At 39.3% G+C, this 138,105-nt stretch overlaps 1 protein-coding gene across 1 annotated transcript; it reads right to left on the reverse strand.

Moving 5' to 3' along the window:
• Nucleotides 1-17,068: 17,068 nt before the first annotated feature.
• Nucleotides 17,069-121,414, reverse strand: CERS3 (ceramide synthase 3). The gene is made up of 11 exons (XM_044762858.2): nucleotides 121,277-121,414; nucleotides 96,575-96,748; nucleotides 91,327-91,441; nucleotides 84,072-84,190; nucleotides 78,139-78,196; nucleotides 76,854-76,904; nucleotides 72,818-72,910; nucleotides 69,579-69,707; nucleotides 65,743-65,849; nucleotides 55,142-55,295; nucleotides 17,069-19,281 (listed from the first exon to the last, which is right to left on the reverse strand). The coding sequence occupies exons 2-11, from the start codon at nucleotides 96,745-96,747 to the stop codon at nucleotides 19,120-19,122; spliced, it is 1,161 nt and encodes a 386-aa protein (XP_044618793.1). The 5' UTR covers nucleotide 96,748; nucleotides 121,277-121,414; the 3' UTR covers nucleotides 17,069-19,119.
• Nucleotides 121,415-138,105: the final 16,691 nt, after the last annotated feature.

Genomic DNA, 138,105 nt, shown 5'->3' on the forward strand with positions numbered 1-138,105 from the left:
GATTCATTGTGAGTTAATTTTCACATAGGTGTGATATTTGGGTTGAAGATCATTTCAATGTCCGCTTGTTCCAGCACCATTTGTTGAAAAGACATTCTTTCCTCCATTGAATTGCTTTTTTAACCTCTGTCAAAATAAGTGGGACACATTTGTTTGGATGTATTTCTGGGTTCTCTGTTTGGTTCCACTGATCTATGTGTCTGTCCCTTTGCCAATACTACACTGTCTTGACTACTGGAGCTCTTTGGTGAGCCTTAATATTGGGTAAAGTTATTCCTCCCACTGTATTCTTTTTCAAGGTTGTTTTAGCTATTCTAAGACCATACCTTTACATAAAAATTTTAGAACAAGCTTATTGATGTCCACAAAAACAAAATTTGGAGGGGGTTTGATGGGAATTTTATTAAATCTAGAAATCAATTTGGAAAGAAACAACATCTTTACTAAGTTGGATCTTCCAATTCACAAACATGGGATTTACCTCCAGGTTTTAAGTCTTCTTTGATTTCATTCCTCAGCATTTTGTAAATTTCACCATACAGATACTGTATGTGTTTTCTTAAGTTTATAGGTCTTAAGTTTTTCATTTTGTTTGCAGTGATTATAAATGATATTGTGTTTTAAATTTGTTTCCCTATGTTCATTTTTAATGAATAGAAATCCAATTAATTCTTTGTGTGTTGATTTTTTTTATCCTGTAAACTGCTGAATCCATATGTTAGTTTTAGGAATTTTGTGGGGATTTCATAGATTCTTTAGTATTTTCTACATAGACAATAATGTCATCTGCAAATAAGGAGTTTTATTTCTTCCTTTTCAATCTGTAAGCATTTTATTTCTTTTTCTTGCCTGTTACAGTGGTTAGAACTTCCAATACCATGTTGTAGATAGTCAGAACAAGAGTGTTCAGAGAGGACATCCTTGCCATGATCACAATCTTAAGGGGAAAGCACTCTGTCTTTCCATTAACTGTGATGTTAGCTGTAGGCTTCTTTGTGGGTGCTCTTCATTAAGTTGAAGAAATTCCCCTCTATTACTAATTTGGAGACAGTTTTTATAATGAATGTTTGTTGGGTTTTGTCAAATGCTTTTTGGGCATTGACTGATATATCATATGATTTTTTTCTTAACCTGTTGATGTGGTAGATTACAGTAATTGATTTTCAAGTATTGATCTAGTCTCACATACCTGGAATAATCCCACTTGGTCATGATATATTATTTTTAAAAATACATTCCTTGATTTGATTTGCTAATATTCTGCTGAGGAATTTTGCACCTATGGTCATGGAAGATTTTGATATATAGTTGTATTTTCTTGTACTATCTTTAAGGTAATACTTGAGGTAATTTGAAGTAATTAATTGAGGTAATACTGGCCTCATATAATGAGTTCAGACGTGTTCTCTCCTTTCTATTTGCTGGAAGAGATTGTGTAAAATTGGTGTTAATCTTTTAAAATGTTTGGTAAAATTTCCCAGTTGAACTATCTGAGATAGTATATTTCTTTTCTGGGAGTTTTTTAGTTATAAATGTGGTGTATTCTACCAAACACTCAAAGACGATTTAATACCTATCCTTCTTAAACCCTTCCAAAAAATTGAAGAGGAAAGGATGCTTCCTAACTCATTTTATTAAGCCAAAATTGCCCTGATACCTAAACCAGACGAGGACAACACAAAAAGGGAAGATTACAAGCAAATATCACTGATGAACATAGATGCAAAATTCCTCAACAAAATATAGCAAACTGATTACAACGGTAACTTAACAGGATCATACACCATGATCAAGGGGATTTATTTCAGGGATGCAAGGCTGGCTCAACATTCACAAATCAGTCAATGTCATACACCACATTAACAAAATGAAGAATAAAATTTGTATGATCATCTTAGGATTTGACAAGATTTAGCATCCATTTTTAATAAAACTCTCAATGAAATGGGTATAGAAGGAAATACCTCAACATAATAAAGGCCATATGTGACAAACTCACAGCTAACAACGTACTCAATGGTGAAAAACTGAAAGCTATCCCTCTAAGAACAGGAATAAGATAAGGATGCCCACTCTCACCACTCTTATTCAACATAGTATTAGAAGTCATAGCCAGAGCTATTAGGCAATAAAAATAAATAAAAGTTATCCAGATTGGAAAGGAAGAAGTAAAACTGTCACTATTTGCAGATGACATGATTTTATATGTAGAAAATCCTAAGGAATCTACCAAAAAACTATTAGAAATAATAAACAAATACAGTAAAGTTGTAGGGGATGAATCAACATACAAACATCACTTGATTTTCTATACACAACAAAATAGCAGAAAGAGAAATCAAGAATACAGTCCAAATTTACAATCACAACAAAAAGAATAAAATACAGAGTGACGTCAGCATCATGGCAGAGTGAGCTCTCCCAGTAAACTCTCCTCCCAAAGATACAATGAAAAGCACATACATATACCAACAGAGGAAACCCATACAACACAAAAGACGTCTGAGAGACCAACACAGCCACACGTTGCAAGTTGGAGGTGCTGGAGCCCCTCCGAGGTACTGGATTGAGGCAAGAGAGAGCTTGTCTTCCTTACAGAAGGACAGTGACCTAGGGATTACATGAAGCCACAGGGAGGAAAGTGCAGAGGGAGTGGTGGCCCTCCAAGGGAACACCATAGATCCCTGAAGTCCCTCACAGCCCAGAGGAAAGCCTCTCACAGAGGGGACTAACTATCATGGGAGTGTCTTCACCAAGCCAACACCTCAGGAGACCAGATAGAAAGGGCAGGAGAAGCCTCCCAGATCGTGCAGGAGAGGAAAGCACCCCCTCACCCTGACCTACTGCCCTAGAGCCACAGCCCAGCAACTTGGAGCTGTCCCAAGGTTCATAGTGGGCTCAGAATATACTCTCTTGACCTCCACCTAGAGGCGAAAGGTGGAAGTAGCAATCAAATACTATCACAATGCAGAAGCACAAATCTACACCATCTAGTAGTATGAAAAAATATATTAAATCTTCAGACCAGAAGGAAAATGACAAGTACTCATAAATCAATCCTGAAGACACACAAATATATAACCTATAGATAATTCAAAATAGCTATCATTAAAAAACTCATGGAGTTAAAAGAGAATACAGATAGCCAATACAAGTTCAGGGGTTACTTCACAAAAGAGATGGAAACTATAAAGAAGACCCAAGCAGAAATATCGGAGATGAAAAACACAATGGTTGAGATAAAGCAGAATATAGAGTCCCTGAACAGTAGAGCAGATATCATCAAGGAACAAACCAGCATGATTGAGGATAGACATTTTGGAAATGTTTCAGATGGAGTAGGAGAAAGAACTAAGACTAAAAAGAAATGGAGAAAGTCTCCAAGAACTATCCAACTCAATTAGGAAATGCAACATAAGGATTATAGGTATTCAAGAGGGAGAAGACAAGGAGAATGGAGTATAAAGCTTGTTCAAAGAAATAATAGCAGAGAACTTCCCAAACCTGGGGATACAGATGGAAATTCACATGAAGGATGCCACAAGATCTCCTAACTTTGTCAAGGCATACATACCTACGGCAAGACATATAGTAGTGAAGCTGGCAAAAGACCATGACAAAGAAAAACTACTAAGGGTGGCAAGGCAAAAGAAAGTAATTTATGAAGGAACCCCTATCAGGCTTTCAGTGGATTTCTCAGCAGAAACCTTATAGGCTGGAGAGAGTGGAATGACGTATTCAAATCTTTGAAAGACAAAAACTTTCAGCCGAGAATACTCTATCCAGTGAAAATATCCTTCAGATATGATGGAGAAATAAAAATGTTCCCAGATGAACAAAAGCTAAGGGAGTTCATCGCCAGAAGACCACCCCTACAAGAAATCCTCAAGAAGGCCATCATACCCGAAAAAAAAAGAAGAAAGGGGTTACAAAGCCCTGAATAAGGAGATAAATCAGTAGACAAAATCAGAAAATTGGAGCTATCCAGCAGAACAGGTTAGAAAAAATAATCATGTAAACCATTAGAGATAAAGGGAAGGAAAACACCAAAAACAAAGACACCCTTGTCATTTTAACCACAAACTCACTACACAAGATGGAAAAAGATGTGACAAAACAACTTAGGAGGGGAAGGGGAAAGGGACTGAATCAGCTTAGTCTAAGGAAATAAGAGGTCATCAGAAAAGGGACTATCTCATCTACAAGATTTTGCATACAAACTTTGCAGTAACCACTAAACAAAAAAGCAGATCAGAGTCACAAATAATAAATAAGGAGAAAACTAAGAAATCCAGCATAAAAAACTACCTAACCAAATTGATAGTCCAAAATACACGAGATGAGAAATAAAGGAAATGCAGGAGAACCAGAAAACGAATGATAAAATGGCAGTCCTAAGTCCTCATATATCAATAATCACTCAATGTAAATGGCTTGAACTCTTAAATAAAAAGACACAAAGTGGCAAGGTGGATTAAAGAACAAGACCCAAGAATATGCTGCCTCCAGGAAACATAGCTCCAATGAGAAACACAGGCTCTGAGTGACGAGACAGAAGATGATACTCCAAGCTATTGGCAAACAAAAGAAAGCAGGTGTTGCCATACTTATATCAGACAAAGAAGACTTCAAGATAAAAAAGACAATGAAAGACAAAGAGGGGCAGTATATAATGATCAAAGGGACACTCCATCAAGAAGACGTAACACTTATAAATATCTATGCACTCAACACAGGAGCACCAAAGTACAGAAAGCAACTATTAACAAACCTAAAGGGAAACAATAACAACAACATGATAATAGTAGGGGAATTCAACACTCCACTCACATGAATGGATAGATCATCCAGACAAAAAGTCAACAAGAAAACAGTGGAACCTAATGAAAAGCTGGACCAGATGGACTTAATAGATATATATAGAACACTCTATCCAAAAACAGCAGAATACAGATTCTTCTCAAGTGCACATGGAATGTTCTCAAGGATGGACCATATGTTGGGAAACAAGGCAAGCCTCAATAAATTTAAGAAGATTGAAATAATAAGAAGCATCTTTTCTGACCACAATGCTATGAAACTAGAAATTAACTACAGGAAAAAAGCTGAGAAAGAGACAAAGACGTCAAGACTAAACAACATACTACTGAACAACCAATGGATCATTGAAGAAATTAAAGAAGAAATCAAAAAATATCTGGAGACAAATGAAAATGAAAACATCCCATACCAACTCATGTGGGATGAAGCAATGTGGTTCTAAGAGGGAAATTCATCGCAGTACAGGCTCACCTTAACAAACAAGAAAAGTCCCAAATAAGCAATCTCAAACTACACCTAACTTAATTAGAAAAATTCATTAGAATTAGAATTAGAATTAGAAAAAGAAGAACAAACAAAGCCCAAAGTCAGCAGAAGGAGGGAAATAAGAAAAATCACAGCTGAAAGATATGCAATGAAACAAACAAACAAAAAAAGACAGTAGAAAGGATCAATGAAACAGCTGGTTCTTTGAGAAGATAAACAAAATTGACAATGCCTAGCCGGACTTACAAGGAAGAAAAGAGAAAAAGTTCAGGTAAATAAAATTAGAAATGAAAGAGGAGAAATTACAATGGATACCACAGAAATACAAATGATGACAAGAGAATACTATGAAAAGCTATATGCCAGCAAATTGGACAATCTAGAAGAAATGAATAGATTCTTAGACTCTTACAACCTCCCAAAGCTGAATCAAGAAGAAATAGATAATCTGAATAGATCAATCACAACCAAAGAGGTTGAAATAGTAATCAAAAACACCCGCCCCCACCAAAAAAAGTCTCACAAGTAAAGATATTGAAACACTACTCAAAAATATCCTAAAAATCAAAAGTCCAGGACCAAATGGCTTCCCTGGTGAATTTTACCAAACATTCAAAGAGGACTTAATAAGTTGCATTTCTATACTCCAGTAATGAACTAACAGAAAGAGAACTCAAGAATACAAACCTATTCATAATTGTAAAGAATGAATAAAATATCTAGGAATAAATTTAACCAAGGTAGTAGAAGACCTATACAATGAAAACTATAAGATATTCTTGAGAGAAATCGATGAGGACATAAATAAATGCAAAGGTATTCCATGCACATGGATCAGAAGAATAAACATAGTTAAAAAGTCCATACTACTCAAAGCAATCTACAGCATCGATACAATCCCAATCAGAATCCCAATGACTTTCTTCACAGAAATAGAACAAAGAATCCTAAAATTCATGTGGGGCTCAAAAGACACCGAATAGCTAAATCAATCCTGAGAAAAAAGAACAAAGCTGGAGGCATCACAAGCCCTGACTTCAAAATGTACTACAAACCTATAGTAATCAAAACAGCATAGTTCTGGTACAGAAATAGGCACATAGATCAATGGAACAGAATTGAAAGCCCAGAAACAAAACCACATATCTAAGCACAGCTAATCTTTGACAAAGGGGCTAAGAACATACAGTGGAGAAAAGATAGTCTCTTCAATAAATGGTGTTGGGAGAAGTGGGCAGCCACATGCAAAAGAATGAAAGCAGGCCACTATCTGATGCCATACACAAAAATTAACTCCAAATGGATCAAAGACTTGAAGGTAAGAACTGAAACCATAAAACTTCTGGGAGAAAATATAGGTAGGACATTCTTTGACATAGATCTTAACAGGATCTTTTCAAATACCACATCTTCTCGGACAAGGGAAACAAGAGGATAAATAAACAAGTGGGACTTCATCAGACTAAGGAGCATCTGAAAGGCAAAGGAAACCAGGATCAAAACAACAAGACAACCCACCAACTGGGTGAAAATAATTGCAAATCGTATATCCAACAAGGGGTTAATCTCCATTATACATAAAGAACTCACACAACTGAACAACAAAAAAGCAAATAACCCAATCAAAAAGTGGGTAGAGGATATGCACAGACATTTCTCCAAAGAAGAAATACAGATGGAAAATAGGCACATGCAAAGATGTTCAACATCATTGACTATGAGGGAAATGCAAATCAAAACTACCCTAAGATACCACCTTACATCCATTAAAATGGCTATAATCACTAAGACAAAAAATAACAAATGTTGGGGAGGATGTAGAGAAGAGGGAACTCTCATAGACGGCTGGTAGGAATGTGAATAGGTGCAGCAACTATGGAAAACAGCATGGAGATTTTGCAAAAAAAACTGAAAATAGAAATACCATAGGACCCAACTATTGCACTACTGGATATCTATCCAAAGACCATGAAATCAACAATTCAAAGTGACTTATGCACCCCTATGTACATTCCAGCATTATTCACAATAGCCAAGACACGGAAGCAACCCAAGTGCCCGTCAACCAATGGCTTGGTAAAGAAGATGTGCTATATATATACAGTGGAATCCTACTCAGCTATAAGAAAGACAACATCGTCCCATTTGCAACAACATCAATGGATTTGGAGTTATTATGTTGAGTGAAATAAGCCAGACAAAGAAAAATAAACACTAACCACCAAAGTGGGTCTTCTACTCACCACAAGACAAACCAAGAGTCAGGCAGCAAGGTGGTAAGAGAGAAAGGGTCTTTTTATTACAGCTTACCAGCAAGGGGGAAGATGGTGGACCTGTGTCCTAAAGAACCATCTTAAAACTACAGAATTTTGAAGCAGGTTTATACAGTTAATGGGCTGAAAAAGGGGGGTCTTTGGATGTTGACCATCCGGAGTTGTAGTCCTTGAGACTATAGAGTAGCCCTTTCTCTCTTCACTGGCAACAGATATCAGCAGAGGTTTTTTCCCAAAGGTCGTTACATCCCTGGATAAGTTTATTGTTATTATTTATTGTTTATTTTATTGCTTATTTTGGGTATTACTTTAAACATACATAATATAATACATAAATAATAAACAATAAACAATAAAACAGGAACAAGAAAGAATTGTCCAAATTTCTCTTTATAAACTCAGCACACTACTTATACAAAAAGCATTAAGAACACAAAATAGAAGACTGTAGAAAAATACTTTTATGAAAATCCATGCTAAAATCTTAAACAAAATATTAGCAAAAAAAAATCTCTCAGTAAATTAAAAAAACAACACACTCTGACCAAGAGGATTTGGCCCTCTGAATGCCAGATTAGTCGAAGAGGAAGAAACTGGTATTATCAGATTAACAGAGCAAAGAGCAACAACTAGATCGGCACCCCAAGAAATGCAATTCAACACCCATTACTGATGTTTTTCAATTAAAAAAAAGTCTTACAAAGAGCTGAAAATCTGTTAAAAACATGAGTGGAATGTCAGATTCCACAACTAACGTACAAAAATCAGTAGCTTTTCTAAATATTAAACAATAAAAGAAAATATAAAGGCAGTAAAAATCTTATTTACAATAATAAGAAGATACCTCACCTCAGTATAAAGGAAATGTTCAGGGTCTATATGAACAAAATCTCCCAATTGTACTGAGAGACATAAAAGAGGATTTAACTAAACAGGAACACACAGCTTAGTCTTGGATAGGAAGATTTAAAATGGTAATTTGTAAACTCCCCTAAATTAATCATAAATTCAAAGGAATCTTAAAATAGCACACCATCAGGATTTGCAGGGGGAATCTGACAAAAGAAATGTGGAATCCATCCAGTTTCTAGTTTGTAATAAAATTAATATTGAGAATAAAACAAACAAAAATAAAAATGTGAGATGGGCCAATGAAATTTGGAAATAACAATAAAGATGGGTCACTGACCAAGCCATCTTAAAATCTATTATAAAGTTATACAAATTAAAACAATTGGGTATAGGACAAGCACTTTGGTGGAACAGAATGAAAGTTCCAATAGGGATGAGAGACACAAAATACATATGGGAATTTAAGGGTGACATTTCAAACACAAGAAAAAAGAGATAGCATTCAGCAAATGCCTTGAGACAATCAGCAATCTATTAAAAAAGAAAAAAGAAAAAAGAATCTCTCCCTACCTTGCCTCTTACACCAAAATAAATACCAGACAGAGCAAAGAATCAAGGAATCCATATAAGTTGTGAAAAGAAACGTGAATGGTGTTGATACCAGTCTTGATATCAGTCCTGCTACATCAAACCCAGCATATATGGGTTAAAACCAAAAGCACTCCTTCCCTTTGCCTGCTTACTCTTCAGCTTCCTGGCACCGGAATCCTCTCTCCACCACGAGGCAGACAACCAAGGCTATCTACCTATGGATTCCCTTACCTCACCATCCCCCTGCCTACAAGCAGCCTCACAAGGCCAAACGCAGGCTGGTGGGGAAGCGCCGATCAGCAAGGCCATAGGCCCCTGTAGGGGAGGAAGACATTTCCTCTTCCCAAATGTGGGTTCGTCTGGCTGGAGAACAAATTAAATTCACATGAGACAGAATAGCAAGAGAAAATTAAACAAAGCTTTATGAGGAACCATGGCCCAGGGCCTTTCTTCCCGAAGGAAGAAAGGGCACCAAAGAAGTGGGGTGCACATAGTGGTTATATACCCCCAAACAGGGTGTTTCACATGTGATTGAAAAGTCCCTCCCACAATAGTCTCAAGATTGCCCTGTTGGCACAGTGCTTGATGGACACAGCAGGTAGTGGTCTGCTATCTCGGTGGGCGTAGCAGGAGGCAAGTCTACCATCTGGAGCTGGGCGGTCACAGGTGAGCGCAGCAATCAGTTCCTTCCCTAAGGAAAGATGCTTAATCCTTAAAGAAATGCCAAAGTTGGGAGGGGGAGGGAAGTCAGTTACAGGAGGTTACCAGACTAGCACAATAAAATGCAGATTTAAGTCCTTGCCTTTGGTATTGATTAAGAGTTTTTGCAGAGAAGGTCATCTCCTTTCTTCTTCCTGGTACAGAGAGGGAGGCACCTTTACAGATAGAGATTTACCTTACAAATGTAAATGTGTCCTAACAAAGGGCAAGTTCCATTCCTCAGAGCCTCCTTCCCTGTCCCAGTTTATCAAAAGCAATCAGCCTCAAATAATCCTGATGCCAAAGAGACATATCTTGGGGTGGCCAATTCCAGGTCCCCACACCCCCCACCTCCCTACAAATAGCCACATTCCTTGAAACCTTTAAAATCCCTTGCCTCCCATCTTTTTGGGAGATGAGACAAATTTGAGGGCTCACTCTCGTCACCCAGCTGATGTCACTCGAAATAAAAACCCTTTCCTTGCCATAAGCCTGGCATTCCAGCTTTTATTTGGCCCCTCTTGTGTGGCAGGTAAAGAACCTACATTTGTAGCCGGTAACAGTTTTGTGTATAATTTTGTTTAGGGAAGACTTTCCAAGCAGGAAGCAGACTCCAGAGACTGCTAAGGAAAAGTTTGAAATATTTTACTGGAGAAAAAAATTAAAATTCACGTTTGTCTCCTCTCACCCCAAACACTACATATGAAGTCATAAGACCAAAGGCAAACTGGGAAAATTTTATGTTACATATAATAGAAAAGAAGCCAATCTCCTTAATTTAGAGTGAGCTTGCAGACACCTATCAGGAAAAGAATACTAAGCCAACAGAAAAGTGAGTAAGCAAATAAAAGAAACGCAAATGCTTCATCTCCTCCCATTGAAGAGATGCACATCGGAGCAACAATAAGACGTTAAAACTTTAGATTGGCAAAAAGGTCAAAGGTTGATGATTCCCATTTCAGAGAAACAGCTACTCTCAACACTGTCAGCAGAACTTAAATTTGTACAACTTTTTTTTGGAAGGCAATTTGTATCCATTAAAATGAAAACTGCATGTGCCTTTTGACCCAGAATCCCACTAGTAGACATTTACCCTGCGGTAATTAAGAACAATAAGAAGAATTAACACCTATTGAATGCTTCCTATATGAAGGTGGGATAAAACATGCCTCATGAGAATCGTTTCATCTAATCCTCAAAATGGCATAACACAAAGGTTCTGGGCCCTTTTAACAGATGAGTAAACAGAAGGTGAGGAGATCAAGAGACTCGCCCAAAGTTACACAGTAAGTAACAGAGTAGGGATTTTAACCCAGGCAGCCTGGGTTCGGTACTTCCTCCAAGGGTGTTCATCACAGTATTGTAAGAGCTAAAAGCTAGAAACAATTCAAGAGTGCAACAATGCGAGACTTGTTAAATACTTGCTAAATTTCTAAGGATTACTGGGCAGCTCTTACAGAAATGAAGTAGATTTCTATATGCTGATATGGAAAGATCTCTACAAGGCGTTGATGAGAAAAAAGCAAGGAACAAAACAACATGTGGACTCAGAGTGCCGATTTTTGCATTTAAAAAGCATAATGTAGGGGCCGGCCCATCGTGGAGTGGTTAAGTTCCCACTTCTGCTTCAGCGGCCCGGGTTCGCAGGTTTGGATCCTGGTGTGGACCTACGCACTGCTCATCAAGCCATGCTGAGCCAGCATCCCACATACAAAATAGAGGAAGATTGGCAACAGATGTTAGCTCAGGGCCAATCTTCCTCACCAGAAAAAAAAATATATTGTATAGGGGCTGGCCCCGTGGCCGAGTGGTTAAGTTCGCGCGCTCCGCAGCAGGCGGCCCAGTGTTTCGTTAGTTCGAATCCTGGGCGCGGACATGGCACTGCTCATCAGACCACGCTGAGGCAGCGTCCCACATGCCACAACTAGAAGGACCCACAACGAAGAATATACAACTATGTACCGGGGGGCTTTGGGGAGAAAAAGGAAAAAATAAAATCTTTAAAAAAAAAAAAAATATATTGTATAGTGTATAGCCTATATGGATGGAACCTTAGTGCAAATTAGCCTCTGGGTGGTCACAGTTCTAAGGCACACACAGCAGGCGCTTCTATGATGCTTCTATGTTCATTATCCCCTCATCCGGGCACGTTAGAGCAGAGGTAACCCAGGTATATACTGAGAACCCAAACCACCTACCCTAACAGCTCACTGTTCCCGTTAACATGACTACTCCATTGTCTTCAGTAGCATAACTTTATTATTCCAGAAGATAACTGTACTTATCATTTCAGAACCTTCTCACAAGACTCATCAGCTCTTCAATGAAAAGCTTCAACAGATAGTTTACTGCATAAGAAACTCTTTGAACCCCTCACCTCAAAATCTTTGTGGGGCTGTCTTCACTGGTGCTAAACTGTTACATCATGATCCTTAGCTGATCCTAATCGAGTCTTGGCACTGAAGCACCGATAAGCCAAACTTCAGATTCTCAGGACAATTCGACCTTGCCCTTTCCCTGCTGGATGATGCCAAGTCTCTCTGGGTGCTTTGTCTTACTGCCATGAGCAATTCGCTCAGGTCTGTCTTAGCAACAGGCTGTGTTGGGGATGTCTGGGGAGCCAGCATTCCACAACAGATTCAGGCTAAAATAGGCACAAGAATGTTTCTGGATGGAATCACAATGAATGTTAGACGTGTTTCCCTTTGGGAGAAAGACTGTACAGAGAGCTTTTCAGTTTTCATTTGATACATTTTTACATTATTTTTGCATTATTGGAATGTTGTAACTATGCACAGGTATTACTTTTATTATCATTATTTTAAATGCTGATACGGATTAGCTGGTAGTGAGATTATGAGCTTTTATGTATATTTTAAAGAGATTTTGAGAATTGAAAGCTTTGATAAAAAAGAGGCTGTGGTCAATAACATCAGCTGTCTCAGGAAGGTAAGGACTTCAAACTAGCTAGCTTTTTCTTTTTCATTCTAACAACTTAAAAATATTATAATATACATACAGAAAAGCATACAAATCATAAGTTCAATGATTTATCACAAACAGAACACACTCATGCAACCATCACCCGGATCAAGAAGCAGAATGCCCCTAGTACCCCGAAGCCACCTCGGGCCCCATGCAGCCACAGGCCCTCCCTTCTCGAAAGGTAACCACTACCCTGACTTTTACTATCATAAATTGGTTTTGTCTGTTTTTGAACTTTATAAACAATGGAAACATAAAGTATGCATTCATTTTCCATTAGATTCTTCTACAAAACATCAAGATTGTAAGACAAAGCCACATTGTTGCAAATACCAGTTTGTTCATTTTCGTTGCTACATAGTATCCCATAGTGTAAATATGCCACAAATTACTTACCCATCCTACTGTTGATGGATATTTGGGAAGTGTCCTGTTTGGGCTATCAGAAACATTGCTGATATGAACATTCACGTGCACTATTTCGGCATTTGTGTAAATGCTTTCAGATACGTACCTGGGAGTGAAACTGCTACGTTATAATACGTGCATATATTCAATTCTAGGAAATGATGACACAGCGTGGCTATAACTATTTTCACTCCTCCCACAGTGTGTGAGTTCCAATTGTTCCATGTGATTGCCATTTGGAACTATCAGTCCTTCTAATGGTTAATGAGATTGAGCATCTTTTCATATGTTTTTTTGACATTTAGATATGGCATTTTGTAAAGTGTCTGGTTAAGTGCCTTGCTCATTTTTTTATTGGGTTGTCAGTTTGGGGGGTTTATTTTTGGTAGGAGTTCTGTATATATTCTGGATATGAACCCCTTGTTAGTTCTAAGTGTTGCAAATATTTTCTCCCACTCTATGACTTGCTTTTTCATTCTCTTAATGGTCTGTTTAGAAATAGAAGTTCTTTATTTTCATTTAATCTGATTCATTAATATTTTCCTTAATAGATAATGCTTTATGTATTGTTTGTTTAAGAACTCTTTGTCCAGCTTAAGGCCATGAAGATGCCCTCTCAAAGCTTTATTATTTTACCTTTCATACTTAGAAGTACAAAAAACCTGGAATTTATTTTGTGTATGGTGTTAAGTAGGGGTCAAGTTTAATTTTTATCCTTAAGGATATGCAACCATCCATATATGCATGAGTTTGCTCCTGGACTTCATATGATTTCAATGTCCTATTTGTCTATCCCTGTACTGATTTCACACTGCTTTACAATAAGTCTTGGTATTTAGTAGAATGAGTTCTCCCACTTCATTCCTTCTAAGCCTCTCTTGGCCAGACTTGTTCCTTGGCATTTCTGTATAAACTTACACACACATGCACACACTTACATGCAAACACATACACAATGTGTGTTGGGATTTTTTTGCATTTACACTTGCAACAACACTTTTTATTTCTTCCTTTTGAGCCTCACAATTTTTCTTTCTTGAAATATTACATTGACAAAAATGAAAAATACAACGTAGAATATGCTCAGGATGATGAGCATCCTTGAACATAATGAACATACCTGCTTCAGTCATAATCCCGGGGGGCAAGCTTTCCATATTTCGCCAGTATAGCGTTATATGATGCTGGCTTTATGCTTTTTGAAGATGCTATTTATCAGATTAAGGCGGTTCCTTCCTACTTTTCTGTGAGTTTTTCCTTTTTTAATAAATGAATGTTGAATTTTATCCAAGGCGTTTGAAGATACGGCTTCTTCCTTTATTCTTTTAAAATGGTGAACATTGACTTTCAAATAGTAAATCAACCATGCATTCCTGAAATAATCCCACCCTGTCTGTCACGCACTACCTCTTGACATGTTGCTGAGTTCAGTTTGCTTTCATTTAGGAATTTTGCCTCTATGTTCATGAATGACTTAGTCTACAGTTGTTGGGGTTTTTTCTCCTAAAATTCTTGTCAGATTTTAGCATCAAGATTACACTAGCCTTATAAAACAAGCATGGAAGTGTTTCTTCCTTTTGTCTCCAGAAAAGTTTGTGTAATACTTGTGTTAATTCTTCCTTAAATATTGGAAGAATTCACTGGATAAGTTATCTGGGTCTAAAGATTCTTTTTGTTGAGGGCAGATTTAAAATTTCAGATTTCATTTTGTTTTGTATAGAAGACTCTTTAGATATCTATTTCTTCCTGTGCGCATTTTGACAAGTTGTATTTTTCTGGGGACGTAAACATTTTATTTACATCTTTAAATTTATTGACATAAAGTTGCTGATAATATTCTTGTATCATCTGTTCAATGTTGGCTTGAGCTATAGTGACAGATCCTTTCATTCCTAATATTGGTTGTGTCTTTCTTGATCAATCTTGCTAGGATTTTATAAACTTTTCTTTTAGAGAACCAACTTTTGCTTTTTTGATACTCTATGATACGTTTCCTATCTTATTAATTTCCTTTCTTACTTTTTTTGAGACATTTAGATCATTGATTTTCATAAGCCTTTTTCTTACAAAAGCTTTTAATATTATAAATTTTCATAATAATTTAAATTTGTCATTGGTTGAATCTTATATACATTTTGTTACTTTTATTATAATTCAGTTTAAAATGTTTTATTATCATTGTGATTTTTTCTTTGCTGTAAACCTTATTTAGAAGTGCATTGCTTAACTTAAAAATATGTGGTGATTTTTCTATTTATCTTGTTGTTTTAGATTTCTAGCTTAATTTCACTGTGATCAGTGATCATAATCTATATGATTGCAAACCTTTGACATGTTTTGGGATTTGCTTTAAGGTCTATCATCTGGTCAATTTGGGTAAATGTTCCATGTGCACTTGAAATGTTCCTCCACGTGTATCCTGCAATTGTTGGGTACAGTGTTCTGTATATGTCAAAAAGGTCAATTTTGTTCATTTCGTTGTTCAAATCCTCTATGTCCTTATTGCTTTTTGGTCTGCTTGTTCTATCAGATATGAAAGGTGTGCTGAAACCACTCAAACACGATTATGATTTTGTTACTCCTTTTAACTCTGTAAAATTTTTTGCTACATTTTTAAAAGCTATATTCTTCAGTGTAATCAGATGTACATTTCTTATATATCCTGGTGGATCCATCCCTTTCATTGTTAGGAAACACTCCTCTTCATGCCCACCAGTCCCTCTTGCCTGGGTCTGACATTGGAGGAGCCACGTCAGGTTTTTGGGGAGAGAGTTTGCATGGTACACTTTTCTCTGTCCTTTTACTTTCAACATTTCTTTTTCCTTATGTTTACAGTGTATCTCTTATAAGCAGCATATAGTTGGGATTTTTAAAAATCCAATCTGGTACTCTTTGTTTTCACATTGGATGTAACGACTAATAAATTTGGGTTTAAAGTTACCATTGTATGCACCATTGTAAAACTCCCACAATGTTTTCTATTTTTCTTGCCTGTTCTCATGTTTCCTTTTCTCTTTTGTTATTTTATCGGGATTTATTTTGGATTAAATATTCTATATCACTGCATTTTCCCATCTATTAGTGTATGAAACTGCTAGTAGGAATACAAGCAGGTGGGGTCACACAGAATCCTGACAGTTCTTCAGACGTGCCGGGACTCAGTGAAAATGCGGATTTCTGTTTCTCACGCCAGAAATACTAAATCAAAATGTGGGGCAGGCAACAGGCCAGGTGTGTTTGAAGCTCCACAGGTAATTCTGATGGACAGCCAGTGGAACATCAATCTCGACCCCACTTCTTCCTCTACCTTTGAAGGGTACAGAAAAGATGGCTGAGAAAAGACTTTTAAGATTGGTCCCCTTTCCTAGTACTTCAACAGTGCCTTGTGTCACAGGGCCCAGATGCCATGACCTGGGTAGACTCCAGCCCATAGGTATCTGTGTGTCTACACTGGCCATAACCAAGAGGCTCAGCCCAATCAGGCATCTGGTACCCAAGACCAGCTGCCCTAATGCCCTAACTTGGCTTTGTTCTCCTTGCTATTCCCTCTGATTCCTGGCAGGATGTTTATAGAGGACTGCCAAATCTTTGTGTCCACTACTTGATGAGACCAGTGATGATCTCCAAGAAGCCAAGAAATGTGTGTGCTGCATCTACTCAGTCAGCACGCATGCTGGCTGCTGTCTTGGTTTTATTGTAGGCCATCACCGTTACGATAATATTGGTGGCACACCGGACTGCATTTATATGAAGTCATCTGGTATAGAGCCCTTATTTCCTGTAGAAAGAGAAGTTATCTTAAAAAGTAACCACAAAAGCCCTAAAGGATGTTACAAAAATGCATATCTACCCTTAAGAGGTAGCCTAGGGCTCCACCTGTATCAGAGAGAGTTGAAATGGGCACAACACAATTTTATTTTCAATGTTCAAATAAGAAATAAAGAACTGGAGGATAGAGCAGCAAAGAAACAATTTTTTACCTTAAGCAAGAAGATATTTGGTAAGACCAAAAGATATCAAGGAAAAAATAGTCTGTAAACTGGAAACATAAAAAATATTATCTTAGTGTGATCTTCTTCCACCAAAATAATAATAACATAATATTAACAAGAGTTCAACAGCTAAGCCCCCAGATGAGTGGAGGCACTTGAGATTTATCACATAACACTATACAGATAGCACATGTATTACTCTGCTCGTAAAAGCAAATATTAGGCAGAGAAAACTCGACACACATTTTTCTATTGTTCTAACGATTCCTCAAAAACAGATTTTGTTGAGTGAAGAATTCTCAAGGGTTTTTGGTTTTGGTTTTGGTTGAGCCTGAAAGTTTTCAAAACAGCTTTTTATTAAAAAACAAAAAACACAGACACCGTTTCTATGTACAGTGCCTTTCTCGCTCCAGGGCCATGGCCGCCCGGAGGGGAGCCTGTGCGGATGCTCTAGCAGTCCACAGACCCAGCTCCCACCTGGCATTATAATACAGGCCCCAAGCAAAACAGGATGAAGGTTCAAATGTGACCAAAAAAAATGTGAGGGGCTGGGGTGGGGAGGGGAGGCTGCATATCTGCTCGGGATCCTTCTCTGCAAGGCTCTGCCTCCCTTCTGCAGGCAGAAATGGAAGAAGTCTCTGCGGTCTGCCCCACACACTGGGCTCAGGAGTGTGCCCCCTTTGGGGGCCAAGAGTGCTACTGACCTGCCAGTCCCTGTCCTCCTCAGGTGGGCCCGGGAGCTGTCACTGACTCTAGCACCTGCCCTTGGACATTGCTCAGGGCAATTCTCCAGCCTTTTACTGCTGTGTTTCACTGTGAGGCAGTCTGGTTGGGTTGGGTAGCAGAGATGGACAGCGTAGCCTCCTCTCTCTGCTCCAAGGCTTCCTGTGGTCAGGAGCTCAGATGCAGGGCAGCCCCAGAGGCTCCGGCTCCCGGGGTGCTAACGGCTCAGGCAGCAACCTGACCTGGTCCACTTCCCCAGGAGAGGCGCCAGGGGGACCCAACAGCCACTGAAGCTCAGGGAGAGGCTCAGGGCAGCAGCAGGGAAAAGTGAGGGCCCAGCAAAAGTCAGGAAGGAATAGGGCCCAAACTCCCTCCCCTGGGCCATGGGGCCTGAGGGAAAATTCCAGGAATTTGAGAATTACCCTTGGGTTGCTAACAAATAAATAGTTAACAAATAAAAGGGAAACAATCGTCTGGGTATTTGCATTTCCAGGTATCTCTAGACACATTTAAAAGGAATTTTCTTAAGATCATTCAGGCCCATTCAGTGCACGTTTAGCCATGTTTCTCTCTCCCCCACAGAGCTGGACTCACAGTGAAAGACGGCCAGGTAACAAGAACACTGTGGTTGGTGGCCTGCACTGTCACTTCTACCATGGGGTCCTCCCTCTGACCTCGTGAGGTAGGCAGGGCAGGGAGCACTCTCTCACTGGAGAGATGGAGCACCAAGGCTTGGAAGGTTTAAAAACTGCCCATGGCAGGAAGCGGCCTGTGAGCCCTGGAAGCCCAGCTCCTGGTTTGGTCCTTCTGCCACTGTCCCATTGCCACCTCTCGCTCATTCGTGGGAGATGAGCGCTCTCTGTGGCCCAATACACCTAGAAAAAGTGGGTCAACTTAGCACTTCTCAAACCATCCTGAGGACAGGCAAGGTGGGAAGGAAAAAAGCCTGCAATGAAGTGAGCTCCTGAAAAAGCCCAAAGTCTCAAATGCATGAATGAACACAATCAGAACTAAAACGGTTCTCTGGAGAAATCTTGAAATCTCTGTCCAGTCTGAGTCCTGACTGCAGTAAAATCCTCGGGGACGTGTACACTTAACATTTTAACACAAGTTAACAATATTTTGTTACATACATCTTGCGGGGGGCAAAAAGAAGGTGGTGGTTAGAAAAAGGGAAGGGCAGAATCTGGGGCCCCTGGGGTCCTGTAGGCCACAGAGATGGGGGGAGCACTTCCAGCTTCCAGCAGCCCTTGCAGCTCACTGTGCCCCAGGAGCTACTGGGTTTCAAGTTAATGGCCACGCTGACCATTGGGAATGAGGTGCCTGTCAGCCCCAAGGCCATTCTTCAAACAGTCGCTCTCTTTGTCTTTGGTATCCTCTTCCTTCTCCTCCTCCTCTTCCTCTTCCTCTTCCTCCTCTTCCTCATCATCACTCCTCACATCCTGTGTGCTCTAGACAAAGGAAAGAATGGGCTGTGAGTGACAACCTTCCAGTAAGAGTCTTGAGTGAATAAATAAACAAATGGCCCCAGTTTAGAGGTATGGCTCCCTTCACAGAAAACCCAATATCCAAACAATCAAACATCCACCAAGATAGAACATGTCATGGGTCATAAACAAACCTCAACACACTTAAAGAATTGAAATTATGCAAAGTATGTGTCAGGTCATAACGGAATTAAGCTAGAAATCAAAATAAAAAATATAATAGGAGAATCTCAAAACACTTAGAAATTAAACCACACTCTTAGAAATAATGGGTCAAAGAGTAAGTCTCAAGGGATATTAGAAAATATTTTGAACTAAAATGAAAATACAACATATCAAAATTTGTCAAATGTAGCTAAACTAGTGCTAATAAGGAAATTTAGAGCATTAAATGTCTATATTAGAAAAGACTCAAATAATTCAAGCTTCTAACTTAAGAAACCAGAAAAAAAGAAGAGCTACCTTAAGAAACTAGAAAAAAAGAAGAGCAAAATAAGCCACAATCAAGCAAAAGGAAAGATAAGATAAGAAGTCAATGAAATCGAAAACAGAAAAAACAACAGAGAAAAGCAATGAAACCAAAACCTGTTTTTTTGAAAAGATCCACAAAATTGATAAATCACTAGGAAGACTGACAAAGGAAAAAAGAAGGAAGGCACAAATTACCAGAAAATAAAAAGGGGAGATGACTATCGCTACTGCAGATATTACAAGAACAACAACAGAAAACTATAAACAACTTCATGCATGTATATTTGACAACTTAGATGAAATGGACCAATTCTTCAAAAACTACAAACTAACAAAATTCACTCAAGATGACATAGGTAATCTGAATAGTCTTGTAACTATTTAATTTCTTTCTTTGAAGAAATTCTTTTGAAGAATTTCTTTCTTTGAAAGAAATTAAATTTGCAGTTAAAAATCTTCTGAAAAAGAATATCATCAGGCCCAGAGGATTTCACTGGCAAAGTCTATGAAACACATCAAGAAGAAATAACACCAAATCTCCATATTCTTTTCCAGAACATAGAATAGGGAAGACTTCCCAACTCATTTTATGAGGCCAGAATTACCAATACCAAAACCAGAATAAGACAGTATAAGAAAAGACAACTACAGACCAATATCTCTAATGAACGGAGACATAAAAATCCTCAACAAAATAACCCAAGTCAAAACCACCAATGTATAAAAATAATATATCACAATGAAGTGGGATTTGTCCCAGTAATGCAAAGCTGGTTCAATATTTGGAAATTAATTAATGTAATCCATCATATTAATAATCTAAAAAAGGAAAAAATAGGTGATTGTATCAATTGATGTAGAAAAATCATATGACAAAATTCAACATTCATTCGTGATTACAAAAAGAAAACCTTCTTAGCCAAAGAAGAAATAGAAGCTAACATGATACTTAATGGTTTAATGGTGAATGACTGAATGCTTTCCCCCTTTAGATTAGGAATAAGGTAAGAAGGTCCACTTTCACCACTCCTCTTCAACATTGAACTGGGACTCCTAGCAATATAATAAGGCAAGAAATAGAAATAAAAGTCATATAGATTGGAAAGAAAGAAAGAAAAGTGTCTCTATTAGCAGATGACATGATTATCTATGTAGAAAATCCTAAAGAATCCACCAAAAAACTCCTAGAATTAATAAGTGAGTTTAGGAGTAAGGCTGCAGGACATAAGGTCAACACACACACACACACACAATCTTGATTTCTAAACACTAATGTAGAATACTGCAAAGTGTCCTCAAAGATATTAGGTCCTAACCCCTGGAACTGGTGAATGTTACCTTATATGGTAAAGTTTTTGCAGATGAGACTAAGTTAAGGATCTTGAGATGAGAAGATTACCCTGGATTATCCAGATGGGCCCTAAATGCTACCACAAGTGCCTTTACAAGAGAGGCACAGGGAGATTTGAAGCAGGGGAGAGGCAATATGCAAAGAGAGGTAGAAATTGGAGTGATGTAGCTACAAGCCAACAAATGCTTGCAGCCACCAGAAGTTGGAAGAGCAAAGAAAAGGTTCTCTCCTAGAGCCTCTGGAGGGAACACAGGCTTGCCACACCTTGATTTAGGCTCAAAACTGATTATAGACTTCTGGCCTCCAGAACTGTGAGAGAATAATTTTCTGTTGTTTTAAGCTATCAAGTTTGTGTGATTTATCACAGCAGCCATAGGAAACTAACATGACTAGTGACATCCAACTGAAAACTGAAATTTAAAAATGAGTAACATTTACAATAGTTTCAAAAAATAAAATACTTAGGTATAAATCCAACAAAGTATGTATTAGGATCTGTATATAAAACCTACAAATCTCTGATGAAAGAAATGAAAGATCTAAATAATTGGAAATACATTCAATATTTGTTACCACACAAAGGGCATGATCTGCTCACCACAAGACAAAAGCCAATTGTCAAGAGGCAAGATGGTGGCTGAGAAAGGGCATTTTATTAAGCTATAAGCTAGCAAACTGGAAGCTGGGGGGACTAGTGTCCTAAAGAACCACCTTAAGGGGGCACAGAATCTCAAAGCAGTTATACAGGCCAGTGGGTGATAGGGAGGGGGGTTAGGAATGTTGATGCTCTGGTGCTCCTGACTGGGAGTCACCACATCAGATCTTTCAGTTGTCATTGATGATGGCTATCAGTGTAGACTGTCTGTCCGGGGGTCATCACATTCCTAAGGAACTCAAAAGAACAAAGTTATCATCTTATTGCAGCTAGGAGGTGCATACACAAGCAGGGGTCATAAAATCTACAGAGCAGGTAGATCTCCTGGAGGGTACATATCCAGCAGGGTTAGTCAGTCAGAGGTCATTCAAAGTTATAACATGGTTTCTTTTCTACAATATGGCTTCCCTTATGTCAACCTTGCATTGAGCTGGTATTATATTCATGGGCTGGAAGATTCAACATAGTAAAAATGTCAGTTATTCCCAGAACTGATCTATAGATTCCATGCGATACCAATTAAAATCTCAGCAAGATTTCTTATAGATATAAACCAGCTGATTCTAAAATTTATATGGAGAGGCAAAGGAACTAGAATAGCGAGAGCAATTCTGAAAAAGAAGAATAAAATTGGAGGTCTCAAACTACCCAATTTTAAGACTTACTATAATGTTACAGCAATCAAGATTGGGTGATATTAGCAAAGGGATAAACAAATAGATCAATGGAACAGAATAGAGTATCTAGAAATAGACTCACACAAATGTGGCCAACTGAGTTTTGACAAAGGTGCAAAAACAATTCAGTGGAGAAAGGATAGTCTTTTCAGCAAATGATGTTGGAACCACTAGAATTTCATGGGCAAAAAAGTAAACTTTGATCTAAGTGTCATACTTATACAAAAGTCAATTCAAAATGGATTGTAAATCTAAATATAAAACTATAGAACTTTTAGAAGAAAACCCATAACCTTAGGTTGGGTGATGAGCTCTTAGACATGGTACAAAAAGCATACTCCATTAAAAAAATTGATATAACTGGATTTCATCAAAATTAAAAACTTTTGCTCTATGAAAGATACTATTTAGAGAATAAAAAGATAAACTGCAAACTGGGAGATAATATTTCCAAATCCCATATCTGTCTTATATGCAAAATAAAGAATTCTCAAAACTCAACAGTAAGAAAAAAACCAAATAAATTAGAAAGTGTGGAAAAGATATCAAAATAAACACATCTTCAAAGAGGATACAGGATGTCAAATTAGGACATGAAAAGGTGTTCAACATCATTAGCTATCAGGAAAAGGCAAACTAAAACCAGGATGAGATACAATGACAAACCCATTAGAATAGCTAAAATTAAAAATACTAACAATACCGAATGCTGACAAGGACATAGAGTGACTGGAAGGCACTCTCACATATTGCTGATGGAAATGCAACATGGTACAGACACTTTGGCAAACAGTTTGACAGTTATTATAAAATATACATTTACTGTATGTCTCAGCAATCCTTCCCCTGAGTGTTTACCCAAGAGAACATTTATGTTCACAAAAAAACAAATGTTTATAACGGCTCTATCTATAATTGCCCAAAATTGTAAGCAACCCAAATGTTCTTCAACCAGTAAATGGATAAACTGTGGTATGTCCATATAATGAAATATTACCTACCAATAAATAGGAACAGACTATTGACATTTATAAGAAGTTAGGTGAATCTCTAAGGCATTATGCTGAGTGAAAAAAGCTACTTTCAAAAGGTTACCTCCTGTATACACACTAATGTCATTTACATGACATTCTTGAGAAGACAAAACTATGGAGATGAAGAACAGATAAGTGGCTGCCAGGAGCTGGGGTGGAGGAAGGAGTCATTTGGGGTGATGGAATTATTCTGTATCCTAATTATGATGATGGCTACACAAATCTATACCTTTGTTAAAATCCACAGAAGTGTACACCAACAGAAAAGAAACCAATTTTACTGATAAGTTTAAAAATAAAACTCAAAAGTATTTCTTTTTAGAAAGCAAACACTATGCTTTTCCCAACAAACATCTGCTAAGTGAAATACTACGCGTGGGCATTTTGGTTGTCGGGACATTTTCATTGTTGGTAACAGGACGTTTTCTATTTTCTTTATGCAGGTGCTCCTTCAAGGACAGTTCTTAATTAAAAGTAAATGTTTCTCCTCTTGTCTCACTGTTCTCAAAGGAATTTTGTGAGGAAAACTCCTAGAGGAATAACATTGTCCCTGAGGAAGGGAGATGGAACTGCTCCAGACCAGACTTCATTGTGAAAGATAAAAGGTGGTATGAACTATTAAAACAATATGAAGAACTCAAGCTCTGGGCGGGGCCAGTGTTGGACATGCCCCTCCCCCTCTAATCCAGTTCACAAACATTTCTATTAAACCCAGCCTAGGAAAGAAACAAAATATGGAAGGTAGAGGCTGTTTCTTCACACATCGTTTTTCAAAATGACATCCATAACCATATTAGTTACTTTTTCCTTTTGTGACCTGCAGACTAACACTGACCACCTCCACAGATTCTCATGGTATGTGTAACCAAACACCTCCTCTGTGTACAATCTTCATGCAAACACAGCTTTTGAAAAAAATCAAAGTACACACATTCTGCTGGCTTAATTACAGAAATGTAACTTCATGGGCTCTTCTCTGTACATTATACTCTTTTCCACAACAATACAGAAACGGTCTCAAAATAAAAAAGCTAACTGCAAACATTGAGGCGTAAACTGACTTCTCATCATTTAAGGTGCAGCAGAGAAAGGCCACCTTTCTGTGATATGCTGGGAGCTGGGATCAGAAGTGCTCCCCATGCAGACAGAGTCTTTCAGGAAAGGGCCATGCTTGGCTGACATCACGGATGGTGCCCCTTGGTCTCCTAGTCTTCCTCAGAAGATTATTGTAGGGAACAGGGGGAAATTTGAATCAGAGCAAAGAAATGAATTTCTCTCCAGAAAAGCAGACCAGCATATACCTGCCTATTTCTCTAGGACTTGAATAGCTGCTTTAGCTGAGAAATAAACTGGTCCTTGAGGATGTTCTCCATCGCACCAAGCTACATCCTCCAACACTCTCACCTCTAGGAAGAGGTCCTGGACCATATGGGGCCTTTTGGAAATTTATGGAATCTCATTGTCACAAAGTTTGGGGAGCATTACTGACTTAATGAGGAGTGGCTGGGGATGTTGGGCATCCTACAATGTGCATGACATCCAAATGTCCTGCTGACCTGTGTGTGGGTGAAACCCTGTTTATAATTATCCAAGCCTTGAACCTAATTCCATTTTATATTCAAGCACAGCAATTCTTGCCTGGTTTTAATATATTCTCAATTTTCCAGGAATGCAACTATCTACATAAATCAAAGGAAAACTATACTTTGTTTTGTTCAGAACTTTACAATTTCAGAAAACCACGTGACTGACGGCAACACTACCAGTGGCATTTCAGTCCCCAGTACAACATGCCTGTGTCAGTCTGTGCTTGCAGCTGCCCCATTAACCGTGAGTCTACATATAAGCAAGCACAGCATCTGTCCACTGGAGTATGTTCTTGAGTGTAGTCATACACATGTTACACACGAAAAGGATATTTTATCAGAAATGCCTTAGGGCCAGCCCGGCGGAGCAGTAGTTAAGTGCGCACATTGCACTTCTCGGCGGCCTGGGGTTCGCCAGTTCAGATCCCTGGTGCAGACATGGCACCGCTTGGCAAGCCATGCTGTGGTAGGTGTCCAACATATAAAGTAGAAGAAGATGGGCATAGATGTTAGCTCAGGGCCAGGCTTCCTCAGCAAAAAGAGGAGGACTGGCAGTAGTTAGCTCAGGGCTAATCTTCCTCAAAAAAAAAAAAATGCCTTTCATCTTATCTCTTTTTTATTATAGTTGGGGCATGATATTGTTTTCTGAAATTATCGTTATAGGCGAGTTACATTACCTAGGAATTCGATATCAGGCTAGTGAAGGGGATGCAGGTCCAATAGGGTGGAGAACCACTGCCCTAGACAGTGAATCAAGCTCAGAGAGGATTCCTGCTGGTAAGAGTTAGATGAATATATAGGTGGTTGCACATTCTACAAGCTTGAATAATGTAACTTGGAAACTGAGTGGCATTCAAATATTAACAAAATCTCACTCTATATTCAATTTTATCTTGTATATGCCACCTATAACGGTAACAGCAATGACACTCTTATAGGGCTTTTTTTCACTGCCCTAAAAATCCTCTGTGCTCTGCCTATGTATCCCTCTCTCCCATCCTAACCCCTGGCACCACTGACCTTTTTAATGTGTTCATAGTTTTGTGTTTTCCAGAATGTCATACAGTTGGAATCATATAGTACGTAACCTCTTCAGATTGGCTTCACTGAGTAATATGCTTTTAAGTTTCTTTCATGTCTTTTCATGGCTTAATAGCTAATTTTTTTAAATTGTTGAATAATATTCCATTGTCTGGATGTACCACAGGTTTACATATTCATTCACCTACTGGAGGACAACTTGGCTGCTTCCAAGTTTGGCAATCGTGAATAAAAGTGCTATAAACATCTATTCTATAAACATCCAAGTGCTGGGTGCTGGACTAAGCAGTTAGTATGAACAGTAACATTTCCTCACCACAGCAACCATAGGACATAGGAGCCATTCTCTTTACTTTAAAAGAGAGGAAACTGTGGCTTAGAGTAGTTAAGTAACTTTAAGAAGGCCACGCAGCTATGAGAGGCAGCCTGGAAAACCTTTGCTCTAACCTTAGACACCTTTGAATCACAGTGCTCTACGAATTGTCTGCACAGATACTTGAGACACAGGGCACCTAGGAGGCAGACGCCCCATTCTGTCTGAGGTCATCCCTCTGTATAAGAAAGCACCCTCTCCTCTCTTCCTGCTGAGCTGAGCACCAGCTGACTCACCACACCTTCTCATCCTATCTGACTTTACCCATGGTACCATCAGGACTGACTTTTAGGCATAAAATTTGAAATAATGAAAATCAACCCTAATTAATTATTTTTACTATGTGAGACAAACACTGTCATGTTAATTTTATTCTATTTCATTAAAAAAAAGATGATCAAGAACCATGAAACTGATTTGGTGACCTACTAATGATTTGCAACCCAGTTTGAAAAACACTGCCTAAAGTATGTTAGAAAAAAAAGTTTATAATCAGCTAAAATCAGAAAAGCTTAAGATATAAACCACAATCCATATTCTGCAAAGCACCATTTAACAACTGCAAATATTTCCCAGTAATTACAACACTTAATAGAAATCAAAAACAAGTCAAGCTTGAGGAGTGATGTCAGTGCCATGGGGGAGTGAGCTCTCCCAGTAAACTCTCCCCTCAAAGATACAATGAAAAGGACACATATATTCCAACAGAGGACATGCACACAACCCTAAAGATGTCTGAGAGACCCATGCAGCCACATGTCAGAAGGTGGACCTGCTAGAGGCCCCCCCCAAGTAAGTGGATCAATGTAAGACAATGCTTCTCTTCTTCACGGAAGGACAGCAACATAGGCATTACATGAAGCCACAGGGAGGAAAGCATAGAGGGAGCAGTGGCCCTCTGAGGGAACACTATAGATCCCTGAAGTCCCTCACACCCCAGGGAAAAGCCTCTCACAAAGGGGACTAACTATCATGGAGGTGTCTTCATCAAGCCAACACTCCAAGAGACCAGATATCGAGGGCAGAACGAGAAGCCCCCAAGATGAAGGAGGAGAGGAAAACATCCCTCCCCTGACCAGCTACCCCTGGTACCACAGCCCAGCAACTTGGAGCTGTCACAAGGTTCACAGTGGGCTAGAATATGCAGGTCTTGACCCTCACCTAGTGGCAAAGGGTGAAAGTGGCAATTAAATACTACCATAATGCAGAAACACAAATCTATGCCATCTGGCAGTATGAAAAAATATATTAAATCTTCAGACCAGAAGGAAAATGACAAGTATCCAGAAATCAATCCTGAAGATACAGAAATATATAACCTACATAGAATTCAAAATAGCTATCATTAAAAAACTCATGGAGTTAAAAGAGAATACAGATAGCCAATTCAACAAGTTCAGGGGTTTCTTCACAAAGGAGATGGACACTATAAAGAAGACCCAAGCAGAAATATCGGAGATGAAAAACTCAATGGTTGAGATAAAGGAGAACATAGATTCCCTGAACAGTAGGGCAGATATCATGGAGGACCAAACCAGCAAATCAGGAATGGACATTTGAAAATTCTTCAAATGGAAGAGGAGAAAGAACTAAGACTAAAAAGAAATGGAGAAAGTCTCCAACAGCTATCCAATTCAATTAGGAAATGCAAGACAAGGTTTATAGGTATTCCAGAGGGAGAAGAGAAGGACAATGGAGTAGAAAGTTTGTTCAAAGAAATAATAGTGGAGAACTTCCCAAACCTGGGGAAGGAGGCCACCAGACCTCCTAACTTTGTCAAGGCATACAGACCTACGGCAAGACATATAGCAGTGAAGCTGGCAAAAGACAATGACAGAGAAAAAATACTAAGGGTGGCAAGGCAAAAGAAGTAATTTATGAAGGAACCCCTATCAGGCTTTCAGTGGATTTCTCAGCAGAAACCTTACAGGCTGGGAGAGAGTGGAATGATGTATTAAAATCTTTGAAAGACAAAAACTTTCAGCCAAGAATACTCTATCCAGTGAAAATATCCTTCAGATATGATGGAGAAATAAAAACGATCCTAGATGAACAAAAGCTAAGGGAGTTCATCGCCAGAAGACCACCCCTACAAGAAATCCTCAAGAAGGTACTCATACCTGAAAAACAAGAAGAAAGAGGTTACAAAGCCCTGAATAAGGAGATAAATCAGTAGACAAAATCAGAAAATTGGAGCTACCCAGCAGAACAGGTTAGCAAATCCTCATGCAAACCATTAGAGATAAAGGGAAGGAAAACACCAAAAACAAAGACACCGTCATTTTAAACACAAACTCACAACACAAGATGGAATAACATGTGACAAAACAGCTCAGGAGGGGAAGGGGAAAGGGACTGAATCAGTTTAGTCTTAGGAAATAAGAGGTCATCAGAAAATGGACTATCTCATCTACGAGATTTTGCATAAAAACCTTGTGGTAACCACTAAACAAAAAAGCAGATCAGAGTCACAAATAATAAATAAGGAGAAAACTAAGAAATCCAGCATAAAAATCTCCCTAACCAAATTGATTGTCCGAAATACACAGGACGAGAAACAAAGGAAATGCAGGAGAACCAGAAAATTACTGATAAGATGGCAGCCTTAAGCCCTCATATATCAATAATCACTCTAAATGTAAATGGATTGAACTCTCAAATAAAAAGACACAAAGTGGCATGATGGATTAAAGAACAAGACCCAAGAATATGCTGCCTCCAGGAAACACATCTCAGCTCTAAAGACAAACACAGGCTCAGAGTGAAGGGATGGAAGCTAATGGCAAACCAAAGAAAGCAGGTGTTGCCATACTTATACCAGACAAAGAAGACTTCAAGATAAAAAAGACAATGAAAGACAAAGAGGGGAAGTATATATTGATCAAAGGGACACTCCACCAAGAAGACATAACACTTATAAATCTATGCACCCAACACAGGAGCACCAAAGTACAGATACCAACTATTAACAAACCTAAGGGGAGACATTAAGAACAACATGATAATATTAGGGGACCTCAACACTCCACTCACTTAAATGGATAGATCATCCAGACAAAAAGTCAACAAGGAAACAGAGGAACCAAATGAAAAGCTGGACCAGATGGACTTAATAGATATACATGGAACACTCTATCCCAAAACAGCCGAATACTATTCTTCTCAAGTATGCATGGAACATTCTGAAGGATGGACCATATGCTGGGAAACAAGGCAAGACTCAATAAATTTAAGAAGATTGAAATAATAAGAAGCATCTTTTCTGACCACAATGCTATGAAACTAGAAATTAACCACAAGAAAAAAGCTGAGAAAGGGACAAAGATGTCCAGACTAAACAACATGCTACTGAACAACAAATGGATCATTGAAGAAATTAAAGGAGAAATCAAAAAACATCTGGAGACAATGAAAATGAAAACATCCCATACCAACTCATATGGGATGCAGCAAAAGTGATTCCAAGAGGGAAATTCATTGCAATACAGGCCCACCTTAACAAACAAGAAAAGTCCCAAATAAGCAATCTCAAACTACACCTAACTTAATTAGAAAAATTCATTAGAATTAGAATTAGAATTAGAAAAAGAAGAACAAACAAAGCCCAAAGACAGCAGAAGGAGGGAAATAATAAAAATCATTGCAGAAAGAAATGCAATCAAAAACAAAAAAGACAATAGAAACGATCAATGAAACAAAGAGCTGGGTCTTTGAGAAGATAAACAAAATTGACAAATGCCTAGCCAGACTTACAAAGAAGAAAAGAGAAAAAGTTCAGATAAATAAAATTAGAAATGAAAGAGGAGAGATTACAACAGATATCACAGCAGTACAAATGATGATAAGAGAATACTGTGAAAAGCTATATGCCAACAAAATGGACAATCTAGAAGAAATGGATGCATTCTTAGACTCTTACAACCTCCCAAAGCTGAATCAAGAAGAAATAGATAGTCTGAATAGATCAATCACAAGTAAAGAGATTGAAATAGTAATCAAAATCACGCTAAAAAACAAAAGTCCAGGACCAAATAGCTTCCTTGGTGAATTCTACCAAACATTCAAAGAGGGCTTAATATCTATCCTTCTCAAACTATTCAAAAATATTAGGGAAGACAGAACACTTTCTAACACATTCTATGAGACCAGCCTCATCCTGATACCAAAGCCTGACCAGGACATCACAAAAAAGGAAAACTACAGGCCAACATTGCTGACGAACATAGATGCAAAAATTCTCAACAAAATATTGGCAACTTGAATACAGCAATACATCAAAATGCATACAAAATACATACACCATGATCAAGTGGGATTTATACCAGGGACACAGGGGTGGTTCAACATCTGCAAATCAATCAATGTGACACACCACATTAACAACATGAGAAATAAAAACCCCATGGTCATCTCAATAGACGCAGAGAAAGCATTTGACAAGATCCAACCTCCATTTATGATAAAAACTCTTAACAAAATGAGGATAGGAGGAAATTACCTCAACATAATAAAGGCCACATATGACAAACCCATAGCCAACGTCATACTCAACATGGAAAAACTGAAAGCCTTTCTCTGAGAACAGGAATAAGACAAGTGTGTCCACTCTCACCACTCTTACTCAACATTATACTGGGTTTTGGCCACAGCAATTAGGCAAGAAAAAAGAATAAAAGGAATCCAAATAGGAAATGAAGAAGTGAAACTCTCACTGTTTGCAGATGACATGATTTTATACATAGAGAATCCAAAAGAATCCATTGGAAAACTATTAGAAATAATCAACTACAGCAAAGTTGCAGGGTACAAAATCAACTTACAAAAATCAGTTGCATTTCTACACTTCAATAATGATCAAGAGAGAGCTCAAGAATACAATCCCATTTACAATTGCAACAAAAAGAATAAAATGTCTAGGAATAAATTTAACCAAGGAGGTGAAAGACTTATACAATTAAAACTATAAGACATTATTGAAAGAAATGGATGATGACATAAAGAAATGCAAAGATATTCTATGCACATGGATTGGAAGAATAACCATAGTTAAAATGTCCATACTACCTAAAGCAATCTACAGATTTAACAGAATCCCCAGTCAGAATCCCAATGACTTTCTTCATGGAAATAGAACAAAGAATACTAAAATTCACAGGGGGCAACAAAACACCCCAAATAGCTAAAGCAATTCTGAGAAAAAAGAACAAAGCTGGAGGCATCACAAGCCCTGACTTCAAAATGTACTATAAAGCCATAGTAATCAAAACAGCATGGTACTGGTACAGAAACAGGCATGTAGGTCAATGTAACAGAACTGAAAGCCCAGAAATAAAACCACACATCTATGGACAGCTACTCTTCGACAAAGGGGTTAAGAACATACAGTGGAGAATAAATAGACTCTTTAATAAATGGTGTTGGCAGAAATGGGCAGCCACATACAAAAGAATGAAAGTAGACCACTATCTGATGTCATACACAAAAATTAACTCCAAATGGATCAAAGACTTGAAGGTAAGACCTGAAACCATAAAACTTCTGGGAGAAAATATAGGTAGTACACTCTTTGACATAGATCTTAAAAGGATCTTTTTGAATACCATGTCTTGTAAGACAAGGGAAACAAAAGGAAAAATAAACAAGTGGGACTTCATCAGACTAAAGAGCTTCTGCAAGGCAAAGGAAACCAGGATCAAAACAAAAAGACAACTCACCAACTGGGAGAAAATAATTGCAAATCATATATCTGACAAGGGGTTAATCTCCATTATATAGAGAGAACTCACACAACAAAAAAGTAAACAACCCAATCAAAAAATGGGCAGAGGATATGAACAGGTATTTCTCCAAAGAAGACATACAGATGGCCAATAGGCCCATGCAAAAATGTTCAACACCACTGACTATCAGGGAAATGCAAATCAAAACTACCCTAAGATACCACCTTACATCTGTTAAAATGGCTATAATCACTAAGACAAAAAATAACAAATGTTGGGGAGGACACAGAGAAGAGAGAACCGTCATAGACTGCTGGTGGGAATGTGAACAGGTGCAGCTACTATGGAAAACAGTACGGAGATTTTGCAAAAAACTAAAAATAGAAATACCATAGGACCCATCTATTACACTACTGGGTATTTATCCAAAGAACATGAAATAAACAATTCAAAGTGACTAATACACTCCAATGTTCACTGCAGCATTATTTACAATAGCCAAGACATGGAAGCAGCCCAAGTGCCCACTGACTGATGAATGGATAAAGAAGATGTGGGACACAATGGAATACTATTCAGCCATAAAAAAGACAAAATCATCCCATTTACAACAACATGGATGGATCTGGAGGGTACTGTTTTAAGCGAAATAAGCCAGACCGAAAAAGACAAATACCAGATGATTTCACTCATTTGTGGAAGTTAACAAACACGTGGACAAAGAGAACAGTTCAGTAGTTATCACGGGAAGGGAGCTGGGGGCAGGGCACAGGGAATGAAGGGGACCACCTATATGGTGACAGACGAGTAATAATGAACAACTGAAATTTCACAATGTTGTAAACTATTATGAACTCAATTTTAAAAGTTTAAAAAAATATATATATATATAAAACAAACAAACAAAAAACAAGTCAAGCTTACTCTAGGAGAACAAGGAATCTACATACTTGCTAAAAGTCAAGCCACAGTGTTTTCTGGAAATCTATCTATCTGCTTTGACAGAATGCCAAGACTTTGCTTGCACAAGCAGCAGTGAGTCCTTCTCTTGGAACCATCCAGTTTCTTTTCTTGTATTGCCCTCCCCTTTTATTGTCCTCTGCACACCAGCATCCCTGCCTTCCCCACTTCTTAGTTGTCCCTGGGCTAGTAGAACTTGTCTTATGCAAACTGTTGGCCTTGAACCCTCCCATGAATTATTAAAGGCCCAAGAAAATACATGCACAAACAAGGATCCAAAACCTTCTCTAAGAGTGCAGGGTAGATCTGGGCTTCAGCGGCCAAAGGGCTGTAGCTACTTGGTTCACAGTTCCCACACCTGCCAAAGTGTGTTGCAGCATACACGCTCACCATCACTGCCCGACTGAGCCTGCCCTTGGAGAAGGGTTCAGCAGCCGCTGTTACGGACAGTATTTTCTATTCTGATGACTTTAGATAATTTTCCTTCTGGAATTAGCAAAGATATCTAGTATTCAATTAGCTTTTTCCAGAAATGACCTAGGTTCTCTAGAACACATTGTTAACAATATTATTCATCCCATAATTGGAAGTGGATGAATATAATTTTTGCAAGGTCTTTTAAGAGTTTCCCCCCACAGCAACTCCTTTTGCTTACACAAAACGATGGTGAAAAGAATGAGGAACAAGTTACTTGTTTAGGAGAGACCTTGTTATTAGTCTTAATAGAGGCTTTGGAGCCACCACATCATTAAACGGCACCAGCGCTGGTGAATGTCACCAGCATGGCACTCCAAGAGGGCAGAGAAGACATGCATTCAGAGGATGGGGTGAAATCACAGCACCTATGAAGGGAGACCTGCAATCAGTCTGAGGGCATCCCATACACTAAGAGCAACAGAAAACCCTGAAACTGGGACCAAAACGACCTTCCCAGATTAAAGTGATGTTGACGTCAAAATTCTCCTTTGAAAGGTGTGTTCTAGGAGCAGGGCCGCAGAGCTGGACTGAAGCACATCCAAAGACACTCATGTGAGCACTGGAGTATCCCCAAAGTAATGGACACACTTCCAACTGCTCCTACTCATCTTTTCCTTTGAGGGGGGCTCATGAAAAAAATGCTTGAACCTGTAATATCGCACAGTAATTAGCTTTGGTTGGTGTCTGTCAGATACAGAATACCAGGAGGAAGACTACAGCCCCGGCTTCCTACAGTCCTGAGTGCAAGTCAAAGCAGTCCCCGAAGTCTTTCAAGTTCTGGGGAGTTTGAATCCAAGTGTCTAAAAACCATGCCCTAAGATTGGCTTATTCACGGTCCTCTGATTTGCAGAAGGAAAACGCAGCCAATTTTCGTGACTGCTCTCTATACATAGAATGCCTCCTCTTGAATTTCAGAACCAGACTCAAAAGTTGCTTTTTAAATTGTCCCAATTCACCAGTGCAAAATAGAATATATTCTGTTTTCCACTGATGGTTTTTATTTTCGTTACGCCTGCTGCTATCAACGTAGCTAATTTCCTTAAGAAATGATTTCATTTTGCTAAGGCTCACAGGCTTTTAAAAATGAGCTTCTAAGAGAAAAAGGGGTTTTAGGGCTAGATGGATTCTGGAGAGTGTCTGGGCAGGCATGTTCATTGTCCAGATGAGATAAAAGCTCCAGGACTCAGTCCCACCCAGCTCAGTGACACCGTGCAGAGGCAGCAGAGCTCAGATCATACTACATGGCTCTTGACATAAACGCATGGATTTCTTTCATATTCTCTGTATTACCTAAAAATAAGTATAAAATGCACCAGAGTCTGTAGTAATCAACACATTGTGACAGATGTAGAAAATGATTTAATTTCATAAATGTAATTTGCTTTAGGGATTAAAACCATTAAAATTAGCATATTCTCTAAATTTCCACATTTTTCATCCTTTAGAAACAGTTTTAGATTCTATAGCCTGAAAGATCTACAACTCTAACTGGACAAAGATATGCAAAACAATTTTGAAAAAAAAAACACTAGGATTTAGATAAGCAACACTTAGGAAATAACCATGGCAAGACAGGATTAAGTATATGACCCAGAAAATGTGTATTAAAATTTAAACGTTAAAGTTTGTTTCAAATATTAGCATCTAACAAAGAACTCATATGCACCATTACAAAGGAAAAAAATCCAATGTGACAGAAAAGCAGGCAAAGGATATGAACAGGCAATTCACAGAAGAGGCAACACTATTGACTAATGAACTATACAAGACGCCTACTCTTAATAATCAGGAAAATGCAAATTAAAATGAGACAAAAATCTCACATTCATCGAACTGAAAAGTCTGATAATAACAAACAGCTGGTGAGGCTATGGGGAAAGAGAAACATCCGCTTGGTTTGAAGAACTGGCCACATCTAGTAAATTTGACTCAGCAATTGCACCTACAGAGAAACTCTCACACGAGGAGACCCACATAAGGACATTTATGGTAGCACTGACTATGAACAGGAGGATAAACAGCCTGGGGAATAGTCATATGATGGAATACTATACAGGAGTTAAATGAATTGATCTACAGAGTTATATATATCAATATGAATAATACTTTAATAAGTGAAGAAAACAAGTTGCACAAGTATATATATACTAGATCATATCATTTAGGTAAAGCTTAAAAACAAGAAAACAATACTGTAATGTTTGTGGCTATATCTAAAAATAATAAGCACATAAAAGCACAGGTGGGAAGACACCAGCTTTAGGGGTTCCCTCTGCAGGGGGAGAGAGGAGAACAGGGTTGGGTAGAATATACCAGGAGGTACCATCTTTCTTCTCTAGTTTCTCTTAGGTGATTTCATCTAGCACACAGTAGGCACTCAGTATATATTTGATGAGTGAGTAAACAAATGAATCTAATACCACAACCTTAAAAAACAATTAAATGCAGATGACTCCCAAATTTATATCCCAGTGTGGACCTCTCTTCCAGGCTCAAAGTCAAATGATCAGTAGCTAGACAATCTCCTCTGAGCTGTCTAACGGTCTTATCAGACTCTAGTCTCTTCCTCTATCACCACCTTTTCTTTTCCATATTCCGGCAAATGGCACCACCAGTCACTCAGTTGCTCCAGGCAAAAACCTGCAGACCATTCTCCAGTCCTGCCCTTTATGGGCGCCCTTGTTCCCCAGCCTATGCACTCAGCTGAGCTCTTTGATCAAGGCCCCTGCACTCTTGTCTTCAGTGATTTCCAAGTTGCCTCAAATCTCTGCAGCCAAGCTCCAGATTCTGAGCTGGCTCGGCCCGTTGGCAAACTCCACCTAGGACCTCTGAGTACAGAGGTCAGCAGTCAGCTGAGCTGTGCCGCACAGGCTGGCCCTCTGAGACACAGTGGCAAAGGTTTGGGTCCCAAAAGACCCCTGCTGACCTCTGCTGCAGGACTTCTGCCAGTCACTTCAGATAGTTCCTGTGAGACAGTGTTGCTTCCCTGGCTCAGAGGAGCCAGTTGCCATTGTTGGCAAGATTCCTCAATAAGAAAAAGTCACAAAGTATCTCGCCTGCCCTTGTCTAGGGATAGACAACGTATGATTTGTTCTTAGACAACTCCAATCCGCCAGCCCGCTTTCAAAGGAAATACATGACATTATCACCTACTGGCCCAGAACTGAGATGCCATTACATGAGGCTCTTCTATACCTGAGTTTCCCAACTGACGTGCCAGGAAGAGGTGGAAAGATATGCTGAGATATTGATCCCCTAGGCCTGTGGGGCAGCTCCCACAGCCCTAGTCTCCTCCTGCTTTGCCACGTCAGTTTACTTGAGTGTGCTGCACAAATATCCATTTCTCCGGGGCCCTGAGGTGATAAAGGCTGGGAAGCACTGTCCTAGACTGACTATAGAGCTGGACGAAATGTTTAACAAGTAGTAACCTTGGCAGATTTGCTCACATGGAGGATGGCTTGAACTAGAGATGAGAAGCTGTATAGTCAAACTTGGAATCTGATTCCCGGGGAGATAAAGGCGTGTGTACAAGGCAGGAGGTGAGAAGTGCTGCCTCTAGGATATGAACAGTTCTGCTGGCTTAGACCCAACATTCAACAAGGTCAAGAGGTGAAAAAATGATGAGGGAGAAACAATCACTAGCGAATTAGAATGAACGAACAATGACTGCTCAGCATGGTCAACCCAACCTCACCTGGTGTGCCCTTCCCAACACAACTGTACATACTGACGGAGGAACTGAAGGTCGTAGTGCAGAGTGCTACAAAAGTCATCATCTTCTCTCGGTTACAACTGAACAATTAGCTACAGTCTCATGCTCTCAATCCATCAGAACTTTCCAAATGCAGTTGCCTTATTTAAAAAGGAAATGGCTGGCAATCATTTCTGATTATCATTTGAGTAATTTTAAACTGACAATATTTACATCTGAAGAAATGCTAACCAGTTAACTATGGAAAGCTTGGCTTCTCAAAAACTAGTGTGACTGCTCCTGCATAAACCTAACTTCTCTCTGGAAGGGATGACACTAACAGATGGGAAAGCAAGGAATAATTTGGGGACAACACCAACCATGGAGAGGAATCAAGCAGAAGTGGAGCTCACCCATTCATCCCAGGAGTCTCAGCTTGGGCACTGCTGACATTGTGGCCAGAGAATTCTGTGTGTGGGGACTATTCTGCCCATTCTAGGAGGTTTAGCAGTAAGTATGCTCAGTCTCTGTCCACTAGAAACCAGTTGTGACAACCAGAAATTGTCAAATGTCCCTCGGGGGCAAAATCGCCCAGGTTGAGAATCACTGATTCAAAAATATTTCTTGAGCTTCTGTGTCTGTGTAAGATATCAGGAGTATAACAGTCTCTGTCTTCAACTAACTTATAATCTATTGAAAGATCCAAACCCTCAGGGATCAAATACATAACAATAAATATATAAGTTCATATTTATAAGTGTTATGAAGTAGAAAAACATGATATGTAAATCAGGGATCTCACTCAGATGGGGGTGATGCCAGGAAGGCCCTGTTAAGGAAATGGAACTCAAAGGATATAACCTGGAGATAAAGTAGGAGTGGTTGGGAAACAATAGGGTAAAGGGCATTTTAAGAAGAAATAGTATGTGCAAAGGCCCTGAGATGGGAAAAATGTTGGCATGTTCAGGGATCAGAAAGGCCAGTGTGGCTAAAACACGGTAAGAAAGATGGAGCATGACCTAAGATGAGGTCAGGGAACAAGCATGGATCAGATTATGGATTTCAGAGGTCATGGTCAGAAGTTCAAATTTACTTCTAAATCCAATTCAAAAGCACTGTGTAGCACTGTTCGAGGAGTTGGGAGCATATCAGTGACCAAAACAGACAAGGTGTCTGTTCTCGGGAGCTGGTTTATATGTAACAGGGTTCCCCATTGCTGCACAGAATTGGTTGGAGGGAGTCCAGAGTCGTCATAGGTGAAATACTTAGGAGGCTGTGGTCACAGTCCAGGGGAGAAATGCCAGTGGCTTGGATTGGAATGGCAACATTCAATATATAGAGGGAGTATTACTTAAGAAAGAACACTGCCCAAAGGCCTCCAGGTTTGGAAGGGGCTTTTAAGCTCATCTAATCTAGTTTCTATTTGATGCTGGTATGCCCTTTTTAATAACTCGAAAAAAAGATGTACATAGTCCTGCCTGAACATCTCAAGTAATTCATTACCTGCTTCCTTTTTCATATGGTGCTAAAATCTGCCTCCTTGTCCAAAGGGAGTGTGTGTACTTCCTTCAAATATTGATCAATTTTTCAAACATTTAAAAATAATTAACTTTTCTTCAAGCTACAAATTCCCATTTCCTTCCGTCGCTGCGCATATGACAGCATCAAAACCCCTCACCATCCTGCGTATTTTATGAGAACATATTCCTATCTACAGCCGTCTCCCTGCATTGCACTGTGTGTGTAACACAACCAGCATCACGCAATTAATACCAAACTTACCACTTTTATCTCCACAAAAAAACCAAGTGAGTACAACAAATTTAGAGTCAAACTCTGATGTCTACACTTTGGGCTTTATTTTTTGTGTAATTTTTTCTTGTATTTAAGATTCCAGAATATATATCTATATCTATATCTTTCTCAATTAATCATGATTTGTCAAGTAGTGAAGGTAAGTATCTGACCCTGTTCTGTATTCTTCAAAAATTATTGCAAGGATTACCAAACAAAATAAACTTTGACAAGGAGGAAAACATACACCAATGCTAATAGGATAAAATGTTCATTTCCAATAAATGAATAATCTGCGCCACAGCACTTCCATACACCTCTAGGAATGACATCTGCAACCACAGCTTCAATAAAATTGCAGAGCTGTGTTTTTGAAATGCCTTAACTAAACTCTGTGCTTGGAAATCTGTGGTTTTACAATAATGTCAAAAGCCCAGGAGGTCATGAATGACTCATAACGTCCCACTGTTTTCTGAATGGCTCCACATCTAAATCCACAGCTGGCAATGAAACAAAGAACAATATAATAAGCATTTTATGCTGTTTTGAAAGCAAACTTTTAGCTTTAACTGTACGAAAAAAGAAGTGCATTCAGTCAAAAAGTTCAATTTTCTGAACTACTATCAAAATACATTCCTTTTTGTTATATTAGTTCTTATTATCCAAGCTGACAAGGTCACAGAAAAAAACAACTGAGTTTTTCCTTTTTTTTCCTCCTCAAAGGAGTTGCATTAAATTTAAATTGGATTCTATGAAACCTGGCTACACACGGACATTTCCTTTTAGTAATGTGGAACATGAATTCTAGACCAGTGCTCCTCAACCTTTAATGTGCCTCTGAGTCACCTAGGGTTCTTGATAGAACACAGCCTCTCCTTCAGAAGGTCTCCATGGGGCCTGGGATGTCGCACTTCTGACCAGCTCTCAGGGGCTGTGCTTAGCGGGTGGTTTGTTAGGCCACAGACCCTCTCTAGCTTACTGCTCTCCATAAAAAGAAGAAGTTGAAGCAGAGGGTCACCTAAGGGTCTTTCAAGTTTTAAAACTCCATGATTTCATATAATTTTGATTTCCTTAATCTCTGTATGTCATGAGTCTTTTCAGTCCAGAAAGGCAATATAAAGTTACAAATATATCTCATTTCTATAATAGACAGTTGTTTTAAAATAATTAGTTAACTCATTTTGTAAAATAAGTCGTGGTTTTAATTTTCCAGATAATTGTCCTATTTAAAGAATTCTGATTTCTACAAAGAATATCTAAGTGCTTGTTTCAACAGTCTGAATTTTCATTTATAAGGATGTTTTTAGCATAGAACACCTATGTAACATGGAAGTCTACTGCTCTTGTCAAAATCTGCAAGATGGGAGTATTTGTTGTGGTCACTTCAACAAACTCTACAAACATGGGGAAGAGTACAGCTATCTCTCCTTTTTAGAAAGCAGAGATCCACGTACGCTTGTCTAGTTGTGGAGAGGACACGCACACACAGCTGGTCTTCTCCACCTAATCTAGTGGCTTTCAACCCGAGAGGCCGAGTGAATCACTTAAGCTGGGGGAAGAAGAGGACTGTTAAAAATTCCAAAGTCTGGAACAATAAAAGACCCCAAATAGCCAAAGGAATCCTGAGGAAAAAGAACAAAGCTGGAGGTATCACACTCCCTGATTTCAAAATATTCTACAAAGCTATGGTAACCAAAACAGCATGGTACTGGCACAGAAACAGACACAAGGATCAATGGAACAGAATCGAGAGCCCAGAAATAAACCCACACATCTATGGACAGCTAATTTTCAACAAGGGAGCCAAGAGGATATAATGGAGAAAGGAGAGTCTCTTCCATAAATGGTGTTGGGAAAACTGGACAGCCACATGCAAAAGAATGAAAGTGGACCATCATCTTACACCGTGCACAAAAATCAACTCAAAGTGGATTAAAGACTTGAATGTAAGACCCGAAACCATGAAACTTCTAGAAGAAAACATAGGCAGCACGCTCTTTGACATCGGTCTTAGCAGCATATTTTCAAGTACCACGTCTGACCAGGCAAGGGAAACAAAAGAAAAATTAAACAAATGGGACTACATCAAACTAAAAAGCTTCTGCACAGCAAAGGAGACCATCAACAAAATGAAAAGATAACCTAACAATTGGGAGAAGATATTCACAAACCATATATCAGATAAGGGGTTAATATCCAAAATATACAAAGAATTCATACGTCTCAACAACCAAAAAACCAACAATCCAATTGAAAAATGGGCAAAAGATCTGAACAGAGATTTCTCCAAAGAAGATATACAGATGGCCAACAGGTACATGAAAACATGTTCAGCATCATTAACTATCAGGGAAATGCAAATCAAAACTACAATGAGATATCACCTCATTCAAATCAGAATGGATATAATTAACAAGACAGGAAACAACAGATGTTGGAGAGGATGTGGGGAGAAGGGAACCTTTGTACATGGCTGGTGGGAGTGTAAACTGGTACAGCCACTATGGAAAACAGTACGGAATATCCTCAGGAAATTAAGAATAGATCTACCATATGATCCAGATATTCTCTTGCTGGGTATTTATCCGAAGAACTTGAAAACACAAACGCATAAAGATACATGCACCCCTATGGTCATTGCAGCATTATACACAATAGCCAAGACTTGGAAGCAACCTAGGTGCCCGTCAAGGGACGAATGGATAAAGAAGATGTGGTATATATACACAATGGAATACTACTCAGCCATAAGAAAGGATGAAATCCAGCCATTTGTGACAACATGCGTGGACCTTGAGGGTATCATGCTAAGTGAAATAAGTCAGAGGGAGAAAGTCAAATACCATATGATCTCACTCATAAGTAGAACATAAAAACAAAAACAAACAAAGACATAGCAAAAGAGATTGGACTGATGGTTACCAGAGGGGAAGGGGGGAGAGGAGAGGAGGAAAGGGGTGATTAGGCACATATGTGTGGTGATGGATTATAATTAGTCTTTGGGTGGTGAACATGATGTAATCTACACAGAATTTGAAGTATATTATGATGTACATCTGAAAGTTATATAATGTTAGAATCCAATGTTACTGCTATAAAAACAAAAATTAAAATTAAAAAAATAGTAAAAAAAAAAAATTCTAAAGTCTGGGTCCTGTCCCCATAGATTCTGAGTTAATTGGTCTGAGTTAGGACCTGGCCATGAGTATTTTCCTTTTAAAGCTCTACAGGCCATTCTAGTCCATTTTAGTCAACACAGCCAGTATGTAACAAGGTGATCGGAAATAAAATGTGGGACTTCTGGGAGATCTTTTTCTGGGTGCAAGCGGTATACCTTATTCTGTGTTAGCCTTAAATATGATTGCAATCCTCCCTTGATTAAAATATATACCAGGCAAAATAATCATGACGTTTTCATGAGCTGGCTTACATAGAACATTCCTGAATTCTTTTAATAGGCCTTTTAGACAAAAGGTCCTCAGGAATTTTTATGCACCTGTCACCAAATGTCAGGCTTCCCCATTCTTAAACAAAAGGCTCAAATGGTAAGCTGATCAAGCAAAATGGAGTTTAACAAGAAGGAATGTAACTTTCAACAAAAATCACCACCATCACCAGACAATCCCCAAATGGAAGAATTGTGGCTTGGCCCATGTGAAAAAGACACAGAGGCTTTAATCAATTTCAAGCTCAATATGAATTAACAGAATAATGTGACTACCAGCAACTCAATACAAAACTTGACTGTATCATTGGAAGCAGAGTTTTCACAAAAGGAGACATCAGACCTGCCTGATTTTGTATTAGGCAGACCTTATCTAGAAATCTGTGTTTATTCAAAGGAGACTCTGGATCAAATGAAACAAGAGAGTGATCAGGAGAAAAGATTCAACAGCATACCTTACAAGGTATGGTTGAAAGAACTGGAAATGTTTAGCCTGCAGAAATAGAGCCAGAAAGCGGTGGTAAGGCATAATGTTGGTATCTAAGTGGTACCATGTGGTTCCATGCCACTCTGCACAGTCCTCCACAACTGAGATTTGATAAGACCACTTTCGAGGAATGTGGTAAGAAGTCTGTTATTAAAACACTTTAAGCACCTAAGTTTGCAAATGATTTACTTGAGGACTTTTGGCTTTGAAGAACAATGGTAGCCTAATTCCAAATTTCCCCCTCACTATCTCAAAATAATTATAGAATTAACATGGACACATGCCTTTAATTTTCCTGGGAAAGTGTGAACACTGTCCAAATTATTTATAAGAAGAAGAAAGAATATACAAATTCCAATGAGCTCCAACAGCCCTCTAGCTTGTGGCTGGGGAAGTGGGGAAAGGGAAGTTAGAAAAATGAGCAGGGTGGGAGTATAGGACTTAGAAGCAGCATAGAAAAATCACCCCTTGAAAGGAAAGGGAAATCATAAATGCACAGGCTGAGACCTGGTAGTTCATAGCCCTTATTAAAGAGAAGGAGTTCCAAAGTGTGAGACAGGAAGTGTCAGCCTCAGAGAAGCAGAGCTTGTGGGAGAGAATCAGGCATATAGAGAAGAGGTGATACTTGGAGATGAGCAATGAAGATGAAGGAAATAAGAGAAGAAAATGAAGAATTCTGCAGAAAAGAAAAAGAAACAAGGCAATGGTTGGCTTAAGAAGAAAAAAAAAGAGCAGCTATCCCTAGGATAGTGTCATCCTCCCTTGCTCACAAGCTGAGAAGCTTTATTGAGTGGAAAGGGCAGTGGGTACAGCCAGCATATTATAACTGAGTATAACATGAGGGATCCCATGGGAACAGAACACACATGGGAATATATCCCACTACCTGCCCATATGCAGCAGAAGAGAAGTAGAATTGTTACTCTAGAGCCAGGACCTACAATAACCAGTGTGGTAGCCACTCACCACATGTGCCTTTTGAGCACTCAAAACGTGGTGAGTCCAAATTGAGATATGTTCTCAGTGTAAAATCTACACTGGATTTCAAGGACTTAGTATGAAAAATGTCTCATTAACAATTTTTTACTTTGATTGCTAAATCACTATATTAGTCTTAAATATAACTATAATCCTCCCCTGATTAAAATACCTACTAGGCAAAATATACATCAGGAAAAATTGAAATGATATTTTGCTTATACTGTTAAATATATTATTAAGATTAATTTCACATGTTTCTTATTATTCTTTAAATGACATTACTAGATAACTTAAAATTATATTTGTAGTTCACATTATATTTTAATTGGACAGCACTGGCCTAGAGGGAAAAATCAGGAACAAAGAAGGAACTACCTAACAGTTATACTTGTTTGAAAAATGAAACAGTCTGTCTCAGGAAGTATATTAACTATCATTATTTAGAAAGCAAAATACTGTGACTTCCGCTTCTGGTCATGATGGAAAAACAGGGACTAGATTATCCTAGCGTGCTAAACAACTAGAAAACTGTGTAAAATGCATGAAATAATAGTTTTTAAACACTGTTTAATAAGCAGCTCAGGACTGTGATTTCTCAGAAAAGAGAAATGAAGTGGGGGAGCCCTTCGACTGCCCCAGCTCACTGCCTAGAGGAAGTCTCCAAGCTGAAGCACAGCAAAGAACCCAAACAGAGACCAGTGGTGCCAATGAGTTGAAGGAATAGAGATTGGAGTTCACTAAAGCCAAGGAAGCTAGAATTTGTGGGGTAGAATGCTGGAGAGAAGGAAGGTACACAGAGAGAGCGCTCCAGAGATCTGCAGTGGGGTCCCCTTCAGTCTTTGGCTGAGTACTGACCTGTGCATGTGTGGGAGGAAACTACCTGAAGCCAGGCAAAGAACCACCAGAAAGGAGCTGGCAAAACAACCCCTGGAGCTCATACTGGGTTGGCAATTTGCTGTCTTCTCACCAGCCAGAATAGAAAGAACTTAGTATATGGGCAGCAAGGAGATTACTAAGAAGGACTCCAATTAATAGCCATAGACTAAAAGTTCACCATCTGATCTCATCTTAACAAAGCTTAAAAGCAGGACTTGAAAGGATCAAACTTATTACAAGCAACTTAATTGCATACAAAACAAAATGCACTATTTGTAACACATACAAATACACTATTTAAAGGAATACAACAAAATCTAGCATCCAAGAATGTAAAATTCAAAATGTCTGACATCAAATCAAAAATTACCAGGTTTGCAAAGAAGTTGGAAAATATGGCACATAACCAGAGAAAATTCAATTAATAGAAACAAATTCAGGAATATCAGAGATGATGGAGTTAGCAGAGAAAGATGTTTAAAATAGCTATTATAAATATGCCCCATATATTTAAGGAGGTAGAGAAAAACATGAACATAATGAGACAAATGGAAGATATAAAAAAGACAAGAATGTAATCTATTGAGATGAAAAATACAATATCTGAAATAAAAAAATACAGTAGATGAGGTTAACTACTGATTAGACACTACAAAAGAAAAGATCAAAAATCTTGAAGACATAGAAATAGAAATTATTCAAAATGAAGCATAGAGGAGAAATAAAAAGACTGAAAATGAATAAAACATCAATGACTTGTAGGCAATGAAATGGTAATTGAAGTCCCAGGAGTAGACGGCAGAGAAGGGACCACAGAAGAAATTTTAAAAAATTCGTTGAAATCTTAATTTGATGAAAACAATAAACTCAGATTTACAAAGCTTGACAAACTCCAAACAGAATAAACATAAAGGAAAGCACATAAAGACACATTATAATCAAATTGCTGAAAACCAGTGCTAGAGAAAAATCTCAAAAGCAGCCAGAAGAAAAAACTATTATTTAGAGTAGCAAAGAGAAGAGATAATAGATCTCTCACCAGAAAGTATGCAAGCCAGAAGACAATGGAGCAACGTCCTTAAAGTAGTGAACAAAAGAAAAAAGAAAAGAAAAATCCCCTGGTATCCTAAACCCAGCAAAAATAATTGTTTTAAGTGAAAGAAAAAAAAAAGACTTTTTCAGACCAAAACAGATAAAAAGCTGAGAGAATTAATCACCAGCAGACCTGCACTACAAGAAATGAGTGTCTTCATGAAGGAAAAAGGACAGAAAAAAAATGATACCTGATGGATTCTTGTATTTACACAAAGGAATGAAGAAAACCAGAAATGGTAAATATGTAGGGAGATACAAAAGACATTAACTTTTTTATCACATTGGAAAATAACTGAATGTTTAAAGCAAAAAAAAAAAGCAATATAATACAGTGTTTATAATATATAATTAACATTTACATGCAAATGTATATTTTCATATATAAATATATATTAATATATAATTAAAATGCATAACAACAATAACACAAAGGACAGGACTAAATAAATACATACAGCGACAAAACGAAGCCTTTGAAACATCTATAAACAATGCTCTTTCTGTGCTTGGTGAAGAATGCATGATTTACCTCCACAGAGAAGGAAATGGACATATGTACAGATAGGGAGTGATTCTCAACCAGGGTGATTATTTCCCCCAGGGAACATATGGCAACATCTGGAGACATTTTTGGTTGTCACAACTATGAGTGAAAGTGCTACTAGCACCTGGTGAGTAGAGGCAGGGGTGCTACTAAACATCCTGCAATGCATAGGACAGCCCCCACAACAAAGAACTGTCCAATCCAAAATGTTAGTAGTGCCACTGCTAAGAAACCCTGAGACAGAGGCAGGCCTCTTGATTTCACAGATGCCTCCAGAATTCACATCACTCAGAGGGAGGAGACGTGAGCCTGACTGCTAGGACCTCCTGTGGAGGCTGGGGGCTGGGGCGCTGCCTTCTCCACTGGCGACTGAGAGCAAGCAGATGAAGCATTCAGAATCAGCAGATCTCCAGTGCTCCGCTCCCAACACCCTTCTGAAACCTCTTGGCAAGGCCCGGCGTGATTGCAAACCCACCACAGGGCAGCGTCCAGGAGCTCAGCAGCCACAGCCCACCCACTCCTTCCCACTCCAGAAAGCTCTAAGTGGCACGTTTTCTCACCAGACGCCTCAGCAAAGTCTTTCAGCACCTCCTGGGTGGGCTAGGGCTCAATTCCTTATTTTCCACAGCTCAAAGACTGACAGCATGAGAGAAACAAGCATCTTGGGAGTGAGGGGAGAATAGGACAAAACTACTGGAATTGAGATTGATTCAGAAACATGGAGTGTCTAGTTCTATGGTTTGTAGCACCACAGATTTCTCCACGCCTCACGGTTTAGAGAGTAGTTTCACTTATACCTTGGTATTTTATCCTTACCATAACCCCGTAAGGAAGGTAGAGCAGTTATCAACTCCAATGAGAAAACAGAGGGTAAAACAATAAAGGATTTCTCCAAGGCCTTGCTGCTAAGTGTTTGGGAACCCACGCTGTCTGATTCCTAGTGCTTCACTACGGAGGGTAAACGCAGTCCTCTTCGTGGAGACTCGTGTTAGGTTTGCGGTAGGGCAGGCAGAGATGGGGCCAGGTGGACACTGGTGCACAGCCCAGAAGCCCCTTCAGGACTGCAGCTCTAACCCTCCAGCTGCGGGAGGCTCACAGCTGTGTCCCTCTCTGTGTTATCCTTGGCTGAAGGGAGCTGCCTTGCCCAGAGTTATGCTCCCTCTCCAGAGGGCAGCCTACATTCAGCGACAGGTTAATGTCTAGGTACAGAGGTCCAGTCCCTTTGCCTCAAGTGGGACATCTCTGAAGGCCCACCCAACTCTAGAGCTCTCTGTAGGGTTGACTGAGGCCTTTGTTGCAATTGCATTACAGTTCAACTTCTCCCTCTGCCTGGGCCAGCTCCCTTCACTCCCTCACAGGTGCAGAACCCCAGAGCACCCCTGAAATCCTCCTGCTTATGCACACACACACACACACACACAAATACTTGCAACTGATATGAGGAAGAAACAATGACTACAGAAAGTGGGCAAAGTTGGCTTCAGGTCTCCTCTACGCCTTCACTGAGTTTTACCCTCCCCCCTTACTCTCTTTTTCTGGACAGCCAAATCCTGGAGCCTTCCCAGAGGCTGCACTGTCTTCACATTCTTCATACCATCTTGCACCCATATGAGTGGGTAAAGGAGATTTTTGGGTGTGCAGGTAGATTTAGAGGCTTCTATCAAATCATGATATAAGTAGTTACCCCTTGTGACTACTGTGTAGGACCAGCTCTGACCTTAGCCCATGACTCAGTTGTGGTCAGGCCTCAATGGAGAGCTTGAGAGACTGGGTCAGTGGTCTCAACCCAGCCAAATGAGTGAGAATACCCAATCCCATTCCTTTGAAAGACATGACCAAGTTTTCCTGGTTTACATCAAAAATATTACAGAAGCATACATACAGGACTCAAGTTGCTTGGAGCAACCTTGAGGCTGAGGCCTGACTGAAAGGACAAATCTCAGGGCACGCATTCAGAATGGGCTGCGGAGCCAGGCAGAGAGTATGCGTGCCCAGCGCTGCTCTCTTTAGGATTTCCTGAGTCTGTTACATGTGGCAAGAAGACACCATTTGCAGAAAATTAGCCCCATTGAGAGTCTAGAGTTCCACAATGACATACTTGCTGTTCCCAAAACAGAACACGAATAACGCCATCTGCATCGTAAATCATTCAGGCACTAAAGCCCACATGATAAATCAAAATGAAAATGTTTTAAAAACTAATTTATTTTACCCATATCTATAACTGAATTAGTTTTCAGGAATAAGGTTTCTTTCGTGTTACATAAAGCTCTACTCTGAGACTTATGTAGTCAGAGTGAGGAGGTGGCCACAGGAGGGGCATAGCCACAGAAAATTGTGGGAGATTAACAGGGACACTCTCCCCCCACACCTGCTTGTACCAATCTCTATGGCCAAATAGCCCATTAATAAAACTTTCATATACTGGTCTAAATGTGCAGATTTGTTAACAAGCCATGGATTGTGCTTGTCCCCTTGTCTAGGCTGATGCAGAAATAGAAACTCAAGTTCCATATAAGACATCTGTGTATACATTTATGTATGTGTGTGGGTGTGTGTCTGTTTCTCTACTAATAAAATAAAGAATATCTGTTTCTTTCAGGAATATATAAATAAACTTCATTCCATTTTCATGAAATGATTTTTAAAATCATGAGTACAAGAGGTATCAGAGTTTCTTTTATCTCTCTTTTTACTTAGACCTCCCATCCCTTACTCTGCTTTTCAGCTTCAGCAAGATATGATCAATGGCTCAGGGGAACATCAGGGTCGACTTTTGAGACAGAAGAAAGAAAGGCAGGATTTGAGAACACACTGCTATCCTCAAAAATGCTTTCATTGGATAGCTCTCATTTGAACAAGTTCCTGCATTTTACAATGGCTTTGGTTGACTTCCTATGGATCAAAGGACTTGAGTGGTCCAATATCTCCAAAGAACTAGTATCTTAGAAACCATTGCTAGAAAACATGTAAAACAAGAAATTTAAGAGTATGCACAAAGGGAGCTAATATGTGATAAATTAAGTATGGAAAATCATTGGATAATTACACAATTCATGGGCAATTGCAGGGAAGTCAGATTTGCCATTTTTAAACAGACACCTAACAGCTGAAATCTCCTAGAGGTAATGATCCACATTCAGCTGCTTTCTGTGCCTAGTTCCAAAGAAACAGGGTGTATTAAGGAAAACTGAAACAAAATCTTGTTTTACGTATTTAAAAATCCTGATATAACCTTTCTCCATCAGAGGTCAATTTGCCTGGAATTAAGAGCTGAAAAGATATGCTGTTGTCGTCAGCAGCAGCAGGAGTGTTGCAGCATCTGGATGTGTGCAATCACAATGACTATCCTAACAGAAAGAAGAAATATTTTAGAAAAAAACAAGAGAAGAATATCCAAATAGGTTGGAAAAAGATATTGAACATTCCAGTATAAGAAAATGCCTGGACAATGTTGTCTTGGTGTAGAAAAGAGATATTCAACTAAAAAGGTCACTGTGGGGTCTAGTCCTGATTCACACAGGCTTAGGAAGCCCCTTTCTCCCTCTGAGCCTCCGTTTCCCCATTGGGCAGGTGAACTCCTCCTTCAAGTTCTGTGCTGCTTCCATCTCAAATTGTGAGTGTGAAGTTGGGTCTTCTCCCAAGCATTCATCTCAGTGCCCTTGTTGTGCCTATGGGTCTATTACGGAGGCCTCCCAGTTGAGGGCAAAGCAACAGGAATTCTGTTGGGGGCAGAGAGCTGTGAAGAGGCCAGTTTACTTGTGGGCCCTGCCTCTCCCTCATGACACATTTTCTTTCTTTTGTTATCTTAGAGCCATGCAGATGGTAGCATATTCTACCTGGACTTCTTTAAACAAGTCTACCCTTTCGGGTTTATAAAAACTCAGGTTTGTAATTGCTTTAAGCCAGAAAATCCCCTCGTGGTAATATCCTTAATGAGATTTTCTAAAGACTGCCCACCATGAAGAGCTGGAATTCATTGATGACTTGCACAGTAATGATAACTAAGACAACTGAGCAAAGTCAATGATAAGATGATGAAGTTTGTGAGAACTGAGGATAAGCCATGCTAAATATACGTGTGTATGTGTCCACATAGAGAAACACATATAAACACACACACATATGAAATATGTATTTCTCATATTCAGAGGACACATGTTCACAGTAGAGAATGACTAGGGAGGCAGAAGGGCACAGCATTAGCAACATGGGCTCTAAATGCTCAGGCTTCACGGGCGTGAATCCCCACTCCTGCGTGAGCTGGGGCACGTCATATGCCTTCTCACTCACCTTTACTCTCTTCCTCTACAAAATAGAGATCACAATTTTATGTGAAAGTGAGGGGTAAACTGCAACATAACAGTAGCGCTTTGAGGAGAGGATCATGGTGTCCTGGTAGACATTTAGTGGTCTCTTCTAGTTCTAAAATTCTATAGGATTCTCCGTTTTGAGGCTGGGCTGAATGTATAGTGTTGAAGAATATTCCAACTTGAAATTCTTCAAGCCAAGCAACTTTGCACAGTTATTTGTGTTATCATTACAAGGTCACAAATTCTGTTGTTTCTTGTGTAGATTGTTAAACTAGTTAATCTGTATAAATATTCAGAAATATGGAAATATAAACTTATAGCATTTCTATACTAGCCTATTTCAATCGTCAGTCTTTGTGGTATTTCTGTGAAGTCTGGTTCAGCAAAGGGCCGAACACTCAGACTCACTGTTAGCTACTAACAACAGAGACTTGGGGCTTCTCAGATGTTACAGATTCTGTATTTCTTCCCTAACATGCTGACATCTGAGAGAGCGTGTCAAAAAGGATCATCTAGAATGTGAGTCATGAAAGTCAACTGGCAGAAGACAACGTCGAAAATTGTCACTGGAGCCTTCGGCTGCAAGTCAAGGACTCTGACATCTGACCTCAGCTGCAGCACAGTCTAAGTGAAAGAAAGAGACGACCGGACGGGGAGCTGGCTGCCAGGCTACTGGGAATGCACAGGCTCTCTGTGATTTGACACAAATAATCTGAGTAAACAGTAATAATGACAACGATAATGGCAGCTAATATTTATCCCATGCTTACTATGGCCAGACACTGTTTTAAGGGTTTTCTCAAATAAGGCTGGTACTAATAACATCACCTCCATTTACAGATGAGGAAACTGGGGCAATGAATAGAAGTAACATGCCCAAGGTCGCACAGCCAGTCAGTGGGAGAGTGTGATCTGAACCCACACAGAGCCTGGCCTCTTGGCTATTACCCTAACTCCTCTACCTGGAAGTGATTTGGGATTACTAAATAATTGCAAAACATTTCCTTATGCTTTTAAAAAAATAAGTTAAAGGACTTGTGCTGTATTTTAATCTATTATCCTGATTACTCAATTTGTTTATGTCCTCACTACTTTTTATCCCATACAAGTATTTTAAATTAATTTTCTGGTTAATAATTTTCTTCCTTGAATTTGAATAAAGAATAATTATAAAAGTTAAAGTATTACAAGTTAAGAGACTCCAGTTCTATCCTTGGCTTTGCCATAAAATTATTGTGTGAATTTGCTTGAGGCCCCAGTTTCCTCATGCTTATTAGAGGGTTCCTTTCTTTAACTACAATAGCTCAGTGCATGTAAAATGTCATTCTGTGAACTTGAGAGATACTGTCTGTCGAGTGCAGATGGCTGAGGCAGGTTGCCAAGGGGCTAGTTTCTCCATCCTGGCTTTAACACTGTATGCTACAGCCCCTCCCTCCATGTCTTGGCTATGTACCAGTCTAAGATGTTACAGAGACATGCTTGAGTTGGCTAGGAACCAGTATGATATTTAGAAAGAAGAAAATAAAAGCTTAAGAATGATCAAGTTCTCTTAAGTAATATTAAACAAAAGCATGCTATGCTCTTTCTAATTCCCTCTGAAAGCACTTCTTATGTTCGCAAAGAGAATGACAGGATGAATACGTCAGCCTGTTATACTTCCCAATGTGAGGTGTGGGCTGGTAGTTTGCCACAAAATCACCCATTCCACAGGAGCCAGTTATGTTTCAGTGCCAAGTCTTGTTCTCAAGCAGCAAGATGCCTGCTCACTATGGTCCATATCTGTTAGTGTCCTGAAATTATACTGATATTGTTATTTTAAGGTATTTGACAACAGAAGTAAATGGCAAAGGTCCTCATTCATCACATACATTTGATGACCCTTAGGGAACATAAGATGTGAATATTATAAAAATTACTATTTTTAAGAAGTATAATCACTTTCTTCTTTTTAGTCTACAGTGCAAATTTATGGAGACCACAAAAAGATTCATACATTATTCTGTAACTTTTTACCCAAAACAGGGTGGTGTGTTTCCCCAAATTATTTATTTATTTGTATATTCAAAATTACTTATTAAAAGGGCTGCCTGGCATAAAGAACTTGAAGGGACAATTGCTCAATCTGTAATAAGATTTAAAAGAGATTTTTAGAGGCCTATGAACTTCTGCAATGCCGTTTTTAAAATATGCAAGAATTAGTCTCCCTAGGAACAACTGAGGTGTGTATTAAATGCTAAAGATTTATTAAATGGAATTGAAAACTCAAAACTGACTTGTTAGTTGTTCCTCTAAGAATTTCACCTCCTGCTTCTCTCCCTCTCCTCTCCTTTGCAGTGCAACCATGCCTTCAAATAGCATTCTTTAAAAGGAAGCTTTATGGCTTTGGAGGAATAAGCTGATTTCACAGCCAGCTTTGCCACTGCTATGGAAAACAGAGTGCACATGCAAGCCAGCTGAAGTCATACGAACTGCAAGGATTAGGGCCGCGGGGGCCTCCACTACTGCTGTCAAACTGCAATTGGAAACAGCTTTTCCAAAGTACAGCATGAGAAATCAGGAATTCCTGTCCACAGCTCCCCAACCTGCTGGGTTTTTAATCAGGACTGGCACAACCCAACAGAGATGAGAAATATAAAAATTATGATGAAACCAAACAAGAGTATCTTCTGGTTTCCAAGTTTTATTCTGCCTGGGTCCCTTCCAGGCCTGTAATTATTGTCACTCACGAGTTGATAATGAACAGCTTCTTCCTAGGAGCTCCAGGAAGGCTTGACCCAAAGGCACGACAGGTTCAGTTCAGCGCCTCCCTTCACTCCAGCCCTGGGTGTGCAGATCGTCTAACTGCTCAAATTCCTAACCTTATCTCAGCTCCTTCAACTTTATTCATGACTTCGAGATAAAATAACTTTTGCAGAGATCATAGAAAAACTGTTTAGAATATTAATGAACAAGAAACATTCAATGAAAGTTTTTTTTCTTGGCACTCCAACTTTAAGGGAGGGTCTACTCTGAAGAGAACGAGCTCAAGTCAGTAATTTTGTTAAAAAAAAAAACAGAACAACTTTTAGGATTTGGTTTGAGATTAATCTAAATGTAGCCCAATTTCCTGCATCTCTGTCCAAATCTAGAAGCTCAGAGATGGCAGAAAACCCAGAGGTCAATTATTGCAATGTCCATTTCATTTGTCAGTTCTTCGACGATCTTTCAGACACATTTACTAAAGTAGGAAAATGAACTGATCAGAGAATTGACCAAAAAAATGACCTTATCAGATAAATTACCAACATACCTGTTACATATAAGTCACTCATTCTGATGATGATATAACGCTGTGTTATACATGGATGGTAACACCTGAAAACGGGCCAGCCGTAACCTTCACATTGAAAGATCTTTAATTAAAACTCCCTCAGATGTATGATTTCCATACAAAGGGGTTGTGATCTGATTTTTTTTACTAGCTTTAAAGGCTCAAATCAAATTCCGTCTACCCAGTGAAACTGTCCCTGGTCCCCTTGAGTCAATTAATTTCTCTTTTATCTTTTCTTCCACAGCAAGTTTCTGTGACCTCTCTTTAGCACAGGACGTTCTGTACAATAGAGGTAGTTGCAAGTAGGTGAGTATTCCCCACTAGACTGTGGGCTGTTTACCCAAAGGTGGTGATTTTGTATTATTCATTTCTGCAGCTGTCTCCTCTCCTGTTCTGGAATTAAAGCCCAGAACTGAATTCATAGCAGCACAAAATAAACCTTGTACCGTCTAAAATGTATTATTGATTTGCTATTATTTAGGGAAGAAGTTTTCAGGAAAAAAGTATAGGCAAATGATGATTTCAGAGAGTAGGAGAAAGCTCAGCTCATGGGGAGAATATTGTGTGCAAACTGGATGCTCAGCAAAGGTAAACATGAGGCCCTGAAATATTACTCAACTATCACCAATATGGTTGTCCCAAACTAGAGCAAATTTAGACTCATTAGGACGTTCTTTAAAAAGTAGCAATCAATTTCTGGATAAAAATTTCTTAAAAATAACTTGTCCTCTACTAAAAGCAATTTCATGAAAGCACCTTAGAGACCCACTTAATGAAAAATCTAATTAGATTTTAGAGAAATTTTTATCAATAATGATCAAATCAAGAAAAAAAAGAATTCTGGTTAACTATAAATTAACTAGAATGTTCCACAGTCTGGACTCACCTTCAATCTGGCAATGAAATCTGCTTGTTAAGAGTAGTAGACTCAGACAGCCCTTACCTTCATGAACACACATCTTTTGAGCATCCTCAGGATGAAGTAACTCCAGTAAAAGTGAAGAGCTTGCAGGACTATGAGCTGGAAGTTGATGAAGAAGTATGCAAAGAAAGGCTCAATGTAGTGCAGAGGCAGAATCAGTGTGTAATATAAAATCCTGAAAAACCAAACAGAGGAGAGTATTTCATTACAGACAAAGCACTTGTGAATTTCTATTGAGAAAACAAATAATTTTTTCTCCCAAGGTATACAACATTTATTTCATTTCTAATGATGTTCAAGAAATTCTCAGGAGAAAACAATATGATAATATTGCCTTTTATGTCATTATTGGCACATCACACACAAAAATACAGTCTGCCTCCTGGGAGAAAAGTTAAAGCAAATGGAATTTTTATCGCCACACTGCCTATACTGTAATGTCTCTGTACCTCAGTTTCCTCATTGCAAACAGGAGAGCATACGCTAACCCTACTCACCCTCCCAGGAGGAGGTGGTGGAAATGTTCAGAACAAGTGAGATGAAGTATGTTTACATCCAGTTATTGCCTTTATAACACAATTTCATTTACTTGGCATCAAAGGTAAATGGGGAATTCTACAAAAATAAATTTTCCAGAGCAAATGGGCTTTTAAAGAAGCAAAAATTCCATTATTACTCCCGCTTCACTTCCACTTTCTAAAGTGAATTGCATACTTTCTTAATTTCATAAATAGACTCCTGGACACAATCTGAACTCCCGTTGAGGACCCAGGATGCACAGAGCTTTCAGATACTATTCCAGTATGAAAGGCTATCTGCTCCCTTCCCAAATTTCATACACTACTATAATTTTAGAGTTTTTGGATAAGTTTGTTTATAGGTACATTACTATAATTATAAAAATAATTTATTCATATAAAATTGGGAAAATAAGAAAAAGAAAGTTATCTATAATACCATCACTTTAAACAAATAATATTGTAACTTTTGTGTATTTTCTTCCAGTTTTTTGCTAAACTATTTATTTTAATTTTATTTTTTAAATTAACATACAGTAAAATTGACTATTTTAGGAAAAAAGTACAATTTTCATGAAATAGTTATGAACACTTTCTGCAATCAGTGCAACATCCATTTCTCTGTCTATTCTGTTTGGAAGTAACTACAAAATAAAATTTTATTTTACTGGTTTTTCAAAGCATAAGAAAAACTTTTCTCCTACAGTTCTATGAATTATAATACATGTATAGGTTTGTGTAACCACCACCACCATTAGGATACAGAACAGTTCCATCATCCCAAAAAACCCGCTTGCGCTATCCGTTTACAGTCACACGCTCCTCCCTGCCTAACACTTGGCAACCACTTATCTGCTCTCCATCCCTTTAACTTTGTCTTTTCAAGAAGCACACGTATATGGAATCATAGAGCAGGTCAGTTTTTGAGACTGCCTTTTCATTCGGCACAGTGCCTTTGAGATTCACCCCAGTTGTTGTGGGTATCAGGAGCATGTTCCTTTTTATTACTGAGTGGTATTCCATTGTACAGATGTAGCACCATTTATCTGTTCACTCACTGAAGAGCATTTGGATTGTTTCCAGTTTTTGACAATTATAAATAGAATTGCTATAAATATCTATGTACAGGTTTTTGTGTGAACATAAGTGTTCATTTCTCAAGGGTAAAGGCATAGGGTGGAACTGCCGGTTATCACATGGTAAGCCTATATTTAATTTTATAAGAAACTGAAAACCTGTTTTCCAGAGTAGCTGTTTTGCATTCCCACCAACTTGGTATTGTCCTAGAGAGGTTTTTGCCACAGTAGTAAAAGTAGCACTTGTGGGATTTGATGTTCAATTCCATTTAGCTTTAAATCAAAAACATTTTACACTGCTTGGACAACTTGGAGTATATAGTCTTCCCCAAATTGAAGGTTATTTCTTTAGAAGTGTATATTCTTAAATATGAGATTATTGTTTCAAGGTGTGCATTAAAAGTACATAAATTCAAGGTGTATATTAAACACTATTAAAACTTTGCCGAATTATTTTCCAAAATTACAACAATTTACAAGGCCACAAGCAATCTATGAAAAAGTATTTCATATGGACACAGGCAATTTATGAAAGTATTTCATTGAACCTCCAACCAGTATCAGGTGGCTTTAAAATTTGCTAATTTAAAAAGCAAAATAATTTCAATTTGCATTATTTGCAACATTCTGACAGTCCCTATGTCTGCTTAGTAGCTCTATTTCCTCTTTTGTGAGTTACCACTCAAGATTCTTATCCATTCAAAAAACAAGTACATAAACTCTGAACTCTATATAATAAAGATCATGGCCATTATCCATTTTACTTATGCAAATATTTTTTAGAAACTTAGGCATCACAGAAAAATACAAAGAGGTTAAATAAAAATCACTTAAAATCTCACAACTCACAGGAAATCCAGTCCCTTTTGGTGAACATAATTTGAGATATCTCTCCTAAAATACATTCTTCAAGGTCTTTTTTTCTTCCCCTTCCCCATCACCACATGATTTTATACAACAGGGATCACACTATGCCTGTGATTTGGTACCCTGCCTTTTTCACTCTATGTTACAAAGAGCTTTCCAAGTCAATGAACATATCTAATAGCAGGAGTCAGCAAGCTTTTTTGTAAAGGGACAGATAGTACATATTTCAGGCCTCTGGACCATTCAGTCTCTATTGCAACAACTCCACTCTGCCATTGTAGTGTGAAAGCAGACATAGATAATACACCAATTGATGGGTGTGGCTGTGTGCCAATAAAACTTTATTAACAAAAACAGTCAGTGGGCTAGATTTGGCCTGTGAGCCATAGTTGGCCAACCCCTACTATATTCCATCCCAATAGCTGCACAGAAATTCATTTTATAGATATCATAATTTACTTACCTTATCCCTTATTGACATTTAACTTGTTCCCAAATTTTCATTACATTATAAAGAACACTTTGAGAATTACTTGTAAAGACATTTTGATAGAATCACTTGATTATTTTCTGAGAATAGCTAAAATCCTGAATCAAAGAGTATACTTATTTTTCATTTTGGAGCAATATACTAGACTGCTTTCCAGCAAGACTGTACCAATTTACAGTCTTGCACCCAGTGTATGAGAGCACCTGATCCTCAGATCTTGACCAACATCGTATTTTGTTAGTCTCTCTCTGAAACATCACACTGCTGGGAGGCTGGCCCCAAGGCCAGGTGGTTAGAGTTCTGCACATTCCACTTCAGTGGCTCGGGTTCATGGGTTTGGATCCTGCATGCAGATCAACTCCACTCGTCAGCCATGCTGTGAAGGCATCCCACATACAAAGTGGAGGAAGATTGGCACGGATGTTAGCTCAGGACTAATCTTCCTCAAGCAAAAAAAAAGAGGAGGATTGGCAACAGATGTTAGTTCAGGGCCAATCTTCCTCACAAAAATAAATAAATAAATAAAACATTGCACTATTTATATTTATATTTTTATTTCTTATAAAGTTAATATATATAATTGGTTATTTTATTTGATTATTTTGATTTATACTTTGTGAACTGCTTGTTCATGGTATGTGTCCATTTTTCTATTAAAGTATTTACTTTTGCCACTGCCTCATAAGTGCTCTTTATATATTAAGGATATCAACATAATTTTTTATCATGTTAAATATCATCACAAAGTCTGATTCTTTCAACATTGTTTATGGGTTTTTTGGCATCAATTTTAAAAATATTTTTGTAACCAAATTTATCAATTGTTTCTTTTATATCTAACTTGCATGTTATGCTTTAAAAGACTTTTCTCACTCCCATTATTTAAAAACATATTTTCCTAAAATCCTGGCTCTACCACTTAAAATCCTGGCTCTATGCAACCTTGAGTCACTTCTTTGTTCATTTTCTCAATTGTAAAATGCAATGTCAAAATTAAGAAAGGAACTACTCAAAAATATCTCCTGTACATATTCTACCAGAGAATGTGAATAATTACCTAAACATACAATTACTCCTTGTGATCCATACAAAGAAAGAAAAAAGGATAGGGGCATATTGCCAAGTTCTTACTGGACTAAGATTTCCCTGTTCCTTCTAGTTGAAGAGAAGACACAGAAAACAAGGTTCCGATGAGAGGGAACTACATGTACAAAGGCCCTCAGGCATGATGCATTATGGAAAATTCAAGGGCTAAAAGAAGACCAGTGTGGCTTAAGGGAGAGAAGTGACTGACAGGGAAGAGTCGTATAAGATGAAGTGGGAGAGGTAAATGGAGCCGTCTCATGTTGGTCCTGCAAGTCAAGTTTTGTGGCTTGGCTTTCATTGTAAGAGCTTTGGGAAGCTCTGCCAGTTATAAAGGGGAGTGACAGACTGCCCAGAAACATCAGAGCCGGATTCCAGAGCTGAGGCCACTATTGTCTTGCCTCATAACCTGCAGAAGACTCTGAGCCTCACATTCCCTGGACAGGGTGTCACTAACCCCACCCCTCTGACTGGGAGGCTCCAGGGAACCATACGGCTGGCTTTGCAAACTGTAGAGTCCTAGAAATGGAAGAGATTGCCATTGACATGAAAATGCCTTCAGAGAGAGCTGAGCCACTGTAGAGAGGAGAGGTCAACAACATGGGCTCTGGAGTCCGCTAGATTTGGATCAAGGCTCCCCTGTGATCTTCAGCAAGTTACTCAACCTCCTGGGCTTGTTTCTTCTGTAAAATGAAAACACCACCACTCACCTAATCAGGTTGTTATGAGGATTAAATGAATTGACAAATGGAGAGTTCAGCATACAATAAGCACTCAAAAACTGGTAGTTATAAGTATTACTATCACTACCACTCTGATGACGATTGCCCCCCCTCCGCCCCCAACAGAGGGCTGACATCAACAGTACAGTGAGAGCAATACCCAGGAAAGAGTGGTGCTGAACGGGCCAGAATTTCTGCTGAGGGGAGAGGAGGAGGAAGCCGCTTTAGAGATGAGGAGCAGGCTCAGGAGCAGCAGGGACTCTGTGCTGACTGAACATTTTCTGTGGGACGACAGAGGGGACAGGAGGCCCAAGAAGTGGAGAGGAGTTCAGAAAGGAGTAGCTGTTGTGGCCCTGGGGACAGCAGGTTGGGGGGCTGCAGTAACATTTTCAGGATCTCTTTCTATGGGTCTCAGTATCCTCACTAAAGGATGGTCCCCTCTCCCAGTCTCAATTTCTTCTCCTTTGCTAAGAGAAGAACGGGAAGAAAAAAAAATAAACACATCTGCCCTTCCCAGCTTTGTCCTTAACACACGTTTGTTATGTGTGCAAGCACATGCATGAACACACAAACACTTGCACACTTATCTTATAGGCTGAATGGAATTTCCCTTTTCACACAGAATGCCAAGAGACTCCTGCACTCCTCAGTTCCCAGAACTGCTCTGCTCTGTCCGCTGGCCTTCAGTCTGTCCCAATGGACACACTACTACTGTGCACGTGGACTGCAAAGCCGCGCCTTTACCCTGTCTCCAGCTTTGCTTCCCTCTTCACTCCTTCAATCACTGGAGTTTAGATGGTTGGAAAAAATCCCATTGTTAGTATAAATAGTAGTTGGTTTTACTGGACTAGATAACGAAGCCACCAAAAAGTTGTATTTTTCTAATGAAAATTGAAAGTTAAAGGTCTTTTTATCTTGCTAATTGTAGGTGTGAGCAGTAAGCCTTTTCGGGATAACAAATTCTGGTTCTACAGGTGAGTAATTGCCTACTTTCTATTTCAGAGATGTCTTATGTCAAAGTGACTGTGTAGGTGAAGAAAACAATAAATACTTAGGGATGGCAAATGATGCCTGCTCCTAATCATCCAATTTAGTAATTTAATTTGAAACATATCTGTCTTGTATTTCAAATCCCCTGTTTCTAGTCTTAGTTCTTTCACAACTGGTTGTGTGATCCTGGGTATCTTAACTCTTCACCTGAAATATAAATAGGGGGGTTCTACACACTTCAACAACCTTGATGACATGCAAGACAAAGAGGGCTAAGGAGCTGTTCCTGGTGAATGACAACTGAATGCAATATGTGACCCTGGCCCAGATCCAGTAGTGAAAGGGAAAAGCAATAAAAGGCATTAGGATTAACTGACAAAATTGGAATATGGATGATAGATTGTTACATTTCCTGAAATTGATAACTATATTAGGATTTTGTAAAAAAAAAGTATTTGTTTTTAGGAAACACACAGAAGTATTTAGGACTAAAAGGATATGTCGTTTGCAACCTTCAAATGGTTCAGAAAAACATATGTATATACGTATACATGTACACGTGTGTGTGTGTGTGTGTATTGAGAGAGAGAAAAAAATGAATGACAATGCAAATGGGGAAATGCTATCTGGTCAATCTGGGTAAAGGGTATATACAAGAGTTCTCAGTAATATACTTGAAATTATCCTGTAAACTTGAAATTATTTCCACATAAATAAATGAGTAAAGGGGTTGGACTAAATTATGAATAAGGTCCTTTATTCTAAAATTCTTTGGTTTGAAGAAGGTGATTGTTGTAGCTGTCCTTATAAATTTATCAGCAGCAAACGATGTGCCAAGCACATGGGTGTGAGGGAAGGAGCCCCTCTGAAGGCACGCTGATGAACAGGACATTGAACACATGCGGGGGAATTCTTCCTCCCTCCTTCATCATAAGGAGTAGAACTGGAAACTCTAGTTCTGAGATACGCATCTGCAAGCGGTGGCTCAAAGGGGCGGCCCCAGTTTCAGCAGAGCCATTCTCGCATTGCACAAAGCCCCTCCTTTCCTCTGGTGGCTGTGCAATAGGCATTGCGCCATCCCAGGAGGGCATGGAAACTGACCACAGCACCATTAGACTTGTGCTCTCCCCTCAACTTATTCAGTACCAAGGCCCCAGGCCTTATGAGGAGAGAAAATTTTCTGGCAACCTTGAGAGAAAGAACTGGAGTTGTCCATTACCCTCAACTTTGCTTGTATCTCCACCAGCCTCAAACGCTTTTGCTTTCCTCTGATGACTTTCCTTTGGTTTAGGTAGAACTGTGTCCCCTCTTCTCCTCTCCTACTGCTCTTCACAGGGATCTTAATTCATCCATTCTCAGTCAGTGGCAGCAATAGCTAGTTACATCGATTTTCTACACATGGTTACAGGAACAGACAAATGTCAGATGGGCACCACCCCAGTCAACTTTCTCCCACTCGACCCTTGATCTCACCACAAAACATGCAAGAAAAGCAGTGGGGAAGAACAGAGCAAGTAGATTGTAAACTGCCTCCCAAAGCAGATCTCACGTGTCTGCAGCTTGAAATAGATCTATTATCTGCATGTTGTCTGGTCCATAGTAAATTCCCAACAAAACTGGACTAGTGAAATATCCTTGAAAAGTGAGTCGGCAGAGTTACAAGTTTTAGACAGATGGCTGGGCCAGGCTAACAACAAGGAACTGACTTTTCCTCTTTGGCACCACGCAATGGCTATGTAACATGTCCAAGTTGATGGGGAGACTGTTGAAGCTAGAACAATACACTGCAACTGATTCTTTCAAAAATCACTGAAAAATCCGTCTCCCAGTCTTCCAATAGCTTGATGAGGTTTTCCTCAATCTTCCGAACAATAAGGACCAACGTCAGTACAGAAAAACTTTTACCAGCAAAAAATTTTTATAGTCAAGTCTGTTAATAATGGTTTATTTGCAATCCAACTCTCCAAAGACAGCAAACAGTGGTATTGGCTGCCCTCTGTAGTGGGTTGGTAAATTCAGTGAAACATCAAGATCAAGAAAATGCCAAATGCATGCAACTAATTCTCCTTGAAATCCAGAAATGCTGGCAAGAGAATGAGCTTTTAAATCTAGGATTTTTAAAGTCGAGGATGTGTGGGAAAGTAACACACCAACTGTACTTCACTCAACTCCAACACCATGTTCAATTGTGTACCGGGCAAGAGTAAGCTTCTTGTTGACTTTGAGACATCAGGGGAAAGTCTGAGGCAAATGTCCGTCATTGCTAAATTAAAAGTCAACCACAACAGCAATACTTAGAAGCTTCTCAGAGAGCTTCTCAGATGGAGAGCTTCCACGGTGTGTGCTTTTAAAATCCATTCACGGGGGCTGGCCCTGTGGCCGAGTGGTTAAGTTTGTGCACTCCGCTGCAGGTAGCCCAGTGTTTCCTTGGTTCGAATCCTGGGCGCGGACATGGCACTGCTCATCAAACCACGCTGAGGCAGCGTCCCACATGCCACAACTAGAAGAACCCACAATGAAGAATATACAACTATGTACTGGGGGGCTTTGGGGAGAAAAAGGAAAAAGAATAAAATCTTTAAACAAATAAAATCCATTCACGAACTCTTTGAAATTACTCCCTTCAAGAAAAGGAGGCTAATTTTCCTTCCCTTAAATATAAACTGGCCTTAGTGATCTGGATCCAGTGAAGAAAATGAGGTTGGAAGTGACATGATGTGACTTCTAAACGCAGGTTATAAAAGGACATACAGCATCTGCCTCTCTCTCTTGAGCTGCTCACCCTTGAAATCCAGCTGCTATGCCGTGAGGAGGTCAGGCCAATGGAGGGGCCGTGTGCAGGTGTTTCAGCTGACAGGTCCAGCTGAGGTCTCAACCAACAATCACCATTGATCAGCTGATTTTATATATGTTACCTCAACCATGTGAGTGAGAGAGCCTTCAGGAAAATTCCAACTCTGGCTACCATCTGATGGTCCAACCACCACCTGACTGTAACTACATGAGTGGAAACTATCTAGGTGAGGCCAGTCACCTCAGAGAACCATAAGAGATAATAATAATCAATAAATGTTGTTGTTTTAAGAGAGAGGTCCGTAAACTATGGCCTGGTGGTAAAATCTAGCCTGCAACCAATTTTACTACAGCCTGTGAGTTAAGCTGGTTTTGGTACATTTTTAAATGGTTGAAGAATAAACAAAACAAAGAAAAATATGCAGCAAAGACCATATGTGGCCCTCGAAGCCTAAAATAGTTATTCTGTGGCACTTTACAGAAAAAGTTTGCTCACCGCTGTCTCAAGCCACTAAGATTTCAGAAGGCGCAGTATGCAGCTACACATAACTGGAACACATAGCATCCACGGAACACAGTGAGCAGTGTCGATGGACAAATGCTCAGGTTACAGGGCCATGAAAGTCACACTGAAAAGCCACAATTCAAGTGTTATCTGCAAGTCAACACTTATCCTATCAATAATTGTTGTCACACAGCATTCTAATTTCACAAACACATTTGCTCAGCCAAAGCAAAAGTCATGGTAATGTCGCTCATCAACCAAGAAGAGTATGCTAAACATGCATCTCAGATTTGATTCCAGATTGAACTCCAATTTCTGAGAAATTCAATAATTTTAGTAATAATAGCTGGCATTTACTGAATTCTTACTATGCGCCAGAAACTGTTCTAAGCTATTTTATAGGTATTACTTCTGTATGCCTCCTGACAACCCTTATTTCCACTTTACAGGTGAGAAAACTGAGGCACAGAGAAATGATCTAACCTGTCCAAGATCACACAGGTAGTAATTGGGAGCCAGGATTTGAGCCCAGGACTGCTTCCATCCATGCACTTAGCCACTGCACTCTGCAGCTCCTCTCCAGAAAATATCTAATCAAGACACTCAGTTCTTGTTTAAGGAATGCAGCTGGTTTCCACAGGTAGGGCAGCATCCTTGGACCTATCAGACCAGACTTCTCTGGGTGCTGGTCAAGGGTACTGTCTATTCACCAAGAATCAGGCCTGGAACCTGGTTCTCCATCTCTTTCCCCTGGAACCTAGAATCTTTAATAGCTCTACTTTTTCTCTTGAGAGGATCTGAAACTCCTAGACTGGCCCCAAACTATGGTTGGTTATAAGCTGTTCCTTCCAAAACATCAAAGTCTTCCTCACATTTTCCCTCTGGTTTCTGTCAGTCAACACATGGAAAATTATGCTTGCCAAAGGAGTGACTGTCAGGGGAGACACAATATAGCTTCTTCATTGCCAGCCCTTGGCTAAACAAAATCAATAGACTGAAAAAGAGCCAATCAATATTAAAAGGATCTCCAAACCATTGGTAGGACCAGTGATCAAAGAGAATGAAATGTGCATCAGTTTCCTCGTCTGTGAAGTGGGAGTGATGATACCTATCTTTACGATTTGTTGTGTAGATTAGTGCCAAGATATATAAAGGGCCTAAACCAGTGTCTGGCATTCAATTAATGGTGGTTATAATTACTGTAATTTTAACATGGGACACACCTTTCTTTTAAAGAGCTGATAATTGTCCAGTGACATTTCACTGAATAACTACAAAAGCTGCTAATCACAAAGAAAGATGCTTATTCATGAGACAAGACATAGAATAAGAGTTGCTTCTTACCCGTTGGGTTACACATTTTCCATCTCCCTTTGTAATAAGCGTTTTCCACATTGGAAGGTGTTGTTTTAATTATTTATAAAAATTAGTAGTTCATATTCTTTTCTCCAACTGAACTTGGCACATATAACTAGAGATCAATGTAAGAAAGAAAAGGCAATGCTCTGACTTTGACAACGTGCCAGGGCCACCTCAGCACAGTGACCAAAGGCATGGCACAGCATCTTGTCTACTCACCAGAAGGGAAAAATAATGAGGCGGGTGATTAAAAATACAGCAGCGAAGATGAAAAACAGGATGTTGCAGGTTTGCCTCCATCTTGCATAAGAGAACATCTTAGCGGACTAAAAACAAAGAAAGAAATTGCATTCAGATAAAGTGATATTAGCATAAAAATTTTAAGTTAAATATTTATAAATGAAATGATGTCTGGGATTTGCTTCAAAACAATCTAGGTGGGGGGTGGGGTGCAGATGGGGAAATAGATGAAAAAAGATTTACCATATTGGTAACTGTTAAAGATGGATGATGGATCCACTGGGTCCATTATACTCTTCTCTTTATTTTGTCAAATGTTTGAAATTTTCCATAATATAATGTTAAAAAAAGGATAGGTTAAAATGACTGTAATACCACTCCTGTCTTTCACAAGCACTACAATTAACATAATTAATTTTAGCATGCATTTTATTTGGGAATTTATTTAATTTCTCCATTTAACTGTGAAGAAAGCTCCATTGAAGAAAGGTTGGGATATGAGTGAAGTCCTGGGCTGGGCTGGGGACATTGCAATCAAGGAGGCTACTTTAAGGCGGATGATAGAAGAGGTAGAGTTAGGAGGCAACTCTTGGTGCCCTGTCCTGGTTGAAATAAAATTTCAAGCACTACTTTTTGATTTTCCCTGCTTACTTTATGTTAGTCCATTCTGCTTATGTTATCTGTGTTGAATAAAAAGAATTACAGAAAGGGTTGTTTAATGTGGTATTAGAAGGTTAATTGATGAGGATTCTCTCTCGCATTATGCAGTGGAGCCCAAGGCTGAATGGAAAAGCGTCTGGAGTTGGGGATGAGAGGGGAGTAGGAGTTGTTGAGTGCAGATCATCCCACTAGGGAACGTGACTTAGGCCTGGGCTGTTTCAGAACTGAAATCGCTCCAGAAGCTCAAGGCCCCTCTACAACAAGAGAGGCAGCATATTTACATTTTAGGAAGAGTGTATATTGCATTTTCCATACTTTCCCATACTTACACAGGGTAAGAATATTTCGGACTTTGGGGTTAGCAGAAGGACCAAGAAGGAATAGCCTCAATTGCTGAGATAGAAGGCTAGGACGCCAGGTGGGTGGGAGATGGGTATGGGGAGAGAGATCAGAAGTTCAGAGTGCCTGGAATGGAGTGGGGAGCCATTTGAAGGGTCACAGGCTAGGCCAAGTTGGGTAGCTGGAGATGTGCACAGACCTGAAGACAGCCCACTTGGGAGGGCAAAGTAGCACTCCTTTGAGCAAATACAGACACAGCCTATTCTGGACTGTGCAAAGATGGACATCAGACAGTAACCCCTCTCCTTTGTTTAGCATCAGTCAGGATATTCTGAAAGTGTTGGGTTGTGGATCCAATCTTGAACATGTGGAAAACTAGAGAAGATCAGGAAGATGCATGAAGAAGGCAAAAGGTTGCTTATGAATAAGAATTGTAGCTGTTCAGGCTGTTTTTCCTTGCAGAGAGCGAGCTAATAAATGACCCACCAACCATCTTGAGGAATATGAAAGATTAATAGGCTCCACCATTAGGAAGGTCTAAAAAGGGGCAAAAGTTGTACCATGTCTGGGTTCAATTAGAACTTGACAGAGAGGACAAACACTAAAACAAACCACTCGAGGAAGCTGTGGAATAGGCACCCCTGGAGAATATAAAAAATAGGCCCCATGCCACTACTTAATGTTTTCTCTACCACCAGCTGATAGAAGAAACTGGGCTTGCTCATTGAAACTCAAATTAGATCATGACTTGTGAATCAAGAATGATTCATGATCATTAACAACATGAAGCTGTTCTCATAGTTTATCCATGAAGGGATCTCTGAGTTTAACATTTCATTTTTCTTCTGTTTTTTACCTAAGGACCTCGGAACATTTTCAAACAGTAATGAGCTAAACTTTACAATATACCTAAGAGGTAGATATGACTTCTCATGTTACAGCTGAGGATAGAAAGCAAAGCATTAAGTGATTTGCCCAAGTCACCTAGGGAGTTATGTTGTGTCAATGACACGGTAGGAGAGGGCAGGCAGGGACAAGTCATTGTGCTTACTCCCAGTCCCAAAATCAAACAACACAGTGAAGCTGATTTTACAGTGAACACACACCAAAGGTCATTGAACTGGAGGGTTTAGAAGCAAGAGAGTAGCATAAAATCCTTAAGTCACGGCCAGTGAGGTCTTAATTATCAGGCAGGCTTACTGAGATACAATCAGAGAAAGAGGTCATTATAACAGAGCTGGCTATATTCAGAGAGTAACACATGGAAAAACTGGCACAATCATTCTTTTGCTAAGCCATTTGCTGCCCGAAGCACATACAATAATCTTGACCTTTAGAGTGGGATTTACATGTCTAATTACAATTACATACAAGAAACAAAATTCTGTACACAGCTAATATTTTAACAGTAGCCATTTTCTTTGCAATGGCTTCAAATGACTTCTGGTTACATCTAGAACAGTGTTTGGCTAATTAGAGTCCAGCCTATGGGGTAAAGCTGGTCAGCTCTTGAGTTAAAAATGGTTTTCGCATTTTTTAAAGGGAAAAGAAAAAAATAACAGAAAAAGACTATGTGACAAGGGATCCTATCTGGCCCACAAAGCTAGATTTACTATCTGGCCCGTTAAAAGTCTGCTGAACTCTGCTCTAGAAGAACAAGATCCTACTAAATTTAATTTAACTTCTTCATATCAACCCATACTCAATTATTAGCTCTTCATATATAAAATGGGTTAGCATCATTTTCCCTGCTTCATTATAAATGAGTAAAGTTAAATCTGAACTCTAGGAAAGGTGGTTCTAAGTACAGCAGGAGAGCTGGCAGTTAAGGGGACCATTGGACCACTGCCTCAGGGTAAAGAGGAACAAATACGTAACAGAAACATGTAAAGAAAACAATCCTCATTTTGCTTTATTTCTTATGTATATATACTTATTTATATATACTAAATAAAATAATAAATAAATACATATATATAAAAAATGTCTCATATATATATATATATATTTTTTTTTTTTGAGGAAGATTAGCCCTGAGCTAACGTCAGCTGCCAATCTTCCTCTTTTTTGCTGAAGAAGACTGGCCCTGAGCTAACATCTGTGCCCATCTTCCTCTACTTTATGTGTGGGACGCCTGCCACAGCATGGCTTGATAAGTGGCATATTGGTCCACGCCCAGGATCTGAATTGGCAAAGCCCGGACTGCTGAAGTGGAGTGTGCAAACTCAACTGCTACGCCCCTGGGCTGGCCCCCTTTGTTTCTTATATTTTGTGTGGTATTGGACTAGGAAGACTCTTGTTTTAGTGTCTCCTGCTCCAAAACATTCTTTCCTTAGAAAATAAATGTCATTTAAATCAACATCAGCTCTCATTCCTTAAAGCTGGAGGAGGATCAGTGCTGGGCAGTGCAAGCATTCAGTGGGAATTCAGCTTTGGCTTAAGTGCATATATGGTGCCATCTAACATTAAGAATCCATAATGCCATAAATCCCAGTTTTCCTTTTAAAAGATTAGAGTTTATTCCTCCTTCAAATATCTCAGCTTACTTATTGAGCTAGTATCTGCACGCAACTTTAATAAGTAGAATCCCACAAATCAACCTCTCTCAAGTGCCATGGAGAAAGGTTGGAAACTAAAAACTAAAAGGCTTCATTTTTTTGAGGTTGAAGGATCTCGGGACCCAGAGTCATCCGTGGACTTTGGGTGTTTCAGGACGAAGAGCCCTGCTAAATCACTCACAGACAATTCTTCCTGTGGGGAGTCACAGAAACCCAGGATGTGGTATTCTTATTAGTTTTTTAATGGCAAACATTTACCTCCAGCCAAATGTCAGCCACATCGTGCAACATCAACGAGAGGGTCCCAATGCGAAGATAATTAGCACACCAAGAGAAGGTGAACAAAATAATAGTAGCCAGGTGGTGGACGACATGAGCTAGAAAATCCTACATAATAAGGGGAAAATGGAAACCATTAAGCAAATACAGTTATTTCCTAATCACTGGAAGAGCTAGTAATAATAATATTTTAAAAATCCAATAACGTACATCTGCATGTTTTGAAATTTGTAAAATACTTTCACTTTAATTCTTAAACACAATCCTGATGAGGGAAATAAGACAAGTATTATCCTCACTGATAAGTCAGTTAACTTTAAAACAGCATTGAGAAGTTGTCATTTAAGTCCTAACATCTGCTGCTCTCCCCACGCCCCCACACTGGATCTATGAACACACACACACTTAATATACATACACATGTAAGCATAGTCCTGTGCACATTCACAGTGTTTATTCCCTGGCTAATTCCAAAAAGGGAAAAAGACAGACATATGATGTAATAAACTGCACAATCAGGCCGGCCCTGTTGCCGAGTGGTTAAGTTTTTGGGCTACACTACGGCAGCCCAGGGTTTCGCCAGTTCGGATCCTGGGCATGGACATGGCATTACTCATCAAGCCATGCAGAGGTGGCGTCCCACATGCCACAACTAGAAGGATCCACAACTAAAAATATATGCAACAATGTACCAGGGGGCGTTGGGGAGAAAAAGGAAAAATAAAATCTTAAAAACAAAATAAAACAAAAGAAAAACTGCACAACCATTAAAATAAGAGTTACTGCACGTGAATTAAGTAACAAATGAAAGTGGAGTAACTATATTAGTAAATCCAGACTAAGGAAAGCTACATCAATTGAGCATAAGAACTTGAAAGTTTTCTGCAAAGAAAATATACAAACAGCCAATAAGCCCATGAAGAGATGCTCAACCTCATCAGCCATCAGGAAAATGGGAATCAAAACCACAATGAGATGCCACTTCACACCCACTAGGATAGTTATAATGAAAAAGATGAACAATAATAAGTGTTGGTAACAACGTGGAGAAATTGGAATCCTTACACATTGCTAGTAGGAATGTAAAATGGTGCAGCTGCTTTGCTAAATAGTTTGGCAGTTCCCCCAAAAATTAAACAGAATTACCATAGGGCCTAGCAATTTCGCTCTTAGGTAGACACTGAAGAGAAATGAAAACATATGTCCATGCAAAAACTTGTATTTCAATGTTCATAGCAGCATTATTCATAATATCCAAAAAGGAAAACAACTCGAATGTCAAGTGATAAATGGATAAACAAAACATAGTATTCTCATACAATGGACTATTATTCAGCAATAAAAAGGAATGAAGTACTGAGACATGTTTCAGCATATCCCATTCAACCTTGAAAACATTATGCTAAGTGAAAGAAGACAGACACACAAAAAACACACACTATATGATTCTGTTTCTGTGAAACTACCAGAAGAGGCAAATCCTTAGAGACAGAAAGTAGATGAGCAGTTGCCTAGGGCTGGAGAGGTGAGGAGAAATGAGGAGTGACCACTAAAAAATACAGGATTTCTTTAGGGGTGACGAAAATGTTCTAAAATTGACTGTGGTGATGATTGCAGAGCTCCAAGAACATACTCAAAACCACTGAATTCTGCACTTTAGATGGACGAATTGTGTGGTATGTGAATATCTCAATAGAGATGTTTTTAAAAACTTAAAGATGTCAGTTTCCTTGTGGCCAAAGTAACACAGTAAATATGATAATAATAATAGCCTAATTTATTGAACACTTACTGTATACTAGGAAGTGCTTTGTATGGATTAACTTGCTTAATCCTCACACCAACTAGAGGAAATAGGAACTATATTTGGCTCCACTCTATAGATGAGGAAATTAAGTTTAGGGGGTTTAACCAACTAGTTCAAGATATTAGTGAGAGGTGAGGCCAGGGATCCAAACCCAGGCCATCCGATTCCACAGGCTGTGCTTTATCCACCTCCCAGTAGTTTTATGTCTCTGAAGAGATGTATTTATAAACAAATGACCTGTATCTACATTTAATTTTTGAAAAGGTGCTCAATGCACCTGCAAATAATGAAAAGAAATTAACTACTGAAAAATCAAAGGTGGGAGAAAGACAGGATCATTACAGGATCAACCTACCTAAATATATCTACGAAGACCTTCTAAAAAAATGATTATTTGCAATTTTACGCCCTGAGAAAATGACTCAACCAATTAAATTTCAATGTATTCTTAGCCTAAACTAAATAACAGTTTATCTATAGTTATTACTGAATTTTACGGAAAAGGAGATCATTTCTACCAGATTTTTTCAGAGTATATTCTTATACTTACATTCTATAAGTTTTCTTTTAAGATCTCCTGTTGACTGCAGTTGACTGGGCCCCTTAGTGATGGATAATGTACACCAACACTCACACAAACATCATTTAGTTAACCCAACTTAGTTTTATCTCCTTAATATTGAATTCAACTTAATTTTATTTATCATACAAATTTTGCTTTCACATAGAGGGTAGCACATGAAGTATATGTCAAGAGTATTCATCTTTTGATCTGTGTTGCCAAGGTATATGATGAAATCTTGTGACTGCATTGAGAATAATCTACTATGGTTTTCTGTACCAGCAAACAGGAATCAGTAATAACCAAACAGCTCCTAAAATGTCTCACTTTGTGACCTCAGAGGATGCATTCAGCACGCCTGTGACTCAGTTTCCCTGAAAACAAAGCAAGCTAATAATGCCTGAAGCAAAGTTTTCTCACAAGGATCTTGGATGAATTAACGAAAAAATGTTTTCAAAGTCTTTGAATACATCAAAAGAATTATATAAAGTGGTTTGTAATCAACTAAAAGATGTGGCTGCAGAATTAAAACTACTAGCACTTTTCTGCTTTGCACTGAAGAACATTAAATTCCCAAACCAAAAGAGAGAAACAGAAAACATAAAGGAGAGTTCTTTTCTTATGGAACAAGAATGGAGCTTCAAGGTTAAAGTGTCTATAATGTTTCATTACAAATACTTACCAAGGCACCAAGCCATGAGTATAATTTTCACTATTCTATGTGCTATTAAAAGCTATAAACTGAAACTAAAAACACATAAAAACACAATTTAAAGATTAGCATTTTGGGCAAGGGGATGAAAATTTTCAAAAAAATGGATAAAGTACCTTTGTAAGTAAGACACTTACCTTCCTCTTGACATCAAAGCCAAGCCTAAATATGAGAGACCAATAAAAACTCATCTCCACAATGTAGTACCAGTACTGGGATGGCAGCAAGGGCTAAGGAAAAGGAGAGTACACACTACTTTAATGTCGCCATATAAATGACTCATTTTAAGGCATTAAAACCACTTATATCTATTTATATTCCACAAAATTTCCCAAAATAATGATGGTTTACATTTCAGCCTCCAAGAAGGAGTTGGAGATAATATTTCCAAGGCATTTTAATTCTAAAAGAGTAGACAAGAATTTCAAAATCAAGTTAATTTTTTTAAAGTTAAAACAACAGATGTAACTGCCTTATTTTAGTTTATTAAGAGTTAAATTAAAAAAACAATTAAAAATATTTGCTTAACAACAATGGCAAGTCTGTTCTGCTGGTCCCACAATTTACCTTGTTTTATGTTTCTTAAATACTACTCAAAATCTGATTTCCTATCCTCTCTTCTGGTGACAGGATGGTGATCAGAATTGGCCCATTCTCAAATGGGACAACATACACAATTATTTAAGTACTCTAAAAAGGTCTTCTGAGAAAAAGAATAAAATTTCTACATCTAGAATTTTCCTTAATAATTTGATTGTTGGGTGGGGGTGCTTATTTTAGCTAAGTTGAGAGATTATATTTCTTGGTGTGATGGACTGTAACATTAATGTCTCCAACAAATCTCACCTTCTGATATTCATGCCCTGGAACAGTCCCCTCCCACATGATCATGAACTTGATCTTGGGCTTTGGTCAAGGGGACACAAGAAAGTATGATGCAAGCAGAGACTTCATAAGCACCATGTAAGAAACCTGGGCTAACCTGCTGGAGGCCACAAAGTAGAGAATTAAGTTGCCTACTGCCAAAAATATAAATGAGGGTACCAGGGACATGAGCCATCTCCTAGCCAGCCTATCAACTGACTGGAACTGTATTAATGAACTCAGGTAATACCACAGAGCAAAAGAACTGCTCAGCTGAGCCTAGCCCAAATTGCTAACCTGAATCATGAGCATATAAATGGTTGTTATTTTAATGCACTAAGTTTTGGGGATAGTTTGTTACACACCAATAGTTAAGAGTAAGTTGGAGATAGAAGATGATAAGATTAGGGTTTAGCTTAGATAATGCCTAAGTACCTTATGGTCTAACCTTATTTGATTCTTTAATACTAAAGCTAACACAACAAAAGGAATAATTTTCTGGTCAATTCATCCTCCTCAACAAGGCCATAAAAGAATGAGACAGAGTTCCTGCTTTTTTCTATGACAAATAAGCCTGCATGAGACTAACCCTCCTAGTGAGACCAACTAAAAAAATTGGATAAAATACAGAAAGAACATCTGTTGGAAGGTGTCAGAGAGCAATCAAGGGGTCTAGTACCTGTGGAGCCAAGATTTCAAGGAGAAGAAAAATGCATTAAGTGAATCTTTTATTTCAAGTGAATCCTTAATTCAAGAAGTACTACAATCCTAAGCAGGATAAATTCAAACAAAACCACATCTGTGTGTATAGCATAAAGTCTGAATTTGCCAATTTATAGACAGAATGGAGCCCAGAGACTAAGAAGCAGATGAAGTTAAGTAGGACTTTTGGCATCTTATAGTGCTATTCAGCAAATTGGTGTTCAGGGTCCTGGTAAACACTGTGATCTTTTATTTAAAAGCACTGTAGGATGAGCCAGGCTTGTTGGTCTAGTGGCTAAAGTTTGGTCCTCTCAACACTTCAGCAGTCTGGGTTCACTTCCCAGTTGCAGAACCACACCACCCATCTGTCAGTTGCCATGCTGTGGCAGAAGTTCACATAGAAGAACTAGAAGGACTTACAACTAGGATATACAACCACGCACTGGAGCTTTGGGGAAAAGAAAAAAGTGGGAAATTGGCAACAGATGTTAGCTCAGGGTGAATCCTTCCCTGAAAAGAAAGAAAGAAAAAAAGCACTGTAGGAGGACACACTAGGAATATGGGTAAGTTGTAAATGTATCTGCCCTCACAAAGACTGGAGTCCACATTGAATCAGTTCAATCACAGATAAAACGAAGGTGATCTGTCTCTACTCTAACTGCCTAACAGAAGTGAAAGTAAATCCTCTCAGAAGGAAGGTAATATCATCTTGAGCATCTATAATTTTTTATATACAATGTCTGTCATTCAATCAAAAGTTATCAAGCATAAGGAGACAGGAACAAAAAAGAGAACAGACCCCACAGGCAATCAAGATACTGTATTTATCAGATTTGGGCTTTAAAATAACTTTAAATATTTGGTTAAAAGGTAAAAATTTTCACTAAAGAACTGGATCCAGTAAAAGAATAATTAAATGAAAATTTGAGAACTGAAAAATACAATGACTAAAATTGTGAACTGAAAAGATGTATTTAACAGCAGAAGAGACTGCTGAAAAAAGCACTCATGAACTGGAGGACATGAAAGTGGAAAATGTCCAGAACTGTGAAGGTCAGAGATTTTACACTACTTGCAGGTTAGCTTGCCACAGTTTCATGGGTGCTGGTAGAAGATATGAGACTCCTAGGTCAGAGACAAAGGATAGTTTATTACTCACAGTAATAGCAGTTGCCAGAGTATCATTATTTGGGCCAGTTCTCCCATCACCAATTCTCTGAGGGCTAAGTAAAGAGGGTCAGATGACATCTGCACATGCAGTGGGTGGTGTTGTAAGAGAAGAACCTCAAGCTAGGGAACATGAATCTTTCATAATGGACAGTAACATGCCTACCCTTTGCTCCATAAGGAGACATCATCTCTATCTTCAAAGGTTGTTTGCTATACAAACATCTTTGAAAAGATAATACAGAACAAAAGGCAGTCAGTGCTTCACTTCATATGACATGCAGAAATGCAAGAGACCTGTGGAGAACTGTCTCCCAATAGACTAAAGCACAATAGGATGGAAAAAGCCTAAGAGACCTGTGGAACTTAATGTAAAAAGTCTAGCATATTAGCACATATGTAACTGGAATCAAGAGAGGACAGAGAGAAAGGAACAGAAGGAATGACTAAGAATTTTCCAAAACTGACTGAAGACATCAAGCCATAGATTCAACAAGTGTTCTGGACACTAAGGATAAACTCAAAGAGAATCACATTTATGCATATCACAATAAAACTGCTAAAAGACAAAGACAAAATATTAAAATCAGTCAGAGAAAAAAAGATATTCTGTTCAAAGAAGCAAAAATTAAACAGACAACTGAATTCATAAAGAAAATGATGGGATCCAGAAGACAATGGAATGACATCTTTAATGTGCTCAAGAAAAAAGTGCTACCCTAGAATTCTACACCCAGCAAAAATATCCTTTTAAAAATGAAGGCAAAATCATAACATTTCAGACAAGCAAAACAAAGGGACTTCTTCAGCCAGAAGGATAATAATCCCAGATGGAAGACTAGAAATGTAGCATATAAGCAATAGCATAGAAAGGGCAATTTAATTTACAAAATAGTAATAGTAATGACTTGTATGGTTTTACATATTTAAAGGACGAGTCTCCTCCTGATTTTTCAGTGGCTGGAAAGTGGTAAGAGCACTAATTTGTATTAGATTCTAATAATTCAAGAATGCATATGGTAATCTCTTGGATAATTACTAAAAGAATACAAACATGCATAACCGAAAAGCTAATATAGGGAAGAAATGGAATAATAATTTTCTTAATAAAGCACTTATGGGACTTGACTGTCCCATAAAAAAGTAAGAAGAGAGTACAAAAAAAGGAAATGCCTCAGGTAATACAAATAAAAAATAAATAGTAAGATAGTAGATTTAAACTCAAAGACGAAATTACATTAACTGTAAAGAAACTAAAACAATAAGACAAGTGACGGATAACTAAGGAAGAAGGATGAGTAAGCTCCAATAGAGAATGAGCCAGAGGACTGCACAGAAGTGAACAGAGAGTAGGAAGAGGGCACTAAGACCCCACCCAGCGGGTAACTCGCGGGGCCTGAATGCTGCAGTAAGGAAGGGACTCTATCAAGAGGGACTCACCTGTGTGGGATAGCCATTCCAAACTTCCCGTAGGTCATATGTCCAAGGCTTCTGAAAAACAAGGAAACAAGAGAAAAAATAAGTTGGTTAGAGTCAAAGGCTGATTTTAGCAGAAAATCTAAGCTTTTCCCAATGTCATTGATAGGCGCAAAGATGCACAGTAAGACACAGACACACTTTCATCATATTCCTGTTGCTTCTGGTGCACGTCTCTCCTTCTGTAGGTATTTATACACATTCCTATACAACATCCGTGTGACATTCATAACTTCTAGTGAAGCTGGGACCAAAAACAATGCTACTTCACAGAGAAAATTACTTTTAACAACTGAATCTTCTAATGAAATTATTTCTGAACCAATGAGATTACTGCTTCTGCAGCAATAAAAATAAATAAATATATATATATATATATTTTGAGGAAGATTAGCCCTGAGCTAACTACTGCCAATCCTCCTCTTTTTGCTGAGGAAGGCTAGCCCTGAGCTAACATCCATGCCCATCTTCCTCTACTTTATATGTGGGACACCTACCACAGCATGGCTTTTCCCAAGCTGTGCCATGTCCGCACCCAGGATCCGAACCGGCGAACCCCGGGCCGCCGAGAAGCGGAACGTGCAAACTTAACTGCTGTGCCACCGGCCTGGCCCAGCAATAAAAATATCTTGAGATATCTGTAGCAATAAAATATCTTAAGAGGACTCTTGAAAGGATCTCGAAAGAAATCTCTAAAAGTTGGTGAACTTTCTTTCTGTGAAAAATTTACTAAGTTTATATATCACTTAATGAGGTAATCATTTAATAATTTTTTATACAAACAATACCAAGGTAATATAGTAAGGAGAGATTTGATTTCTGATGGGTGAGTAGTGAAAGTCTTCACAGAAGAGGTGACATTTGCTATGGGACTGGAAGGAATTGGACAGTAGAGATAAAGCTGGGAAGGACAAGACATTTCTAGCAGACGCGATAAAATGTGCTAAAATCCAGAAGTGAGGGTGTACTGGGTATGTCCAGCAGATTGTCAGAAGTCCAGTTTAGTTGGTGCACAGGTTGCATGAGTGGAAACAGGGAAAGATTTAGATTTAAAAATTAACTTTGTAAATGCACAGCTTAATGAAGGCTTTGAAAGACTGAGGAGTTGCCACTTCTCTAGGCATTAGAGTGATTAAAGGTTTAAAAGCTGGTTATTTTATTGAAAGTGTTATATCCTAAGAAATTCACAAGCAAGAATTTTAAAAATTAATGACAAATTCCAATCAAAGATATAAAAAAGACAACTTACATCATAAAGAAATACAATTCCAGCAACAGTAAGCATTAAGTAAAATGCAAATCGCCAGCTGCCAAAAGAAAGAAAAGTCTTGTAAAGGTGATTGATATCTGAGGAGAAAAACATTTGGTATGACAGAGTTTGGAAAGAATGCACATTCTGGAGTCAGACAAATCTGAGTTCATATCCTAACTCTGCCCCTTGTTAGATGGCTACAAATTTAGGTAACCTCAGGGAAACTTCACTTCTTCATCTGTAAAATGGAAATAACAAAACTTACCTCAAAATGTAAAAAGAATTGAAGATAATTTGCGGAAAGTATTGATCATAGTGCCTACCATGAAGTAAGCAACGATAAATGGTAGCTACTATTATTATGCCTAGTCCAGTTCCCGACACACAATAAACAATGGTTTGATATTAGTATTATCTAATCATTTATTTTATCCCCATTTAATTCCCAGTGAAAAAGTTTCTATGTGGCCAGACTTTAGTCTTGTTTCTGAAAAGCAGATTTTGAAAGAAAACATTTTTCTCGTATATGGAGAAGGACCTACAGATAAAGAGACTTAAAAGACACACCACCCAATGTAATCCTTGGGTCTTATTTAGATCCTGATTCAAATAAATAAACTGTAAAGAAAATTATGAGATAATCAAGGAAATTTGAACACTGAATATTTGCTGTTATTAAAGAAATTTTTTTAGTTATGATACTGGTATTGCACTGATGTTTAAAACAGAGTCCTTATCTCCTAGAGATACATATGAAAATACAAATGAAATCATAGAATGTCTGATATTTTCTTCAAAAGTAATCTTCAATAATAATCGGGCAAAGGTTGTCAAAAGGTACAAACTTCCAATTATAAGGTAAATAAGCACTGGGGATGTGCGGTATGGTGACTATAGTTAACATTGCTATACGGCATATTTGAAAGTTGCTAAGAGAGTAAAAGTTCTCACCACAAAGAAAAAAACATTTTTTTTTCTTTTTCCTTTTTATATCTATATGAGTTGATGGACGTTAACTAAACCTATTGTGGTAATCATTTCACAATATATGTACGTCAAGTCATTGTGCTATACACGTTAAACTTATACAGTGCTGTATGTCAATCATATCTCAACAAAACGGAGAGAAAAAAAATCCACACAAAAAAATCTGTGGTGGAGGAAAGAAGCAGGCAGAAGCACAGATGACACAGGATTGCATCGAGTTAGTAAAGTTGGTGACTGATACATCACATATACACAGTTCTCTTTGACTAGTATTCCTACTTTTGCATATGTTTATAACTTTGCAAAATAAAAGTTTTTAAAAAATTACTGCCATTTTACCTGAGTGCTGAAGTAACAATAATATTAAAAATAATAATTGTTCCTTACATTTGTATAATGCCTGATAGTGCTTTTCCCAACAGACACAGATAAGTGAGAAGGAGGAATATAGGCATATATCCATTTAGTAGATGAAAAATCAGGCTCATAAGGGCTAGGCCATTTCCTCAGCTCACACAGCTGAGCAGTAACACAGCTGAAGTGGAAGCGCAGGTCTTTGGACTCTGAATCCAGCAGAATTTCCTGAACGTTGTCACTGCCTCTAAGCTAGATGACAGGTGTTCTTTGTGGCTCGTTTTGATGGAGAAAAAAGCAGGGTTCAATTACACAGAAAGTTGAACCAAAAAAATACCCAAAAGGCATTTTACCAAATGATCCAGTTGAGACCAGTCTGAACTTGTTTTATTTACGGCTGGTCCAGTGAAGGCCCACTCTTAGATGTAGAGAGCATTTCCTTGGCTCCCTGGATAATCTTGGCCAAACAGGAAGCACAAAACAGAGGACATGATAAGACCTGCCAGCCACAAAGGAAGCCATATGTCTAGGGCACATCTTATATTATTTGTTTCTCAAACATTTACTGACCTCTTGACTCTGTGCTGGGCACTGTGCTAAGGACACACATGTGAGCACATTTTACCTTCCCAACAAGCTCATGAAGTAGGTTCTATAATTAGCCCCTTTTTATGGATTGTTGCTTGACTCTCACAACAACCCTAAATGGTAGATAAGATGACTACTACTAAAGGACACTAAGGTTGAGAGAGATGGTACAACTCATCCAAGGCTGTACAGTAACAACCAGATGCAAGAGTAAAACCCAAGTTTCACATTTTTCTGGACCAGTCCTATCAGTTGTCATTACACTGCACCAGGGCATCTCAAAGCATGCACTAGGGGCCCTGACATCAAGATATTTTCATAATACTACTGAAATGTTATTTGCCATTTTCACTCTTATTCCCTCACAAGCACAGAGTGGAGATTTCCAGAGGCTACATGACAGGTGATGGCATCATTGCTCTGAGAGCTGATGAATCGTGTGCTTGTGTAGTTTTATGTTTTATAAATGTCTCAATTTTAATTTCTAATACAGTAAATATCGGTAGGTCTAATCCACACAAGCAAATTCTCTTTGCAGTCTTGAACAGCTTTTAAGAGAACAAAGGGTTCCTGAAACCAAAAAGTTAAGTACTGCTGTCCTTCACTAGTAACAAGACGAATAGTGACGCACTTGTCGACGCTATTTTACTTGCTTCAAATGAATCTAAGGTACTCAAACTTACTTTTTCTCCAGGAAAGGCTGAGACAAACAAAATTGTGGGGAAAAAAAAAACTCTTGGGAAAAAATCCAGAAAGTGTTAGGTTAAGATGCTAATAAGTGAAAGAAGATAAGACTGCATGGTGAAGTCAGGGAGGAACTTGACAGAGTGAACTCAGGCCAATGGTGAGAGAAGCTGACAGGGCCAGATTTGGGGCCCAACAGTGAGAGTGGCTGACTGGAGCAGGCTGTGGCTCTGCCCAGAGCCAGCTAGGGTACGGTGGCAGTCCACCCAGTAGAAAGAGAACTCCTCCCTCCAGCACTGAGGAGCTCCCTTGCCTGTATACATCAGGTAGTTGGAAACTACCAGGTATTTTTATTTATTTATTTATTTTTGGTGAGGAAGACTGGCTCTGAGCTAACATCTGTTGCCAATCTTCCTCTTTTTGCTTGAGGAAGATTGTCGCTGAGCTAACATCTGTAGCAATCTTCCTCTATTTTGTACGTGGGATACCACTACAGCATGGTTTGATGAGCAGTGCATAGGTCTGTGCCTGGGATCTGAACCTTTGAAGCAGAGCACATGAATTTAACCACTACGCCACTGGGCCGGCCCCAACTACCAGGTATTTTTATAATAAACTTCTCATTGCTAGATGGAAATGCTTATTCTAAAAGAATAGTGGTCAGCTAATATGGAAATTGATTTGAGAATAAAGGATCCATTATGGATTGAAATCCTGAAGGCTGTGCAACAGGGCTTAGGGGTCATCATTAATGAAAGTAAGCAAGGAAACAACACACTGAACTTAAGGTATTAGAGGCTAATTCATCCTGATATTATAGAGGAGTGTCTGCCAGTTGGAGAGTAATTTGTAAAGCTCGGCATTGGGAAATAAGTTTCCTGAGATTTCCAAGATGCCTGGGACTAGGTATCTCCTGCCATGATTCCTGTTGCACATCCTATAGTTGATGGAATAAAGTGCAATCCCTATACAATTAAATAATTTGACATTTTGCTTTGTCTATTTATTTAGTCCATAATAACTTTTAACAGTTATCTGACTTCAAGGAAATTAGTGATATTGCTAAAGAATAAGATAAAGCTTAAATTTTATACGTTGGCACCTTCCTATTTCCTGAATACAATGTATAATTTTCTGCTTTGTGCCTTTATCTTACTTGAAACATACAGCCCTCAAATCCTGCTTTCTCTTCTCATGGAAATCCCAACCCAATCCTCAAGGTCCAGCTTAGGTCTAATCTCCTCTAAAAAGTCTCTCAGCTGTGTTCAGCCCTACTGTTGCCATCTCCTCTTAATGCCCACAGTGAATCTAAACACAACTGTGGATTGCAGGTATATACGTCTATGTGCCCCACTGGGGTGGAATAACAATAGATGTTTTGGTTTCGTAATTGATAGTCTCGTCTCCTTCATTAGCTGATTAACGCTAGTGACCATGCCTCCCCCTTTTACTTCCCTCTTAAAATCTAGAACTCCACACAGTCTAGGATAGTACCACTTACAGAGAAGATAGTCAACACAACCCTGTGCATTGCCTGACTGATTGATAAGGGCAACGCAAAACTCTCTTCACCTGAATTCTGTGGCCAACTTTCAATGGACTCACTGACAGCCAGATTCCCAAACTTGGGCCCTGTTGACCCAAACACTTAATTGATGTAGGGGGTTCCTGCTTGCTAAGAGGTAAGCATTAGGTGGCAGGAGGTGGTTCGATGGAGCAGAAAGAGTATCAGAAAAGGAGTCAGATGACCTGAGTGCAAGAGCCCTGCCAACAGCCAGGTGACCCTGAGCAAGTTCCTTAAACTGGAATGGACATGTAGTTTCTCATTCATTTTTTCTCTCAGTTTTATTGAGATACAATTGACAGACAGCCTGTGTAAGTTTAATAGCTTCTCACTTCTTACAGAAGGCTAACCCCACCTTCCCTGACTTGTCTCACATCATTGGTGGTGGATCAAACATTACTTATAAACTGTAAGGCACTATACAGTACATGAAATTACCAGAGAATTTCATTGGTCTGCCAGAAAGAATGAATGAACATCAGCAGGGAACAGGAAGATGTAATGTGAGACCAGTTCTATTTTGTAGTGTTTTGTAGCGATGGTTTAGAGAGATTCACTTATGCCAAGCTGACATTAGTGGCCATACAGTATTAACCAATCTCTCCAGAGCTAAAAATAAGAGAGAAGCTAGTTAGAAAACAAACCAGGCCATACACCTTGAGTCCCTGTGGGAAGGCAATGGAAGCCTGTGATGAGAAATGAGGGTTTGTTTCGAGACACCCTGAAGACTTGGTCTTTGCCTCTAAACATCACCAGCACCACAGCTGGATGAGAGTACTCAGGAATGTATAGGTAAATTAAAGGAAGCCACTAAAGCTTAGCCTCTCACAGGCTCTGTTTATTTATTTGAGAGTCTTACATCAGCTCTCTATTCATTTCACCATCAAAACAAAAATATCTGATGAAAGTCACTAGGCAATGTGAGGACCTTAAGAAACAGGCAGAAAGAAGGAATACTATTGGTGTGTAGAATGTGTCATTAAACACAACCCAACCAACACGCATTTGTCTGGATGTAAACAGGAACAAAGCAGGAGCAATAACCTAGTCTACCTTTTTTGCACAGGTGTCAGTTTCTGCCAAGGGAGTGACCTAAAGTACCACAATATTCTACAAGAGGGGAAAAAACAGAGCTCAAATGAAACCAAAAATAAGTGCAAGGCAGCTTCACTGCCCTCAGAACCTATCAAAGTAGCCAAGCTTTGGCAAAAAATCCTACTTGGTGTCCCAGCCCACCCTGACCCCTCTTCTAAACAAACCGGGAAACCCAGAGGAACTGGCCATCCAATCCACTGGCAAGGGATGAGAAAAATGAGCCAACTGAGACAGAAGTCCTCTCAGTTAGTGTTGTGCGAGGAGAACAGACATCCTCTAAGACATTCTCTGCTCTTATAATGTGATATAATAATTACAATGTGATTGGAAACAGGTGATAAAGTCTTGTGAACTAGGGTCAATCTCTACCCTAGAAAAGGTAAATACCAGTTAAGACATTTTAATTACTTTTCTGGACTTCAAGATAAGTACACAATATCTCCTGTTCATCTTAGAGAGTTCATAACTTGTCCCATTTCATAGAGAAGGAAACTGACGCAGAGAGGGCAACAAGCAAATAGCCTAAAACATCTAATTGGTAAGTGACACATCTGGACTCGAACCTTTCTTCTGCTCCAACTTCAGTGTTCTTTCTGAGATGACCGTTTTGCTTTGTATAAAATTGTATCATTTCAAAAGCTTTTCCTGTCCTTCTTACCAAGCTTCCTGGAATTTCTTCACCTTGCAAGGCCTGTCTTGATTCCGTCGACTCCTAAACCATCTTTCGACCTGGCGTTCTGTCAAGTTACATTTCTTTGCCAGTCCATAAATATCAGCCTGAAAAGAGATGACACGAATGAATGAGTGATGAAGAGCAGAATCAGACTGGCAGGCACTTAAGAGACAGTGAGTTTGGGTTATAAGAGCTTGTATGCTGGGGAATAGAGAGATTTCGCATTAGATGTTGAGCCAGTGAATTTACCTGTTTTGCTTATGGAATCACACACACACAAACACAAGTGCACACACACACACACATACAACAAAAAAGAGAGAGAAGGTTAGTAACCCAGCACTCTAAGTTACTAAGTCAGATCAATTCTCCATAAGGTGGTAGCAACCCATAAGTTCAAGTTGCACACTCGTTCAGCTCAATTTTATTCAGTGCTTCCTAGGTGCTGGGCAGAGAAGTACAGTTTAAGATGTCCATTGAATCCAATCTCCATTTTTCCTATGAGGAAAGTGGAACCCTGAGAGTTTTAGCAACTTGTCCAAGATGTAGAATTAGTAGCAAAGTATGGACAAGAACTTAGGCTAGTGTGCTTTCTGTTATTTCACATAACCTTTCCAACAGCTCCCACAGGAAAACCTCACACAGGTGTTGGCCATCGCACTCACATTGAATCAGATGTAGAGCCTATTTCAAACTAATTTGAAATAAGTCCTATCACAAAAAATAGTGACTGAAGAATATAATAACAATTATTGCTTCTCTTCTAGGAAGAAGAAGTTATAGGTTATGATTTAAAATTGGAAACAATATGGATGATGGATTAGCTCAAAGGTCACAAACTTGAAGTTCTTCTAGGGCCAGATAAGAAACAGAAATGATTGAATGGACCAGGTCTGTTTCATAGTGGGATTCTAAATTGTGTTCTTTCAACACAGGCATGTTTTGTATGTTAAACCTACAGTACTCACCACTTCTACAATGAAATAAGCTCTGTAATTTTTTTTTTGAAACACTAGCCCTCTTAATCTTTCATTTCCCAATGTGAGTACAAGAAATATTTCAGTTTCCTCTTAAATTTACTATGAGAAAAATAAAATTGCATAAAACTGACTCTCAGCTTCTGTATTGAGGAAATAAGCAGGAGCCACATGGATGCAGCCAACAGAAATGCACATGCTCTGTCCCCAGGGAGCAGCTGTGACCACGCTCTGGCTGGCGGCTCCCGGAGTGAAAGAGCAGTCCCAGGATTTCGATGTGAAGTTGCTAGGTTTTTTTAATGTTGACCAATATCTCAAAGCACATTTAAACCAACTGTGGACTTGTATTGCGAGGGCCAAACAAAGCCTGCCCAAGGGCCTGATGGCTGGATGCCACAGTTTGTCATCAGCTGTCTAGCTTCTATTTTTTTGTGCATAGCTCATATAATTGTTCAGGTGCACATGGCAATGGTAGATAAAATTCATAAAGAAGCTCTCATGCTGAAGACTAACTGCAGCTTCTATGTGCCTACGAAACTGCTAGCCTATTACTTAAACTGAGATAAGGAAAGCAAAACAAAACAAAAACAGGATATGGCCCATTTGCACTCGGTTTCCCTGTAAACTGCCCTCTCTAATTCCTATTCTTTTATAGGTCAAGGGTTCACTCACTGTTGTTTTGTTTTTGAGGAGACTGAGTTGGCAACTATTGATTGCTGCCTACTTCTTGCAGGCCTTGCGCTAGGCACTGGAGATCTAAGCGAACGAGACTGATGTTGGCCTCCCCTTCGCAGGGTAAAGTCTACCTGGTAAGAAGTCAGAAAAAAAAAACCCACAGAGAATTCTAACAAAATACAACGACTGTTAAATAAGGGGCAATTAGGGTGCTATGGGACCTAACTTTATGTAGACAGTTCCTGGAAGTTACACTTAAGCTGAACCGTGAAACATGCCGCAAGAAGAGAGGATAAAGAAGAAAGAGTGTCCTGGCAGAGGGACCAGCATGAGCAGTGGTCTGGAGATGAGAGCATGGGTGAGCAGGGAACACTTGCGCAGGGTAGAAACCTACAAAGCGTAGAGGAGGGAAGATGTGGCCGGGGTCACCACAAGGAGGGCATTGTCTGGGATTTATCTTGTGGGTTATAGGATGTTTGTATTTTTAAAGTCCCCCCCTTGAAGTGTGTAAAGAATGAAGAAGCGAGAGTGAGACTGGAGGTGGAGACTGTGTCCACTTTGCCCTTTTGTCCCAGGCCTCTGCTCCTCTGCTCTCACAGCAAGGCCCCAGCCTCACGGCAGGACAAGTTTGGAGGTTTGGATTCTCTAACCCAGACAGACCATGTTTATCACACTCCCCGGCAGGAAGAAAGAACACAGCACATATTGAGGCAATAGGATATGGCAGGCAACTGAAAACAGAGGATCCAGTTCTGCCACTTTCTAGCTATGCAGTAATGTCTTGAGCATTACTCTGACACCCTGTGGAAAACGGGGTAGTAACAATGAGTGTTCACTTCTTCCTCACAGGAACAGTACAGGCTCTGGGGGCTCCTGGAAGTGAATGTACTTTATGTGGGGGATCAGAATTGGCCACTCCAAAATGTGTTTCTTTGGCTTGATCATTTTTAAGAACAAAAGACCGAAAGAAACTTTGACATCCCCCTCCAAATGCCTAAAAGAATTTAAAATAGAAGGGCCTGTTCCAGGAAGGAGCTAATACATAAGCTCCTACATAAGCTATATAAGCTAACATATAACTATAATGTAATAGAAAATGTATCTCCCAGGTCACATTGTCTATAGTTGGCACATTTGCATGTCCATCTCCATGTAAACTGCCTCCTTCCTCCCCCTCGAAGCTCCCGATTACTACCCCAACACCCTCCTTTGTCTTTAGCTAAAAATGGTATTTAAGGTAGCGACCTCAGCCGTTCTGGTGAGTTGCTCAGTTTTCCTGGGTTTCTCCCATGTATACATGTTACAAAGCCTTGTATGATTTTTTCCTGTTATTCTGTCTAATGTCAATTTAATTCTTAGGCCAGCCAGAAGGACCTAGAGAGGGTAGAGGAATTGTCTTCCTCCCCTCCATGTATAAATTATCATGTGCTAGGTCAGTGCTAGAGATACAACGGAACCCAGAAAGGAGACCACGGACTGAAAAGTATTTAAGAAAAACTATTCTTTTACTTCTAAAATAATTCACAATGTAAACAGATCCCCCAAACAGAGGACATAATTCACATCCTTTCACTTGGTCCACAGCAGGACATGTTCTGAAATTCTTAGTTCTATATCCTGTAAGGTTGTCGACTGAAAGGGCTCTGGGTCTAACTTAACTGTTTTAATAGTTTTATTCATTCAATCATTAAAAATACCTAGTGAGCCTCTACTCACTAGTGCGAGGCACTATTCTAGATGCTAGAGAATCAGCAGTGAGCAAACAAAGTCCCTACCTGCCCTCATACTAGAATTTTCCCAGATCTGAGAACAACCCAATTTTATTATCTCATCATTTCTACAGATATCTGCTTTAAAAATGTATCTAGAAGATAGCAATCAAACATGATTTGAAGCTTTTTTTTTTTTTTTTTCTGTTTTGGAGCACAGATGAATCTGGTTGAAAGTCAGTCTTGGCACACTGGCCTTGTACACTACCATATTTTTGGGATAGAAATCCTCTTGCAAACAAAAGTGTTTAGAAGTATTTTCTTATTAATACATGAAATAGTATTTATTGAACACCTACAAAGCACAGAAAATTGTGCAAAATGTTACGGGAACAAGCATAATTAAGAAACAAATGATGTTCCCTTGGAATAATTTAAGTTGGGAAGACCTTTGATAATGCTCCTGCAGAAGTCAGAGTATGATAGGCACAGACTACAAATAAGAACAGCTGACCTTCACTATGTGCCAGGCATCTGCCATGTGTGAGGCACTATTCTAAGTCCTTAATTCAACCCTCACAAGAGCCCTGTGAGAGAAGCACTGTTATCATGCTCAATTCACGGAGGAGGAAACTGAGGCTCAGAGCAGTTACTCCGCCCATCTCCACACACTGTCTGCAGCAGAGCCAGAGTCTGGACCGCACAGTCTGTCCTCGCAGTCTGTATTTTTAGCCTCTACACTATGGAGAGCGAAGGGAGGCCTCCCAAGCAGACCCTCAAGGAGCAGTATATCCTGAAGGAATGGCACTGAGTGGGGCCAAGAGACCTGGCTCCCTGACTCAAAACAAACCCTCTGGGACGGTGGAGGAGTCATCCAACTTCCAATTCCTATGTGTCTCACCTGTAAATAAATTGGACTAGAGAGCTTTTTGCTCTAAGAATGTTGCAATCTGTGGACGAGACAAGCTAGCAAACTGGAATGCCCTTATGGACCATAATAATTGGCTTTATGTCAGTCTTACAGGGCAACATTTTCTTTAGATCTGCTCCAGAACTACATACTTATTTGTTCTGCATTAGTTCTCATTGTGTTTTTGCTGAGGGAAAGGGTTAGATAATAAATTCTGATGTTACTCCATTTTATCAATAGCAGAATAATTGATCCGGTAGACAGAGCTATTGATCTGTTATTGTGGCTCTTTCCCAACACATCTTAAAGATGTTATTGAGATATAAATATATAGAGAGACACACACACATATAAATAATGGACACAAAGCTGCACATACACAATCATAAAAGAATTGTGAGAAATCATTGATCAAAACTCTCACTGGTGGTACAGTACTTTGGCCCTCATCAACACCATGTTATACGTGGCTGTGCTAACCAGTCCAGAATCGATACTGTGTATAGCGAAATGTTTTTGTTTTATTGGTGCAATCTATAGCGCTGAAGAAGCATCCTGGGACTCCTTTGCTCAACTGTTCTAATAAAGACAGGCGTTTTCTCCATGTATTACCAATGCAAGGTTCTGCCCCGACAGCTTTGAAACTCTTTGTTAGAGGTAATACCCATATCTTGAATTAGTACAAAACTTTTGTTAGTTTCCCCAGCAACTTGTCTTACCTCAGCCATAAATTAAGCAAAATGCTAGCTGTGTGACATTGGCCAAATTAATACGTGGAGATATTGTGAGATTATTTTGTTTCCACATCTGAAATCACTATGAAGTCATGTACTTTGCCTTCCTCTATTATAGTCTATCTTCCTAAGTTTTAGTACTTTTAATCTATGGGCATTTTACTGGCCATCTTTTTATCTTGATCTGCTATGCAAACACTGCCTCAATTTTGTAATCCATGAGCAATATAAATTAGGAGTCTTAATTATTTTCCTTCATCTTCTTGATTTAGTAGATAAAGCTTTCTAACACTTTGGGGTTGATGTATAACATTTCTTCTTTTACCTGATGTAAATGATCAAATCATATCTACATTATGCTAACGGTCCTATCAATTGAGTTAGAATAATTCATACAAACACAGCCCCAGTCTTTGACATACATTGTTAACATTTTATTCAGGATAAAGAAATCACTTGGGCATAGTAGAAACAGCAATGGACAGGCAGTCATGGGGCAGGTTCCAGCTTTGGATTCAGCAATAATTAGCCATATGACCTTGGAAAGCTCATTTCCTCTTATTAGACCTTACTTCCCTCATCTCAATCAGGAAGAGGAATGATTACCTAATCTCAAATCTCTTCCAGCTTTTATTAGTTTTTCTTTAACTATCACATGGCTATTTTCTCTCTGTAGCAGGGAAACTTGATCAGGACCAAATTTTCTACATAATTTTAAATATCCTAAAAATTTGACTGGAAGCTCTTGCTATAGCGAGCACAGCAAGTGACACACAGCATAGCGCTGCTCTTCACATTTTATACAAGGTATTACCAAAGTTAGTTATTCTCAAACACAAACAGAGAAGGATAATAAAGACTCTGAAAGAGTCCTAATTCTTCATAAACACAGCTAAATAATTTCTCTTTTGAAAAATGTAAAATGATGCTTAGGCACTATTATCACCAGTGGCAACAATAGCATTTAGATGAACAACGGCAGCCTTTTAGGGCATGTGGAAATAAAGGACATGTGGCAATGGCTTGTCAGACTGTCCTCATTTTAGAAAATAAAAGAAGTCAAATACAGAAGCTGGGGGCAGAAGAAATCAAAAGACAGTGCAGGCTAGCCATGAACAATTGTGGACATGATGCCTTGCACTGTGCGGTCAAATCTCAATGTACCTTCTTCACGCAGAGCCCACCAGGCCGACAAAAGAAATGGTCATAGTAGAAGCAAGTGAATCCAGTAAATAAAGTTCAGGACTTTAAAAATCTATCTATCCTAAAACTGTGTTAGTATATACTCTTTTAAAATTACTGGTGATAGCTGTTTGTATTCCTCATAGAGGATGTGCCAATTTTAGAGTTTTTATTTCATCTTTCATTTTAACTATGGAGGTATAATGAAATTAGACCTCCCTAGAAACTTTTTTTAATAACTATTAGATTAAAACATTTTCTATGGTACGTAAACATGCAGTGCACAATATTTCATAAAGTGCATCTTCTATTGTGAAGACAATTCTGACTCTCCTAGAAATTCTATTTCTGGGGATTGGGCAGGAGCACAGCATATTTCTGAGTGCAGCGAAGCCTTGGATGAAATAAAGGGCCTTACTCATGAAAGCCATCCCAATGGACACTTTTATAATGTGTGTAATGTATATTGATGGAGCCACAATCATCAGAAGTGTCAGATATGGGCTACTCTGCCTTAGCAATGGTCTTTTTTGATCAGTATACTTTGTATATATCCTATCATTAAAAATTAAATTTTGAGGGGCTGGCTTGGTGGCATGGTGGTTAAGTTCGTGTGCTCCACTTTGGCGGTCTAGGGTTTGCAGGTTTGGATCCCAGGTGTGGACCTACACATCACTCATCAAGCCATGCTGTGGTGGCATCCCACATACAAAAAATAGAGAAAGATTGGCACAGATGTTAGCTCAGCACCAGCCTTCATCATACATACACACACACACACAAATTAAATTCTGATCTTTATACCCAAATTATGGCATTGATTGTTAGAGTTTAATACTATAGTTGAACACAATAGTTCAACCATTAATGTTTGTTATTTTATATTATGCTCAGAACACTGTATAACCTGTCAATAGAGAAAAAAATCCAAATGAATCAAATCATTTGCCGGTCAACTGAAACAGATATCTTGCACAGAAGAGGAAAGCCATAAATGACTGAAACATTGAGAAAGGAGACTTTTAAATCTAAAAAGAAAGAATTTGTACTTACTTGAGATGGTTGCCTTGTGGAATGTTTGAAAAAATTCTCTAAGGTGGCATTTGGTATAATCTTTCGAACTTTCTCTTTAATGCCTAACATTTTTGCTAGAGGTAGACCAATAAACCTACAAAAATATGAAAGGAAGTAAGTTCAAAATCTGAGAATGAATCTGCAATGACACCAGAAAACTCAAGCAGTAAATTTAATTCCAAATGAAAGATCAGTCATTGGTTCATGTTGTCATTGGGCTATCTATAACCAACACCTGCCTTGCAGAAGTTCAAGGAGAGGGGCCTGCCCAGTGGCGCAGCGGTTAAGTGTGCATGTTCTGCTTCGGCAGCCCAGGTTTGCCAGTTCAGATCCCGGGTGTGGACATGGCACCACTTGGCAAGCCATTCTGTGGTAGGCATCCCACATATAAAGTAGAGGAAGATGGGCATGGATGTTAGCTCAGGGCCAGCCTTCCTCAGCAAAAAGAGGAGGATTGGCAGCAGTTAGCTCAGGGCTAACCTTCCTCAAAAAAAAAAAGTTCAAGGAGAGCAAAGTTTGAAAACTTTTATACACGCAATAACTTAAAAAGGTAAAATACTTACACAGGTCTAAAATCCATTTTATGTAAATCCAAATATACTTATACACCAGATCCAGAACTTCCAGATCCCAACTTCCAGATGGACTAAGTTCTCCTGGAAGTGGCCCATACATTTCAGAGACATATAAAAACAAACTAATTATGCACCAGATGTACATAGAGCAATGTGGATAGATCATAAAACACAGTGCTGTGTTTAAGAAAAAGAAGAAACAGAATAAGGTCTTATCATCATATCATTTATGTCAACTAACAATACCTGCACTTTATATTTATGCATATGTTTTACTAAGCTATACAAACAAGCTATCAAATACATTAGAAGCTAGCAGGGAGGTGCATGGGACTAGGAAATGGGGATAAAAGGTAATTAATGAAAAAGTTAATTCAAATCAATCAATCAAAAGAGGTCTTACACAGACCAAAGACAGCATGCTATGATTTGAGGGTTATGATTAATTCTCCCTTTGCATAAAAGGTCCAAATAAAACTAAGATGTCCTTAAAACTAATAAAGTCTCAAAAAACATAGTTGGCAGGGTTTCGGATAAATAATGGAATTGGTTCACTTATCCAACCTACTAGTTGAAAATTTTTATTGGGGAAAACAATCATTGCTTTTATTAGCAGAATAACACAAATACAAAATGGTTTAATATGAAAGTGTTCTCAATCATGTTCACTCAATGCTATTTCCTCAAGGGTTAGAAATGAAGAAATTAGGAAAAATAAAAAAGCAAAGCAGAATTGAGCCAAAGAAGATTTATGCAGAAAGGGAATACGACAAATCTCAAAGCCAAATGAAGTATAATATTCCCCTCTAGAGGGTCATGTGAGGGATAACTATACGGATAAGCATATGCAGCGGATAAACATTTATATCCATAGCACATTTTCTGATATGAGGAATACGTCTACATTAAAATCACTAATTTAAACAAGAAAGAGAAATATGGTTCTGTTTGTTAACATGTCCAGCCTTCAAAGATGGAAATAACATTTTCAATAGAACAGAGGAAGTATATAAATACAGTTTTCTACTTCAGCATTATCCTTCCTTTTCAAATAAATCTAGAAAATCAATCACTTCATCAATGTAAGTGTAACTAAGTATGAATGGGTACTTAATTTAAAATCTATTTTGAAAAAGGAGAGAAGAAGGAAGCACAACAAATATCTGATAAACTGAACTGAAAAGAGAAGGGAAATGACAGATCTTAGCTCTAGAAAGACCTTAGAGGTTAATTTGCCTGAACTTTCATTTTATTGACATTGAATAGGAAAAAAATGTCCAAGAGGAAGAAAAAAGAATGTAAACTTAAGCTGCCATGTCAATGGTTCAAAGTTAGGTTAATTACCAGGGAATGAGTCTCGTAGGTTTGCCACTAATGCAGAACTGAGCCTTCAGAAGCCCTCTCTTCATCTAGCACTGCATCGGTTACCTGTGAGCCAAAAGCCAGCAATCCCAGATGGCCCTCACCACTCTTTTTTCTGATATTCTTTCGTAGAATAAAAGGAAGGCAGACCTAGGCAGATGTTAAGTATTTGAAGTTTAAATACATCTCTTAAATAGAAATAATAGCCTACTAGCATAAGATTGATTCCCAGTTCCTAAAGATTCAAAGACTCTTTGACCAGAGTTTAATCAGAGGGTTTTATATGAGAGAACAAAATATCTGGAGCAACGAAGTCTCAGGTAACACTTAAGGCTAATGTGCGTATTTTGAGACTGTTTCAATTGCGGACAGTCAGTAAAAATCCTTTTTTCAACTCCTGTAAATTGCTATACCTACCTTTATTTAAAGAATAATGGACACACTATCTCATCATGCCCTTATGTTGCTAAGCGGAAATGGCAGAGGTGGGGAGTCTATTCATTGTCTAGGTAAGTAATAGAAAAAAAGATTACCTTCTGATTTTAGCTACTCCACCTCTGCCCTGGACCCTTCTGGGGCTTCAATTTACTTCAAGATAACGTGTTTATTCCACAAGTGTTTACATTTGAGTAGCTTAGATCTCCTTTAAATCACACTTTGGACACATAAAAGAATGCATAGAACAGTCTGGATAAACTAGTTAGAAACTGTTATTCTAGACCACCTCCGCCCCGCAAAAAAAGAAAATCAAAATAACAAGCCACAAACTAAAACTTGTAAGGAAAGGAAATCCTAAATACAAAGCAAATGTCAGTCACTTTCAAATGATCTACTTGTTTGTTCTTTATTAGTTCTGTCTCTCTACTCTTGCTTTTCTAGGAAGAGACGTTACTTCTTGATCTTAAATAGCTTCTGACTAGCAGAAAGGATAAAAATGGGCCAGCCAAATCACAACTCCTGGTCACTTCATAGAATAGGAAAGTATAAAATAAATACAGGCTGGAACAAAAGAAGGAAGCCTTCTTGTGACAAACATATCATAGGATATACTGAAACATATTGTCAAATTTACATGCATTTTTAACATAGCTCAGAAAATTTCACATTTGCTATCATCCCTTTAGACATATCTTCTGTATTCCCAAGAGATATTAATTTACTCTTTTTTTCCCCTGAGGAGTATTTCATTGTAAAATTCCAAAAAGTACTGGTCTAGGGAAAAACAAAAACCCAACAATCCTGAATCTGGTGTCATAACACATGGGTTCAAGTCCCAGATCTACCCCTTACATACTAACTGTGTGACCACGGCCAGGTCACTTACTTCTCATTTTCTCCACTGAGATCATACCACCTGCAATTTTATATTCTTCTTAAACTATAAGTTTATATTAAAATTAAAGATATAAATAATGTTTTATTTATAAGTGGTTGAATCTAATGCAAATGATACAGAATCCCTGGAAAAAAATGTAAACATATTTCAAAAAGCATGATCTCTCTCCCATGTTAAATTTTCCTTCCTTCTATCGCATTAAAAGTGATACGAAAGTGGGGAGAGAGGAAGGAGAAAGGGGTGACTAGGCACATATGCGTAGTGATGGATTATAATTAGTCTTTGGGTGGTGAACATGATGTAATTTACACAGAATTTGAAATATATTATGATGTACATCTGAAAGTTATATAATGTTAGAATCCAATGTCACTGCTATAAAAACAAAAATTTAAATTAAAAAAAATAAAGTGAAAAGACAAAAAAAACAGTGATATGAGACTAGCGGAACAACATATAGTTTTCTGGAGAGTCACAGAATGGAAAAAGCTAAGAGTAGCTTATTGGGAGTTAAAGTTATAAGAAGATAGGAAAGATGATATAGACTCTACTTAAGCCCTTGAGACGCAGAAAGAATGGTCCTAGGAATTAAAAGAGGATTAGATTCTTCCTGATTGTTGCTGGCAAGGCCAAGACCAAGACATAATAAGTTTGTCCTCCACAGCTGTGCTGCTTTGGCAACCAAAAAGAATTTTTCTAGTTCACTGTCTTGATCAAAATGTAAAAATTGGAGCTGTCCACCAAAAAGTAGGAAATTTCCAATGAAATTAAGTATAGCACCTGGATGCCACATTTAAAGATCACCAGACACTATGCAAGAAAAGCAAGTATTTCAGGATAGTAAAGAGTAATTTGCTAATTTGGAAGTGCAGTGGCAAAATTCTACTTTATTTAAGAATTCTTTGACAAATTCAAACGTGAGTTAAAAGTAGAATTAACTGTCAAAAAAGAAGAAAATTTTCAAGTGTTCTTAGCTAGGGTTTAGTGGTGTCCAGGGAGAAAGCCTCTTCCTCTCAATAGGAATAGCACATTGTTGGCCCCAGTGAAGTTGTTATTTGTACAACCACCTTTGGGAGAGTCCACACGAAACAGAGTTGGTCAAACTAACTCTTGACATAAGGACCCTGCAAATGGTTACAAACATATGACCTTCATTACAGTTAGTCTTGGACAAAATGATCTTTATCATATTTTGTCTTAAGTTTTTCCAACTCGATATTTGAATATTCTCTTTGCTCCAAAAAAATTAATGTGCTAATAACAGTTTTTTGAAATAGAGACAACTACAGAGATTATAGATGAACATTTATCTCCTGTTATCATAACACTGTACAGTTTTAATAAAAAGGTTGGAAGTAATATATATTTAAATTAAACTACGAAAAAGAAAAGAAGTTTACTTTTTCTGAGAAAGCAAATTGATTTTTTCCTTTGATTTCCTTATACTTTGGAATGAAGTGCTGCTATTAAAACTTTCAATAAACCCTTAAAATAAACTATGCTAGACAGCAATATTAAGTTTGGACTTTAATGAGCCATTTTTGTTATTTCATAGGCATCCTAAAATGATACGGCATCCCCTGATCACAGACTTCTAACGCTGCTTTTCTGGGCGTGTGTATCCTGTGCCAGACAGCATGGTATGTGAAAGATGAACTGGGTTCCCGCACTGTCTTTGACACTAATAAGCTCTATGATCCTTAACCTCTCTTGAGCTCAATTTTCTTCACTGTAAAACTAAAGCATTTGAGGGGACTACGTTTCTAGTTTTTATTTGTTCACTTCTAGATAATGTCTGGTGTACATTTGATTTCATGAATTCCCCCGAGAATCTGTAGCTCACTGGTGGCACCTCGGAACAACAGATTCTTTAAGGATCTTACCAAGATTCTATTGCTCTAGAGTTGGGTCAAAGACAGGGAATGGGAAGGAAAGACACACAAATACCACTTACTTTTCAAAGAAATGTCTGATAATCAGCAAGCCAAAAGCATATGGAATTGTCACATATAAATGAGAGGGTTTTGCAAAGACGAGTCCATCATGATCTTCAAGATCTGACCACTTTATCTTCGGAGGAAGCCAGAGTCTTTCCAACCAAAACCATTCTTTAATCGTCTGAAACATTCTAGAGATGAAAAAAGAACACATTAGGGCTGTAAAACAAATACTTAAAATTGAGATAACATTGAGCACCTTTTACTCAAAATACCTAAACCAGAGAGTTCTGAAAAGAAGGCAAGGACAGAACACTATTGTTTAATGGGTTTCACGACTCTTCATTGCATTAAACAAGAATTATTCTGCCAATACTCTCAGAACAATTTTGGCCGTGGCACGGCAAACTGAAGTTTCACACACCACTGTACATACTTTCACTGTTTGCACAACATACATTAATGTATGGGTACGTATCTTCCTCTTATACGATTTTGTGATATAAAAAATAATTTAACAATAATCTCTACAGTTGCCAAAGGTCAACCTCACGAAAGCTCCAAATATGTAGAAATCTTCACTAGTATCCTAAGAACTTCTCTAGGAGATAAAGAACAAGCACGTTTAACTTCATATTACAATAAGGAGTTCAAATTAGTCCGTGTCAACAAATATTCGAGATTCTATTATTTGTCAAGCACTGTGCTAGGCACTGAGGATACAAAGATTAAAAAGACAGCATTCTTGCCTTGAGGACCTTATAGTCCTATGGGCAAGGCAGGTCTGAACAGGCAACTTTGACACAATTTTTGGGGGTACAATAAAAGTATATATAGGGTATTGTAGGAACAAGATGATGGGCGCTGAGTCCAGCCTGGAACTGTCAGGGAAAGATGATTGGAACAGATGATCCTTGAGATGTCTTGAACAATAAGAGGAAATAAACCAGAGAAATTCAGGAAAATGGGGAGGAGGGAACAGGAGTTTTAAGGAGAGAAAGTACTATGATCAAGTAACCAGAAAAACAGAACACAGAATTATATGTTCTAATCTCATTGATTAGGCTGTGACCCTTTTAATCTTGACATTTTGACTTTCAGGATGTTTTGATTTCATCTTTTAATAGTTAATCAGAGAAAGGAGTCAAAATGTCCTCAGATACACAACAGGGTGGTCAAAATAACTCTATCAAAACCACTTGATTTGTATGCGACACGGTGCCTGTGGAACACTACCAGCAGTTTGGAACTATTACAGCAGAGGAATCCAAGATGTGGGATGGTGGGTTGCACATGGGTGCCCAGACAGTCTCCATTTATCACTGTGGCATAATTATTAATAGCGCCTCCTTTCTTTCAGAAGTGATCCAGTTTGGGCAATAAATTACATGGTCACTCTCATCAAAAGGCTGGTGAGACAGGTAGGACTTGGTCATAGAGGGTCTGAAATCCATGCTAAGGAGCTTGGACATGAGCTAATGGAACCCACTGAGGAGTATCAGGCAGAGAAATAACATGGTCAGGTATTTTAGAAAAGTCACTTTGGCAGCCAGGTCCCCTGTGAGCCCATATAGTCTCTGTGCCGATTAGAGGATGGTGTCTCTCTCTCTGGGCAGACACAGCCCTTCTACCCAGTGGAAAGAGGTCTGGATTTCAACCCCCACAAGCCTCCTGGCCAGGCACATACATAGCCGCGCTGTTGGCAGTGCTATGGAGCACTTTCAGGAGGTGGAAAGACTGGAGCGCAATTAGGAGCTTAAAGTAAGAGACGCAGTGAGAAGTAGGAAGGTTTGCACTAGAGCAGTGGGATCAGGGAACTGAACATGCTGATAATAACAGCCTTCATGAGATTACCTATGGGATCAAAACAAGGTAGAGAAAAAAAGAAGGCCAAGACAGAAGTGACAGTGAGAGAAAAAACCCAGAATACTCAAAAGACCCGCGGTCAAAGAACAAGTGTGGTGGGAGTAGGACGAAGGGCCGGGAGAAAGGGAAGACTCAGAGGTGAGGATTAGAGAGTGGAATACTAACCTACAGACTTCCAAGTTCAGACAGGGAAGAATTCCGAGTGTGGACCCCAATATCCTTCGGAAAAATCGCCACCAAAACCAACAACTGAACTCTGGTGAGATAACTCCCTGCATCATTTCACCTCTCATTACAGCTCAGAGACATGCTCATCCGAAGTAGCATGAACTTAGGCCCGTGTGGAGACGGAGAAAAGTTGCCTTGTTTGTCATGTATTCATCATTTTACTATAATTTCTACACTGGGGGACAGTAAGTCCCATTAATACAGTTGCAAAGTTGTGCAAGTATGGTGGAGTAAAGATAATCAAGAAAGATTTAGTGAATAATTCCCGTCTATCAGGCTTTGGGGCTGCAGAAAGGAAAGGGTTGGGCCCAGACTTCTGGGAGCCGACAGTCGAGTCAGGACTGATGTGGATCTGGACTTGGGAGGACACAGTGAGGACTGATGAAAGAGCTGATAGTTAGGAAGGAAGAATTAACACACTTTGGTAAGGGAGCTGAGGGTTCAAGCTTGGTTGCCTGGGCCATCTGACGTAACTGGCCAAAAGAGGAAATTGAGACAGGAAGTTGGCTTTGAAGTACACAGTTTTGGCTCAGAACAAGAGCTGAGTCAAACTCCAACTAAAATTCAAACTTTCTACAGATTATGAAAACCAACCCAGGCCATGGGAGTCTCTCTGTTATGGACAAACCTTGTGTCAGGCCTTGTCCGTCACTGTATCAGAACAAGATATGCCTACAAGGGCAAACATATGTTTTCCTAGAAGTTTGCCTCAGCATGTTCATTACTTTATTGGCACCAAATTTAACAGACTAGCACTCAGGGGATAAACAGTAATGGCAGAGAGTTAGTTTTCCTTTTGATATTGTTATAATAATTCTTATACAAAGCAGTTGACTCACTCCTAAAATGACTTCCAGGCAGTACAGATTATTTTGTCCAGAGTGAAATATAACTAAATAAATGGCTTACAATGGTTCTGTAGAGGTTGTCACTCCAAACAATGCCCTTGTGCAGCACATGCAAGCAATGAATCAAGGTCTGTTGAAAGCCATAGTACCTTTAATGCCCACCAGCCAAAAAGATTTAAAGGGAGACAGAAAGAATTTGGAAGTTGAGGGTGGCCCCCTGGAAAACGTAGTTCAAACTGAGAAAATACTAAATATATATTACTCACTTTTTCTCCATGTGCTGCCACCAAACACCAATTATTGCTGCTTTAAAAGAGTTGAGGATCCCTTCTTCACACCACACACAAAAATTAACTCAAAATGAAGCACAGACCTAAATATAATGGCTAAAATTATAATGCTCTTAGAAGACTATATAGGAGTAAATCTTCATGATGTTGGGTTAGGCAAAGCCTTCTTACACGTGACACCAAAAGCAAAAAACAACAAAATAAAAAATAGATAAATTGGACTTCATCAAAATCAAAACCTTGATGAACACCATCAAAAGACAACCCATAGAATGGGAGAAAATGTCTGAAAATCATGCATCTGATAAGGGGCTTGTATTTAGAATATATAAAGAACTGTTATAATTTGATAATAGAAGGACAAATAACCCACTTTAAAAATGGGCAAAGGATCTGAATAGATATTTCACCAAAGAAGATATACAAATGGCCAATAAGTGCATGAAAAAATGCTCAACATCATTAGCATGAGGGAAATGCAAATAAAAACCGTCCCCAGAGATACCCTTCACACCCACTACTATGGCTATAATCAAAAAGATAACAAGTGTTGGCAGGATGTGGAGAAATTGGAACCCTCACACACTGCTGGTGGCAAAGTAAAATGGTACAGCTGCTGTGGAAAAGTCTGGCAGTTCCTTGAAATGTTAAACGTAAGGCTACCATATGACCCAGCAATTCTACTCCTAGGTATACACTTAAGAGAATTGAAAGGATTCATGCTACAACGTGGATGGCTCTTGAAAACATGCTCAGTAAAAGAAGTCAGACACAAAAGGTCACAGACTGGATGATTTCATTTGTGCAAAATATCCAGAATAGGCAAATCTACAGAGACAGAAAGTAGGTTAGTAGTTCCTCAGGGTGTAGCAGGCAGGTGTGGCGGGAAATGGGGAGCGACTGCTAATGGGTATAGGGTTTCTTTTTGGGGTGATGAAAATGTTCAAAAATTGAATGTGGTGTTGGTTGCACAACTCTGTGAATATACTAAAAAACATTGAATTGCACACTTTAAATGGGTGAAATATATGGTATGTGAATTATATCTCAATAAACAAAAAGAGTTAAAAATTCTTCTTCCCAGCTTCATCCCCTTTTAACCGTTACATCTTTTAGTCCATGGCTCATGCTAAACTTCATGCTAAAGCTTCCTATTATTTCATTTATGGGACTTAAGTTTTACCTCCCAGATACACCTGAGTCAAGCTTGTGCCCACGAACCCAGAAAAATAAACAAATGAAGGAAATACTATATCCGGATTCAGACTTCAGCACGATTTCCACGTTCATGACTTTCAGGAGAAAAAAGAATAGCAGGCTTTAAAAAGCAAAAACAGACGGTCTCTCCTGAAGGAGAAGTGGCTCTCCTAGATGACAGCCCTTGAGTATAAGGATGTTTAATAGACATCCATAGGCCAACATTTTAGCTCTAGGCAGTGGGCTTTGACAATCCAGGCTACACCTCTAGCCAGCCTCTGGACCATCCCTTTATTTTCTCTCAAGATGAGAGCAGAGGCTAAGCAGAGAAAGAAATGAGGTAAAGAGAACTGGGACAGACCCTCTCCTCTAACCCTCTCTGCCGTTCGAGTCTCTTAGCAAGAAACAAGTCACACTCCCTTAGCCTCCCAATAGCTGCTCCTAAGGCCACAAGCCTGTGTCAGGACCTCTGGCATCCTTCCTAGTCACCTTTCCCTGACCCTAGTGTACTGGATGTGCCATTTTGGAGATAGCCCACCACCCAGCCCTGAGTAGCAGGGGAAATCACTGTCTGGGGTGTTGGTCAGTGTCTTTCCCACTGTGAAAGTCAAGATGGACAATTCTCCATCTACTGGCAGTTGGCCTGGGATGGCCCAGGCTTGGCCAGCTGGATGCTTTCTCAGGACTTTGAATCTGGAACGTCTAGACAGTGGTATCCAGCAGCAGCAGATGGCATCCTGCCTAGGCAGTGACTGCTGCTGCTGAAAAGATAGTAGTCATTGTCTCTCAGCTTCTTGGCCTTCCTGATCGCCTTGGTTTCTAGGTTTCAACTGTGACCAGGTCTGGTCCACCACCCTTCCTTCGGTGCTGCGAGTCACTTCCAATACAGTCTTTTGCTTAGGATGGAAAGTAGTGGATTCTGTTTCCTACAACGGGGAACGCTGACTGATACACCTAGCATTTTCCCCACCCTCCTTGAGGAGAAACTGGCAGCTCCAATTCAGTTGTCAGAACCTTAAATTTAGTGGAAGTGTCTATTCTTAGTATTTTCTTCTAAAGTTTACACAGAGAAGCAGTAACTCCCTTGAATGACTGAGCAGGGGCAAATGGCCTGCAGCGTCTGTCAGTTTCTCCCTCTGGTTAGTTTCTGATCACATCTTGCCAACAATGGGCACTCATTTGTCTCTTCCTTCTTCTCTCCCATTTTTTCTCCTGCTCTGTCTCAATTTCAAGACTCACAGCGGCGCTCATAGTCACTACTTAAGGCTTTGGTGGTGGTTGTCCAGTGTAAAAGAGGCTGCTGGCCTCCCTGACACAGCCTTAAAAAGACGCTTGGTAGATGTCAAAACATTACCTACACGGTGAGTGGAACACGACCTTTATACTGTGTAAGCTGTCTACATATTGCAATACTTAAACAATACCCAGATAGAAAGAGAATTAGAAAATACTGAGATGGAGAGAGACCTGCGTTCTTAAAACCCCACAAGTTACTGCCCTAAAAACAAATCCTGAGCATTTGCAACAATGAATCTGTCATTCAGAGACCTGCCTGTGACTCTGTCACTTTTTGGACAGTCTGAGAAGCCCACCGACTGTCACATTAAACTTACAGCCCATTTCTCATCTTTATTCATTTGGCTCAACTCTAGGCCTTTCTGGAAACTGAAACATTGTCAGCTGTTGATAACTCTTCAGTCTCTCTGCTTGGTGTTCTCTTGGAAGCAAACGCATTTATTTACTCTTTGGCCATTCCCGGTCCCTCTTTTCCTCAACAACTAGTCGAAGTCCCCTTTTTCTCATCCCTTGTATATTATCTAAGTACTGCAAGTCCTATTCATATAAAAATATCTGAAGGACCAACAATTTTTATTTATATAAAAAAATGAAGCTATTTTTTAAAATAAGAAATATTTGCAAGAAAAACACCTGCAGCTATGTTTTTTCTTTGGGGGAGCATCAGGAATGGAGGTGGCATCACGGCACAGCTGTGTTTTCCCACCTGTCAACACGGTGGAATTTTTAAACGCAATTTTCAACTCCAGCTGACAGTAGTTTGCAGGAAGACAATCTAACTAATGTAGGTTTGATGACTCTCTATTTTCTGACCTCATGGATACAGAACCCAACGGGGTGAAGGAAGCCTACTGAGCCATGCCCTCTGATGAACACCATTAAATTTGACCTTAGGAGTAAAGAAATAAAACCATCTGGGCCACAAGTTTATCACTATTTGAAACAACATTTTTGTAAAGTGTTAAAAATGTGGCACTTGAACTATTGCTGAGGCAAGCACTCCAAGTCAGGCTGAGGCTTTGGACAGCTTTGGCTAATTATCCACCCAATCCCCCTGTAAATACCACATCAGTTCAGAAGATAACTCTATAGAATGTATCTCTTGGATAGAGGAGAGTGACAAGAAAAAATCTCTACAGAACAGAAAATCTTCACCATCTCTGAGTATTATTATGGTTGGAGGACGTGAGAGTTGGTGAGAGCTTTGGAGACTGGGTGACCAGCTAGATTAGAGTGGGACCAGGGTTCTCTGGCAAAGAGAAAGCTCCAGAAGAGCAAGGACCTTGCCCGGCCTGTTCACTATTGTACACCCAAAGCTTGTCACACAGTAGACACAAAGTATTTGTTGAATGAATGGATGGAAGGTTTACTGAGGCTGGAATGGATTTGTGAACAATCAAGGAGTGATGCTATGGCCAAAAATGATATCTAATTTAATTATCTACAAACAACTTCATCTTTATTAGCTGCAAAACAATTTCCAAAATTTAAATGCAGGGGGTTAGGTAAATATGTTTATCTACCTTTAGTCTGCTTGTTTTCTGTGGAATTAACTCTACTAACTCTGCCAAAAAACTGGCTATGCCTTTAAGATAAGACATGAAGGAAAACATTAGCAGCTACTTGATTCCTGTGAACACCGTAAGGACTGAGCCAACTGTAAATATCAATTCTGAAAGCATTTTAAATTGTGCCATTTCAAATGGATGAGATGATGTAAATGATAGAGCAACTTAACTCTGAAGGATATTTATTATGATTAAGTTAATGTGTAAAAAGCCTATAAATGCCTGGGCTTATAGCTGTAAGAAAACTGAAGAGAAAAAGAAAAAGAAAAAAAATCCTATATTTATGTAAAGAAGTAATTAATTTACAACAAGATAAAAACAACTGTAAGTAATTCCCTCATACTAAATTTTATAATTATATCAATTTAAAGGCTCGAAGAAATTCATAACAGACTGAGAGACTGAAAAAAGAAAAATTCAGAGTGTTTGTAGCAAAAAAATGGGATTGCCTCAAAGATATCATTGATGGGTATCAGGATGTCCTAAGTACCCATTCATTTTGCCTTTTAGTTACAGGCCCCCCTTCCCTCACCTCCAAGTTTTACCTGGGCACCTGGCTGCCCTGCCATGTGAGACAACATTTCCCAACCTCCCTTGTGGATAGATGTGTTTGTGAGTGACTATGTCTGGGTCAATGACACAGGAGTGGAATTGATTTGGGTAATCTCCCTAAAGAGCAAGCTGCATATCCTGATTTCTCTCTGTCTTCTTTCCTGACAGCTGGAAATGGGGATGACAGGATAGGAGCAATCTTGGAAGCCAGTTAGCACTTTAGCCCTGGTCCACCCATATCTGGACTATTTCATGCAAGAGAAATAAATGTCTATCTTATGTAAGTCATTGAATTTTGCATCCTTTTTGTTATAACAGCATAGACTGTAACTCTAATTAATACATAGGCGAGAATAACAAGGAAGAAGTAAACAAGAACTATACTTTATATTGCTTCCAAGTAGATTATAAAATCTGGAGACATCTGCTCATCAAAAAATACCATTAAGAGAAAAAACGGCAAGCTACAGACTGGGAGAAAATACTTGAAATATTTGCAATACAAAGGACTCATATCTAGAATATAAAAAGAACTCCTGCAACTGAATTAAAAAAAAAATGTTAAGCAACTTCTTCCATAATAAGTCCATTGGGGGCTGAGTTTCCGTTAATATTCTGCCTAGTGAGGGGCATCCCAAGCATCTGCTCTGCCTACTGGGCTCCTTGTAGGGAGCTTGTGCCAGTTATCAATGTATTGCCTCTCAGCTCCCAGTTCACCCTTTTCTGCCCGCTCTGTGAAATGGGTCTGGTCCTTTTACCTGTTTCCCTTTGCCAGCTAGCCCTGAAGCTTCATAGAGGGTGGTGGAGAGACACTGTGGGAGGAAAGGGTTTTGCTTTCTGGCTCTGTGTGCTCCCAGGGAAGGCTCCAGCAGCCCCAGCAGCCAGCAGATTCCAGTGGCACCTCCCTTAGGATTTTTGTGGCAGAGTCTCCAGTGAGACACTTCTCAATGAACAGCTCTCCTCAGCACACTAGAGGGCAGATTTCCAGCAAGTTCCAGAGGGCTGGTTTCTAGGCAGTTCTGCTGGTACCACAGTGACTCCTCTGTGCTCTCTCCATCAGGGTCTGCACATCAGCCCTGGGGGGGCCTACTCCTATAGTCCTGGAGACTACTCCTACAGCTGGGACTCCTACACTCCTTAGAGTTCTTCCTACTAGCCAGTCCTTTGTTACTCCAATCCTGATTGGACCCTGACTGCCTTGATGGAAAAGTCCAACCATCTTTATGTGCTTACTCTAACATTAATTAACAAAAGCTAAAGTTATTCTGAGCAAGTCAAAAAGGCCTCTGAAACTCAAATCACAAGGGAGAGCCTTCTCATTTTTCCCTTTTAATGCTCTATGTAGAATTTGCTTATAGATGAAATGAAGACTTGATATTTCAGGAACTGTGGTTTTGCCCTTTTGCTCCCACTGATTCTAAAGCTTAGGTTAATGTTCCCAAGAGCCAGCTGTTACTTTCTACTAGGGCAATACTTTTTCATTGTTAGTAAACATAATTGGGATATTTTTCCAGCAAAACAAATAAACCACTAAAATGCCAACCAGGCACGTGGCATCTGTATGGGGTCAAGTTCTCTTTCAAGCCGGGGCTATCCCCTAGTGCTATTCTCTTCAGGCCGTGTTTCTCTTGGCTCTGTAATAAAACTTCACAATAGGCCTTGATCTAGATTCCTAACTTAAATCACCCCTTCCTAACTTAAATGTTGAGCCAGTGAAGTTTAATTCCTCAAAAGCCCAAGGCAGAGTTACTGTTTGCTGTTGTGTGCAGAAGAAACCCCACTTGGGAATGGTTCTGCCAGAGGCTGATTGTTCGAAGTGACTCCAGCTGTGTTTGGAGGCAGCTCCCCACCGCCCTCTCCCTGCGCACACTCTCCTGTCACTGAGAAACTTGTTGCAGGGTGGACCACCGGCAGCGGGTCTGTTCTTCCAGGCTCACTTGTGCCACCTTTCCCCTCACTTTGTCCTCCCACAAGCCGGGTCTGCTTTCTGACCCTTGAAAGCAAAATGGTCAGTTATTTCCAGGCTTGAGGCATACGCATAGACTATTCCTTATACCTAGAATTCTCTAACCATCTCCATCCCACTCTCTCCTCCTTATCTTACAAGTCTCAATTTAAGAGTCTCTAAGATCTTCATCAAGGCTTTCCATGACCCCTGCTCCCCCATCGTTCTCACAGCTAAATGGAATACTCCTGTTAGATGCTGCCATCCCTCCCTGTTCTTCTTCTTCATAACAGGTACCAAATTTGTAATTATACAATTGTACGCTGATTTAAGTCTGGCTCCCTCCCCCAATTTCAAGATCCACAGGGCAAAGACTACACCTGTTTTGCTTACAGTAGCATCCTTAAGTTGGCATATATTTGGTGTACAAACAGTAAGTGCTCAGTAGATATTAGGGGAGGCAGTTTAACACAGAGTTCAAGCACATGGACTTTGGAGCTGGACTGCCTGAGTCTAAAGCCTGGTTCTGACACTTACTTAGCTATGTGACCTGGGACAACTAACTTCACATCAGTTTCCCCACCTACAAAACAGAGATTATACTTGTATCTCCATTATGGGGTTGTTAAAATGATAAAATGAGTAAATATTTGTAAATCACTTTATTACATGCCTGTTAAATGATAAACTGGAGTCAAACTATTAAATATTATGTTGTCCTTCTAAAGAGAGGAACTAAATGAATTTTCAGGTCCTAAAATTCTATAATTAACACCTATTAAATTAGAAGAAGTTAATTTAAAAATAATATTCAATGGGGCCTGCTCCAGTGGCCTAGTGGTTAAGTTCAGCATACTCCACTTCAGAGGTCCGGGTTTGGTTCTCAGGCACAGACATACACCACTCATCAGTGGCCATGCTGTGGTGGTGGCTCACATACAAAAAAAAGAGAAAGATTGATAACAGATGTTAGCTCAGGGTGAATCTTCCTCAGCGAAAAAAATAATAATAAAAAAATAAAAAATATTCAGTGATAACTATGATATAAATGTGTTATATTATCATTTACATATAAATGTAAAACTGTTATATTTATATGCTACTAGTGACAACATAAATGATATTGACCTTTGGAAAATTGGATAATAAATTTTAGGAGTCACTAAAATGTTCAAGCCTACCAAGGAATACATGTAAAACTGGACAAAAAAATGTTTTAACTATAATTAATAAATAACACTTCATTGTTAGAAATAATGATTTTTTAAAATCTGGAATGTTTAAGTACATTTTGCAATGTTAATTCTATGTAATAATAGTCAGCTAATGCTAAAAATTATGAAATTTATCAACATGTAAAGTGTTTATAACATGTTAAAAAAAGAAAACCAAAATTCAAGATTCTATCTATACTATGACCATATGATGGTATATGATCTCACTATGTTATACTATTTTATACATACATGTGTCTGTGCATGTATGTGAAAACAAAAACTATAAGGAAACAAAAATAATTGATTGCTAAATGGTAAAATTCTACGTGTTTTAAATTTTTTAATTATTATTGTCCCACTACACACCCAACTTTCTCTGACTAAAAGGTGTTATTAAGGTGATTTATTTCACATTCATGTGTTTTTTAAGAGGCTAATTTTTTAAAGTGAATGCTCATATACAAAAGCTAATAGCTGATTTGAAGTAAGACAAGTTTGTTACTTAGGTAAAACCTTCTTACACACACAAACAGCTACCCATTGAATTCTATTGTATTCTAACAATTTCAAAGAAAATAAAAAATGGCTTCCTTAGTCAATAGGAAGACAGGCTCTTGAGATCTACCTGTAAAATGACTTTAGATTCTGGAGGTAATAAAGATAAGACAGAAAATGCAGTTTAAGGAAGCAGTATTTGCCAAAAGGTAGTTCTTCCGGATGCCTCTTCACCTTTATCCAGTCTGGCTCATCTCTGTTCTAGTCACTATTTGACAGAGATCGCCAAAGCCCAGCTCAGGACCAAGAGAGATAAGTGACCAAGGAAGTTTACTTAGACTTATTTACATGCATAAGAACTTGCAGAAAAACAGGTATGACCGAAGTCAGAAGAATGTAAAGCAAAGTTACAGAATAGATAAGTCTTAGAGGAATGCAAAGAAAAGGGGTCCAAGATGATTGGGAGGAAATCTACACTAAAGTTACATAGGATTGATAATTGATAATTCTGCCATCAAAGGTAGAATTCCCTTCCCCACCTCTTTTTTTTTAAATTAACCTTAGAAGTGTAAAATGTAAATTAATAGGTGGGTAACTAGGCAATGGTGTTGCAACGCAAAGAAATGTTAACCCAATTACCATCACATCAGCATTTCCTTTCTAATTGCTATTAAGTATTTTGCTCCTCTCCACCAAGTCCTTCCCTGCAAGCTCTCCTCCCTTGCCTGGTGAGTCACCCATCTTGCTTCACAGACTACCCTGTTATTAGTCTCAGGCACAAGTGAGTGATGTTGGCAAAAGCAAGGGATTGGGAACCTTAGCTGCCAGTGACTCACAGAGCAGTCTGAGGTGAGGCATTGATTCTGTCTCAAGTTTTCCCATTCGAGAGACTACAGGACTGGCTGAGTGTCTGCAAAGACTTTCTGTGCCCTGCTGAAGGGTCCTGCAGGAGCTTTCCTGCCATTTAGTCCCAGGTAAAAAGGGTCAATGAAACTGCTTCACACATCACACCAGGAGCTCATTGTCTTTCAAACAGCTGAAACACTTCAGAAAAAACAATGGCTCTAGAGTCAGAAAGCCCAGGTTTTATGGCCATCCCTATCAACTAATAGCTAAGAGGTCTTTGGCTACTCAATCTCTGAATCTTCATTTGCTCACCTGTTAAATGATGCTAATTCTACCTGCTGTACATGTATTAAGAGTAACTAGGTATATGCAAATACCATAACACAGAAAGTTCTGGATCAATAATAATATTATCTTATTATCCTAACCTCACCGGGTGTGGGCAAGAATCCAATGTCAGGCTGGTTTAAATAATAAGATTAAATACTAAGTTTAAAAAGACTTCCAAAGGGAGAGCAATGGGATACCCTCCTGCTCCTTCACAGCCGCCTTCCCCCAGTGATCTCCACATCTCTTGCTTCTGGGAAAAGATAACTGGTTTTATATCCTTCTTTCAGTAAGGAAGCCTACACAATGGGCACAAACTGTGCTAAGCAGAAAACTCAGGGACAAGTCCTGGAGAGGATGACTGCACAGTGTCTAGTGCCAACCTTTTCAAGGATCAGACTCAGCTGGAGGGATGTCCAGACCTCCCCTCACAACACACTGGGGCAAAATTTACAGGACAGGATATGTGGGAACCCAAGGCCTATTGGCTTATCAAGAATAGGGGTTTGGGAATTGGAATGCCCATCTTCACCTGCTTCCAGCTGCATGATCTAGGTAGAGCAAGTGACTTCTAAGAGTTGAATTTCTCACTTATATATAATAATTTTTATATTTGAAAGTCTAGGTCAGGATTAAATAAAGTCATGTGTCTAAATCACTTTATGTGATGCCTGGTATAGAGTGAGTGCCCAATAAACTATAGGTGTTAGTACTACAGTCACTATTTACATTTTCTCATCAATGGCACTGTAGACTTCCAGGTGGTACCACTGACAGCCATCATTCACTGATTTCCTACAATACCCTGATGACTGTTGAGGTTACCCAGACTGAGTATTGGTGGGGGAGCAGCTTTTCTGAGGGATGAGTGTGACTTGACAGGGTAACTCATTTCCTTAGGGACAGCAGGATTTCTTACGTCAGGGAACTCGTCTTGGGCAGTGTCACCAAAGGAATCATTTTATGAAAGAGAGTGAGATCTACAGAGGGTGTGGGGCCACATCTTGATCAAGAAGGAATTTGGAACATCTGTCTCTCTCACAGATGAAGAGGAGGCCAAGCTATTTTTAAGGAAGGACTTGGGGTTACTAAGGCACTCTGATGAAACAAGCCCCAAATTTAAGAGTTTAAAATATATGTTATGTAATCCTTAAAGGCAGGGTTTCCTGTCATACAGCCTGCTGCCCCTGTAGAATGAGGCACCCCTTGGGAAATAATGAGATGACAAAGATTCTGGTAATCTTCAGATGAGGGTGGAGTGCAGTGGGTGTGAGGGCCGACAGCAGAGGGCAGGAAGGTGGTGAAGGAGCGCAGAAAAATAATCTCAATTATATATTCTTAATGGCTTTCTTTTTTGACTGAAATCATAAAAAAAGTTAGAACGATAAAAGGCAAGATTTTCCTCTGGCAAGAACTGCTAGCATGCGGCTGGGAGACTGGGGACCTGCTGGAATCATCGTTTTCTCCCTTGAGCAAATAGGGATGGGTCATCTCCCTTCCTTGCCCAGGGCAAGTGCTCCCTCTGTCCATGGCCATGAACCCTTGCTATTTATTCACCAAGAGAAAATAACTCATAAGATCTCAAAACTGAAAAGAATTAGTCATTCCCATCTAGCCTCTATATAACACAAGTAGCCCCTTAAAGAAAATAAAAACGTGTAACACCCAGATTTTAAGTAGATGGGGGAGAGACAGAGACAGAGAGACATACAGGGTATCTCCAAAGTGTGGAACAGAGAGAAAAGATTTCCTTTATTCATTATACTTTTTTCTGGATTAATAATTAAATCTATGGCTTTAAATTTAGAGATATTTTGCCTGCAAAAGCCTCTGGAAGAAAAAACGTCCTGGGTATATTGTATGAAAATGTAACATACTTAAAAATAAAAATTCCCTAAGTTTCCAGACTTTTCAAATATACATTCTTTCCAAAAGGGCATCCTTAAATTTCTGTCCAATATGTATTTATATGATTTTCATCTTAGTCTCTCTGATTTCTGCCTATTAACGCAAATCAGCTGCTATAGATAAGAGAAAACACTGCACTAACAATAATACCGAGTTCCCTAGGTAAGTGCCACGTCTGGCACGCAGTCAACTCCTTCTTCCCGGGGAAGGGCAGACATGTCCAATGTGATTTTCTGGTTACTTCTCTATTGATCCTGGTTTGGAGTCTATGGGTTCCTAAACCTTCTTTTTAAAATTTCTTCTTCTTTAAACTAAGACTTATTGGATATTTCCTCAAATTTTTTTCTGCCAAAAAATACAGTTGGCAGAAGTGCTACTGTGAAGGACTAGTCTGAATTTTGTGAAGCAGGACCACATGTGAACCTTGAGAAGAGAGAGTGATGGAATTGGAGTTGAGCTGACCAACTTGCCGGCTCCACGTGCTGTATGACGGGATTCAGAGTTCCTCTGGGTCATTAATGTTAGTGAAATTTAAATATAAATGTCTTAAGGTGGGAATGTTCTCAAAGAAAGTGAACAAATGGATCATATGATATTCAACTCTAAATAACCCAAGTATAATTATTGTCTGAAATATATATAAGAGAGATGTTACTTTAAATCTATGTGGATTCTCTTAAAATATGCCAAGAGATGCTGTCTGAGCCTCACTGAAGCCCTTTTGTTCAGGAGGAGGGAGTCCTGGATTGCTTCTCTTCCCTGCCAAGTGAAGCTGTTTCTCAGCAAATTTTTCTTCCTGCTTGTTTATGAGGTTGGGAATGTCACTTATTTGCCACCTTATGAAATCTAAGCAATTTCAACTTTGCTGTGCTGTTAGGTGGATGTTTATGGGGTGTTGCAATAGAAGAGGAGTTACGTTCACATATTCCATAGCCATTCTGAAACTGCTCATCCTTTGTCACTCTGTGATGCATGAGTCAGTGACACCATTACCCACCAACAGTGTACAAAGGACACTGAGCTTGATGACCAGGAGCAGCCCCACTCTTACACTCTTACCTTATTTTAAAAGACCCTACTCTGGCTCTCCTTTGGCCACACTTCCCTCCCATGGAGTTAGGAGTCCATAGGCCCAAAGGGACATGCCCACTGCACCCCATGCTCCCTTTCTAGACTTGCTAAGTGTACTGAGGACCCTAAAATTCCCCACCCAAACAGCTCAGAGCCCACACCCAAGGTCTTCATGGGCCCTTCGTCAGGTCTGTCCTCCTAAAAGTGACACTACAGTGTACTCGTAGGCCTAGGGATGGCCAAACGGAGACAGGTGGGGAGGGGAAGAAAGGACCTGTGCTTAGACACACACACAGGGATGTCTGCACACATATACACTAGGCTTCTAGCTGAGCAGGACAGGACTTGGGCTGGGAGGAGGGACAGGGCCAGGCTGAGGGCCAGATGCCTTCGTACGTATCTTGCCTAGGCCCCTCCAATGTTAGGGGTGCACCTGTCCACTGGGTGACAGGAATTCTAGAAGCCAAGGATCTGTTCAGGCTGTGTAGCCACCAGAGGGGCTGGTAGATTGACCAAAACAGAGATCCTCATATAACTTCTGACTGTCCAGCTGGACTACTCCCTCCCAGAGAAAGCACCTTCTTGCTTAGCAGGAAGTAGTTATTCACTCTGGCTTACTAATGTTCCCCAGTCCTGCTCCCCAGCAGGCTACCTCTTCACTATTGACTCTCACTTGACCAGAAAGTAGGCAGGGGAAACACGTTTGTGATTGAGTGGTTTTACATTTAGCAACAGTTTTGGTAATAAGATGTAGAAAATTAGAGGCTAAAGGAAGGGGGTGTGCCTTGGTCAGGAACCCCTTCTGAGTTCTCTACTGACCCACTAGGAATTGGCTACCCTGGGAGGATGGGGCTGTGGGGCAAAGCCCCATGTAAGCAAGGACTGTTGGTACAGGGGAAAGTGTAAGAGATGTGAGTCAGATGCCCACTGTCATCGACATCTGGTTTTGCAGCTGAAAATTGGGAATAATAACATCACCTTTTCATAGACCATTACAGAAATTTATGAGATGATTAATATTATAACTAATAACTATAAAATATATCACAGTTTACAAAGTTTCTCCCACAAGCATTTGCTCACTGAATTCTCAAAACAATAAAAATTAACACTCCCAATTTACAGGTGAAAAATGCTTAGAGGAATAAAGCGACTTCCTCAAGGTGACACAGAGCCACACTCAAATGTAGGCATTGAAGGTAAAAATGCAGCTTCTCTTTATGTCACCTGATTTTGCCTTTCATCAAGTCAGTATTTGCGAAGATGCTTTGTGAATAACTCTTCACCATATGTATACATTGTCATATTTGATTGTCATTTTTGATGATTTTAAACAAATCATCAAAGAAATCATCATGATTTTGAAGGTTCTTTTCTTACAGGTGAGAGGTTGGAAACTGGAAACCTGCAGGACAGACCCAGCTTTCCTCCCTCCCGATTAGAGCAGCAGATATGCGGGAATGGGAAGGAGGGAGGCGGGGGTGAGGCCAGAGCACAGGTGGCAAATACCATCTCAGATTGTGAGGCTCTTCACCACCTGGTGCTGTCCAGTGAAACTGCCACTCAACACCTCTCCTTTCAGAAAGAAAAGAACATGAATCTGCAAAATTTCATAGAGAATAATATCGTCCTTGCCTTGACCAAACACCACTCCTCCCCAGAACATGAAAAACAATATCATATAAGAAACTGTTGAGTCACAGATGTAATTTTCCGAGATCAAAATTAAGAAAACACAATAGAAGTAAAATAAAATAAAATGTAAATCATGATAATTATCTTGAGCGTATACGATAGCTTACTACCAAGGAACTGACGTACCGTATGTGTGTGTATATGTATATACACATATATAAAAAGTGTCATGTTTACTTTCACAACATCCCTGCGGAAGCAGAAAAGGGAAAAGTAATTACCAGACTTAAAATTCTACCTGTAAGTTGTCATCTAACTCTAAAACTTTAAGTCAGAGTTACACACTGGTGGTAGAACTTGGTGCCGGTCAAACCGGGCCTTCCAATCAGTGTTGTTTGACCTGTAGAGTGCTTGAAAACAACTCAAGCCAACATTTAAAATTCAGGGATTTTCACGGAAAAATCCAGATTCGCAGCTTCACTTGAAAAATCAGAAGAAGCGGCAATAATCACAGGATTATTAAGTGAGCAATAAGCTTCTAGCCTGGCCCACTGCTGATTTGTTACCTGACTCGCTTTCTAAGGCGTATAATTTTCTGACTCCTTCTCCCTCTAAGATTTATCAGTGTGAGTTATGTCTTCCAAGTGAGTGTAACTTGAGTAAAGGCAACAAGAACCTAGCACAGCCTGGTATAACGATTATGCTTATATTAAAGCACACAGTTTTTCAAAGGGCCAGTTGTGACACATTAGTGCACAGGTTCTCAACCCTGGCTCTACAAGGGAATTACCTGGGAGAGATTTTTAAGCCATGCTTTCCCCTTGTTCAGACCAATCAAATCAGGATCTCTGAAGACGCTGACCTGGCATCAGTATTGTTATTGTTGCTTAACAAATATATTTATTGAAGTACAGCATACAAATAGCAAAGTAAGAAATGACAAAAGGGAACACATTTGTGTTATAATCATCAGCCAGATCAAGAAACAGAATATTACCTGCCCCCCAATACCCCCTCCCAGTCGCTGCCCCACCTTCCCCAACTATCCTATCCTATCTTCTAACACCGTGGGTTAATGTTACCTGCTCTTGAACTGTATAAAAATGGAATCATACTGCATGCATTCCTTTGCATCTGGATTCTCTCCCTAACATTTATGACTGAGATGCATCCAGGCTGATGCATGTAACATTAGCTGATGCATTGTCATTGGTGTTTAGTATTCCATGATATGACTATAACACAATCTATTTTTCCATTCTACTGTTGATGGAAATTTGGGTTGTTGTGAGTCTGGGGCTACAACAAATAATGCTGCTATCTATGAACATTCTTGAACATGTCTTTTGGTAAACATATGTGCATTTCTGTAGGGCATATACATAGCAGTGGAAAAGCTAGGCCACAAGGCATATGTACACTCAGGTTTAATAAATACTGTTGAACAGTTTTCCAAAGCTGCTGTGCCAATTTACACTCCTCCGTCAGTGTATGAGAGTTCCCACTGTTTCACATCCTCGTCTACACTTCTATCATCTGTCTTTTAAATTTTAGCCTCTCTGGTAGGCGAGTAGCAGCACTTTGTTGTGGTTTTAATTTGCATTCCCCTAATGGCTAATAGGGTTGAGCATATGCCATGTTTCTTGGCCATTTGAATAGGCTTTTCTGTGGAGTACTTGTTCAAATCTCTTGCCCATTTTTCTATTGTATTGGCCTATCTTTTTAGAGGGACTTGTTTATTTGTTCTGGATATGACTCCTTGTTGGTCATACGTATGGCGAACATCTCCTCCCCCTCTGCAGCTTGTCTTTTACTCTTTTAATGGTATGCTTTGATAGAAAGTTCTTAGTTTTAATATAGTCCAATTTATAGAGCTTTCTCATTATATTAGTACTTTTTTTTAAAGAAATTACTGCCTACCCTAAGATCATGAACATATTCTGTTTTATCATCTAGAATAATGCTGTCCAATAGAAAAATATGAGAGCCAAATACGTAATGCAAAATTTTCTAGTAGCTACATATTAAAAAGCAAAAAGAAACAGTGAAATTAATTTTAGTAATATATTTTATTTAACCCAATATATCCCAAATATTATCATTTCAACATGTGATCAATATAAAAATTGTTAATGAGATATTTTGAATTCTTTCTCTATAGCATATTTTTGAAATCTGGTGTGTGTTTTACATTTAGAACATATCTCTAATTGACCAGCACATTTCAGGGACTCAGTAGCCACATGTGGCTAGTACTACCACATTGGAGAGTGTAGATCTAGAAGTTATATTGTTTCACCTGTCACATCCATATTAACATTTAGATCTGTATAAATTTGAGGTTATAATCAAGATTCATTTTTTCCCATATGGATATTCAAATGGCTATCCTTTCCTTAGAGTATCAACACTGCCATAAACCAAGGGTCCAAATATGTGGAGGTTTATTTCTGGAATCTCTAGTGCATTCTATTGGTCTACTATGCTTTTGGCTTTAGTTTTTTTTTTTTTTAAGTTCCCTAGTTGATTTTTATTTTGAGCGAGTATTGAGAACCACTATCAGTGGGTCACAAAATTAATTAGTAGGTCATGACCAGAAATTTTATAGAGTTGAATGGAATTGAAGAGAAAACATCCATATGCATCAAGTATTGTTTTGTGAAACTTTTATTTCAGTTAAGGTGTGTGTGTGTTCTAAGTTGAGAACTAGAAAGTATTTTTTGCCATCAGTGATAGTCAAAAAAACTTTGAAAAACACTGCAATAGTATCATCTTTGGAACAATTACTTAGGATCAACCAACTTGCATATTATTTTACAGTCATCATCTAGAAATGTTCTGCAGTTTTACTCTTCCACAACTGGTTATAGACCAGAACCCCACACAAAGCAGATCTCCACTGGAAACAAGTGAGGGAAGGCCAATTAAAGCCAATGAAACAGGAAGAGACATTACGAGACCCTGTAACTTTGACCCAAAGTAGAATATGATAATAAGCCTGTGATGTGAACATTACAAGTGAAAATTGCTAATCTGCACAATTTGACTTTTGTTCAGCATCAGCATATCCTATGTTTTTAACATTTTAATCGGATATCAAACAAGAAAACAAAATTTGAGGGGAAGAAATTGAAGTCAATTTAGTTATTAAACGATGTCAAGTAATCTTCATTATTGAAGAAAATGCTCTCAGAATTTTTGCTTAAATCTTGAAATGATTACTTTATTGTTCAGCCTGTGTCAAGATCAATCTAATCAACAAATATTTATTGACTATCTGCTAAGGAATCAAATCTGGCAAAGGAATCAAAATAAAAGAAATAGACCTTCTTCTTGCATACAAGTACTCTATAGAGAATAAATAGATTATGGCATATGATTTTTCCTCACTAAATACTTCATTTTAGAACATGGATGCAATAAATAAAAATGATTTCAAGCCCCTTAATGTAATATTTTATCTCTTAAAATAACCTAAACATGTGCCTTAGCTGTGAAATTTACAGTTTTCAATTAATGAGAAATGTATTTGGTGATCATTTCATAATATATACAAATATTGAATCATTATGTAACACCTGAAGCTAATATAATGTTATATGTCAATTATACCTCAATTTAAAAAAAACAAAAACAAAAAAACTGGGGCCAGTCCCGTGGCTGAGTGGTTAAGTTTGTGCACTCTGCTTCGGCGGCCAAGGGTTTCGCCAGTTCGAATCCTGGGCGCGGACATGGCACCACTCATCAAGCCATGCTGAAGCGGCATCCCACATGCCACAACTAGAAGGACTCACAACTAAGAATATACAACTAAGCACCGGGGGGCTTTGGGGAGAAAAAGGAAAAATAAAATCTTAAAAAAAAAAAATGCTTCCACTTCTCCCTTCTCCGGTCCCTGTGACCATGTAACACATGTCCGAGAAGGCATAGCTACGAGATGGAAGAAGGCGGCACAGTCTGTGACAGGAGAAGAAATAAACCTTTGTTGCACACACACAAAAAGTATGTATCTTTTGGTTTTGTTTTTCCTTGTGCATATGCACATGATGTGTGTGTGTGGTGTGCGTACCAACCCTGAACAGACGGATTTGGAAATTTTGGTTAAATATCTTAGTTTCCTGGTATTTCCTAGAGATATCATTGAGGAAACAATAAAAAGGAAACTTTCCATTGATTTGGAACTTCTGTACTGTAACAGCTATGCGTTAGGCCTCCGGTCTGTTTGGTTTACTCTCCTTAAGAATGCAGCACAAACCCACTCCAAAGACTTTCCAGTGACCAAATGGGGAAAAAAAAAAATAAAGAAGAAGTGGTTATTAAAACAAACCAAAACCTTTAACTTTGTATTTGAGCAGCATGTGGACACTCACAGCCTAAGAAATCTTAAATTTTCATACTTGGGAAAGGTGAAGTGTGTCTCAAGGTCAAGTCTCCTTCCCACTAGGGCTATCTTCCATTTGTTAATGGGCTTCCTCAGACATTAAGGTATGATAATAATGAAATTTGGAAATAATTCAACTTTTAAAAACACAGTGATGGCTGAAGTCCATTTGCAATCGAACATCTGTCAACCATCCACAACCTCTGTGGAGAATTTTGGCGGTGACAGTGTTGTAAAAGGTCAAAGATTCTTAATCTCTCTGTTCACTTGCCATCTGAGGTTTTTATACCTAAGTCCTAATTTATTTTAATTAGGCTTTTAGCTTAGTTTATGTTTTCAGCACTTAAAGTCCCCACTATAAGACACAATCTTAAAGCAACATATATAGTATGACCCATAAAATGATGAGATTGATTGTTACACAGCACTTAGAAAAATACCTCCTTCTGTTTTAGAATGTCTTCTTTCATTGTGCCAATTTTCCGTTCTGTCTAGGGCTGACACAAAGATTTCTTCAATCACTCCAGGTCCACCAAGTAAATAAAATTAGAAATTCAGGCTGTGTCAGACCAATAAGTCAGTGTACTGGATGTACAGGTGTTTCCAGGGAAAGGAAGAATACAGTTGCATTTGATTCCAGTGGGAGCTTTCCCGTGTTCCCCTCCTTTCTTTCTGCTATGATCTGTAGTCCCTTGGGATTCAAAGCTAGGGACAGATTACCAAAACACCATTCTTGATGCCAACTTGCCTACTGGATAAACCTGACTGCTGGCTTTTAGCTAGTAAATAAGTCAATCACTCTAATCTCAAATCCATCTTTATAAACGCGTATTATCTCCAGTTCAATCTTTGTACTACATCCCCAAATTCACACTGGGGAGGCCTTAGAAAGCCCAGTGCTGATGTGTTGATGGGCTGGGGCCCAAGGTGAATGAATGGTTGCCACACTGCACTCTGTTCCATGAGATTTTGGAGCCAGACCCTCCTCCCATGTGCACTGTGCTGGCAATGCTTCTGCTGTGGCTTTGGGAGCCCAGGAAACAGACGAACTCTGTGTGTGTGTGTGTGTATGAATACACACATAAAAACATATCTTTCCTGACCTGTAACTCTGCAATGATTAGCGCAACAAACTAACTTTTGAAAAAGAAATATCTGGTGTTTTCCCTTTTTGTCTGATTTTACTCTGCTTTGGAGGACTCTCAGCAAAGGATGTTTACAACCCTGCTTCTGAGGCTACATCAAAGCTGGATCAGCTCCGCCGTGAAGGATCGCAATAACCACAATGCGATTATCAAAGAAAGTCAGTCACTCTATGACATAAGAAATAAGCACCAGTCAGCTCCCTGAGGGCAGGGTCTTGCCTCCCTTGTTCACTGCTGATACCCCCACGCCCAGAACAGGATCCAGCACACCGAAGCATCAGCAAATAACTGGAGAAATTAATATGATTTGTGGAAAGCCTACCATTTGTCAGTCATGCAGAAGGCACTTTGTACACTTTATCTTTCTATTCCTTATAACAAACAACCCTGTGTGATGGATGTTATAATAATTAGCTTATAAATAAAGAAACTGGGATTTGAAGAATTTCACTGACTTGCCTAGGTCACATAAATAGTAAACAGGAAGCAAGGATTCAAATCTAGATCTGCCTGCCTTTCTAGCCCATGTTCCATCTATCACACCATGCCTTCACCCAACAGGACAAGCAAATTATAGACTGACTTTTGGTCTTCTGCTATAAAATACCAAGTCAGCATATTCGCATTTTATCATGGGTTCAGAAATTCATCCACACAACAAGGACTCTGTGAAAAGGTGGTGGAATAGGATAGTCTCCAATCTTACATACCACTGTGTGCAGAAAGGCAACAGAGTTCCGGCTTTCTCACTTCCCCGCCATGCCACTATAAGTCTTGCTAAGCCTAAATTTCGTCCTCTGAAAACTGCATAATATGAGTCCTATCTCATTAAATGCACATAAGCACAGCAAGGACTCAATAAATGTAGATTATTATTAAGCCAAAGTTATCCTCAAACTTATATAAATTGATTGGATCGCTTTTAGAAAAGGCAAAAATATTTTTAATGCGAAGACTATATAATTATTATCTGTATGAACACATGCCTATTTTCCCCTTAAAGAATTTGTCCCTTTGTCCAGCAATTCTACTGATGAAATTTTAAGTGTAAATCGCTTTTTAAAAAAAGAGAGAAGAACGAAAAGGTGCTATTTAAATCTGAACTGTCACTCATAGTATAGAAGGCACTTGAGCATTGTGGATTAATGCATAAATTAATATTCATCATCTGGTGAGTCCCCAAAATTTCTTTCCCTTGCACTGTGTAAGGCTTTTCTGGAAATAAAAGTGCTTAAGAGAACATCCTCACTAAACATGTGCTTGGGTTAGAAAAAATAAAGTTTTGCTTTGTTTTGTTTCTCTGTACAAGGCTGGCAGTTTTAGAACTAATCAGCTAACGTTTCCTGGACATGACATTGAGAGTATCTTCCTCAAGATAGAATCAGCTTAGAAAAGTTTGCCCTGTGTGGTGACCAAGTTCTGCCTTGTTCCAACTTTAAGACATTCTGAAATGGTCTGAAACGGCCTTTGCCATGCCGCCTGGAGATCTGGGGTCACCCTTTTCATTTCACCTTGAGTCAAAGCTTTTCTAAGAAACCAAGCTATGCCACCTGAGCATTCGGCTCATGTGATTTCACTCTCTGAAGAATTATTCCTATCCTTGCAATGAATCAGTTTAAACTTGCCAAAGAGCAAGGGGCACAGGACAGAGGTGGAAGTTTGGACTCAACATTAACTCTCGACTACTGAAGACTTCTTGAAGTAAAGTTCATGGAGCAAAGGGCTTCAGAGCCCTCTCTTCTGTGTCTCTCCCAGAGCACCAGGCCAAAAACGAGCATTTTGATCATTCTCTCTCTCTCTCTCTCTCACAAACACACACACACACACACACACACACACACAGAGTCAAAGCCGACTTGGTTTTGAAAGTTCTCAAGTAGTAACATCAACGAAACGGTGCCTACCTTTCTGAAACTTCAGTCCACAAAAGATGCCCCTTGCTTGTGAAGAGCAGTCACAGCCAGATCTCCAGCGTTCCAGCCAGCTTTCTTCTCATCAGAGAGCAACACACCTCATCTCTGTGTAAGCTCTGAAATTCTTTCAGAGATCCACCCTCTAAAGTTGCTAGTCAAGATTTCTGACTGAGGGCAATCAGTGAGGCGAGGCAAAGCTACTGGATAGCACCTTCAGGTTCTTCCTGATGGGATGTTTCCTGTTTCACCACTTGGAGAGGAGAAAACTGGAATTGTCAGACATGGAATTATAAATGCATTAATTGCCTCATTGTCGTTGCATTTTGTTGTACACAGTCATTAGGCAACTACTGAACAGGATGGTCTTTCTGTTTGTTTTAAAAGGAAGGGGTTTTTGCAGGGAGAGAAACCCGAAACACTGTCGACAACACTGCACTATCACCTGAGCTGGTTTGACAGCTATAGTACTCTCCACAAGCCTGCGAATACTGCCAGGGCTTTTTGCCAGCTAAATCACCACCACTACCACCACCACACCACCACGAAACTCATCCACAAGGACCATCAGTCCACAGAAATGTGATTTCTCTGCCTCTTTCCTAGCAATTGAAGAAAACCATTTTGAACTATAGAACAACCAAAAAATAGAATAATCTGGCCATCTTGTCTTTTAGAATAGTCAGATGTAATTCACTTTGTCTTCATTTGTGTCAGCTTCAAAGAACAACCATTACAGACAACGAAAGACAAACCTATTAGCAGCAGGACATACACGTTGTTTGTCTCTGTCTGCTTGAGGCATTTCAATTTCAGAAGCAAGCCATGCCTACGTTTTATAGAGTTTATTTGAGATTTTGGACCTTTGGGAGCCATTTTCACTTTCTCTCGTATGAAGATGAAACAACTCCAGGTGTGGACTATTTAAGGGTGCTTCGACAAGTAAGAAAGCTTCAACAAGTTGATTCATGTACCCTTCCTAAGCCGAGTCTTGCCTCCCAGGAGGTCCAGGGACACCACCTACTCTGAAAGCCTGATTCACAGCTCTCATTGGCTGCCTTCACCTGCCGAAAGACAGCTTTCTTCTTCTGTCAGCTAAGATGACAGCAACTTAAAAACTGACTGCAGGCAGAGAAGGGGAGACGCCAGTTTCAAATTCTTTGAAACTCCACAGTTTCTCAAATTTCACTAATGAATTTAGTTCAAAGGAAGAGGATTGGTAAAGGCCCTTTCACTTGGCACTTGCTCACTCAATTCTCTCTCGCACTTTTTTTTTCTTAATAAATTCATAAATTTTAAAACTCATCTGGGAGGAGGGCTGAACTTCCAGCAGAGCAGTCACTAAATGTGGCAGGTTGCGGGTTCAGGCCCTCATCATTTCCTGCCGGGAGACTACTGAAGAAGTCTTGCCTGGTCTTCCTGATCCCAGACTGGCCATTTCTAGTCCATCCTCCTCCAACTGCCACCTGATTTATCTTCCTAATTAAAATTTTTTTTTTCCCTATCATGTCTCTCTCCCCTGCTGATAAAGCTCCACCAGCCACCTTTTTCCTGTAGGACTCCTTAGCAGGAGAGACGGCCTGGTGGCAACCTACTCCTCCAGAATCTCCTTTTACCCCTTCCCTCTACTTTCCAGGCAAAATGAACAGGGAGCCCCCATGCCCTTCCATGGGCTGCTCTCTGCCTCCTCTGCTGAATGAAAGTCTGACTCCCCTGCCAAGTCGCCCAACTCTCAGCCATCCCTCTTCTGTGTTTATACCTACGTTCTAACACTCCATTATTCTAACTTAACTGGTTTTGTGTCTGCTTCCCCACTATACTGGGAATTCTTCTGGGACATACCTTAGTCATCTTTATATCCCTGGAGCTTAACATAGTGCCTAGCTGTTCAACACTTGTTAAACAATTAACATCCAAAATCATGAGCATCCAACGCTCATTTCCACTCCAATGACATCTGGGTAAGAGAATACTTCTGAACTCTATTCTAGATTCCCTTTCTCAGAATTAAGCCAAAAGAGTAATATAGAGCCATATTTTTTGTTTTAATCACTTGTATAATTAAAAACGTCATCTGCTGATGAATGCAATATTCAAATCAAATATAAAGTATTTTTACATAGCTCAATACCTTCTCTATGATCAACAGAATCCCATTACTATCTGCTGTATTTCTTGAGTCACTGTCAAGATGGTAGTTCCTCCTTCTTCTTCAGGGACAGATGTAAAACTTAAGCTGTTGCACAACCTACGCAATGGAGGACAACAGCTAGAGGGATGGAAGTGAGGAATTCGAAGGTTTGCTACTTGTGCCTTGGGGGAGCTCTGTATTTACATGTACGCCTAGTGTGTCTGTGCACGACTCCTCTGAGGACGATACATAAACACAAATACAGTTCTTTTGAGGACTCCTAAGGTAATGCCTTTCTTTTACTCTTTCTCATTTTCACCTCAGGATAAATTTATCAGTTCATTGCTTAACAGGAAAGAGAGAACTCTGGGAAGCATAATAGAGGAAGATGCACGCGTGGCTGTCATTTCTTCCAGGGAATACTTAATGATTTCATTTTATGAGAAAACGTTATGAGTGCGTTAAGACATTACATCAGTTTTATATTTTGAATCCTCATTAATAGATATTATCATTTATGAAAGTCAATGATTCATTGCATTTTAAAAAGTGAACATCACACCTCTGACAATTGAATGCAGGCAATGAAGCCTGATATTAATGGAAAGGTTTCCTGGGGAAGAATAGGGGGTGCATTACAAAACTGATGAGTTTTTACATACAAAGCAAGCTTGTGACTAAATGTTACTAAAGTGAGTAAGTGTGTAAAACACCTGCTGAGTAAAATACGGGAGGGGAGTAAGAGCAGTGTGGACCTGAGGCAAACCCAATCAAGATTCTGGAGGGCCACCAAGAACTCACAAGAGGAAAACAGAGTAAGCAGGACACTGGAAAACAGACTCTGGGCCCCCGCAGGGAGCACAGAACCAGACACTGAGCCCAAAGCTCCGCTCGCCAGGAGCAAAGGGGGTGGCACTGTCCAGCGTGTAGACATGGAGGAAAGGGAGGTGGGGCGACTTCCGACACCCCAGGTTGCATGTTATGTTTTGAACCAATCCTTAACCTAATTTTCTAGAGAAGAAAAGGTAAGTTTGGCAGAATTGACCTGCTCTTCCCTCAAAGAAGAGAATCCCCTCTAAGAAATGCAATGAACATAGTTTTGGCCATATGGATCTTAACCTAACCAGTCCAATTTTCTGAACTTTTATTATCAACAAACTCTGTTTTTCGGTAATTTTTCACCTTGTCAGTTTTACACACCTTTTGAATGCAAAGGTTTGCTCACAGATAGAAATGTTAAGTCAAAATGCCACCAAACTGTACTCTTTGAATAGGTGTGTGGGAAAACTCCCATGGCATATAATGAAACAAGCAAATGTCTTCACAAATGCCTGGACCAAATTCAATTGAATTTGAAGACTACATCTTATCGACATAAAATAGTCCCCCCAATGATTTGCCTGAATCCCCACCATGGATTATAGATGATGAGACCTGAATTGCATCTGTCTTAGCCTCGAACCCAGGTTCCACACTTTCCCTGGCTCAGAGTTGCAAGGGTCCCCGGCAGATCATTTGAGAAGCTCTTGTGAGACAGTGAGAAAACTGATGAGATCATGAGAACTGATGGTCATACATTCATACTTGAGCTCCTTCCTTGCTCCAAACCCCATCGCCTCTCTTGCTCTGTGTTTCCCTGTGTGTCGTCTCACTTGACCTCTTATTTACTTGTTTATTGTCTGTCTCCCCCATTAAAATGCCAGCTCCAGGAGGGCTGGGGTTTTTGCCTGCCTTGTTCACTGCTGATTCCTCAGGAGCCAGAACAGTTCTTGGCACAGAGAGTGACACTCAGTACTGAGAGAGGACATTTAGTTATTTAGTTAGTTACAATCGTGTCTTCCTCTCTACCACAACAGGCAGTTACTTTTTCAAAGGTAATTCACTGACGTTTTTCAGGACGGCAAGTTGGTATTGTATGTGAAGAAAGCCAGTTGTACTTTGAGTTTGTTGGGAAGAGGGGAGGTTTTCCCCTTGAAGACTTAAGTGTGTCACATACTGAGTGCCTGAAGCAGAGGATTTTTAGAATCCATCTGGCAGGTAGTCTGGGAAGGCTATGGAGCTGTACGCCAGTCAGAGCCCACACTGTCATGTGAGCTGGCTCTCAACAGCCTCTCGGTTCACTGCCCCCACTCAGGGCCAGCCAGAAGGTCTGTGCATACAGCCCCTGGCCATAGCAGTGGCCAGTTTTTGTTCTTAAACCTGAGACCCACTCTGTGCTCACTATGTGATCTTATTCTATTGGCTGTGTGATTCCGGACAAGTCACTTACCCTCTCAGTCCCTCAGATTTCTCAAGTGCAAAATGAGGAAAATAATAGCAATACCTTATAGAGTTGTAAAAACATTAAATGAGTTAATATATACAAAAGCACTTAGGACAGTACCTGTCATGTAGTAAGCACTCTGTGAATGTTAGCTATGATTATGATTACAATTATTATTAATTTATTTAATCTGTAGGCTTTATTCCTATGTTACTTTTTAACAGGCTTTATTTCATACATATACACTAGTTCTCCAATTAAATCTTGAGTACAAGGACTGTGTGGAGTCTCCAAGTAGCACCCATCACCATTCTCTGAACATTGTATTTATTCATTAACTCATTCTGCAAGTATTTATTGGGTTCATACCATGTGCCAGGCACATGGTATCTTTTGAAGGAGCTAAGGAACTTAAGAATAAAAATATAGCTTGGCTGCCAAAACTGATATGGACACACACTCATGCAGATGAGCAAAAGTGTTCATAAACCTATTATCCAGAGCGCAGAGGGAAATCTACATGTGTGTATGCAGGGTGAGTATATTTATATGCTCTACACAGGTACAAACTGGGGCCATAGAGGAAATGGATTCCCAAACATTGACTATTTCATATACCACATGCATGCAAGCAGAAGCCATGGATTTCAAATGAGGAGGTATGACTACATAATACAGCATCAAGAAACAGACAAAAGTGGGCAGATAAGTTTTCATCCTTAAAATCACCAATCTCATGATGTCTCAGTCTGTGACGGTAGAACTTGGCAACTTCAACATCTGTGCTCCCTTTATCCAACATCATGCTGGGCATCTAAATAAATACCCCATGTGCTGTGAATGGACCTGTATGAATTGCACCAGCACTACATAGGTAGGAAGAAATAGGAGGTAAGAGGGAGATGAGTGTTTGAATAAATATCTGGGCTGTCATGACCCCATCACGTGACAAGACAAAGAGGAACTAAAACTGCCCCTTATCTATCCAGCTATTGTTCGTTCAACACATGTATTGTATAAGGTGCTTGAAATAGAAAGAGGAAGACAATGCCCCTGACCTCAAGCACATAACTATCTTTTCCCTCTTACTCCGGTCTCCCTTCTATCCCATAACCTACATGCCACCTGACAACAAAGAACTGGCAGAAGACCTGCTTGGCTAATCTGAGACACCCAAGAACGGGCAACTCTCTTCAGCTTGTGAATTCCTGATTGCAATTTTTTAAAAAGCTTGTGAATTCTTGGGTGTGATTTTTTTTTTAAAAAAGCAGGACAGAGTGTCCTGTGAAAAGCACAAGCTGGACTAAGTTTTACGACATCAGCGAACTAAGACTCATTCCCAAGAACAAGACACTCACCCTCCTGCCTTCTTATTAACAAAAGATTTGGTTACTCCACAGGGCACTAGAAACACGGCCCAGGCTTGAGGTTGGGAGTGAGTGTGTGTGGGATTGTGGCTGGTGGACAGGCTCGGTCACTCTTTGGTCAGTTCCAGACTCTCTCAAGGTGGAGGTCTAAACCAAGGTCTAAACTTCCCCTCATCAGTTGCTTTTGTGCCACCAAAGCATCCATGGGAATGTGATCCCCACCCAGCCTATCCCACTTTACTCTCCACTGTACCCCAATCTCCCCTTGAGCTGAGCCAGTGGCTATGCTCACTCTGACCTTTGCTCCTGTCCCACCTGTGATCCCTCATTATCCAAGCTCCACCCATTACCTCTGGGAAACTTTGCCTCCCAAATTAACCTCAATCAACCTTTCTCTTCCTTGAGTCTTTACACTTATTATCCAAATCACACCATTAGCCTCATTTTATATGCAGCCCCATTCTTTAATAGCATAGCACGAAATACTTCCGTAACACAACTTGATCAGAGTGTGTGTGTGTGCGCGCATATACACAAGCAGGTATGTGCCCTGTTTCCACTAGGCTGCAAACACCCTACGAGCCCAGATCTTACCCTAGAAACACTACCAGCTTCATAGGAGACCCTCAATAAATACCTAAGGATCTGGCAACACTCTTTCCCCTTTTTTTTAAGCTATGTGTACCTTCTGCTGCTGCTCTTCCTCCTTCCATGGTATTTTCATTCCTTCAACAATTATTTATTGAGCACCTCCTATTTTCCTGAAAATAGGGAAATCACAGTGAACAAGGCAGCTACGGTCCCCGCTTTCTAGCTACTTAGTCTCGAGCTTTGGCTGTGGCTGGAAAAAGCAAGCACATTCCCTGAATGTCAGTAGTCATTCGCTCTCCCTCTGTGGGAGACTGTCAGCAGGTCAACTGAACTGCACAGCAAGTGCTGGGGTCTCACACTTTGGGAGACACTAAAGGGATATGAGCAAAATATCACATACCAAGTTGATTATAAAGTGTCCCTCATGGCTAATACTGAGACCTCAAATGAGGAAAAACAATCCTTTTTTACCTATTTTGTATTAGGTTTTGAATTAGAAATTCAGATGTCACAGAACGTTTCACTGTTGGGTGCTGTTTGCAAGTGTGCTACAGGACAGGATAGTTTCTAGTCACTTATCTCTTTTCCAACAGATGCCCCATAACTTCCCTGAAATAAACCTGCCAAATATTAGTTTCTCTTAAAAGAAACCAGGTATAAAAATTGTTTCACTAAAAACTAATTTCACTAATACGAATCACTGAATGCTTGCACGAATAATCAATTACAATGTTCATTCATTCATACATTTATGGAGCTCCTATCATAGCAGTTATGACACCATTAAGTATGGTTAAAATAAAAATAGTTTGCTTGATCATGTTAAACTGTATGCAAGGCCCATTCATGAAATAGTATACTACTGTTTACACTTAAGTGTCTGTGTAAACATTAGAGGATTAATTGTACACCGGGAAATTATTTCCAACAACTGTAGTCCAAACTTTTAGTTACTTAAATCCTTAAAATCAAAATCAACCAACCAACCATTCAACAAATACAAATATAAAATCTAAAAATAATTATTACAATAAGCATTAAGGGCTTCAAATTTTAGTTAAAAATGTTTTTTAAAATCTTTTATCAAAGCTGAAAAGAAAATCATCTGCCTGTCAATAACAAAATCCCTTTGGCCTCAGATACCATGCGTATTAAGGTCCTAAGTTTTCAGAGAAAGTAATGTAATAACTAGAACTGACCAGACAACTCTTGGACTGTTAAACTCCATTACCGGGTTTCAGCAGGTACAACGTAAAGCAAAGATCCTCATATGGTCACACATGGCAATAGGAGAAACCTATAAAACATGCATATTTTCACAGTAACAATAATGGTTTGTGGCTTCCATAATCAGCAACCACCAGAGTGCCTGATCTCACATATTGGAGCAATGCTGCCATTCCATTCCTCACACGTCAGCAATGATCTATGAATGTGATGGACCACATACCCAAACTCATGCCATGCTAATACTATGTAAAGTGAATATAAAACAGGAACTAATTAGGGTAGAAATACCATTTGACTCTTGCACAGTTCCAGTTATGTAAATAATTGGTGTCCAAATAGATTATTACTACTGCAAGGGTACTTTCTGTATATGTAACACATTTATCCTGGTCTAAACCAGTGACTTAACTTTTTAAATGTAATCCACAATAAATACATTTTACATCACAGCCTAGTACAAATATACCTACATATATATAACTGAAACCACAGTTTCACAGAACAAGACTTCTCCATACTATTTGTGGCGTACACTATTCTCTATTCTAGTCTAATCTGGCCTCTTTAAAAACTGCTGGTCTGGACTACTAAACTGGGGATGAAGAGGCACAATTTACACTGCTCCAAACAACCTAATTGGACTGCTTTACCCTTTCTACAACTCAACATACTATTTACTTTTTTTTTTCTCATTCCAGTTGATTTAAAGACATTTTCTGATGGGATAAAAGAAAACTTTGGGTAGCATGAAATATCAGATGGTGACTTAGGCCTCCAAACCAGACGACATGGGAGAGGGTGGGTACCTTTCTCACCTTTGAGGTCCCAGCATCTAGACTTCATACTGAGTCTAAGTGCATAGTGGGCCCTTTATAAATTTTGTTGAAATTCAGAGCAAATAAGAGGGTATTTTTAGTGTTTGTTTAAAGTCATGGCATTGGGTTAATAACTGTCACCTGAGAAAAACAAAGCCCAAGCAAAGAGGCTCCCTGGCCAGGGGTACACAGGCCATAGTGGCTTGTGGAATCAAGCCCACTTTCGGACAGTCTCCAGGGCTCCCTGCTGAACCCCCGACGTCAGAACTCGGCAGAAATCTGGGCTACATCTTTATTCACCTGAGTGGGCTTAATATCCAGAGAAAGAGCCAACCCAGCAATTCACAAAAACCCAGGAAGGCAAAAGCACAGATGGAAAACTGGCACCGTAGCCCAGGGACGTGCCTAACGGACTCTGCAAGGCCCAGCACGCAGGGACTGCAGCAAGAGGGGCGGTGACTCGGCCGGACACGGCCTGGGCCTGCGCGGGGACAGGGACCCAGGCCACAGCCCTAGCCTGCGTGGGGATAGGGACACGGCCTGCGCCGGGACAGGGATCCGGGACACGGCCTCAGTGTGCGTGGGGAATAAAGACACGGCCTACGTGGGGACAGGGACCGGGTACATGGGTCTCAGTCTGCGCCGGGATAGGGACCCGGCCCGAGCGGGGACAGGGACAAGGACACGGCCTCAGTCTGCGTGGGGACGGGGAACTGGGACAAGGCCTGTGCGGCGCCAGGGCCCGGCGGGAAGCGCGGCGTGGGCCGCGGCGGTTGGGTGGAGCCCGCCCTCGTACCCGGGGCCGCCGCCCGCACCTGCCTGCGGCTCTGTCCTGCCGCCGCTCTCGACGCCCAGCCGGCAGGCGGCCCGCGCAGCGGTGCATCCTGGGACGGGCGCTGCTCGAGGCCTGCGGGCCGGACGCCTGGGCCCCGCGGGAGCCCCAGCGCGCCGCCTCGCCGCTCCGGACAGCAGCAGCTTTATTTTCCGGGAGGTCCTTCACCTGGGCTACGCTTCTCTTAATCGGCACGTTAACACAGGCATGTAACGCAGGGGCTAAGTGACTTGCCCAAGCTACACAGCTAGTACACAGCACAGAGGGGATTCGAGTCTGGGTTTTTTATGATTCCAAACCCGGTGCCCTTGCTACTCCTCTGCACAACCTCTCCAGAGAGTAAATAACATTGTAACTGGCCTACAGACGGTTCACAACTTTCAGGGGTAGGGAGAGGAAGAGAAAACTGTTCTGGAATAATTCAACAAACCCAGGTCTGCAGTGATTTCTCATTACAAGGTTGAATTAACAGTGATTGATAAATAGAAGATAGATAAAATGGGGCAATGAATGAAAAAAATCTCCAGCAAAAGGGGAGTATTATGTCTCTGATATTTGATTAAAATATAAACCTATGAAAATCATTTATAGAGGAGCTAGTATTAAGGAAGACAGACTTTGGAGCCAGACAGGCCTGGGTTTAAATGCTCTCTCTTCGAATTACTAACTGTGGGATGTGTTACCTTGGGCTTTTTAATGCTTTTTAATAGTTTTTTAAATGCCAATTTCCTCATGAGTAAAATGAGGATAATAATTCCTTCTTGCAGGGCATCCTGAGGATTAAATGAGATAATGTCTAGAAAATATTTAGCATATTATCTGGTAAAAATTAAGCACTCAGAAAATGATAGCTATTTTTACTATTTGAGCGCACTAAAAATTTAGTAAATTATGTTCTTAATAATAAGCAAGTTAATTATTAAGTCTCATTAAGTCTTAAGTCTTAATTAGTTCTTCATGAAATAAAAACAAAAAGGTGTCAAGGAGAACCCAAACAAGGTGTTGGGATAGAGATAATATATGAATAGAGATGGATGAAGGGCGATTGCGAGGAAGTGGAAAAACAATCACAGATTCAACATCAGCTTTGGAGGTGATGATGAGTTGAATTGATGTTGGAGAAAATCAAATCAGGTATGAAGAAGTAAAGAGTTCAGATATTCTCCCAGAAGACAAAGAAGAAAGAACAAAGATGAAAGTGCTAAGAGAGGAAGATAAGCGTGAAGATTAGAAAGCAGAAACTCAATCTACAAATGATGATTTAAAAATGAAGTGTAAATAATATTGAAGGAATGGCAAAAGAGAACATAGAAAAAAATATCTGATATGGTATGTAAGACTCATATTCTGGGCAAGAATACTCACGAGAGAACCAGATTAGATAGAATCTTAGGAAATTTAGAATTTCAAGGACAAGAAATTATTTTAGACACACCCATCAGAAAAATCACAGTTAACCTAAAAATAATCAAATAAGGATAGTCTCAGCTTTCTCCTCCAGAACAGCTAAGGATAGAAAACAATGGAGCAAAATGGCAACAGTTTAAGGAAAGTTATAACGCAAAAACTATTCTCAGACAAGTTGTCTTTCAAGTTAACAAAAGGAATGGCAACCGAAAGACACACTTTGATATACAAGGTCTCAGAAAATTTCTCCCTCTTCCTAGGAAAGTTGCTGAGAGGCATACCCCAGCCATCCTTCCTGGAAACATTACCCAAGAGGAACCAAAATTGAGATTAGCTCATTGGACACATCGTGAAACAGAGAGTTAAGACTAAATAATAAATCTAACGGCGATAATAAAATGGAATGTAACAGGTAAAAGTAAAATTTGGAGAAGATATATAATGTTTAAATTTATTGAGAATAGCAATTTGGTTTACAACTTCGGGTGAAATTAACAATGGCCAGAAAGCTGGATGGGGGAGGAAAGTGAAAGTGAATGAAATTCTGCACATCATGCGGTTTACACTTAGGGTTTCAGTGTTGGCTTTGATGACTAGAAAAAGAAATTTTTAAACGTTTTTTGACAGCAAAAACAGGTAATTATTTGTATAGTTTAAAAAGTAGGTATGTTTTCCAAATAACTACAAGACATAAATACAAATTACCAACAACCCATCTGCAACCCAAGAGAAAACAAAGGAAGTACCAAGAAAGAATAAACTAAAATGGCAAATATGTAATTTATGACAAGAAAAATCATTTGTAAGGTTAAAACTATGGTATACTTCAATAAAAAGGAATCACTTTTGATTATTAAAAGAGAAAAACTTTTGATCATGTTTATAATATAAAATCCATTTATTATCTGCTGCTTATACATGATCAGACCAAAGAAATCATACCAAAAGATTCAAAGTCACATAATAAAGTTGGGGAACCTCAAAACCTGGTCTTGGATGTTCCCCATGTTACTTCTTTAGGTACTACAGTTCTTTTTTTCACCAGCTGGTTCAAAACTCAAGGCGCACAACCAGGGTGGAGAACACAGACTTCATGAGTTCCAGCATCGTCTGTTCTACATATCACTATTCCGAATGGCATGTAGCTGTGTTTGTGAGTCCAGCCTCCCACAGTGGCTATGTCACCATTGACCTATAACAACTGGAATGACACATCTCGCTGGAGATGGGCCTTTCTGCCATCCCTCACGGCAGACTATTAAAGAACAAAATAAGCAGTGCTGTTTATTTACTTTTCACAATACTGTTAAAAGAAATACTTCTGATGGCATGCTGGTGGCTTCTTCCCTCTCCATGCCAGTCCAGAAAGTGCAGAGTGCTGTTCAAGATCCATTTCCAAATCCCCATCTGAAGGTGTGCTGACATGCTTTTTTGCCCATAGAGATCTTTCAGGGCATCGGGCTATTTGTGATTACTCCCAAATGTTACTCTGGTTCCACTATTGGTTTGTAGTAAAACTCATCCATATAGTGGAAAAGCTGTTGCCAATTAATTTTACTTTCCAGGTCACTACTCATTTTCCTTTCCATGTAATCATCAAATCATTCATTATACATATTAAAAGTGACATACAATTAAGAGGGCATATGCCATATTTAGGCAAAGAATGTTATATGGCACTAAAAATGATTTATTTGTCAACAATCTAGTGAGTAAGGGAAATCTTTTCTCATTATAGAAAAAAATAGCAAAATCAGAAAAAATTTAAAAAAACAATTTATAGGAAAATCGACAGTCAAAAATCCAATTCTATTTTACACTAGTATTTTATACTACTCTTAGGTTTTACAGAAATGAACGAACAAAAATACTCAGCAATTTAGAGATGGAAAATAAACTCTTTTTAGCAAATAAAAAAGTTAGCTGCAGAGAAAACTGCCCTTATTATAATTTGTTGAATAACTTAAGAAACAAAAGTCATAAGCAATCATAAATGTGCTGCTGGTGTGTTCACTTTATGGGCCTCAAGGGAGAAATGTGTCTGACAGGAGGCCTAAAGCACCTCAAAAAGACCACATGCTGTCATGATGCCACAGACAATCGCACTTGCCACTCCTAGAAAATATCTTTAATATAAGTCCATATTTTAAACTCTCCAGCTTTCAGTGATTAGGCAGACTCTTGTCTCAAACCAGACTCAAAACACCTGAACCTTTCTCACTGGAAAGGAAACTGTACCCGATCACATTCCGTTTCTCAATTCTTCTAAAATTCAGAGAACTGTACTTTGAAAACAAAGCAAAAGTCCCAAAAAGGAAAACTGCAAGCAATCGAGGGTATACACAATGTGTGTGATCCAATGTAGTCAGTAACTGTACTACAGTTCAGTCAAACTACTTGGAAAGGTCAAAGTCATCGGCAAATTTAGAAAGTGATCACTGTTTTTCCTATATCTTAGAAATATAATAGTGAGCTTTGTAATTAGGAGAGGATACATGGTGTTAACAGTACAGGCTTTGATCGGCTTTGTTCAGCTCCACCGTCCTTGGAATAATCAGAAAAACTTAGAATTGGTTTGCCAGTCTGACCTATGATAATATAGTCAGAAAAGGCATTTTATCAACCATAGGTTTTGAATGGGCATTTTAATAAGGTGAGACAATTTTACACGCTGTCATAAATGACAAGACCAATTAAATTGCAGTATTTAGGTCAAGTTTCCAAACACCTGTGCAGTCCAAGTCTGCTGAATGCAGCGGTGTGTGAGGTGGGATGGGAGTGGGCCCCATGCACTCCGAGAAGTGGGAGGCACCAGGTCAGGCCACATCCTGGGGAGGTGCTTGCAGGAACAGGGCCATAGGTGGTGTTCCCATTGTTGCTGACTTGGATGGTTTGTTTTTCAGCCTCTCTATTGTTTCAAACATCCACAAAAAATCCCAGTATGCAGATGGTACAGAGAACACAAGTTGAAAACCACTGGCCTTGTGGTTTTACTGCCCCCTCTCCTGTGCACTTTTGGGTCCAACTAAAATTGCTCTCTTAGACATCACCAACAGCCTCCTAATGGTCAAAACACCCAGTGGCTTCTCAGAGACACTAAACTCCATGTACATTTTCCTTCTCAAAGCCCTGCCTAAACTCTCTTAGTTTCCTCATAGTATTTCTTGTTCTCCAGCCTCTGTTATTTCTCTCACGTTCCCTCTTCTATCCAGGCCTTTTCCCCTCCTCTCTCTAGTCTCAGGACAATCTTACCTTCTCCCATCATTTTCATAATACCTATATGTAAGTGACTTCTATGTTTCACTCCAACAGTGTCCTTTGAATTTTCCACACAGGATTTCCGTCTGCTGGATGTCAACATTGGCTGATGACAGTGTCTAAACTCACTCAGGTGAAAACTGAACTCATTTTTGTTCCTCACAAGACTTTCTACTTCCCTATTTCTGTAAACAGCAGCAGCAGCAGCAGCATCTTTAGTCACAAGTGAAAAAATGGCTCCTGTCTGTGGTTGATCCTCTCTCTCCTTTTTAACATTTAGATTTTTTCCCTAATTATATATGCACACATTGTTTAAAGCTTCAGTCTTTCAGTTCTGGAAATTCTTCTTGAATTTCTATAGTACTTTCTCCTCTTCATTTCCTCTTTTCTTTCTTTCTGGAACTTCTTTTATTCAGTTATGGAAGCTTGTGGACTGGTCCTCCAATTTTCTCATCATTTTTTTCTCCTATTTTCCAATTTCTTTGTCCTCTTGCTATACTTTCTAGATTTCATCAACTTAATTTTACTACATTTCTATTGAGTTTTTCAATCTTGCTATCATATTATTCATTTATAAGAGTTTTTCTTTCTCTAACTGAATATTCTTTTTTTATGTAGTATCCTTTATAACCACTTTCCTCCAAGGATATTAAGAGATTAACTTCCTTCTTGCTTAATCTGTTTTGTGTTTGGTTTGGCCTGTGTTTCTTCTTAGAGACTTTCCCCAAATGTCTGATAACCGTAGGCTGTTCACTCATATGCAAATGTTGGGCACTTAAATGCCAATTAGAAGCTCTATGCACATGGGTGAAGTTTGTGACTGTGGGCTTCACAGTAGAGACTTGGCCCCAAGTAATTTCTTTGGGGAACCCCCAAAGTATCTTTAGATCATTTCTCTTGGGTTGGTCAGATTCCCCAGAAAAGTCTCTTCTAGTTTCCTGGGGCAGAAGGCTGGGGAGGGTGGTGGTTCCCAACATTCAGTATGTAAGGGTCTAATCAATCCCATTTTCAGTGTGGTATGCCTGTCCTCGGCTGTGCCCTGGTGTCTCCTAGTCCAAAGACCAGCTAAGGAGTTGGCTTTCTTGGGCTGCTAAGTCAGTCCTTGTGTGGCTCATTGCTCCTGATTTTGGCTCTTTTTCTCATGTCTTAGTGCGTCTCTGGAGGGAGAGACTGATGCAGGCATTCAGAAAGGGCTTTTCTATTCCCATGGCCCCTGACTCCACTGGGACTCCTGCAGGACTCTTTCTGATCTTTCTACTTTGTCTGCCTGGCCACTATATTGCTACTGGAGTCAGTTTCTTCAAACACAAAAACAGTCATTTACTCAAAAACCTCATGGGCTCTCCACTGCCTACAGAAGAGTCAAAAGTCCTTAGCATAGCACCCAAGATCTTGGATGCTCTGACTCCAAGATATCTTTCTAGTATGACTTCTCATCATACCACCCACTACACATACCCGGAGCTGCAAGTTTTAGTTTTGTTTTTTTTTTTTTAGATTTTATTTTTTCCTTTTTCTCCCCAAAGCCCCCCGGTACATAGTTGTGTATTCTTCGTTGTGGGTTCCTCTAGTTGTGGCATGTGGGACGCTGCCTCAGCGTGGTCTGACGAGCAGTGCCATGTCCGCGCCCAGGATTCGAACCCACGAAACACTGGGCCGCCTGCAGCGGAGCGCGCGAACTTAACCACTCGGCCACGGGGCCAGCCCCTGCAAGTTTTAGTTTTAATAGTGCACATGCATCACTCTCTTAGACAGGTAATCAGCTGTGGAGAGGAGGTTGGAACCAGACTGCCTGGGTCCATTATCTCACCTCTGCTGCTTTACCAGTTGGGTGGTCTTGGGCAAGTTAATCTCCTCATCTGCAAAACAAGGATCATAATGGTACCTGCCCTCCAACAATTTTGTGAGGATTAGTAGAGCACTTAGAACAGTGGTTGGCATACATGAAGTGCGATGTAAGTGTTGAAGATTTTAAGCCTCTGCACACCTGTCTGTCCCAGTAGATTATCAAGTCCTTGGAGAAGGATCTCATTTACTCAACATTTGTGGTGTGCTTATAATGGGACATACATGATGCTATTCACTAGGGACAATATAAAAAGAGCTTGGCAAATGGAGACTGTTGACTAAATGATTAAAACATAATGTGACAAATGCTACAATACAGGAAAGAGCACAGTGAAGAGAATACAAAACATTTAAGATCTAATGGTTCAGAAAAGATGGAGAAAGCTTCCCAGATCCAACATTTAAGATGGAGCTTGACAAATGAATACGTAAGCCAAAAGGTGGTGCTGCTGACAGTAGGTGGGGGAAAACCGAGAACTCTAGAGAAGCAGGGTGGGGCCAATTGCACAAAGCCCTGCATAACCTGTTTGAGTCTGTAATTTGTTTCAACCACTGTCTGTCAATTTCACCAACCTAGTACACTGGGAGTGCCACAGACAATTCTGAGGAGTTAAAAGTATTTTGTTACTAATAATAGCTAAAATGTAGCTACTTGACAATTATTTTCAAAATAAATGAGAACACATCCCCAAATAATATTGAAGAAGCCAAACACAAAAGAACACATATGCTACGATTCCACTTATATAATAGACAAAATAAGGCAAATTAATCTATGTTGTCTCAATTCAGGATAGTTACCTTTACGGGTAGATAGTGACTGGAAGGGGACCAAGGGAGACTTCTGGAGTGCCAGTAATGTTTTCTGATCTGGGTACTGGTTCTGCAGGTATGTTGTTTGTGAAAATTCATCAAGTTGTATACTTTTATGTGTATTTTGCTGCATCTGTTATATTTTAAGTTAAAGCAATAAATTAGATTCATGATATTGTGCTCACTTGGACACGCATATGCTTTTACTTGGAGAAGAGGTGGAGTTACAGACTGGGAATTAATTGTGCAAATATTACTAGTTTTGTAT

This window comes from Equus asinus, chromosome 2 (assembly GCF_041296235.1).
Source record: "Equus asinus isolate D_3611 breed Donkey chromosome 2, EquAss-T2T_v2, whole genome shotgun sequence".
Lineage (NCBI taxonomy): Eukaryota > Metazoa > Chordata > Mammalia > Perissodactyla > Equidae > Equus > Equus asinus.

What these genes read in the sequence shown, in the direction of transcription:
- CERS3 (XM_044762858.2), bottom strand. Translation starts at nt 96,747, where the DNA reads ATGTTTCAGACGATTAAAGAATGGTTTTGGTTGGAAAGACTCTGGCTT. An exon ending in AAGAAATTCCAGGAAGCTTG is followed by an intron (nt 78,197 to 84,071) that starts GTAAGAAGGACA and finishes TTCTTTTGGCAG; the next exon opens with CTGGCGATTTGCATTTTACT. An exon ending in AAAGATGTGTGTTCATGAAG is followed by an intron (nt 19,282 to 55,141) that starts GTAAGGGCTGTC and finishes TCCTTTGTCTAG; the next exon opens with AGCACACAGGATGTGAGGAG.